General features: G+C 38.6%; 9 protein-coding genes across 14 annotated transcripts in view; 6 read left to right on the top strand and 3 right to left on the bottom strand.

Moving 5' to 3' along the window:
* The window catches only part of arih1l (ariadne homolog, ubiquitin-conjugating enzyme E2 binding protein, 1 like), an 18,742-nt gene extending 10,793 nt beyond the window's left edge, over positions 1 to 7,949 (top strand). The window contains exons 4-14 of the mRNA XM_046857325.1: positions 539 to 631; positions 1,577 to 1,632; positions 1,715 to 1,781; positions 2,327 to 2,433; positions 2,540 to 2,582; positions 2,706 to 2,777; positions 3,039 to 3,169; positions 6,105 to 6,162; positions 6,979 to 7,239; positions 7,429 to 7,541; positions 7,668 to 7,949. Of these exons, the coding sequence (XP_046713281.1) occupies positions 539 to 631; positions 1,577 to 1,632; positions 1,715 to 1,781; positions 2,327 to 2,433; positions 2,540 to 2,582; positions 2,706 to 2,777; positions 3,039 to 3,169; positions 6,105 to 6,162; positions 6,979 to 7,239; positions 7,429 to 7,541; positions 7,668 to 7,752 (1,086 nt within the window). The 3' untranslated portion in view covers positions 7,753 to 7,949. The remainder of the gene's footprint in view (positions 1 to 538; positions 632 to 1,576; positions 1,633 to 1,714; positions 1,782 to 2,326; positions 2,434 to 2,539; positions 2,583 to 2,705; positions 2,778 to 3,038; positions 3,170 to 6,104; positions 6,163 to 6,978; positions 7,240 to 7,428; positions 7,542 to 7,667) is intronic.
* A 4,127-nt stretch (positions 7,950 to 12,076) lies between these two features.
* Positions 12,077 to 19,797, top strand: LOC124391044 (very-long-chain (3R)-3-hydroxyacyl-CoA dehydratase-like). Of its 2 annotated transcripts, XR_006926897.1 has the most exons (10): positions 12,077 to 12,200; positions 12,336 to 12,408; positions 13,878 to 13,926; positions 14,017 to 14,127; positions 14,604 to 14,731; positions 14,956 to 15,068; positions 16,388 to 16,482; positions 17,143 to 17,274; positions 18,629 to 18,781; positions 19,103 to 19,797. XR_006926897.1 is itself a non-coding variant. In XM_046857326.1 (9 exons), the coding sequence occupies exons 2-9, from the start codon at positions 12,394 to 12,396 to the stop codon at positions 18,700 to 18,702; spliced, it is 717 nt and encodes a 238-aa protein (XP_046713282.1). In that variant the 5' UTR covers positions 12,077 to 12,200; positions 12,336 to 12,393; the 3' UTR covers positions 18,703 to 19,797. The 2 variants fall into 2 exon arrangements, 1 of the variants encoding a protein (XP_046713282.1); XM_046857326.1 differs by having other exon boundaries at positions 18,629 to 19,797.
* Positions 19,798 to 20,030: 233 nt separating this feature from the next.
* LOC124391042 (helicase with zinc finger domain 2-like) lies at positions 20,031 to 30,179 on the bottom strand. Its single transcript, XM_046857324.1, is given in 13 exon segments — positions 20,031 to 20,149; positions 21,034 to 21,216; positions 22,411 to 22,576; positions 22,713 to 22,925; positions 23,030 to 23,164; positions 23,420 to 23,612; positions 24,348 to 24,446; positions 25,276 to 25,411; positions 25,971 to 26,159; positions 26,718 to 26,852; positions 26,984 to 27,069; positions 27,235 to 29,644; positions 29,647 to 30,179. Coding segments are annotated over 13 exon segments (4,410 nt in total). The 5' UTR covers positions 30,002 to 30,179; the 3' UTR covers positions 20,031 to 20,039.
* A 2,280-nt stretch (positions 30,180 to 32,459) lies between these two features.
* Positions 32,460 to 40,037, top strand: cmtr2 (cap methyltransferase 2). Of its 4 annotated transcripts, XM_046858272.1 has the most exons (3): positions 35,382 to 35,646; positions 36,456 to 36,574; positions 36,837 to 40,037. In XM_046858272.1, the coding sequence occupies exon 3, from the start codon at positions 36,846 to 36,848 to the stop codon at positions 39,063 to 39,065; it is 2,220 nt and encodes a 739-aa protein (XP_046714228.1). In that variant the 5' UTR covers positions 35,382 to 35,646; positions 36,456 to 36,574; positions 36,837 to 36,845; the 3' UTR covers positions 39,066 to 40,037. The 4 variants fall into 4 exon arrangements, with proteins under 4 accessions (XP_046714229.1, XP_046714230.1, XP_046714228.1 ...); XM_046858273.1 differs by lacking the exons at positions 35,382 to 35,646; positions 36,456 to 36,574 and adding an exon at positions 32,460 to 32,558; XM_046858274.1 differs by lacking the exons at positions 35,382 to 35,646; positions 36,456 to 36,574 and adding an exon at positions 33,734 to 33,752.
* A 2,652-nt stretch (positions 40,038 to 42,689) lies between these two features.
* Positions 42,690 to 59,681, top strand: LOC124390748 (calretinin-like). Of its 2 annotated transcripts, none has more exons than XM_046856721.1 (11): positions 42,690 to 43,968; positions 45,068 to 45,144; positions 47,741 to 47,830; positions 53,354 to 53,434; positions 53,792 to 53,848; positions 53,932 to 54,009; positions 56,742 to 56,797; positions 57,423 to 57,462; positions 58,467 to 58,520; positions 58,727 to 58,798; positions 59,219 to 59,681. In XM_046856721.1, exons 1-11 carry the CDS (start codon positions 43,884 to 43,886, stop codon positions 59,336 to 59,338), a joined length of 810 nt encoding a protein of 269 aa, XP_046712677.1. In that variant the 5' UTR covers positions 42,690 to 43,883; the 3' UTR covers positions 59,339 to 59,681. The 2 variants fall into 2 exon arrangements, with proteins under 2 accessions (XP_046712677.1, XP_046712678.1); XM_046856722.1 differs by having other exon boundaries at positions 42,694 to 43,968; positions 59,222 to 59,681.
* A 6,033-nt stretch (positions 59,682 to 65,714) lies between these two features.
* Positions 65,715 to 79,492, bottom strand: slc38a7 (solute carrier family 38 member 7). The gene is made up of 12 exons (XM_046857723.1): positions 79,368 to 79,492; positions 77,386 to 77,812; positions 77,229 to 77,282; positions 76,451 to 76,595; positions 75,228 to 75,372; positions 75,042 to 75,140; positions 74,859 to 74,916; positions 74,278 to 74,392; positions 73,994 to 74,141; positions 73,360 to 73,559; positions 67,379 to 67,430; positions 65,715 to 67,298 (listed from the first exon to the last, which is right to left on the bottom strand). Exons 2-12 carry the CDS (start codon positions 77,611 to 77,613, stop codon positions 67,193 to 67,195), a joined length of 1,350 nt encoding a protein of 449 aa, XP_046713679.1. The 5' UTR covers positions 77,614 to 77,812; positions 79,368 to 79,492; the 3' UTR covers positions 65,715 to 67,192.
* A 20-nt stretch (positions 79,493 to 79,512) lies between these two features.
* mrpl21 (mitochondrial ribosomal protein L21) lies at positions 79,513 to 91,138 on the top strand. The gene is made up of 8 exons (XM_046857724.1): positions 79,513 to 79,665; positions 85,485 to 85,545; positions 86,830 to 86,915; positions 87,939 to 88,102; positions 88,262 to 88,314; positions 89,083 to 89,186; positions 90,692 to 90,873; positions 91,107 to 91,138. The coding sequence occupies exons 1-7, from the start codon at positions 79,590 to 79,592 to the stop codon at positions 90,754 to 90,756; spliced, it is 609 nt and encodes a 202-aa protein (XP_046713680.1). The 5' UTR covers positions 79,513 to 79,589; the 3' UTR covers positions 90,757 to 90,873; positions 91,107 to 91,138.
* Positions 91,139 to 92,391: 1,253 nt separating this feature from the next.
* LOC124390887 (ras-related and estrogen-regulated growth inhibitor-like) lies at positions 92,392 to 98,785 on the top strand. Its single transcript, XM_046856981.1, has 4 exons — positions 92,392 to 92,634; positions 92,768 to 92,824; positions 93,688 to 93,761; positions 97,118 to 98,785. Exons 1-4 carry the CDS (start codon positions 92,526 to 92,528, stop codon positions 97,592 to 97,594), a joined length of 717 nt encoding a protein of 238 aa, XP_046712937.1. The 5' UTR covers positions 92,392 to 92,525; the 3' UTR covers positions 97,595 to 98,785.
* An 8,695-nt stretch (positions 98,786 to 107,480) lies between these two features.
* LOC124391327 (AP-2 complex subunit alpha-2) lies at positions 107,481 to 128,580 on the bottom strand. Its single transcript, XM_046857832.1, has 22 exons — positions 128,356 to 128,580; positions 125,247 to 125,315; positions 124,867 to 125,009; positions 123,956 to 124,149; positions 122,927 to 123,056; positions 121,229 to 121,330; positions 120,887 to 120,995; positions 118,245 to 118,395; positions 117,314 to 117,482; positions 116,801 to 116,938; positions 116,349 to 116,531; positions 115,457 to 115,554; positions 114,935 to 115,166; positions 114,158 to 114,331; positions 112,686 to 112,861; positions 112,047 to 112,129; positions 111,543 to 111,632; positions 111,241 to 111,364; positions 110,991 to 111,107; positions 110,235 to 110,304; positions 109,899 to 110,033; positions 107,481 to 108,366 (listed from the first exon to the last, which is right to left on the bottom strand). Exons 1-22 carry the CDS (start codon positions 128,420 to 128,422, stop codon positions 108,289 to 108,291), a joined length of 2,832 nt encoding a protein of 943 aa, XP_046713788.1. The 5' UTR covers positions 128,423 to 128,580; the 3' UTR covers positions 107,481 to 108,288.
* Positions 128,581 to 144,179: the final 15,599 nt, after the last annotated feature.

Genomic DNA, 144,179 nt, shown 5'->3' with positions numbered 1-144,179 from the left:
ATTATTTAATAATGGAATCAAACTTGCTCTTTGGGATGTTCAGGGTTTCTGAGGGGGTGAGGGTAAGTCAAACCATGTGGGTTCATTTTTCTTTGTCTTTTTAAGACTTTGTCCAGGATATATTAGAATATTGTGTGTGATATATTAGAATAGCTCCATGTTTTTTTTCTTAACGATGCTGTTTGTTTAGGGCGGCTCTAATGAACTCTGGGTGCCGAGTTAACTTGTCATATTGCTGAATTCTAGAGATCAGGTTAAAGCATTTATTGCCTTTTTTTCTTCTGGCCAGCTGTTGTTTTTGAATGCTGTGTCAAACAGTGCTAATGTGGAGTTGAACATTTGGGATTTTTCTGTATGATTCTTATCTTAACATGTTGCAGATATTTACCTTCTGTTATTTATTTTTATTATTATTAAATTATATATATTTTATTTACCAGACAACAGTTTAGTAAATGAATGACTTAATTGTAAGATTTCTTTATTATTCCAGAGACTGGAACATCATTAATATATCTGATGTCTTTTTTATTTTCAGTATTTCACAGGTCTGGAGTGTGGACACAAGTTCTGCATGCAGTGTTGGGGGGATTACTTGACCACCAAAATTATAGAAGAGGGAATGGGCCAGGCAAGTTCTACTAACGATCCTGTGAATGGTTCAAGCCGGTTCAGTACATATCCATTTAGAGATGGCAAAAGCATTTAGTACACACTAATTGTCGTTTTGTTATATTGTTCTCGTGTGTGTTTTCTGTATGCGTTTAAACGAAACTTAAGATAATGACACACTATTTTTATTGACTGGTTAAACATCCAGCATAAAAACTAACATGTAATCGATTGATGGAGGGAAGTGAATAAAAGTACAGCAAATAAATATAAATAAATATAGGCAATGGCAGTGAAAAATGTGCAGGAGCTGGTAAGCAAGTGCACTAAGAATATATAGACATATTCTGCACTGATGCAACTTTATCATTTGTGTGTAAGGCACAATATGTGTAGAAAATTATGGGATGTAAAAATGTACAATATGAGATGTCTATGGCTGCAACTAACAATTATACTGAGAATCAATTAATCGAACGTTTTTTTTTAATTTGATCTGCAGTGTATATACACACGATATCTAGATACGAAGGTAATGTAGGATATACAATGAATTATATACAGGATAAATGAATTTTTTATGACATTTACTTTATATAAATGAATGCTTGTGTTTTGTAAGTAATGCAACCTGAGACTTTTCAATTTTCAAGCCATTGTACGCTATTGTCATATTACAGGTGCACATCAAATTTTGTTTGTCCCACACACATTCGTGCAGAGAGCGACATGCTAGTAGTGAAACGCTTTTTTTTTTTTTGTCCCACACACATTCGTGCAGAGAGCAACATGCTAGTAGTGAAACGCTTTTTTTTACTGTTCAACATTGTAACTAGAAATCGAGTATTAAAAAAATGTGTCAAATAGAAATCAAACTATAAAGTATAAAAAGTATTACGTATAACGTGTACGTGTTTTGTGTGTGGTATTTATTTATTTATTTATTTTTCTTTCTCTACTCCAGACCATCTCATGTCCTGCTCACAACTGTGATATTTTGGTTGATGACAACACTGTAATGTAAGTTCTGCTGTGGCAATATATTTTACACTTCACTCAGCAGCCATTGTAACTGGTGTGTTTGTGTGTGTGTGTGTTGCAGGCGATTGATCACTGACTCGAAAGTGAAGCTGAAATACCAACATCTAATCACAAATAGTTTTGTAGAGGTAAGAATCTTACACTGACGAGGCGCGGTGTGAATCTAGTACAGTAATATCATACAGTAATGTCATTGAGCCAAACACACCTGGTTGTCGCCCCCTGGTGGATATTGCACCTTTGCTCAAGGTTACTGTCTTTGCATGGTCCTTCTCTGGGTTTCTGAGCTCTTTCTCCTATCACCCAAAATCACCCAAAGTGTTGGCTATGATACCTTTTCCCATGTAGGAGTGTGAAAGTGTGTGTATGCCCTACTTATTGTATTGTACATGTTGTCCTGTGATTAGTGTTTTATCCTTGGTATATTCCGTCCTCACTATAAGAACGAAAAAAGAGTGATTTAAGTGAAGAAATAAACAGGATGGTTAACTACTGTGCACAAATGGTTTTGTTAAGGTCATTAGCAAGAGAACGCTAGAATGTACGTGTATATGCAGGAGTGTGTGTTTTATTCCCATAGAACATCAGGGAAACTGTCAACACGAATATAACACGACTTCTTTTGTTTCACTGAGTGGTGGCGGAAAATGTTTATTCTGCTCTTTTCCTGCAGTGTAATAGACTTTTAAAATGGTGTCCGGCTCCTGACTGCCATCATGTGGTTAAGGTCCAGTACCCCGATGCCAAACCAGTGCGCTGCAAATGTGGGAGACAGTTCTGGTAAGAAAAAAAACCAAACCTGAATACGCTGACTGTTGCCTGACTGTTTTTAGTGTCTTCTGGATGTTGGCTAATAAATCGAACTCTGTTTTTTTTTATTCATTAGCTTCAATTGTGGAGAGAACTGGCATGACCCAGTGAAGTGTAAGGTGTGTTTATGTCCATATCAGTATGAGCACTAACACTTCCAAAAATGTATTTATATAAACTATTTATTTTTTTTTTTTTTTTTCCTTTTTCTTATTTTTGTGCATGTCTTTATTTCCTGCTAGTGGTTAAGGAAGTGGATAAAAAAATGCGATGACGACAGCGAAACATCTAACTGGATTGCAGCAAATACAAAGGTGTAGTGCAAATTAGAATTCAGCTGTAACATCTGTGTTTTTGTTGTACAGAAGACATTGTGTAGTAATGTGTAGTATTGCGTTGTAGACATTGTGTCATAATGGTTTTTATTCTCCTAAAACAAATAAATAATTAGAAACAGTTCTATTATTCAAACCTCTGCTCTCATATTATTATGGTGAATTTGAAATTGTGTGTGTGTGTGTGTGTGTGTGTGTGTGTGTGTGTGTGTGTGTGTGTGTGTGTGAATATATATTCAGGAGTGTCCCAAGTGCCATGTTACCATTGAAAAGGACGGAGGTTGTAACCACATGGTTTGCCGTAACCAGAACTGTAAGGCGGAGTTCTGTTGGGTGTGTTTGGGTCCTTGGGAACCTCATGGATCGGCCTGGTGAGTGAAATTATGCCACATTATTATACTACTAATATATATATATATATATATATATATATATATATATATATATATATATATATATATATATATATAACATTTGTAAACATTAACAGTTTACTATTTTGAAACTGAAAAAACACTGAAAAAAATGCCTTTTTGGGTAATTAATATAGTTTGTAATTAATTTTTTTATATAACAAAATATATGAAAAAAAAATAGAATAATTAAAATTAATGCAATGCACTTTTTTGTTATATCAATTTAATGAAATAGTCGATGAAATTGCCACAAATTAAATGTATAGAAAAAAAATAAATGGGGAAAAATTAAAGTTTACATTTGTTGGACCACATTTGGGTAATGCATTTCTACTAAACTGTTGTTCTTATTTCAGCCTACTTTAACAAATGTCTTCTTCCCTTCCATCCTTTATTTATTCACTTTCTCGAAATGTGAACTTGTCAGCACTTTCTCCTTTTAAGAGAAATTCTCAACGCTGTACGTAAAACACAAACGAATCCATATCGCCGGTGTTCATGACACCCAGAAGGTTGCGCATTTCGCAAAACGAATAAAAAAAACTTTTTACTTGGATGTTTTGCTTATGACTATATAAAACCCTAATTTAGGGTATTTATTCATTTTCAATTAACTTATTTATATAGCGCTTTTACCAAACAAAGCATTTCTCGAAGCATTAATGTACTGTTGAAAAAGTAGACTTAAAATAAGGCAAAAGCCACGTATTGAGTTTGACTCTCTTTTAATTCAAACGCTCAGTCGTGTAAATATATAAGCATCTAGAATATATAATAAATGTAGTTTTGTATAATAACAGGCTTGATTAAAAAAGAAAAAAAAGACAAACATTAATACATTGCGGTACAAATGCAAAAGCATTCGCTGAAAACCACAACAGTGACTAAAAATGTAAGCATTTACTTCTGCTGTTATTTGTTATTATAGATTTAGAGTTTAATTGAATTCAGCACTATGGAACTTCAGGAAAGTCGCACTCGATCGGTTCTGGCATCAGGTTGCACAATAGCACTTCATTAAACTGTTATTTTCACACGATTAGGATTATACAGCTTTTGCTTACCGTGCTGAAGTTTCGCCTTCATCCCTGACACTTTTTCCTGCTGCTGGTTCACCTGTACTCTCCGCCATTTTGCAAGCGGCATGTTATCTAATCATTGACATCTTCATTATCAATTATTATCGATTAGTTGTTGCAGCACCACTATTTTCAGTTCTGTTTATTCAGTCAATTTTTTAGTAGAATTTATGTGTATTATTTATTTATTTACTTATTTTTTTATTTTACGATATGAACCTGTTGTGCATTTTGTTTTTATTTTCATTTAGTAGGTCTTATACAGACCAAACAAAATAATAATTATATATATATATATATATATATATATATATATTAATTATACATACACACACAGTACAGACCAAAAGTTTGGACACACCTTCTCATTCAAAGAGTTTTCTTTATTTTCATGACTATAAAAATTGTAGATTCACAATGAAGGCATCAAAACTATGAATTAACACATGTGGAATTATATACATAACAAAAAAGTGTGAAACAACTGAAAAATATGTCATATTCTAGGTTCTTCAAAGTAGCCACCTTTTGCTTTGATTACTGCTTTGCACACTCTTGGCATTCTCTCGATGAGCTTCAAGAGGTAGTCACCTGAAATGGTTTTCACTTCACAGGTGTGCCCTGTCAGGTTTAATAAGTGTGATTTCTTGCCTTATAAATGGGGTTGGGAACATCAGTTGTGTTGTGCAGAAGTCAGGTGGATATACAGCTGGTACTCTTACTGAATAAACTGTTAGAATTTGTATTATGGCAAGAAAAAAGCAGCTAAGTACAGAAAAACGAGTGGCCATCATTACTTTAAGAAATGAAGGTCAGTCAGTCCGAAAAATTAGGAAAACTTTGAAAGTGTCCCCAAGTGCAGTCACAAAAACCATCAAGCGCTACAAAGAAACTGGCTCACATGCGGACCGCCCCAGGAAAGGAAGACCAAGAGTCACCTCTGCTGCGGAGGATAAGTTCATCCGAGTCACCAGCCTCAGAAATCGCAGGTTAACAGCAGCTCAGATTAGAGACCAGGTCAATGGCACACAGAGTTCTAGCAGCAGACACATCTCTACAACAACTGTTAAGAGGAGACTGTGTGAATCAGGCCTTCATGGTAGAATATCTGCTAGGAAACCACTGCTAAAGAAAGGCAACAAGCAGAAGAGACTTGTTTGGGCTAAAGAACACAAGGAATGGACATTAGACCAGTGGGAATCTGTGCTTTGGTCTGATGAGTCCAAATTTGAGATCTTTGGTTCCAACCACCGTGTCTTTGAGTCTTGAAGCTCATTAAGAGAATGCCAAGAGTGTGCAAAGCAGTAATCAAAGCAAAAGGTGGCTACTTTGAAGAACCTACAATATGACATTTTTCAGTTGTTTCACACTTTTTTGTTATGTATATAATTCCATATATAATTCCACATGTGTTAATTCATAGTTTTGATGCCTTCAGTGTGAATCTACAATTTTCATAGTCATGAAAATAAAGAAAACTCTTTGAATGAGAAGGTGTGTCCAAACTTTTGGTCTGTACTGTGTGTGTGTGTGTGTGTGTGTGTGTGTGTGTGTGTGTGTGTGTGTGTGTATATATATGTGTGTGTGTGTGTGTATATATATATATATATATATATATATGTGTGTGTGTGTGTGCGTGTGTGTGTGTGTGTGTGTTTGTGTGTATATATCTATTTATATTTTGCACTGTTCATAATTCAGATAAGTCTTTTAGTCCTGAATTGTTTCATTCAGACAAAATAAAATGTATTGTTGCACATCTAGTGAATGGTATAGCTGTCTCTCACAACAGCCGTCTTTGTTTACTTCAGGTACAATTGCAACCGCTACAATGAAGATGACGCGAAGGCGGCCCGAGACGCCCAGGAGGTAGTGTACAGTGTTGAAAATACTCAAGCAAACACAAGCATTTGCAATAAAAAAAAAATGGAACATCGAGGAATAATTGTCTATTCGCAGATGGTTTGCGTCACATTTTTGCGATGCGATAACATTTTTATCGATTGGTGAAATCAAAATCACGCTTGTTATGTGGGGTTGAGCAATACGTCAATATCATGTTGTAATGATTTATTACCCATCCTTGGTTACAAGTCCTGTTTAATCAACTGCTCCATTGGATATGTTTCACGCTACTTCTAAAAACGTTTTCCAGCAGTAAAATTGATTTTTACTTACTAATACTCACAGGATCTAATTTAACCTGTAACCTGCAGTTCTAAGTCCTGGTTTATTCTCGTGCAGACGTGTACTTGTGAATGCGTACGGAGAGAGCGAGACGCGCCTGCCTGCATGCTTGCAAGTAACGAGAACGTGTCCACTAGGTGGCAGGAAATGAGAAGTAAAGAAACTTGCCTTTCACTGTAGAGTGAAATAAGTGAATAGTGCGTACTGAGGAATTATAACTCTCTCTCTCACACACACACACATATCCTGTTAGATATTAAAGCCCATAGAGAGGGCAGGGTTGGGGATTTTTTCCCAATAAGATGATTAAAATTTGCGCTTTTTAAAATTACAAATAAAATTATTATATTGTATAAATTCTATATAAATGTTCTCCTAGTCATAAATCAATGAATGTGAAACAGACTATTTTCTGTGAGTTAAGTTAGTTAATGGCAATAAAAGCTTTTAGCACTGCAAGAGTGTGAGCATGTGTGTTTGTGTTGTTGGCACCCCCAGAGGTCCCGTGCAGCACTGCAGCGCTACCTGTTCTACTGCAACCGCTACATGAACCACATGCAGAGTTTGCGCTTCGAGCACAAGCTGTATGCACAGGTAAAGCAGAAGATGGAGGAGATGCAGCAGCACAACATGTCGTGGATCGAGGTGCAGTTCCTGAAGAAGGCGGTGGACGTCCTGTGCCAGTGCCGATCAACGCTCATGTTCACCTACGTCTTTGCCTTCTACCTCAAGAAGAACAACCAGTCCATCATTTTCGAGGTGCCTGCACGCACTCAGTGGAAAAACCATGCCGCCCGTCACACTTCTGTGCGACATTGTATTAGATTTGCGCTTTGATACTATTCTCTGTTTTCTGGAAATTGGGACGCAAACGTCCATATATTCTTAGATTCTTTACCCATTTATTCACACATCTGTACCAATTCAGGTTCTTTTTCCACCCTTCAGAATAATCAGGCTGACCTGGAGAATGCCACAGAGGTGCTTTCAGGCTATCTGGAGCGAGACATTTCCCAGGATTCCTTGCAAGATATCAAACAGAAAGTCCAAGATAAGTACAGGTGAGATGACCTCTGTATTTTTTTTCTTTTTTTTCCCTCATGATGTCGCTCCTATCAGAGCCCCCGCTGCTCAGTGGCCCCGAAGCCGCTTACCTTGTTCTTGTTCTACCCGTGTCTCCGATGCAGATACTGCGAGAGCCGACGGCGGGTTCTGCTGCAGCACGTGCACGAGGGCTATGAGAAGGACTTATGGGAGTATTTAGAGGACTGAGGGAGGTTCCTCGAATCACAAACTCTCTCCGAGGAGGAACGTTCAGAAAGCGCTCTCGGCCACCTCCACACATCTTCTACATACTGCATCCGTTTTTGTTTTTTTTGTTTTTCCTGCCTGTTCTGTTTGTTTTTATGGAGATTCTAAATTAATTTTATTCTAATAAAAAGGTAGCTTTATTAAAGACAAAACCCCAATGTCAGTATTGCAGCTTAGTTTTGCATCGAGGAACCGCGCTCTTCCTTACAGCAGCTGCGTTCACGAAGACTTTTGCAGTAGATGTTTTTTTTTTTTCCTCTATAGCTTTTATTTTTTATCAGTTTGGTTTAAAATGGGTTTTGTCTCAAGCATGGTTTCGCTCATGCCTAGTTTGTCAGGAGCACCAAGCTTAAAGCTTTCTTGAACTTTTTCCCTTAAGAACAAAAGGCCTTTAGGTGTTGACGAATCGGTCATGCATTTCACTCTGTAAATAACTTGCGCGCATGGAACATGACGTTGGGACGCTTCTTTTCTTTTTTTTTTTTTTTCCCACAAGTATTTATTCTTTACAGATATTCGCAAGGTGTGTAGACCCTGTGTGTGTGTGTGTGTGTGTGTGTGTGTGTGTGTGTGTGTGTGTGTGTGTGGGAGGAAGGGGCATCTCTTCAGTTTCGGACATATAAGGTTTCTGTTTTTAAATTTAAGACTTGAATGCTAGAGGATAGAAAACACATTATCATAAAGACAGCAGCAGCGTAAAAGTAGCCTTAAAAGCAAAGGAATGTTTTCTTTTCTTTCTTTGGGTGGGGGTGGGGGAGTCATACCCAGTATGCACTTTCATTCTTGTTGATGTTTGATGTAGTTGATCAGCTCACACTTGTCTCTTTTGTTTCTGTAGTTTTGCATCTCAGCTACATGCATAAAGACCTTGGAACAGCTTCACCAAACGGCAGCCATTTATTCAGTTCCGTCACCCGTGTTCTGTTTTGCCATAAAGACTAATAGGAAACAAAACAACTAGGTTTTGGATTGTTCCTGCCTACCACTAAATGATGTAATGATAAAAATTTTGTAAAGATTTATTTATTTTATTTTACATTTTTTTTTACAAAATGACGAACAGAAGCACAAAACCGCATCTTTTTTTCGACCTACTGAGGGCCCGCTCTCTGCCCTCCTCTACATACCTGAGCTTTTCGGTCACATGTGATTGGCTGGAGGAGAGCCCCCCTTCAGTTAGCCGTGTCATCACCAGGATTTGTGGTGATTTGGGTTTAACGATTCTTTAATAAGTATGTAGAGATTTGGGCTTGCATTTGCACATTTGTCTGGAGATCCATTACGTGTTACATTAATCATGTAGCTTAAATGCAAAACTATTAAAGCATGTTGGACATTTTAACATGCTGTAGCTGAGTAAATACTTTAGGGTTAGATGGAGGAAATGTGCACTTTGGGCTGTTTTTATTTATTTATAAATATATTATTTTTTTTATTTTTTTTTGGGCCAAAACATTCCCCTTATGTTAGCCGATTGGAAACTGAAAATGGTCCAGTGGATGAAGGCTGCAGAGGGACATGTCTGATCTTGTTTATTCACTGACCTGCATGTAGGCATGTGCCAAAAAACATACACATATTGTGAACAGTGTCCTCACTTACATTAATCAGCCAGTTTGGACCGCTTCTGAGATGAAGCCTGCCCCTTGTAGCTCTTTACGATGGCGTATTTTGGGCAGATTGAAAGATAAAGCTGCGATCTCTCCTTTAAAACTGAAAAGTGTAGTGAGAGCATGTACAAATCAGTCTGCTACATATTGGTTCTTTTAATAGATTCCTGGTTGAGCTGTGCTTAATGGATACACTACGTGCTGTTTAATGATAGCAGAGTGGTTCTACACTCCATAGACACCATAGAAGCTTCACTAGAGCTTTAAACTTCAGCGCACACCTTTCTGAGTGTTGAAGTGGATCACATGGTGACGCTGCTAGCCGAGATTCAACACTGCACAGTTTGAAAGTAAACTTGTGCACTAAAACCAAACTGTCTGTTACATAAGAATATTAACAAGGCGAACGTACAAAACTGCTCCGTCCCCTCAGTTTAGTGTGAGGGATCGGTTCTAAAATATTGCACGATGTTCAACATGCACAGTATCGTTTATTGTGTCGGTCACGGCACCGTGACTTTTACAGTGCGTTGCATAAGTATTCGCACCCCATTTGAACGTGTTTGCGTTTAATAGTGTAATGAAATAGACTTGATTTCGGAGATCTAGGTCATGCGATTACACTTAAAAACACTAATACTGATGTAGGGATTGCATAAGTATTCACCCTAAGACCTTTACAGTACTCGTGAAACCATCAGAAACCACGGCATTAGTTGAATAGCTCTGACCTGTGTGTGGTTATCGATCTTAACTCTAACAGACCTGCTCTGGCAAGACCCCACAGTGTTCATGGTACATTTACAATTACTAATTATACATTCATTTTTTTATTTGTAATTCATTTTTGCAAACTGCATTGAATTTCTTGCCCAAGTGAATATTATACACTGTGTTCATTCATATCAAATGCCAATGATTTCAAGGTTTCAACACTACGAAATGTGTACGAAGGGTGCGCTTATACTTATTCAAGGCACTGAGATCAATTGTTATTTGAGAGATTAATATTGGCACATGCCTACTGCAAAATGGCTCGTTTTACTTTGGAAATTTTGCTGGTCGGTTTCACAAGTCCTTTTTAATTCCTGCCGGTTTTGAATGCCTGGTATCGGTCAGCAAGTCATCAGACACTGCGACACTCCCCTCGATCTATGATCTACTCTGTAAGATAGTTGACAGCTCGGACTAACTGTCATGGTCTCACTCACGACTTTCTAAACTGTTGACTGGAGTGTACATAGTACTTTGTGTTTCCTTCATTGCGCCATTGTGAGAAGCCTAATGGACTCCAGTGGTTGGCTGTGCTGGGAGAGATCTTTTCACCAAAGCGTGAACATCAAATTAAAGAGAAAAAAGGAATACTTCCTCTGGTCGGAGGAGTGTTCGTCTTCAGTGGCTTTCATGTGTTATAACCATTCTTACAAATGAAAATTGTCCTATTTAAATAAATCTCATTACAAAATGTGAATCTTGTTATTATTGTTATATATTTAAACTGTTTTAAGCTGTGTATGAATTAATATTTTTGTTAAATCTGTTAATTCAGTATATATATTTATATATTGAGTGTCCCGAGTCGTAGTGATTTTCTAAAACATGTGGTCTGTTGATTGATTGATTGATTATTAACAAGGACAGTGTTTTTATTTTATGAACTAACTTGTATTCCAGAAGAATTTGCAAGGTATTTCTGCTACTTTGCACACACACAAAAAAAGCCCAAGAACTTCAGTGTCCTGCACAGAGCCCTGACCTCAACCCAACTGTACAACTTTTAGATGAATTGAAACAACAGCAACTCCAGGCCTCCTCATCCAACGTCAGTGTCCGAGCTCACCAACGGTGGTATAATAACTGCAAAACTGGAATAAGTCTGGCGTGGGATGTTCAACAAGGACATATGGTTGATGTGATGATCAAGCGTCTACAAACCTGAAATAGTGAGGCATCTAAAGAAGTCAGCTCCTTTAGATAAACTTTGTGAACAGATTGGCACTTCAAATAATGAAGACTGAAGCAGGGCACAGAGCATTCTCTTAGAAACCCCACAGTAATGGAACATGTTTACATTTGTGAAGTCAAGCCTTTTGTCAATAAGTTTTTTTAGGCAATGGAGCAGATCTGGAGGGATCATGGGTCTAGTGTTTTGGTCAACTGGGATTTTTGAATGCTCACTCAGGTTTGTTGCTCCATAAAGTTACTGAGCAACTCAAAAATGATGAGGATGGATTTGGACTAATATCAACAGTCTTCTACTGTGGCTTAGGGCCACAGTTTGCATTAACAGTTCTGCATTTAATGGCCTATCACTGAACAGTACACCTCAACAATGATGGAGCTGTAATGAACAGATACTCTGTGCCACCCAGATGAGTCTGGTTTCTCTCGAGGTTTCTTCCTCATGCCATCTCAGGAAGTTTTTCCTTGCCACAGCTTGCTCATTAGCGATAAACCTATAGGCACTAAACTTATACAAACCCCTTTATATAATTATAATAAGTAGGGTTTTTACTGCAGTGAGGGGAAAAATTAGAACCCTGAGGAATTTTGTGTGGAAAAAAAACATCAAAAAACAATGGACATATAGTAATAACAACATATGATAATAAACTATTGTGAATAATACATGAGGATAAACAAGAGGCTTGACTTCCGGCACTGCAGTAATGTCTCCGCCCACACACACACACACACACACACACACACACACACAAATCGCTCCAAATCGCAGTAAAGGGTCCTCGTATTCTGTGGACTGTGTTCCGGAAGTGGATCAGGGATCAGAGTGTGTAGCAGGTAAGATGATCAAAATAGGAAAAATTGTGTATGTTTAAGATAATGTAGGGTTTCAGGACCGATTAGATCAAACCTGTTTGTGTGTGTGTGTGTGTGTGTGTGTGTGTGTGTGTGTGTGTGTGTGTGTGGTTAAAGGATGTAGCATCTCAGCATCTTGCAGTGGATCCAACTGATCTCCCAAACAAAGTCTGAAATGGATCTTCAGCAGGTAAATTCCTTTTGAGGTTTATTAAGGCAGGCTGGGTTCTAGATACTGCTGAGCCACCTCCATCCATCCATCCATCCATCCATCCCTCATGATCTTGGGTGGCTTTACCTCTTTACAGTCACATGGCTTTTTAAAAATGCCAAAGACAGTCAATGAATTTCACAAATAATAATCTGGTATTTTAGGCAAACATGTTCCTCATTTTCAGTGTATAATCCTAAACCTCATTCACAGAACCCAAAATGTTAAATAATATACAATGATTTACAAAGTGTTTGTGCTTCAAACTTGGAATCAATATAATGATACATCATGAAAACTGTCAGCATGCAGGTTGATTATAAACGACGAGTGGTGAGCGGAAAAACACAAACACTGTGTGTTTCCGATGAAATACAAATACACAGGGTTGTGCATATTTCGCAGTACCAGCACGCCCTAAATAGATTTTTTATTCCTCTTATTCAGTGGTGTAAAGAATTTAAGTAAATGTACCTCAATAATGTACTTAAGTAATATTTTTGGCTGCTTTCTAGTTTTACTAAGTATCAAGGGTAGAAGTGAGTTTTACTTTGATTCAGTAGATGTACATTATATTTAAATTGCCAATGACAGTTACTAGTTACATTTGGAACCTCTATTAAAGACCTCATTAAGGCTCAACACTCCCATAATCACAAGCAGCTCTGAATACATTTTATTTGTCCATTGAATACTAAAGTTTTTTCTACTTTGTGATGATCCTATCCTCTTATTATACTAATGTGACTTTACAGTAAAACATTTTGAATGATGTCCGTGTTTATAGTTTCATATAACGTTGCAGAACATCAATAAGATACTATTACAGTACAGCATCAATATACAGCTTGTTCTCCTCTACCCCCTCCTGAAAGTGACTAATTTTAAAATAGGAAAGTGTGGAGTGTGTATTTCAGCGTATACTGCCAATATTTTGTTTTATTTATTAATGATGTGTATGCTGTACATTTTAATGGCTAATAGTTAATAATTAATGATCTGGAATGTCCAAGAAACAAGATACTTCCTGTTGTTATATACATTGAGCTGAGATAAACATTCCTTCACCAGCCTCTTTCTTTCTTTCTTTCTTTCTTTCTTTCTTTCTTTCTTTCTTTCTTTCTTTGCCTGATATTTTACGGAAAAAAGAAATGAAAAGCCTTTATACAGATGTCAGAATCTGTACACCTGGATAAAGTGTGATCTTGAGGCAGCAGTGCTACTTTCTGCTTTACACACACATTTAAACCAATGGCTGTGGGTAAACCTGAGGTCTACATTATGGGAAATCGGAGCTTCCTTGGTCATCAACTGAACGCTTGACAACGAAAGAGCTCCTACAAAGCGTACAGTAAAAAAAATGTTGTACCTTCTAGTGGGACATAAACTAAATGTGATCTTTTGTGGAGAAAAATTCAAAGGTTTCTTGTGTTCATGGTCTGTTCTAGGAGGCCACAGAGAGCATGGCAGCTGCCAAACGTCAGAAGCAGTGCAGCGGTAAGACAAATCTCAGACATGGAACATTGTAATAGCGATAGACGTTTTATTAAAAAAAGTTGTCTGGATTTGTGTTGGATTTAACTGCAGTGCTGGGCGCTCTGAGAAGACACTACTTGTTCATATACAGCTTGCTTGAGTTCCTGGGCTTCTCCTGGACCTTCAGCCTCCTGACAGCCAATCTGATACTGTATGGCCAAGGTTAGGCTTCACCTGTAATGATCATCTTACATCATCAATTAAGTAAATGAGTTGGACTGAATACTGTAACGGAGTTCAGAAAGATTTATAATATGCTTATTATAATTATTGGGGGAGTGGTAGCTCCAGCGGTTAAGGCGCTGGGTTACTGATCGGAAGGTCGGGGGTTCAAGCCCCAGTATCGCCAAGCTGCCACTCTTGGGCCCTTGAGCAAGGCCCTTAACCCTCTATGCTCCAGGGGTGCCGTATCATGGCTGACCCTGCGCTCTGACCCCAGCTTCTAAGCAAGCTGGGATATGCGAAGAACAAAATTTCACTGTGCTGTGTAATGTATATGTGACAAATAAACGCTATTCTATTCTATTCTATAACCAGTGGCGGACGAAGTACACAAAGCAGGAGCTTGAGTAAAAGAGACACAGTAGTTGTACACTGTATCTGGAACTGTATTTCTGACATATTTATTTGATCTCCAGCTGCTTTGTACAATGCGTTTAGCACCTGTGCTCCTGTGCTCTACGGCTGTCAGATGTTGGCCGTACTGGAGGTGATTAACGCCGCAGTTGGTCTTGTTAGGACTCCCGTCTTCCCCGCCATGATACAGGCAAGTCTCTCCAGCTGTTCCACATCATGCACATATACCATGCCTGATTTTCTTTCTCATGCATGACATTTTAAAGCCTTTTATTCTGTGTCTTTGAATCAATAAACTCTTCTCATTCACTGTTCAGTCTTCAGACTTTTACATTTGTCAAACTCATGTAGAAATCACAATCCACGTTGCCTCATGCGATATTTCTGATTGTTCCTCTGGTGTGGTGCGTGAAGGTGATGGGGAGGAATGTCATCCTGTTTGTGGTTTTTGGCAGTCTGCCAGAGATGCAGGAGCGCAGTGTGGTCTTCTGGGTTTTTTACCTGTGGAGCATCTCCGAAGTCTTCAGGTGAGTCATTAGATCTGTATTAAGGTTTGTAGGTGTTCAGCAGAGGTCGACCGATTCCTAATTTTTTTCCCAATTAATTGGCACTGATTGTTAATTGCTGGGACTATAAGCAAAAATCCATACTGATAGTTTTTCCGGGTTACATTATACCGTAGGAGAGCGGCCTCTAGAGGTGAATCACATTATCTGTGTAAATCTGCTTTGAGACAATGTCCATTGCTAAAAGCGTGTATACAAATTAAAATGTAATCATTTAATCATTGACACCACATGCTGTTTATTTTAAGTGTCTTTTATATTCATTTTGGACGTACAGTGGAACCCGGTTATCTCGCCCTCGGTTACCTCGTTAACCCTATTAAGACGACGTTTTTGAAGTGGAACCGCCAAATTCTCGCTTTTTCTAAGCATTTTTTAGCGGTTATGTCGAGTATGTAGTGTTAGTAGGGGCGCGGCGCGGCTTTGGCGCAGCCGTTGAGAGAGTGCCGGTGGGAAGGCACGTACCGGGAAACGCATGAGCGATAACAACGACCGCCGTGAACCAACATATACCAACAATAACGGACAGTGAGAGTGTGGAAGTTTAAATAGGAGCTGGTGATGATGATAAACGAGCACCAAATGTGCGCGATTGAAGCGGAGCTTCGGAGAAAGTGGCCGAGAAAGCACCTGACACGCTGAAGGGGGCCGAAGGGGGCATGGCAGGTGGATTCCTGACAGATAAACATGTACTGTATGTATTTTTATAGCATGCCTTCATCAAACAAATCGCGGCAATGCAGTTGTGTAAAAAACCCCTTCAAAAACACGTGCATGCACATTCTCATTTATTAACGCACATCATGTACATAAAGAAATTTTAAGCACGTTAATATATTGCCGCCATTTAGATTTTCGTTTATCTCGATCATCGGTTATCTCGATGCTTTTTGGCGACCCCCTAGGACATCGACATAACCGGGTTCCACTGTACCATAATTTCCGGACTACCAAGTGCACCTAAATATAAGCTGCACACACTGAATTAAACTGTTTTTTTATTTTGAACATAAATACGCCACACATGTCTATAAGCTGAGGGTGCCTACATTGAAACAAATGAACTTTACACAGGCTTTAACGAAAGACAGTGTCTGTAACACGGCTTGCCATTTATTCATTAAGCTTTCCGTTATTCATCCTTTCTTGTTGACTTTCACAACAATTTCTCTCGGGAGTTTTTTATTTTATAATATCTATATATTTTGTATGTGTGTGTGTGTGTGTGTGTGTGTGTGTGTGTGTGTGTGTGTGTGTGTGTGTTTGTGGGCGCACAATAGGCTTGCGTTTCCGGTTCTGAAGCTCGATGCCAAGTTCAGGATGCTGATTTGTCTTCGCCATGCACTGCTGTATCCCCTCACCACTCTGACAGAAGGTGAGGAAGACTGTCTAGACTCTGATCTCTGATTGCAGCCATGCCCCCCTAGAACAGTTTTGGGCTGTGATTGGACACTGATTGCATTTTAATATGAAAGGGACATAAAGTGAATTGCGTTTAGACCAAAATCAGTGTTTAGTTCATAAAAAAAAAAAAAAGCAAAGTCAGAGTATTGACAGTTTAGCTTTTTTTGTGTGAAATGTTTAGTGTTCCACTTATCAAATGCAGCAAAACCTGTGCTTTTATATTAACGCAATTTCTCTGAAATGCGATGCAGCAGTATGGAATGCTGTAAATTCTGCATAATAATGTTTTATCTTCAGAAATCAATCCCATTTGTTTTTTACTAAAGTGTTTGTTAAAGAGAAACCCAGGGAAGGTTTTAATACTCATTGGTGCTTTGCAAAAGAAACCAATATGTTTGCACAATTCTTTACTTATTTATTTATTTATTTTATACCATATTATGCTACTATTTGTATATGGTTCTGGAGTTGTCTGGTTTGTCTGTACATTTTTTCAGCCTGCATAAGAGTCTCAGGGGCGAAGCCAAGGGGACAGGGCAGGTTGGGGAACATTTAAAAACAAGGCTTGCGTTCACTGCAGTAGCTATAAACCTGACTTAGTGCTTATTGACTAAGAGCGATTCTGTTCCAGCTGTCGCTGTGCTCCAGTCTCTTCCTCTCTTCGATCAGAGCAGACTCTTTAGTGTTCCACTCCCCGAGGCAGTGGGGTTCTCTATCAGCTTCTCCTTCTCGCTTCGACTCTACCTCCTACTCATGTTTTTTGGTGAGACCAGTAATATTCTTGACTAGTGTAACACAATTTTATTTAATGTTTATTTACAAACCCGATTCCAAAAAAGTTGGGACACTGTACAAATTGTGAATAAAAAAGGAATGCAATAATTTACAAATCTCAAACTTATATTTTATTCACAATAGAATATAGATAAAATATCAAATGTTGAAAGTGTGAAACTTTGAAATGTCATGACAAATATTGGCTCATTTTGGTTTTCATGAGAGCTACACATTCCAAAAAAGTTGGGACAGGTAGCAATAAGAGGCCAGAAAAGTTAAATGTACATATAAGGAACAGCTGGAGGACCAATTTGCAACTTATTAGGTCAACTGGCAACATGATTGGGTATAAAAAAAACCTCTCAGAGTGGCAGTGTCTCTCAGAAGTCAAGATGGGCAGAGAATCACCGATTTAAAAAAATAGTGGAGCAATATCAGAAAGGAGTTTCTCAGAGAAAAATTGCAAAGAGTTGGAAGTTATCATCATCTACAGTGCATAATATCATCCAAAGATTCAGAGACTCTGGAACAATCTCTGTGCGCAAGGTCAAGCCCGGAAAACCATACTGGATCTTCGGGCCCTTAGACGGCACTGCATCACATACAGGAATGCTACTGTAATGGAAATCACAACATGGGCTCAGGAATACTTCCAGAATACATTGTCGGTGAACACAATCCACCGTGCCATTTGCTGTTGCCGGCTAAAACTCTATAGGTCAAAAAAGAAGCCATATCTAAACATGATCCAGAAGCGCAGGTGTTTTCTCTGGGCCAAGGCTCATTTAAAATGGATTGTGGCAAAGGGAAAAACTGTTTTGTGGTCAGATGAATAAAAATGTGAAGTTCTTTTTGGAAAACTGGGACGCCATGTCATCCGGACTAAAGAGGATAAGGACAACCCAAGTTGTTATCAGCGTTCAGTTTAGAAGCCTGCATCTCTGATGGTATGGTTGCATGACTGCATGTGGTATGGGCAGCTTACACATCTGGAAAGGCAACATCAATGCTGAAAGGTATATCCAAGTTCTAGAACAACATATGATCCCATCCAGACGTCGTCTCTTTTAGGGAAGACCTTGCATGAAATTTAAAATCAACTTATTTTTCCCCTTAAAATTATACATTTTCTCAGTTTAAACATTTGATATGTCATCTATGTTGTATTCTGAATAAAATATTGAAATTTGAAACTTCCACATCAATGCATTTTGTTTTTATTCACAATTTGTTCAGTGTTGCAACTTTTTTGGAATCGGGTTTGTGATTAAGTTGACTAGTCAATTCGTTCCTTCTAAATGTTATGGGGTACATTTTTAATAATTTTTGTTTTCTTGTAGGATTTTTTATAAACATCAGACATCTGGTGATCCCAAGCAGAAGATCCTTTCGACTGAAATCACACACAGACTGATGTTTACATGATTACTCTTGACATATATTTAAATGACAAGACTACACTCTCTGGCTTACTGCAAGTATTTCCTGTAAAGGTGATCTGCTTTACATTTTGTAATACAATACATTGCTTTTTACGTTTTGTAAGTTATATTAATAATTGGATAAGTCATGTATTCTATACAGAATTGGTTTTATAACCTTATAGCAGCTAGCAGAGATGAAACGATTAATGCAGTAGCCGTTTTATTATTATTATTGTTTGCTCTGTGCTCTCAGTATCAGTGTTTTTTTTATTTTTACAATTGGTGCTTCCTTAAACAGTGTAATATTTTATACAGGATGGTAGATTTATGTACTTGTATAATTAAAAAGTATTGCAAAAAAGGCACTGATGCTGAAAATTTCACTTGCAGGTTCAGAATGGCTGTAATTGAAGTTCCGTTTTTGACTAATTTACAAAAGTACTGGTTAATAATAAACTGGAAGCTGGATGTGGGAGTCAGAACGAGCTTGTACGGGACGAGTTAGATCATTACGATGTGTCGCACGTTGTCGAATGCTTTTTTTTTTTTTTTTTTTAAACATTTAAAAATCGCTAAGTGAAAACCTTTGTTTTGCAAAAGTTCCCCTGGACGCTATAGCAAAAACGCTTTTTCCTGGGCGCCCAGGCTAGTGATTTGTGACTTATAATAAAATATTATTTAAAGAATAGAGAAAAGGATGTTTCTGAGCTAAAAACAACAATAAGGCTCTCCTTGCAGTTTATCAAGTCATTTTTGCAGCACAAGCTTCGCCATCGCTGTGACTTAATCTCAGGTCAGTTTATTCAGCTCTTTTATGAAACTGTATTCCGTGTGCATGAATCACTTCTTTTTTTCTTTTTTTTTGTTTCAATTGTACAACCAGTTTGTACAACATTCGTATTATATGCACTGGTGTTCATTAATCTCAGACAGTTTTAACACCAAAATAATGATCATACATTTTATTAATAGAATACAATGCCGGTGTGTGTATTTATTACAAGATATAATATAATTTATTTGTAAAACACAAGTTATTGCAGCTTTAATGTGGAAAAATAAAATGAGTTCTGTTTGGACATTAACTTTAACCCTTAACTGTGTTTTTTTTCATGTCCTCAAACTCTCTCTCACATTTCTGGCACCAAAAAAACTATTTACAATATAAGGAGGTAAATTGTTTTGAATTTCACTATATATTTCCACTGATTCATACAAAAATATTTTTCATACTCTATTGACACAAACACTATTTCTTACTTAAAGCTTTTACATTTTTATTTCTGAACGTAACTAAAAAAAAAGGTCTGGCCAACAGTTGAAATGGTCAAAAACCTACTTTAATGTCTTTAGCCGAGTCCAGCACACAGTTTTTTGTCTGGTAGTGAGACAGCAGGCGTCCCCACAGCGCACTGCAATTTAATAGGTGACGGTTACCTGAAAAAAAGAACAAAATATGATCATTACCTGGTGTATAAATTATGAGCAGTGAATTATGATAATATGATTACTAGCCGTAGAGAAGAATCTCTTTCTAATACTCCTCCTCGAACTTCCTCTATTGACTTTTGCCAGATGAGATAAAGCTTGTGATTTTGGGCTTTGTAAATAAACTTGGAAATATTTTGGAAACTAAGATATTCAACCCCAATGAAATTGAATGCACTGTCCTACAAATATAACATGTAGATCATTTGAAGCTGACTAAGCACTTATCTGCTACACACTCAGGGGAACTTGAAGTTCACTTCAAAGGTTCATTCCTAAAATGATGTAGTCAATGTTACCATTACAGATTATCTACCTTATTTATTAGAGTGCAAATGACTAAAACATGGTTAAAATGAATTCATAATAAAACTCAAACCAATAATAAATGCCAGAACCAAGTGATAATAATACAAAAAAAAAAAATTATTATATATATATATATATATATAGATAGGTATATAGATATAGATAGATATTACATTTAGTTTTGTCTCCACTTTAATCAAACAAGACCAATAAGATCATTTTATGACCACCCAGAAATACACTTTCTGCTGCATACGAAAACTTTGCCTGACTGAAGATTGTCATGTAAAACACTCCACTGCATAAATACTGATCCAACTTTTTAGCATGCATCAATACTTCTAAACCTGCAAGTCAATACCAAAAATTGGTTGAATGTAGAAACTTGTGAATAATTGAATAATTGAGTGCTTAATGTCTGATAGACTGGTATCCTGCCCAGATAATTGAAGTTGCGCCTGGCTGTCAGTATTATTGTAAAACAATGGTTATTTCTGGTGGATATTTTCTTTGATGTTTTGTACCTAGAATGCAAAGTCCATCCTGAGCACGTGTAATAGCAACGTTGACCTGGTTCGGGTCTGTGATGAAGCCGAGTTTCTTCCCCAACCAACCTTTGCTGATGTATTTGCTTCGCCGCTCTTTCTCGATCTCAGCAAGTGTACAGGAACGGACTGTAGAGATGATCACGTAACGCCACTCGCTCCCTACACACACACACACACACACCATACACTTTCATGCATATATTTACAATTTGATAACCCTGTAATTTGATATTATGGGTTCAGTATACCGGCTTAGCCCGGTGCAATCAGTCGGAAAACGCATTTTTACGTTTCAAAAAATATAAAAACAATAGATTGATCAGAAATACAGTCTAGACATTGTTCTTGTAATTGAACGTTAAGGCTGGAAACATCTGATATTTCATAAAATTTTTATAAACCGTTACTCTGGTGTTCCATTGGCATTTTTAACACACTGGCAACTGGCACACATTGACACACTGAAATCTTAAGCAATCGTGTTACGAGGTGATTCATCAGTTGCACTTGTACGATACATTGAAGATACACGTGAAGCAGCTACCGATGCTATACAGTTCACCCTTAATACGATGCAGTGTGATCCAATTTCGATTTCATTCCACAAAGATGCAATGGAGAAAATATGATGCTATGCAATTCAATATGGTACAGATAGTTCGTGTTTATTTCTTTGGTCCAGACAAACAGCAAATCATACATTGAAGTACCTTCTGGCTTCCAGCACATGGCCTTTTCTCAAACAGGCCTTTGTAGTACAGACATATCAAATAAAACCAGATGTCTTAAAGAAGTTGCAGCTCGACTGCTGCCATGTTAATCTATAATTTATGTGACTTTCAGGACACGCCTCAGTCTCCATAGTCATATTCACGTAGCAGCGTTGGTGTTGAGAGAACATGCTTGAGAAACAAACAGTTTAGCGAGGAGAAATCAATCTACATATCAAATATTGGTCACAAATTATTGGCCAATTTTTTAATAATAAAAAGTACAGCACATTTACTAATAATTATACATAAATCATTTTTTGCAGATGAAAATATGTTTAAATGTGTCAATTTGTATCCGTCCATCCCGAGTAAGGAAGTGAATAAAACACTCCCGTGGCCACTGGATCCTTAAAATGGCCAAAAAAAGATTTCTTTTGAGATTCTTTAGACTCATTGTTTTGAGAAATGTGAGAAATTACTAAGCCAGGTTGAAAGGATGATATGAAAATTCTCATCAAATCTGTAAGGGGTGTTTCAGAAATTAAGGCAAATGCCACAATACCTACATAAACCTAAAAAATTTGCTGAGAGATTCCAAACTTTTGAACGCTACTCTATTTGGTGTGCAGCAGTGATTTACCTTGGCTCTTCATAATTGTACAAACATTGACATTCTGAACGGCTTGATTTTTCTTGCTTGACAAAATCTCCTTGATTTTTGACATCTGTGCATTGTAGGGGGTGAGAATGGCAACGTCCACTGCTTCCACACCAGACCTGCTAATTAACCGGCTTGCAACCTGAACCTGATTAGTGTCACAGCAAGAGAGATTGGTGATGAGCGAGTATGTTGTAATAAATGCTAGAGCTTTTCTTTTAAAGATATTTGCATTGACTAGAGATTATTTCAACCTTTTGACTAATGTCGAACATCAGTCTTACCGCTTGCATTGCTTCCAGTTCATTGGCTACTGAATATTCATTTCCAGCTGTTGTAGAAATTGATAAACTGAACTCTTCTCCTTCAACATGACCAAATAGGATAGCAGTGGGTCTGTTATTTCTGTTTAGCAAAAGACACTTTCTTTGCTTTGCTCCGGTCTGCAGTTTCCCCTGATAAAATTCGTTCGAGGGGAAATTACAGATATGTTCATGCTGCAAGAGACAAAAGTTGAATGTGAATTTTGGGCAAGATTATGTTTTTTTTTTTTTTAAAGGGGTCAGAAATGGACTGTATTTATAGTTGTCTCTCCATTTACCATTCTGTACTGTGTGTCCAGCATCAATGCCCTGTCCATGTATCGTTCAAAGAGGGACTTTCCCATGCCGAGCTCCTTAACACGGTCACATGTTACAATTGGACGAATCTGTTTGTGGTCACCCAGAAGCACAATCTACAAAATAAATAGTTATATATTACAAACCTTTTAAATTCGCAATTATAAATTCAAACACAAAATTAAGCCTCATGAGGGCAGCTCCAATAAATCCAATCAATTATTTGTTCTCTATTATTCGTGCACAACATAATGCATTATTCCAAATGATGTGAGTAGGGTCAGACATGATCTAAGATCTGTGTGGAAAACATTGGACATATTCCAAAATTACCGTTTTACATCACTATCTTAAACTTCTGGTATCCTCACCTGCTCTGGATTATGTGAGACTAAAGGAATGAATGCTTCTGGTTCTGTGGCCATGGCACATTCATCAATTAGGATCTGTCTGAAGTCCATGGTCTTCTTTAGGATCGGTTTTAGAGCAGTCGAGCAGGTGCACAAGATCACGTCATGCTTCAGAAGTTCTTCTCTCTGAGCCATCTTCAACACTTTCTTGTATCTGTAAATATAATTTTTATTGTTCTTTTACAGCCTTTCTTTAATTTTAGTTGTCACACTTGGATTTAGGGATCTTCTACTATTCTTTTTGCAAAACCTCTTAACCTGTATTAGGTTCCATAGGGAGGAACACCATTGGTTTTTTACTTTATAATACACAGTAAAAGAACACATTGGCACTCATGTTCACCAACTTTAGAGTTATTTTGCTTGACCACACCTGTGCTGACTCTGGGGAAGTGTGAATTTTTTTAACACTTTAAACCTAGGAAGGATGTTTGAGAAAGGATGTGCATGCTATGTAAGCAAATCACTGCTGACTCATCACTGACTAACATTTTACCGTCTTGCTGCAGAAAACGCATAGAAGTAGTCAGTTTGGGAGGAAATGATAAGGAATCAGTGAAAAATGTCATGCTGGATAATATTCAGCTGTAGCTCATTGAAAAAGTTTCATGATTACAAATTCCCTCAATAGTTCATTGTTCTAAGTCATCACTGACTAACACCCTATATAATAAAAAAATAGCCCACATGGATACTATGGATATATACTATTAAGCATATTAAGCATAATGGAAAGTTGAATGGTTGAAAAACATAAGTGAAAATAACTTTTTAACATAATTATTATAAAGACAGTAATCTATTAAGTCCACTTTCTGATTTCTTTGCTTATCTTCTAAATGTTTTGCTATCTCACATAATGTTACCTAATACCCTCAGTTTCCTTTACCTTTCACTGTCAAACTCCACAGTGCCTTTTTCAAAATTGTTGATCTCCACTGAATAGCTATTTTCAGGTTGTCGCACCAAATACATCAGAGAGATGTGTCTGTAAAACAGCAGAAGATAGCGTTCACTTGCAGTTTTAGCCACAACATTTTTTGTAGTGTGGATTTCCTATAGGTTCTACTGGATACACACTTTTTCTACACACTTAATACTTCTCAAAGTTTTCTAACATGGCTTAAATAATAATAATAATAGTTATTGGCATATGTATTGGTTATGTACACTGAAAAGTGGGAGCTAATGCGGATTGTGCTTGTGTTACGGTTTACCCACTGATAAATAGGAGTAACTACCCAAGTGGGCGTAATGAATTTTGTTCATGGTACCTGGATTTAGTAAGCTGCACCATCAAATCTTACGCACCCTACAAAAGAGTGTTATGAGCCAGGGTCACGGTCAAAATACAGACAAAAGTCAAAACTAGAACAACCATATACCAAGTAACCCAAGCACAAACTGCTTCTATTCATCTTCCTTATATAGGAGCACCAGTCATGATGTCATCAATGTGGCGGTGGGATCAAGGCAGGCTAAGGCAGGCTAGAAACTCTGGTTGGGAATGGGACCCTCACACAACGCAACATACAACGAACACAACAGAATACAGACACGGAATACTAAGGGTGGTGTGGAGGCTTTTTAGCCTCTTTTCCTGTCTGATACAGGATGTCCTGATGTAGAGGAGTGTGCATTGTTCTTTTGTATGTACATTCTGTTCTTCTGCTCATATAAGCGCAAACCATTACAGGGAATTTCACCTGAGCAATGATGCATCTGATGCCAAACACCAAAATGCCTGCTATATAACAGTCTATCTCACTGTGTGTAATTTCAAGCAAATCCTTTTTTTTTTTTTTGGATATTTTTACCTGAGTTCTTCCTTTGGTTTCTCATCACGGAGAGATCTGCGACAGAGCTTTAGATCACTTCCAGGATAGGGGTACTCTCGCATTTCCATCTGATCACAGTAGATCCGAAGAGGCTTAATGACTTTGCTTAACTGTTCTGTAATACAGTAACATACCTGTAAATATTATTTATTTTATTACTGAAAATATTTACTACTAGAAAAGCAGAAAAATTTATTTCTGCCATACATTTAGGAAAAGTTGAACAGCGGATCATCCATTTGCATATTACTGTGTCCTCTACATCTGCCTCTTTCAAACCAACTACCCTCACCACATCCATAAACCTCCTCCTTGGCCATCCTCTTTTTCTCCTTTCTGACGACTCCATCCTCAGCATTCTTCTACCGATATACCCCATGTCCCTCTTCTGCACATTTCCAAACCACCTCAATTGTGCCTCTCTCACTGTGTCCCCAAGACGTCCTACATGTGCAGTCCCTCTAATAAACTCATAAACTCATACAGCTGCACATTTAATGACTATTTATTCCAAAACTGTAAAGCAGAAAGACACTTCAGCCAGGTCTGGAAGTCTGGAGAGTTAAAATATTTATTTATTATTCTGCTCAAAATTATTGTTAATTAACAGAAAATGAAAAGGATGTGCTGCGTGAATGTACTGTGTGTAAGAGATCCCTGCTGTCCCAATTCACCTGCCACAATATCCACAGACTTGTTGGAGGGGCCGCAATACAGAATGGCAAGCTTCTTTTTTTTTTTCTCTTTTGCAGATGCACCTTGTCCCTGTGTTGGTGGCTGGTTTGGACATGCTGCTTCAAAAGCCTTGTTCTTCAAGTAGAAGTGATATGTAATATGAACCCCAACCACAGTTTTACCAGTACCTGTTGAATAGATAGATGCATAAAGGCACCAATACTCAGATGTTTTAATACTAACAACAAATAAAATGATATTTTATACAACCCTAATTCCAAAAAAGTCTGGTTGCTGTGTAAAATGTAAATAAAAACAGAATGCAATAATTTGCAAACTCTCACATGTCCATTTGGGAGTGTGTGCGTGTAAATGGAGAACTAATGAAAGTTTTCTGTTGCATTGAGTGAGAAAAAAGGGGTTGGGTGACGTCAGCTCAGTCTTCAGGGTTTCCAGTCAGAGAACAAGACCTGGAGTGAAGTCACGTCAGTAAGGTCGAGATGAATCTCAATGAAAATTATGGATGACAACAAAAAAAGGTCTACAATTTAAAATGACCTTCATTTTTTCCTTAATATGGTGAATTGTTTCAGTTTAAAATATATAATATCTGTTCTATGTTCTATTGTAAAAGAAATCTGGTCTCATGAGATCTGCAATCATTGCATCCTGGTTTTTTGCACAACGTTTTTTGGAATTGCGGTTGTATTATATTTTGTCGAACTGCTCTTTTTAACAAAGTGTACCTGGTGGTCCTTGGATCACAGTAAAAGGATTTTTAAAAGCCTCCTGCACTGCCCTTTTCTGGCTTTCATTCAATGGTGGCAGGTTTGGAGCGTTGTCCATGTACTCGTCGACTGAATGTAGCTCTTCAAGTCCAACTGGTAAAAAAAACCATGAATGTATTGCTTAAAGTGATTTCAAGTGCATGAAGTGGTGGTATATAAAATATATCGATATAGGCCATTCGAAGATAAAAAATTTTATTAAAGTGAGTTAATATCAAGCTTACTAGAAGCATTTAAAACTTTCCCAGTTGCAATCTTCTTCACCAGGTCATTAGCTTCATGTATGTTGTCAATAGCATGCTCATATTGTCTGAAAATGTATCATAAAAATCAATACTTAAGCAACGTGTAACATTCACATTTGTATTTACATGATGAATTCCAGCTCTATACAGTATATACAGCTATAATTCCAGGTACACATTGTGCGCAAAATCATAACATTTGTTAGAATTTGAAATGGTATATAACTTACACGTATGGAATTTTCTTTGGAATGAGTTCAACAGTGAACTGAGTTTCCTTCTTTTTAACTTCAGGTGGTACATGTGTCGTATTTCTGTGGTTTATTTGAAACTGTATTTTGGTGGTTTGTGAGTTTTTATTCGTCTTCTTTTCCTTTCTTTGCTTTTTTGTTTCGGTAGGAATACCATGTGCAACCCATGTAAAGGGGAGTGTGTTCTGCAAATCGGAAAGGCTAGAGCCATTGCACTTAGTTGTTTTTGCTTTTTCAGCACATTGATTCCTCAATCTGATGCACAGGTAACAGTTTGTCAGGTCAAATTCAAGAGACCAGTCTTTCACCTGAGTAGGTGTTATTTCAAAGAAACCTTCGAGAGATTTTTCGGTGGTTTCCCTCCATGTTATTCTTACACCTTCAAGAATCACACTATTATTTTCCTCCACAGCATTGTAGGCAGTGTCCATTGAACAGAGCTTCCCCCAAATGTTCATGTATTCCTTATAATCTCGGTATTCTGTTTGCGATTTACGGCACGCTGTGTCATTTGTGAAACACTTAATTGGATTTCTTGCGTGCTCCAGACAAACATCAAAGAATTCGTTGACAGTAAGGAGATTTACTACAGGCATTCTTTCCCCATTGATTACATCGGTGCCAAGCTGCACTTGTAGCACTTCTTTTAACTCGAGTTCCTTTTTCCACTCTTTGAAATGATTCGGCATATTCGGAGAAGCGTGTGAATTTACCAAAGGTTTTACATTATATTCTCGTTCATCTTGAAGGCACCCTGTGACCTTGACCCAGTCTTCATCTTCAACTGCAGATATAATTGCAGTCCATTTTGTAACAGAGATCGGAATTACAAGGTTCATATCTGAATGCAGCTGTGGAATGAACTTCTCAGAAAATGAATACACTCTTCTTTTCCAGTAGAGAGTGCAGGAATTGGCGTGATGGTTATACTCAGGCTGCTCAACTACCTTTAGGTTTCTGTACTGAATTTTTATTTGTGACATACTGTCAAGAAGAACTGAGATAAGAAACGCATGTTCTTTTGGAGAAAACCGGTCCACCACTGCCAGTTTGGTCACATCTCCAGAACTATTTTTAATGTGACTTACGAATCTTGATGACTCTGAGTCAACATCCTCAGTATAATCGCATTCGTCACAGAACCGTTCGATTTCAGCCATCATGTAATCCATGTCCAATTGGTTTTTTTTTAAGAGCACGCTATGGAGAAGCCTCTGAAGAATCAGGTCTAGATACTGTCTCATAGGAGAGGAAGCACTTGTGTATGCATTGAGTTGCAAAGCGTAATGTCCTAGTTTTGAGTTTAAGCTGGAACATGACCTCAGGGTCACAGATTTCTTTTGAATTTCCTTGAATTCCTTCGCCATGTGAAGTAACGTAGGGTGGATTTCGTCCGATATAATAAGATGAACCAGCCTGTGGTAATCACCTTCTTGCGCCAAAGCTTTCATTTGCTGGAAAACAGGTGTCAAGACATGAATGAAAGTCACATTGTCTTCGGTTTCTTCAAATCCTGCTCTTGCAACTTCACAGATTTGTGAAAGATAAGGAGAGAAAGGCAGCAAGGCAGAGTATCTCGTTTTAAACTGGTCAAGCAGTACAGGATCTGGCTTAGAGTGGCATCTTAGTGGGGTGAGATCTCTTGTTTGTTCATTGGAGATGAGTGTTTCAGCCACTGCATTGTTATAGAAATTCATCAGCTCTTCTACCATGCAATGGGCTCGACTGTATCCTTTTCTTTGTCCAATGCTCCAGCTCCCTTCCAAGCGGAACCTTCTAAGCACCTTGGTAAAGCAATAGGCCACAGCAACACACTCTTCTTCAGTGGAAAATTTAAGGGGTGCTTCTTTTTTATCCAAACAACAATCTTGTATGATTTTGTCTGCCTCTTCATATGAAAACCTTCTGTTAGAACAGACATGGGAAAGAGTAAAAGAGATGGACTCTATCATGCTGGTGACCTTGTTAATCATCATTACCAAGGATATGGCCTTCCGTTTCTTACCCGGGAGTAAGCTTAAGTATTCATAGCTCGCTTCTCTTGAAAACATGAAAGCTGGTTTTGCACGCACTTCAGGAGGAGGATAAAATGTTTGACCTTGGGCCTTTGCAAATATATCCTCCTTACTGTCTTTCTTTATGTAACTTGCTACATCAGTAATATGAATTGCAATCATATATTGTTCTCCCCTGTCACCCAGACTAAAGGCATCATCCAAGTCTTCTGCAGTACTGGGATCGATGGTAAATGTTTTGTCTTCGATGAAGCTCTGTCTTTTTTCATATTCATCTCTGTCACATTTTGGTTGGAACTTCGGAGGAGCGTCTTTGATGCCACATTCTACTTTCAGAAATTCGTTAAAATGCTCCTCTTCTGAGATCACTTTGTTACAACTCCAAGAGGAAACATATAATCCTTTTCCCATTTCATCACTTTGACAACTAACAGTTGATTCTCAAATATACTCTCCTCAGGGAGTTTTTGAAGGATGCGTATCATGGTCATGTTATTCTTGACAGGCGTAACTAGTTGTCTGCGTCCTTTCATCCTACAGATAACGGTGCAACATTCTTCAGATCTATTCAGCAATCCTACTATTTTCCCCGTCAACGGATCGTCGCTTAAGATCTGAACGCACACCTCATCACCAGGAAAGGATCTGGCCACATAATCTATTCCACTGATGCAGATGGCAGAGGTCGGATCGTTGAAAGGTTTTGCGTATGCCAGATCATGTCGCTCCATTTTAATTTACAGTGTTTGAACTCATGAGGTCTGGTAGCCAGCAATTCGTGCAGTTTCTCCTGACTGTGTTCTTGGTAAAACAGATACTCCCAGGGGAACTGTTTGCTCGAGTGGTAAAAAAGGACACTGTGTAACTCGGTGGTACTAGAAGATTTTGATCGTGATTTTGAGCGTTTCATTTTACTCTTGCCCGCAGTTTATCCTGAATATACAAATATATAAAATGATCATTAAAAAAAAAAGTGTATATTCACAAAATCTTATTTAATTGTATTGTACGATGTAAGAGAAAGGGAGTTAAATCTAGCAGTGAAATAGTAGGTGATGGTTTTTGTTAATAAAAAAAAATAAAATTGTTCTCATAATACACAACAACAAACAAACAGGAAAACGGAACACGAAGATAACCAAGGCAAAGCATTTGTGTCAACTGTAAAGTCAATATACATTTATTTGCAAAACATTTCTATAAACCCTCACTGATTGGGAAATAAATAATCACCTCTGCAATAGGAATAATTCAGTAAAGACTCAAATCACAACCACACACAGCGTACAGGGCGTTCCAGTACGAAGTACACAACAGAGCAAAAATGCAAGATACCAAATGCAAATATTGTCAACCACAAAAAGCAAATTTGTCAACCACTCTTAAGGACAGATTGTTAAAAGGTGTTTCCAAAAGACAGAAATACAGAGTGATATGTAGCTGAGCTAATTGCTGTAATGTAATGTCTTCTATTGCTTGCATGTTATCTAATTTTTCATGAAAATTAAAAAAGAAAAAAAAAAGATTCATTCATTACAGCAAATAAAAAATAAACAGGAAAGCTTTACTCACCTTACTGATTGTCAAGAAAGGGCAACTCCTTTGGGCTAAAAGATTTATATCATAATGCTCCTCCTTCATGAGGTTTCCATGACTGGTGACTTCATTTCATAGCTATGACAAAATTTACATAAAGGTAGACTACACAGCTGCTGACCTTGATTTCCTGAATGGCCTGTCTGAATGTAGATCTACATATATCACGATTATGAAGATGTAGATTGTTATTGAGTCGATTATTTTTTTATTGAATTATTCATTTTGACAATTAAAAAAACCTAATCTAAGTCTTCTTTTTCTGATTTCATTTCAATAATGTATGGTTCAGTGAAATAATGACAGGATGTTCGATCAGCTGATTATGCAGATCAATTACGATCTGGAATTTCAGATCTTTTCTTAAATAACTCTCATGTGAAATATTACACAAAGCTTTATGCAATTCCCAACTGTAGAATATTAGATGTTCTGAAAAAAATATATTCTTTTAAAATTGGAATGGAAAATGGTTTATAATGGGAAATATCACAAATATCAAATTTCACACATCACACTGCAGTGTGTTCATGAATTCACTGTAATCACTGAAATTCTTTTCAGGCAAGGAGAGATAACACTGTGGGAAGCATATTTTTATTTGAAATCATGAATCTGAAACTATCAATGCTGAAAGGTATATATAATTTTTTTAGAGCAACATATGCTTCTATCCAGAATTGTATTTTTTATTATGCCTCTGTAGTATGCCTGCCTAAACAGTCTAGACTCTAGAGCTTTCACCAATTGGCGCATCAAGAAACAAAACAAAAGGCAAAGAAGACCCAATAATGATAAGCAGTGGGAATCCTGTATCTGACATGAATGAGAAAACATTCATATCCCTAAACTCTCGCAACTGGTTTCTAATGGGAATGTATGTGTGACACTGCTGTGTGTATATATGTATTCACCGTAATCACTGAAATTCTTGTCATCCTTTTTTTTTGTAGAAAATGAGAGATAACGAGGTGTTTTTACACTGCAGGAAGTGGTAAAGCCAGAAATTCCCGTCACATTGAGTAATGATGCATTGGCAATTAGAGAGAGGAGGCTAGTCATCTTTAAGTTTCATATTTGAACTACATAATAGTTACAGTTGTCATAAGACCTGATCTCTGCATAGGAAAAAGAAAGTTATTGTGTTTAGTGGCCACACCTTAAAAAACCAGTCATGGACAATCGTTCCTATGAATCTGGCCAGCAGGTCTTCTTTTTTCAATGCACTACAATGTATTTTATTTTTGATTTACAATCGAACATAGAAAACATATCAAATGTTTAAACTGGGTTGAATGTGCCATTTTAAGGTCGCAAAATGTCTCAAAACATTTCTGATTTTGGGATCAAAAGGTTGGAAAAGTCAATTATAGGATCATTTTGCAACTAATTAGGTTAATTGGCAACAGATCAGTGACATGATTGGGTATTCAAATAGTATCTTAGACAGGCAGAATCTCTAAGAGGTAAAGATTCACCTGTTTGTGATTTTCAGGCCCTCTGATACCATTGCATTAAAAACAAGCATGACTTTATAATGAGAATAAGTTTTTTCGAAATTTTACATTTTATATAATCGCATGGGTTTAGGAACACCTCCAGAAACGGTTGTCTGTAAACACAAGTTACCGTGTCACCCACGAATGCAGGATAAAGCTCTATCATCAACGCTTAAACCATTATTGCTCAAAGGTACAGTATTTACAAGTTTTAGAGCAGCATATGCTTCCATTCAAATAATGTCTTTTTAAGGCAAGGCCTTGCAAATTTCAGCAAGACAATTCTAATCTTATGCTGCATCTATTACGACAGCATGCTTTCGTTGTAGAAGAGATTGGGTGCTGAAGTGGCCTGCCTTTTACCAATTGAAAACTTTTGGCCCATCATGAAATAAAAAATAAGACAAAGAAGTCGCAGGACTGTTGAGCAGGAAAAATCCTGTTTCTAACACAAATTGGACATCGTTCCTCACCCAAAACTACAGCAACTGGTCTCCTTATTTCCCAGATGTATACAGATCTTTGTTAAAAGAAGAGAGAATGCTACACAGTAACAATCATTGCCCTGTCAATAATTTTTTTAAGATGTGTTGCAGTCGTCAAATTTAAAATGACCTCGTTTCTTCTTTAAATGATACATTTTCTCGGTTAAAAAATAGTATATGTTTTCTATGTACTATTGGAAGTAAAATATGTTTATAAGACTTTTTTTTAGAATTAGGGTTATATTTGCCTTCACTGAATTTGGTTAAATGGGATTGTATGTATCACACCACTGTGTATTCATGTATTTAATGTCATCACAAAAAAATGTAATCATTTTTTTAAGGAAATTAGATTTATTTTTACACTGTAGGAAGTGGAAGAGCCAGAAAAACTAGTCACACGGAGCACTGACGGAAATGAGGGTATTTGTTTTTACATTTACAATCATTTCAATATACACAAATCTGTTTCTTATTTGTACTTTTTAGAACTTGAACTTTTTTATGTCTAAAAATAGCAGTAGTAACATGAGGTTTTGCGTTTTCATTAAATGCTTTTATACAAATGATACAGAATCCAGTCGAAACATAGAGTGGTTAAATGAGCTAACAGTGCTACACACCTTTCTATTTGTGCATTCTATTGTGCTCCACACCTTTCTATTTGTAACTTTAGTCAAATGAATATATGTAATTATAAAGTGTCTGTCATTAGACCGGATCCCTGCCTACCGCTTAATTTTCATGGCCACACCTTAAAAACATGCCCCGGACAATGTGGCATTTTTAGGAAGGACAAAGTAGCACATAGATAGTAACTTCCAGTTTCTCCATATCATCAGCCACCCCCCAGTCTGCTCTCTTCTATTACATCACAGCTACAAAAAGGGAGGTCAGAAGAGGTACGTGCTTCCTCTAAGACACGTGAAGCTGGAGAAATCCATCTTCAGTTTAGTCTATAGGTTTAGGCACTTTAGTAAGCTGATTGAACATTTTTAGCTTTCTCTCTGCCTGAAACTGTAACATTAAAATGTACTTATTACTTAATTGCTCATTTTTAGAATTAGTGCTCAAATTTTTTTTCTAAAAAGTGGTGGGAAAAGTGTTTTACATCCTTCCACACATTATTCTCTTATACGCAGCATTTCCAGTTTAGGCTGCATACAAGCCTCTCGATCTTCTAATCTCAGTAATCTAAAAAAAAACTTTACAAATTTTAATATAAATGTGTTCATGTTGGTTTCAAGCACTTTCACATTTCTGTCTCTAATGCCTCCCTACATTTAGCTATACATCAAGGAACATGTGTGTGTGTGTGTGTGTGTGTGTGTGTGTGTGTGTGTGTAGACACAAACACAGGAATTACCTAAATCTGTATTATTTACCAGTCAAACATCTCATTCTAATGATGTAATTCATACCGTACCCAGATATTTCACTTGTCTCCATTACATTTAGTTTTATTTTACTGCATTTCCCTTTAGCTTTCACTTTCTCTGTTCTCATTGTTCCCCCAGTATACTAATAATTTCAGGAAAAAACTTTACAGTTTCATTTTATACAAAAAATGTTTAATATTCACTCCAGATAGACTTAGCACTCAAGCTTGTATGTATAGATATTGTACATATAATGGCTTTGAAACCCTTAACTTTAATTAATTCTAAAATTATTGTTGGATTATTCAGAGAGGATTCTGCATTCAAAGTCACAATGTCATTTTTTCATACTCAGATGTCATATGCAAGCAAGACACAATCAGGATGGCCAGGTTTTGAACCGGTTGTAGGTTTTACGAAATTAAGGCTGTGCTCATATTCAGTAAAAAAGCACGACTGTGACGTTTTGGACAGAGTAGGATTAAATACTTTACAGCATAAATAATTGCATTGCATGCTATAATATTATATTAAGTTTCGGTGCAATGATCTATTGCTATTGAATAGAACATAGTAAACTATTATTACACCACTGTTATGCTGAATATCAGCTCTTATGGAACACCAGTCAAAAAAGTAAATCTGAGCTAGCATTTGTGTGGTGATAATCACTGATGGGATAATTACCTGGATGTACAGGTGTATCTGTTGGTGACACTGAGTGTATGTTACACTAATGACTGCAGAAGTTCAATTCAGTTTTATTTGTATACCGCCTTTCTTGATACACATTGTCCCAAAGCAGCTTTACAGAAATAAAGAGGTTATAAAGTTGGAATGTATAAGTTTATCTCTTATGACATTTGCAGCATTTGACAGACACCCTTATCTTACTTATACAACTGAGCAGTTAAGGTTTAAGGGCCTTGCTCAGGGGCCCAGTAGTGGCAGTTTGGTTGGGATTTGAACTTACAACCTTCTAATTAGAAGTCCAATGTTTTAACCACTGACCTACCACTTCCTGAGACGTATGCGGACAGAACCTTGAGAAGAACCAGAATCGATAGGGGAACTTTATGGATCTTCAGGCTGTTCATGTGGAATCATCCTCAGCTGCACAGAATGAGTGGTCTTTCGTACTGAAGAGAACTCTATCTAGAAGGGTGTCAGGATGAATTGGGCGGACTAGAAGTAGGAAATATTTAAAACTAATAAAGATTAAGTAAACTAAGATGGAGTAAAGAGCACAAATATCTGCATCTATATTGCAAAATCTCATTCATTCATTCATTCATTCATTCGATAATTAATGTGCATTTTTGGGGGATTGGTTAGAAATATTTGGCAACCTTGCTTTCAGTCCCAACACTATGCCGGCGTAGGTTTTAAAAAGGGTTCATGGTTAACGTTATCGAAGGTAAGCAATGTGTAAATATTTAATATCCTAAACTTTCAGGATAATTGATTATTGTTTGACTTTGCAATAGTTTGTTTTAAATGGTACGTTTAAAAAAAAAAAAAAAAAACGCCTGCTGGAAAGACAGAGCCTGCTACTCGGTAGCTGCTACTCGGTTGCAGGCCCGGAACACGACCCCGGTCTTTCCTGATGCGCTACACCGGACTTAGCGCTTCATACAGCGGGCTCATGGCTAGTTATCTAGCGGACATTTTAGTTTAGTTTATTTTTCACCCTAAAAACAAGTTAAATTCAATTTTGGTAACATTTATAAATTGTTGTAATTTGCCCTGATGGGAAAAAAAGAATATAATTTTGTAGGTTTGTTTTTCATGTCTTTACTGTTGCTGAGTTATTTTATATAAACTCGATGACGCAGTAACTTGTGTTACTTAATATATATAAACTTTAAATATATAGTATATGCTATAAAAGTGCCAATAGTGCATTAAATAAATAGTATAAGAAATAGTTGAGCTTTTGTTTATGTCACCAGACATAAATATGAAGTGTCAGGAAAACTTTGCAGTGAATTATGCAGCATTCGTTCAGCTCAGGGGATTTATTAGGACCAGGAACTCCATCAGAATCAATGACTTTCATTTAAATATACATTTCTTGTACATGAATATGCATTTAATTCTTCCCAATCGTCTATTCTCTTCATGTTTTAGCGTTTATCTCTTTTACACTGCTTCCAGTTGTGTGTGTGTGTGTGTGTGTGTGTGTGTGTTTGTGTTTATGTGTTTATGTGTGTGTTTATGTCACAGTTGCTGTTATGGCCATCACGTGTTTCCAGGTTCAGTGAGATCTGTCTTGAGGCCTTCGGAATCAACAGTGTGTTTTCCTGTGGCTTACAGCACTCAAGAATAAAAGTGTTGCTTTCGAGGTGGCGAAACTGGTGCCGTCTAGCAGGCATACAATAACGTCAGCTTTTTTCCGCCTTTTGATTGGACGATCGGAGAGTGCACTAGTCGGAGCTCGCATTCTTGCTGTGCAGTATACCTGTCTGAGATGCAGCACTCTGTTATACTGTGTTTCTGTAGTCGTGGTGCCATAATGACGGTATTGAGAGGTGGATTGATTCAGATAGGTGTGGTTGCTTTCTGACCAAGTGTTTCCTTTTTTCTTTTTTTTTCTTTTCCCTGTAGGTTTAGAGGATGAGCAGGGGACGTGGCACAAAAAAAAGAGTGTTTACAGAAATGCCAGATGCTCTTGAGTCTTTTGATGGGGTGATTCTGGAGGAGGTAAAGCAGCTTTTTAGTAAAGTGAGGCAGTACAGCGCTCCACCTGGTACTGAATGGTGTTTACCAGACCCCAGCGTGGTGCTCTGCGACCGACCATGGAGTCATCCACCTCTGCAGGCTCTGAAAGACTCCCTGAACGAGGTGAAAAATCAGCTCAGTGACAAAGATTTGCCGGTGTGGCACCAACACACTTGCTCCACCAACCGAGCGGGCATCGTTACATCCCACCTCCGTGAGACTGCCAATGCTGAACTTTGCACCCAGGCCTGGGCCAAATTCTATGAGATCCAAGGAACCTTCAAACTCCTACCGGACACTGCACTGCAGAACTGTGAATTGAACTCGGTTCATTTGTGCGAAGCTCCTGGAGCATTTATTTCCGCACTTAACCATTTCCTCCAGACCAGCAGGCTGCACTGTGACTGGACCTGGGCTGCTAACACGCTGAATCCGTATCACGAAGCTAATGCACGGAGCTGCACGATTGCAGACGACAGACTCATTGCTCATACTCTTCCTTGGTGGTTTTTTGGTTCGGACAACACCGGCGACATCATGCTTCAGAAGCATATGCTGGAGCTGCAAATATTTGTTAGTAACATGCGCAGTGTGGATTTGGTCACAGCAGACGGAAGCTTTGACTGCCAGGGTGATCCTGGAGAGCAGGAGAATTTAGTAGCTCCCCTGCAGTACTGTGAAACTGTGTGCGCTTTACTCTTGCTTGCCCCAGGAGGCTCGTTTGTCCTGAAGATGTTCACACTTTTTGAGCATTCGTCCATTTGCCTGCTTTACCTCCTCGTGTGCTGCTTTCGCTTGGTTCACGTTTTCAAACCTGCAACCAGTAAAGCCGGGAATTCTGAAGTCTACATTGTGTGTTTGAGCTTTAAATCTAAAGACATTGTCCGGCCGCTGCTCTCAAAGCTAATCCGTAACTACGGTCCAGATATGCTTTCCACAGCAGCGCTGTTTCCAAAAAGCTGCATTTCCAACTCTTTCCTCAAGCAGCATGAAGAAATCTGCACGTTTTTCCAGGGGCTACAGATCAGCACCATCCAGGAGAACCTGCACCTCTTTACCAGTATGACTGCTGAGCAACGCAGGCATCTAGATCAGGTCAGAGCATGTGCGGCGCAGTTCTACGTGCAGCGCTTTCAGGTACAGCCTTTATCACGCAGACGCTGGGTGTGCAGAGGGGGATCGATGGCTTGGGGGAAGCCGTGTCAGAGGAAACCAATGGGATCTTTTAACCAGCGCAAGGAGATGCAGTGTAAGGAGTGGAAGCAGCGTCTTGCACATGGACCTTACCAAGCATTAATAAAGGAACATTTTCATGCTGAGGAAGGATATGATTTTGCACTCACTGGTCCTGTGCCTGAGTGTGACTTAAACGCATGGTTTGGTCTTGTAGGAGCGACACTGCAAAAAGTACGCAGCTCTGCATTCTGTGAATCGGAAATATTGGACCTGCTTAATGAAGCTTTAGAAGAGTTCACACTGGTCATGAAGGAAGAACCACTGGCCACACCAGCTTGCAGATCTTGCTTCACCAGGACCTCATCTCCTGCATTCACATTAAATAAACTCTGCTCGTATCCACTTGTCTCTTCTTGCATGGTGATGGTTGGAAATTCATCATGGCAGGATATCAACCTTCCAGAAAATAAGCTGCAGTTCTGTCCAGGCCCTTCCTACCCAGAACTGTGCGTTTCTGCTTTGCATGATGGAGACCCACTTCATCAACGCGAACTGCTCAGCAGTGTGTTTTCAGCTCTGTGTCGACTCGCTGAGGGATCATCCCTGGTGGTTCCATTGAGCACAGCTTTGACCCGTTTCACTGCATCTCTAGTCCTCGCACTCCACCTCTGCTTCCAGTCTATCACTTTCCATTGCCTTGTTGGCGGTCCACCTGTTGTGCTGTTGTGTGTGGGATTCACCTCAGTACCTCAGATCAACACCGTCCTCCAGGAGGTCCTGGACCAAATGAGAACACTAGAGCCAGGCAGGCAGATTCTACAATTTGCTCCGATGGCAGAACTAACCAGAGGTTCACTGCCTCAATTTCTGTCCAGTCTCAATAACACTGTTTTGAGGCAGCAGCTCCATTTACTTCTAGCATTGCAGAAGAAAAAATAACAGGCTTCAGGGTGTCCTGAAAAACCTCTATAGAAACGGGACTACGTTTCCCAGAACCACATAGTACGTTACTCTGTTAGTAGATCATTCACTATTCCTTCAGTCCACTTCCACCCTTTCAGCCTTTTTCTAAAATTCTTAAGCATGGCACAAATTCCATGTATCACGTCCATCGCAATCCTGTGACAGATTTCCGATCAATCACGAGATTAAAGTATGTTACATATTTAAATTAAAGGCCTAAAGAGTTTATTTCCCCTGTTTGTATTGAGACTTTGGTGGCACCCTCTGTCTCCGTCCCACTGAAACTCAATCCCAGTCCTCAAGGATCCATAATCACCATTTTTGTTATATGCCCCTTATTAAAAGGTGACTGACTTGGCATATGACAGCAAATTCCGGCTTTTGACAATTAGGGAATTGATTAAAACTCCAATTATTCTACAAGTATCCTGTCTATCACATCCATCATTCTTAATCCACAGAGCTTTGTTCATTTTCCTGTTTTTTTCCTACACTTACACTTCTGACTGAGATTAAACAGCACTGCGTACCTTGAGCTGGGAGAAATGACTCGGGGGTGTAATTCACACCATCCTTAAAGCTCAACTCTTATTTTATTATTATTATTATTATTATTTTTTTTAATCCAAGTGCAGTAATAGTGTTTGAGGTTCATGTAACGCTCTGACAGATTGTTTTTTGGGACCCATATCTTTATAGTTTGAGAAAATACACAGAACTTCTGATTGTCTTACGCAGTGTGCTTCATTTTATGGTTTCGAATGATTCATTTGCTTTATCTGTAAATAATTTGAAGTTATTGAACAAGTACATTAAGTTGTTACTATTCGGTCAGCGGGTTTATTTATTTATTTTATTAAAAATGCTTTATTTTTGGATATATGGTGGTGTAAAATATGATTCTAGAGTCTTCCACTGAATAAAAATAATACAAATATAAAAGTTGAACACATTAGTTCATTGTTTTGTATTTAGTAAGTTGTTTTGTAATTAGTTTTGTAATTAGTAAGAAATTATATATATATATATATATATATATATATATATATATATATATATATATATATATATATATATATATATATATATTCTCTTTTTATTTTTATTTTTTAAACCAACATTGTTTTTTTTTTTCTCTCCAAAAATTGATTGGGACGTCACAGATGCACACATGCAAATCAGTGTCATTCTCATTACTCAGTGAATATGTCTGTCTAGACCAGACTTATCATTGTGTTGGCTTTCATAAAAAAAAAAAAAAATTTTACAAAACCTATTAAAAACCTTATTAGTTCATTAATAATAATATAAATGCTAATATTTTCTCTCATTGCAGTATCTCTCAATATATCACCAACGAAGAGTAAAAAAAATGAAGTCATGTGTTTCTCCACAGAAGATTGTAAGCCAATGATGAGACTTCAATAGTTCACACCCACTTGAAATAAAACTGTATAAAATTTGATTTGATGCCACATGTAATTAGATTTTTAATTACGTTCCAATTATTATTATTACTGTTATTACAAAACCCTGTAATAACATGACGAGAGAAACATGGATGACACGTTTGTCTGATTTGTTCTACAGCATCAGTTACCAGAGAAAAATCAACTAAATAATTAGTTAGAATAATAATTAAAGGATATTTTATGAAGTCAAAAATTAATCGTCTTATTTTGGGTGTAGATTAACCAGATGATTGATGGCCATTTAGACAACCACACACTGTGCTGTTCATAATAACAGACTTATTTTAACGTCTTGTCTTAAAGTTCAGTTTGCATTTGTACGTAACATTTACATCAATTATTATTCATATGATTGAGCAGATGACAGTTGAAGGCTACAGTGGGGTGGTGGTGCTGGGATTTGAACTCATAACCTTCCAATCCTAAACCTAACATCTAAACCCCTGAGCTACTACTTGAAGAGCAGTATTTTTTTTATGTCTCTCATTTTCATGTTTTACTTCTGTTGGTTTCCCAGTTGAGTGATTGGCTCTTAAAGGCAGAACTGCATGGGAACTGCAGTCCTAAACCAGTTTGTCTCCCTTCTTGCGTTCTGTCAGTAAGTCGTATGTAGTCGGCTTCATCGCTTTCAATTTAAGAGTTGATCACTTTGATCTTGTCTAGTTTGACATATTTATCTGATTGAACGATCCAATTAAATGTTAGACGATATGCCATGTCATTTAGAAAATCATAATTGCTTATGTACATGACTTTGCTTATTGTCAGAATTGATTCCTCACATACTAAGAAATGTACCAGGGCCTTTTTAGAACTGTTACTCATTAGCAAATTATTATGTCTTTGTGTAAATAAAAATGACACATCGTGCACATCAACATATCAGCGTGTTACGCGAACGCAAATCAAACTAAACACATTGGACGTGTTTAGTGAGCTGTTGACTGTGAAGACACTAATTAGACTTCTTGCATCTTTTTGGTACAGACTTCTTAATAAAAAATAAAATGGCTAATGGCACAAAGATTCATCATTACAAAGCAAAACCCAGTGGTGTAAATGTTCACACAAACATTGACACTTTCATTGCCTGTTATTGCTGGACTATTACCTTAAAGTACCAAAAATGCAATGACATTTAAAAAAAAAAAAAAAAAAACCATTTTATAAGTTTATGAAGAATTAGTAGTAACTCTCAAAGTGGCCCTACATGATCATTTCAGTGACTTGTAGGCATTGTAGAATTTGCCACTTCACTAAAACTGCAGAAGCTCCAGAGTGCTATAGAAAAGAATGAATTCACGCTCCATAGCAGTAGAGGGCAGTGGTGTTTATGGAATTGAAAGAGGTAAACTGGAAGACTCTGTGCTGGTTAAGAAGCACCCAACTTAGTACATTGAGCACATTCTCCATGATGATGCTTTATTTAAAAAAAACAGCAAGCCGTCAGGCTCCTTAACACAGAACTGAACTGAAACTCGCGCACACACTCCACTGTGATGCTGATCTCTACTACCTGGACACAAACACACACTCATACTCATTTCACACATCCATATCTTCAGCACCACCCATATTTTATTACTTCATTATTACACAATGTTTACCTGCTGTTTTTGCACATGCTTTTGCTTGCTGCCATTGCTGTTTTGCACAAACTATTTTGTTTACTTACAAGTACACGCCTGTATTTAGTTCTCTTTTACACACTGCACTGTATAATATACAGTAGGTTTTACTGGCGGCGCTATTTGGTGTTTTGTGTATATGTCCTACACTGTCTTGTGTTGTCTTTGCAATGTCTGTCTTGCACTGTTTGCACCAGGTTGCACACGATGCACTTTATGTGGCGAGGACACTCACTAGTCCTCAGCTCTGTGTTTTCTGTTATGTAGCTTTTCGCTGTTTTATGTAGCACCAGGGTTCTGGAGGAACGTCTCATTTCACTGTGTACTGTGTCAGTTATATATGGTTGAAATGGCAATAAAAGCTTTTTGACTTGACTTGAAATAAGGTTAATTGCCTGAGCTAAAAAAAAAATTGGAATTTAATTGCAAAGAAAAAAACATTAAATATAGAAGAAGAAAAAAGTCCTTAATGTTAATCTGATAGCACTATTTCTATCACTGTAGAGGCCACACCTTCAACTGAGTGGAAGATGTTGAGGCCACGCCTCCACCTGAGTGAAAGATGTTGAGGCCACACCTCCACCTGAGTGGAAGATGGAGAGGCCATGCCTCCACCTGAGTGAAAGATGTAGAGGCCACGCCTCCACCTGAGTGAAAGATGTTGAGGTCACACCTCCACCTGAGTGAAAGATGTTGAGGCCATGCCTCCACCTGAGTGGAAGATGGAAAGGCCATGCCTCCATCTAAGTAAAAGATGTAAGGGCCACACCTTCACCTGAGTGAAAGATGATGAGGCCATGCCTCCACCTGAGTGAAAGATGTTGAGGCCACGCTTTCACCTGAGTGAAAGATGTTGAGGCCACGCCTTCACCTGAGTGAAAGATGTTGAGGCCACGCCTTCACCTGAGTGAAAGATGTTGAGGCCACGCCTTCACCTGAGTGAAAGATGTTGAGGCCATGCCTCCACCTGGGTGAAAGATGTTGGGGCCATGCCTCCACCTGAGTGAAAGATGTTGAGGCCATGCCTCCTCATGAGTGAAAGATGGAGAGGCCATGCCTCCACCTGAGTGAAAGATGTTGAGGCCATGCCTCCACCTGAGTGAAAGATGTTGAGGCCACGCCTTCACCTGAGTGAAAGATGTTGAGGCCATGCCTTCACCTGAGTGAAAGATGTTGAGGCCACAGTTCCACCTGAGTGAAAGATGTTGAGGCCATGCCTTCACCTGAGTGAAAGATGTTGAGGCCATACCTCTACATTACATCTTTATTTATGATTAACACTGGTGATTTGCACAGATAGTGAGAGATGAAGAGTAGCACATTGGGGTTTTAAGACAGAGCTAATAATCAAAATCAAAATTGATGTTTAGCATTCGCTGTAGAGCCGCTATCCAGCTCAGAAAAGATCATTCTTCTTAATCTAATTGATCATCTCGTATTTTTACTTAACTGCTTCTACTGATAGAGACAGAGTACTTATACATGTTTTCTTCAAATTAAAATACATTATACATGTTTGAAAAAAGATGGGGGGTGTTCCCACTGCGAGGGCATCAGGAGGAGGAGGAGGAGGTGGGGGTGTTATAAGCTGCTGTCCCAGTCGTGGTGGTACACACACACAGCACAGTCCTTTAGAGTGACTTGAAAGACGGAAGAAACGGTCTCATCCAGAGGGAGAAGAGAAAGTTACATTGATGGCTATTAACCCGCAGCACCTTCACCTGGCCGAAGTCACCGCGGCACACTTCATGACCGTGTGGAAACACTTCGACCGCCATGGTGAGTCAAACGGCCCTCAGGGGTCTCACATAAATCTATACATTAAGCAGCTAAAGCACTAAAAATATGTTAATCTTTCAATTCTTTAATGCTGTACATGTAACAGAAATAGGATTAATGAGTAAACAAAAAAAAAAGAAGAAATTGACTAAATTGTAAAATGATAATATTTACTTTTAAGAACCAACAAAAAATATACAGGAAACAAACAAATACATAAACAACCAGACAAAATAGTTTCCAGCAATTGACCATCATAAAAAAGATGCAATTTTAATTAAATCCATTTACAATGGAATAAAGGTGAATCTCTTACAGTTTGGAAGATTTCTTTTAGCCCATTATCTCACAGGATGCTGATTTTGCACTGCTCTGCAAAAAAATTCTTATCTTCCATGGACATGCCTGAGGGTCTGCAAATGGAAGATTAAATATTCATTCATGTTGAATCTGCTCACGTGCTTGTGATTAAGAGCACGTCACTCCCGACTGGTACCAAAAAAATTGAATTCTCTAAACTTAATTAGTGTTAGAGTATTTTATTCTACAGGTCGTGCTCAGATATAGTGAAATGAATAGCATGAATCATCTTACTGATGGAAACCTGTAAACCACTTCCATATGAATTCCATATTTTTCAGATGTTGATTTATTTTCCTTATGAAATAAAATAATTTTCCTGTTTAGAGTTTCATAAAAATATGCATATTTATACCACTGATGAAATGTTTCCCTCTTGGGTGGACATTCTAAACCCTGAACCCACTGCATGTAAAGGATGAGACCCTCTCAAAAATCAATAAAACTATATGAGAATCAGAATCAGAAAGATCTTTATTGCCAGGTATGTTTGCACTTACAAAGAACTTGTTTCAGTGACAGAAGCTTCCAGCTGCACTTAAAAAAAGAAGTAAAATAGAAAGAATAATAATAATCAATAACAAAGGGAGCACCAATAATCCTTTCAGCCGTTCGAACCGTCCCCTGTAGTCTTCTGATGTTGTTGCTGAGCCGAAAAAGATTATGTATTAGTACTTAGCCTGAGCTTGTACGGTGATCAAGTCTAAATAATATGCTCTGAATTTCTGCTGTTTCCTAGGAAATGGCTATATTGAAGGAAAAGAGCTGGAGAGTTTTTTCACGGAGTTGGAGGCAGTGCTCCGAGGAACCAGCACAGTGAGCATTAACCAAAACACACCACTTACTCGAATCTCTGTTTATCAGACAAGACACAGTCAGAGTCGGAGGGTTCTGAATTATCTGGAGGTGCAAGCCTTGTGTCAGTGTTGAGACGAATCAATACCCTGCTTACATGGTTTTGTTATCATTCAAATGAAAGAAGCAGGACTTTAAACTGTAGTAGCAGTTATCACAGAGTTATGAAATGACTAATGTTTGGGAGGAAAACCACTCTGAATTCATTCCATCTTCTCATTATCTCTATATAGTTTACGTTTCTGCTCTAAAGTTCTTTTGAAGAGTTTAATCCATTTAGAGTTCCACAATCCCTCCTAAAATTAAAAGCATCAGCAAACATTTTTGCCATCTTGATGTTACTCTATGTGAAATTACACTATTGTTCTTATTTGTCTAAATATCCTTTATTTGAACTTTTCCCTGATATTTTATGAAATAGTTATATATGTGAAATATAGTTGGTGTTACTGAACCAAATATTGTTTTTTGAGGTGTGTGTGTGTGATGACATAAGCATGCAGACTGCACAATTTGACCTGAATATGATACAATATTCAGTATGATACAAAATAATACGATAATTGTATTCGTAAGCACATACAATGTCTTAAATGATTTACGTAAAAACATTTGTGAAATCATCCAGTCTTATGATAGACGTAACAGATGTGAACATGATTTTATGTGTTGTCCCACATGACTAAGTGAGTAGAATAAAGAATAATCATGCGGTTGTCTAATGTGTCATGTGGCACATCCAACACAATGCAGCACAGTACATAAAATCATGTAGGTAGCAGTCAAGAGCTCAGTTAATGTTCACATCTCTCATAAGACTGGATGACTTGAGTATTTAAATATACTACAAGCAGTTACTGCTGATCCCCTGCTATAATTTTTTACACATAACAGTCTCTTCAGAAAAGTAGAATAAGCAAAAAAAAAGCATGTGGGCGGAGGGTCTGCAGTCTGAAACACCATGTTGATAAAAAAAAAAGACCAGAAGAGTCTGACCAGACTGAACAATACACCAACAATAGCAGCAGATCACATCAAGTTCCTCTCCTGTCAGCCAGGATCAAGTGTCTAAGAGACACATTCAAGCTGGACAATGCTACGAAAAACGAAATGATTTCTTTTAACTGTCCAATGTGCATGAGTCTCTAACCATAATAATAATAAAATAATAATAATAATAATAATAATAAATAATCCTGTTGATGGCCGTCCTGTCAGCTCCTATGCAGTCTATCCACCTCAGCAGTTGACGTGTTGTACATGCAGAGACTTTTCTGTTCACCACGGTTGTAAAAAGTAATTATTTGGGTTTATATATCCTTTAATATATTTTGGCACATCAAACCATAACAAGGAATTTTTACCCACAGAACCATCACGTTCCCAATGTTTTTTGCTCGTTGTACCATTCTAGAGACTGTAACATTAGCCTGTTCGGTACCCACAACTATGAAACTATTAAAGTCACAGAGATCACATCTATTCTTCCTTCAGATTTTTGATGTGAACATTAATTGCATCTCTTGAGCTCTGTATACCTGAGTGAAATTATAGATGCCCTACTGCAAAATGTACTTCAAGTTAAAAGTTACCAATTCCAATATGACTTGTGTAAATAGTTAAAGCATGTGATTTGAACAGTACTTGAGTATTTGACTCATATTGAATGTAGGCTCAAAGATGCTCTTGTCCTCAACATGCTTCATGTCAGAATGAAACAAAGATCAAACAAGTCAATCTAAAAATAATAATAATAATAGTAATTGTAGTAGTTGTAAAGCAATCTTTCTTAAAGGTATCTACAGTGAACAAATACAAATTACAGTATCATGTCACAAAGTAAAAAAGATCCAATAAAATTCAATGGGCAAATAAAATAAAATTAAATAATTTTAGTTGAGGTTAAACTAAATATTTAGAGCTAATTGTGATTTGATGCACCTCTCATTCTCAGAAAGAGGCCAAAATGTACTTGACCAGCAAATGCTGGTCACTCAAAGACAGCAGATAGGGGATCTTCAGCAGATGAGCAAACTGTAATTGGTAACGGTGACTGTCATTTAAAACATCGTTGTTATGAGTCACATACTGACTCATAAATGTAGTTGAGCAGAGAATAAAAGTTGTTTATATCTTTGATACTCAGTAAAACTAGAAAGTAAACAAAAATATACGCCAGATGATATATGCCACATGAGTGAATGATTGGAAAACTGCATAAATGTGCAGGTGTACAGGTGTTTCTATTGAAGAGGGCAGTAATTGTGCATTGATTGTTTCATCACTTATTGTGTGGGTCCTAAAATGGCCAGTAAATGTACATAAGCCCTTACCATTTTTTTTAAGTTCATAAAAATGGTGTTTATGGGACCTGTTTATTTTATCATGCTTAGTCCACTGCATGTGTACTGCTAAGTTATGGATTTGTATTGTAATGTTTATTGATTTACAGACTGGAGTTATTTCAGCATATAACGTATGTTGCACTGCACAATGCATCTTCTAGCCAGCCATTCATTCCAGGCTAATGCTCCATATCTGTGTTTTGGGATTTAAGGATTCTGCAAATGGCGCTTTAAAAGAGAAGATGCAAGAGTTCATGAAGAAAGTGGAGAAAAATGCAGATGGGAAGATCGAGATGTCAGAGGTACATCATTCTCACTTTTTACATTTCCTGTGTAAGAATCTAAATCTTGTAAAAAAAAAAAAAAAAAAGACAAAAGCAAGCCCACATTTTTAACACTGCATGAATAAAACATTAGTTGGAACATTTGCAATAACACATGACTCGGGTAGGCTAATGAAGCTTCATCAGACACATGTGATAGTATTGATTGGGTTTTTATTTTCAGCATTGATTTTCTTTAGAAAGTATGTGTATTGATTGTGCTACCTCTGGATATAAAACAGAATATGAAGAAGCAAATAAATCACCAGTGAACTTTAGATGAATGTCAAATGGCATTAGTGTCACGATGTAGAGCGATATTCATTTACAGATGAACTGAACATAATGAAAGAGAACAAGCTACATGTACATGATCATTGTTGTGAACTTGATGATCTACACCAGGGGTCACCAACCTTTTTGAAACTGTGAGCTACTTCTTGGGTACCGATTAATGTAAAGGGCTACCAGTTTAATACACACAGTTCTCAGTTTGATCCGAAATAACAAATTTGCTCAATTTACCTTTTATTATATGTTATTATTAATAATTAATGATATTCATCTATGTGAAGACACTGATCAGGTCAATGATTTCTTATAATAATTATCAACAATGATTTAACAGCTATTTTGAAAAAAGGCCGGCGGGCTACTCATGCGGTCCTTGTGGGCACCATGTTGATGACCCCTGATCTACACCAATATGACCACTGATATACAGAGACATTCATACTGTCCAGACCAATCTTTGGCTTACAAAATCAAATTTTAGAGTAGTTTAGTTCTGTACTAAGTTTAATACTTAAAAGTACATAAAAAATATCATTAGTGAACATGAGCTGCTTATCTAGAGTAAATTATTAGAGTAAATGTCACTTTAATGGTTATACTACAGTATACTAGGCTTAAAAATTCGACAAGAATGTATTTACATCTTTCTGAGCATAATAATGGAGAGAAATTGAAGGCTTTAGGTCTCCTGATGCTTAAAACTTTGCTTGTGGACACAGTTAAGGTTAAGGTCTTACAGTTATGAGATTGTGGATGTTGTAGCACAGAAAGCTTTGCCACCAAACATATGCTATTGAAAAGCTGAAGAAAGTTTAAGTTCCTTAAACATGTCCATTATTCATCTTCTTCAGCAAGATTTATGACTTATTAATCTCATGTTAGCAAACTAGATTCTAACTAGCAAGCTAAGCCTGCTAAATTCTTAGTTAGCAATCTGACATGATTAGTTGCTGTTTAGCTGAGATACAATAGTTGGTACAAAGACAGAGCTTCTCCTTCCATTTGTGGTTTGAGAAGTGGTTAATCCGTTGTAATACACTATAGTATCTAACTGTGATAATGCACACAAGCAATAATCAGGCACACAAGCATTAAACTAGCATTTAATTTTGGAGAATGTGAAAATGTAAATGGTTGGGTGGAGAACGGGTGTAGTAGAACACTTTAAAGCTAAATTTAGAAGATAATTCAAAAAATAAATGCTTGTATCGAAACAGGAACTCGCCGAGAATATCACTATTCACCATTGAGGCTAATAAACAGGCTGTTGGCATAAATCGAACTAGAAAACACAGGCTATTCAATGATAAGTCTCTCTAAAGAGTGTTTCCTTGCTTGCCACTGTGCCTGGATTAGCAGCTTTTTATTCTAGTATGGAAATTAGGGTCACTGGTTAAAGCTCACTGAGATGTCACATAGACAGATGAGGTTGCTGATGCTCAAAAACAAAACCCACTAATCCAGAAAGAGATTGCATATCTCGCTCCACTTCTCTGTTTTTCCCTCCATCTCCCAAGTTCCACATGAATGCATTTCCTCGTGAACCTTTTCGACTCTGCCAGCATGGATTGCAAACATTGCATACATTCCATTATTTATTTGTAGTGTGTATTTGTCCAGAGCTCCTTATAAGTGATTTAGAATTTAGGCTTAGCTTGAAACTGCTAAATACTGACAGGGATAAAAGACATGCAAGATTAAATTTACACAATTTCACCAGATGAAGACAGTAAAAAAAAAAGACAGTAAAACTAGTTATAACAAAACAGCAATTAAAAATATAGACCTAAAAGCTAGCATTATGCATGTACAAGGTGGAGGTTTCGAGACTAATGGTGCTAACTGGTGCAATTCTCAATGTGTGCGTTACCACGTCTGCGATTTTATCATCAGCAAGTTAGAACAAAGAACAAACAAAATTCTGCATGAAACTTGGCAAATCTAAAACAGAGACTTTTGACAAGGCATACGTCTGACATGCGGCGATGCTGCAACGAGTCATTTGAGGTGTTTTGAGTGGCACGAGTGCTACAAGAGTGGAGGAACATCAATGGAAGATGACGACAGATCAGGAAGCCTTTCAATGATCTCAACCACTTATAATGTGAAAACCATTCGGCAACTTGTGCATGATGATCGTTGGAGAAATATCCGCACAATGTCAGATTTGCCTCCTGCTGACTTCACCCTCTACCTGAAGATAAGGATCCAGCATGAATCACAGAAGGTGCTTGACACACTTCTAAAGAAGTCTTCTAAAACACATTCCAGAAGTGGCAGGAACGATAGGAGCACTGTATTGCTGTGCAAGGGGACTATTGTGAAGAAGACAGTTTGTAAATGTTGATAAATAAAATATTTTCTTGTAACAGAGCTTAGTTTTGAAACGTTTTGATACCACCTCGTACATTATTATAGTATAATTTTATAATATTCATTACCCGATTCTTGCACATTGCTACATCGCATTGATATCAAATGGGATAACATGGAAGGAATTTATACTGGCTTATACAGAATAGGCTTTCAGATTAATTTGAATTTCAATTAATTCGCTTAGCCAGTACATTTCACAAGATAAGAATCCACGATGAACTGTGACTATTTTACAGCTCTACATAAGTTATTATTCTATGTACAAACAAGTGACAGATGAACGCTAAACAATAAGCCATTTTAATGGCACATTAATCCTAATGGCTTATCGAATCTTGTAGGACATGTAGGACATGACAATTTTAACAAGCTTAAGAGACAGATTAAAGAAAGAGGGATGTGCTGGAGGAAAAGGCAAAACAGGAAAAGGGATAAGACCAGAGAAAAAGTACAATATTATTAAAAAGGAGGTAAAAGAGATAATAAAGATCATGCAGAGAATAGAAAGAGAGAAGGGTAGTAGATGAAACAAAATAGAGCAAGGGTAAACTGAGTAATAGAGAACTGTAGGGCGGAATGAGGGGAGGAAAAATAATAAATGAGAAAGAGGGAAAGATAGGCAGAAGAGAAAAGGCTAAGATAAAAAAGAAAGGATGGCAGAGGGGAAACTGAATTAAAACGGAGATATGAAGATAGGGAGAGATGAACAAAGATGAAGAAGCATGGGTGGAAGAAGGGGGTGAGATCAAGGGCAAAGGAGAAGAAAAAAATAAGGCAATATAGTGGCAAAAGGGGAAAGAATAGAAAAACGTCTTCTTCTTCTTTGTATTATTATGTACGATATCCTGGAAAGACTGTTAGCATACTAACATATTTTACTAAGCACTGTAAAATCTCCTTAAAACATTTAGGGATTAGTCTACTCGGGCGGACATCAGCCCTGATTTCCAGGCCACTGGACCTCCTGGTGTGCGAGTAACATGGCGGAAACAGCGAACAAAAACTAAAGTGATGTGTTTGAAATGCGATGAAGGCTCAAGTGCTGAAGGTTTTCAAGACTTCACTTGTTTAGCTGAAGTGAGTTTAGGCATCTTGGCTTGTGTTAAAATCATATCCCACAGTTATGAAATAAAATGAACACATTGCAAACCTTATTGCTATGGTGTTGAATTATCATGTTTGTTAGGAGGTCAGGCAGAAACGCGATAACATCAAACATGTAAGAACGAATAGTATATTGAGAAGCAGCCTGTGTGACAAATGGGTTTTGCTTCAGATTTTAGCAAAGATTATACTGTACCTTATTTAGGATTAATACTGTGACTGTGCAGAGGATTATAGGGGCTGTAGTTGAAGGTGTGACCTTTTCACGTGATCCTGATATCACTGCTTTATCGGTGCAAGGAAGTTTAATACACGTGTAAACCTGTCTCTGGTAGCGCAAATGTCTGTAAGCCGATGCTTCCACTAAATCTGACATATGCAGTCTGCTTTTCTCTTGCATGGTGCTCTGTCTTCGCTCTAGTTCACTGAAAGCTAATTGTGTATTCCCAGAGCCCTGGAGATGCACAATAGACTGAGCAAACATGTTTGCTTAGAAGCACCAATGGAAAATTTGGATTTAAGGGACAGATATAGAGTGACAACAGCATTGGAGTCACCGGAGAGAACATTAAGTAGTTAGGAAGTTATATAATCATGTGAGCAGCATTATACCAAATGCTCTGTAAGAAAAATATAGCACATGAAGTGCTTTCTGTATTCCGAAAATGTCTTTTCCTAAGCTGAACGAGAACCCTGAGCGTTAATGGCTGTATAAGAAACCATGTCTGCACTGAATACGATGATGTAGTGTACTCATATAAGACAACTGCGTGTGCGTTGATAGCTTCCATTACTTCAAGTTACAAATGTGTAAACACTGAGAGGATTAGATCAACAATTTTGAATACAATATAGACAAGTGATTTAGATTTATGAACAGCCTAATGAAGCCTGGAAATGAATAATATATATACAAACTAAGCAATGTCATTTGACCTCAAATACTATCAGTATCAGTACTTGAGTGATTCTCTTCCTCAACGGAGTGCAGTATTTTTCAATTCTTATCATCAATATGTGATGACCAACAGCAAAACAAGAATCACCATCTTTAGGAAACCACCCTGATGTCCCTCCATCTGATTTCATCATATAAAATGTAAGGTTCCAGTTACATTTACCTGAATTTAAGATTCCTATTAATGGTGGAAAAAAGCTATACATTCATTAAAACATACATACATAGAAAACATAGTTAAATGCAGTAGTTTGGGTATTTCAAAATAAATGCTATAAGAAAATCTGTAGAAAACATTGAAAAGTGAATTGAACTGAACTGAACAGAAAGTTAAGTAGACAGATGGCTAGAGAGCTTTGGTGTCCAGAGTATGAAGAGTTTTTCTCTTAGCATGGTTGGTTTTTCGGTACGAGAGGAAGAGATAACGGAGAGCATGAAATGGGTTTCTGTCATGCACATCAAGAACTCACAGGCCTTACAGATTCACTGTATGGAGTGTGAGCTGTGGAGTCTGTGTGTGAAGGATGGTCAGGGTTGAGAAGTTACATTTGGAGATGCAAAATAATTGAAGGCTTATGTGTTTATGTGTGTGTGTGTGTGTGTGTGTGTGTGTGTGTGTGTGTGTGTGTCTGCAGGTGATTTGTTTTTTAATATAGAAAGTCAGTTTTCCTTAAATTTGCCTTACCCAAAATATCCGATCCTAGACCTAAAAGTAAATCCAAACATCTTGATGGATTTTCAAGTTTTATTCACTCCCTGTGTTCTTTCAGCTGGCTCAGGTTCTGCCTACGGAAGAGAACTTTCTGCTGTGTTTCAGACAGTTTTTGGGATCCAGCATTGAATTCATGACGGTATTAAACACACACACACACACACACACACACACACACACACACACACACACACACAGTATTTCACAGCGTTATTTAATGGGCTGCAGGATACAGAAACTCTGTGTGTGTGTGTGTGTGTGTGTGTGTGTGTGTGTGTGTGTGTGTGTGTGTGTGTGCACGCGCGAGGTGAAAGAAGGTGACATAATGCAGCAAAATGTGTGCACAGCATGAGGGCTATGGGGAAAAAAAAAGAGGACTATATGATTTATGTCTAATATTTTTGTCCAGTATTACATTCATAAATTGTATTAAAATGTAATTACCAAAGTAACGAGGTAATTTATTAATTTCAATAAAATGTTTTTTACATCATAGGCATGGAGGAAATACGACACGGACCGCAGTGGATTTATTGAGGCTAATGAATTAAAGGTAATAATAAAATATAAACAAGTAAAATAAACAAATAAATAAACCAACATTATGCACTAATTACAACTGCTTTGTTTTTTAAGAGTTTCCTGTGTGACCTCTTGAAAAAAGCGAACAGACACTATGATGACAAAAAGCTGAATGAGTACACACAAACTATTGTAAGTAGTGTGACACACACACACACACACACACACACACACACACACACACACACACACACCATGTTAATAGTACAAGCAAAGTTCTGTGTTATTGTATTTATTGGTGCATACTGATAATATTTACTTTAAATATTGTATTTAAAATGATTGGCACGTTTGGTAAAGGTGAACTGACATTTTGATGCAAAACTATTTTTACTTTTCGCTCATATACCAGGGTAAAACTGATACAATGAAAAGGATAAAATTAGTAGTTCCAAAATTATTGACCCCCAAAGAAATACTTGAAATTAATGCAATTGTGCATTGTTGAACCAAACACACTTTTCTATCAACAAAGAAATTATTAAATCAGCACAACAGCAATGTTTTAAAGAGACATTCCCAGTTTCTAACTTAATGGCCTACTTTAAATAGGAAATCAATACAATATGAGAGAATTTAATAAACACTAACGCAAGAATCACATCAGTGTCAAATTCTAAAACTTCAGGTGCATTTCTTCAAAGAAGAAATTTGGACCTGTCTTCTTCTAACATGAAAAGTGAAGACTGATCCTTAGGCTGGAATTTGATCACATGTATATAATCTTGAGATATGAAACAGTTTCTGTGTGAACAAACTCAAAACTTGACAAACATACAAACTATCATGTTTATGAAGCACATTTATAATTGGTATGAAATCAGAGTCTTGAACAATAGTATTGAATCAAGAAAACACACAAAAGCATTCCAGTAGATGATTAGCTTCATGAGACAACTGTCCAATATCCAGTCAATTCATAAAAATTCAAGGTGGTGTTGTCAGCATATATGCAAAACCTTCACAAATGCTTATACATACAATATGCTCATAGGGTAATGCATAAACGATTTGCAAAACAGCTAGGGAAGGGGGATGAAACATTGAATGGTGCAGGAGAACCATTTTTTGCATTTCCATACTCAATACCTCAACCATTAGCACTTAATAGCCAAGATCTGGAAATTGATGCCTAAAGCTTCATCCAACAGCAACCACTTATATACAAAGCTGCATGTAAAGATGCCACACTTTGTGTCAGTAGATTTCTTTTTTCTGCTTCAGCAGCATGTCTTCAAAGTATACCATGTCCAGAGCAGTAGAACAAGCCACATGCATTTAACTGGATCTATTCTTATTGTAGAGCTTTAACTCATACACTACATGGGCAAAGGTTTGCAAACACTTGAATGTAGTAATCATACTGTATATGGTTTTGAATATCATTGCAGATTTATTTCTTCTTCTCTTTTGCAGTTAACTCCACTCATCATGGAAAATCTCTAGATTTTTGCAGTTGGCTGTGAAAATTTTTATTTATTCAGCTACATGAGCATTAGTATGATCTGGTATGATGTTGGTTAAAAGGAGGCCTGGGGTGCAGTCAGTGATCCAGTTTATCCCAAAGGTGTTCAAAGGTCAGGGATCTGTGCAGGACACTCAAGTTCTTCCACTCAGACTTAGCAAATTGTGTGTTCATGGAGCTTGTTTTATTCCTGCTGGAACATGTTTGAGCTATGTTATTCTAGTAAAAGGAAATCTAAATCTTAGGACTACCCATCCAATTGTGTACCGCCAATTTGTTGGCCACAGTTTGAAGATAAACCAGGTGTAGGTCTGACGGTCAGGTGTCCAAAAACTTTAGGCCATAGAGTGTACCATGCCAGACTAACCTGAGAATACCAGCATTTGGCACATTTCTAGGACCAGGTGAACTGGGAACACATTAAAAAAATTCCTGTAATACAAAACAGCTGATTGGAAACGGCTATAAAATCCTTGAGAACAGAAATTTCCATCCAGTTGGTGGTCAAACAAAATAAGGGGCTCCTAATACAAGTTATATTAACCACAGCATAGTGCTAATGCTCACATATTACTGACTCCATGACAAAACAGCTGAACAGCCAGGCAGAGTTCACAAGAGGTTCAATACAAACATGCATATATTCCTGGTCCTGCATAGACACACAAAACATTAAACAGTCTGCCAACCGTCGCAGTGCAAAAAAAAAAAGAAACACTAACTAGCAACCTGCATAGGAACCTGTTGCTGATCCGATCCTACAGAAACTCATTGGTACATTGTAAACAACAACCTTGTCATACATTGATGCCAATCACTGTGAATGGAATAATAAATATTACATTTATTTACCTATAGTTTCCTTTATACCCATGCAAGTTCTATATTTCCGTTTCTGCCAGGAAACAATAGAAACCTGTAGAAATAAGAGACACCTCTGGGATATTTGAGAAACCCAAATACCTCTCTCCAGCAAAGCGAATCCCCAGTGAAATAGACCAACAACGAACATAAAATTATGTTTAATTGTTACTGAGCTCAACTTTAACCGGCTATGCAATGCTGGTGTCTGTTATGGATCCTGCCATCCAATTATAAACGCCTATATTTACTAAAAATCAACCATAAATCCAGATAACAAACACCAGGACAAAACTTTTATTTAAAAGTACTGCAAACAGTATCATGAACAAGCAGGTGACTGCAATTAGAAAAGGAGCTTGACATGGTCATATGATTAGATTGTGCACTGAGGATCATGGGAGCTGTAGTCTGCTTTTTGCTCTTTATGGAATGTAGGATTTTTGTTAGAGCATAATTGACATGCTTTGGATTCTAATTAAGTGTTTGTAAATACTTATAGATTGTAAAGGATTTACTGTTCTGTATCCTATTACAGCTGAAGATGTTTGACCTGAACGGCGATGGAAAACTAGGACTGTCCGAGATGGCCAGGTGAGAATCCGAAATGTATATGTGTGCCCTGTTCAGACCAGGGCCAGTTCTAGCCAATTATATTAGGGTGGTAGTAGCCCTGAAACCTAATCCAGTTCTCCAAATAACTAATATTTACAAAATTGAATACAAAATGATAACATTATATATATATATTATTATTTTTTTTTCTTTTCCAAGTTTTTTTTTTTCATCACTTAACCAAAGACAGTATCAGGACATTATATAACCACTTTACTTAATTGGCATTAAACAAACAAACAAACAAAAAAGTCTAAATCTAACTCTAACTTTGTTTGAGTGGACATGATTAAATGGGCTAAGGGTGGGCTAAGCGTACCCCCTGCCCACTGCTGCTTGCTGCAATTGGCTGTTTGGTAGCTGGTCTACACAAAACAGGGAAGTTAGCATTTTCGTTTCCTGGCCCTGCGTGAGGAAAAAATGCTTCGGCTTCATATATCACTGGAAGGAAACACAACTCTGGACATGAGTTTTTATGAGACACAGTAGACTAAGCTTCAGACTGGGAGACATTGGGAAGATTGTAGAAGCTTTAGCAAAAAGATGTGTTTTTTTCCTGTATCTATGTGAACATTTCCTCAGAAATATGATTGTGTGTCTCCAGGCTGCTTCCAGTGCAAGAAAACTTCCTGCTTAAGTTCCAGGTAAACTTTATTTTTGTGAAGGACTTCAGTGTTATTGTTTACAGTACTAAGTGTCTCTCAGGCAGTCATGTGTGACTCCAGATTTGTTTTTTTGTCCATTTGCATGTCATCAAGTAAGAAAGTTATAAGGCATAACATTTTTTCCTTTTCTTCCATAATTTATTCCTCTCAAAATGTTCTGCTGTTGAACCGACGCTGATTTCTATGTTCAAGCTAAGTAGATACCACCAAGCGCCAATCGCAACAAGTTCCAACCAGAGCGCGCACGACCCTGATTGGTGCTTTGCTGTGTGATTGACCAGTTACGTTTTTATTCACTCATAAATAAAAAGGGACAACTGATTTTGCAAAGTGTAGTCGAGTGATAGGTAATAGATTTGAAAATGTCGTGACATTAAAGTAAAAGTCTCTCCAAAATAAAATACTTCGGTAAAGTACACATACATAAATTAGTTACTTAAGTACAGTAACAAATATAGTTTTTATACATTATGTGGAAATAATTTTGGACAAACAGAACCGTTTTTTTTAACCACAGTTTGGGATAATTTTGCTCCTAAGGCCAAAGTTTGAAGGCAAAGCTGGAGCAGAATCTGCATGCAATTTTAAAGGCTTTATGCAGATTGGCACATCTGAATCTACATCAAAACCTGACCTGAAAAGCTTTTTGCTTTCCATATTTTATACAGCTTTCTACCATTCAATGAAATATTAAACAGTCGAAGAGAGCAGAGACGTTGCGGCGGCTGCTGCTTCTAAATACATCTGTAGCACTTACTAGAACCGTGCACAGATTGAGATAAACCTTAAATTCAGCTGTTCACACAGATAAATGTACTGTTTTTTAGTATCAGCTTTGCTTCTGAATAATTGAGTCTGTACAAAAGATAGTTTATATTTCCAGGGATTACAATGTAATGTCAATATGCAAAAAAGTGCACGTGTAAATACTCATGCATTGTTCAGTTCCTCCTCTTAATACAGAATATCCTCTTCTTTATTAGAGCTTCAAGCTATCCTCTGATGAGTTTGATGACATTTTCACTTTCTATGATAAGGTGAGAAATATTCCGTACTTCTGCTGTTGGGCGTCATTTGGGAAAGTGTCGCTTCAGCAGTCTTCTAGACTGTAATCGCAATACTCCATCATATTAATACAATAGTGAAACTCGGAGACTGAATAATGTGTTTTCTCCCGCTTGTTTAAATCTTCACAAATCCTTTTTCTGAAGGTTTTCACACTCAGCGTGTTTTATTGTTTCAGGATGGAAACGGATACATCGATGAACAGGAGTTGGATGCGCTGCTGAAGGATTTATACCAGAAACAGAAAATGGTATTTTATATATATATATATATATATATATATATATATATATATATATATATATATATATATATATATAAAAGTCTGGTTTTAATTATGAGGTGTTCATTCCAACCGGCTAACAAATACTGGCATGATGTAGACAAGCGAATAGAAAAACCTCTGAAGAAGCTAAACTTAGTAGGTAGATGATGCGTTATAATTTAGAAGCACTCCACATATGAAATATAAATGACATCAGTGTGTTTAACTGAATTCATACAACTTTTGAGTTTGAATTTAAAGCACAAGTTTAAACTTTACAGTTATAAATAAAATCTGACATTTAGACATGTCCAAAGAAGTACTTGTTGATGTGACCTCCCTTTTCACTGCACTGACTGTATCTGTGTGTGTGTGTGTGTCTGTATGTGTTTGTGTGTTTATAAGCAGGAGGCTGATACAGATAGCCTGGCCAGTTCAAAGAAGAGCATCATGGCCCTGTCTGATGGAGGAAAGCTATTCCGTACTGAGCTGGAGATCGTTCTGTGCAAGGAGCCCACTGTCTGAGCTCTGAACTTTGACCCTGTCATCCAATTCCACTCAGTCCAGATGCATGTGCTTGTTCCCTTATTGAGCTCATCCAAACAAATGTATTTCATGTCACACTGAACTCTGTGACTCATCTAATATCTATATATATCTATATATCACTTTACATTTGAACATTCTGAACTACAGTGATATGATTAGCCACTGTTTAATTTCTCTGCTCTCACTCCATTTTGAGATTTCTATTTCTCTTTATCTCCTTCCATCTCCCTCCCTCCCTCCCTCTCTCTCTCTCTGTATCTATCTATATCTATCCATCTTCGCTGAAATAAATATCCGAGGACAAAAACTGCTCCTCTTCCTTTTCTTTTTCTCTATGATCCACCTACGTTAAGCATCACTACTGACAACCTTCTTCTAACACCAGTCTTTTTCAGTTATCTGTCCGTCTCTACAGCACCATGATGCTGCCACCACTAAGCTTTACCATGAGTTTGGTGATACACTGTTAGTATTCTGACACCCACTCTGCTTTGCTACAAGGAAAAAAAATGTCCAGAGAGGCTTTTTATCCACATTTGAAAATTACTATATGGGATTTGGGTATTTATTGGTTTTTATATATATCAGACAAAATCTGTCTGCCAATTGGAAAGCTAGTAGCTTTACTGATACCACAGTAATTCCATTCTACTGGTCTACAGATCTACCATTTCCCTTCATTCTCCAAAATCACCACAGAGAACAGTGAACTATTTCCAACACTGTTTCCAGCAAAAATATAACCGGCATTTAGCATCAGCTTATGTTACCCATAACAGGTGTCTATGATATAATAGTTGCTGACCGTAGCTAGTGATAAAAAATAGTGAATTCTTGTAATAAGCGTGAAATCCTCCATAATCCCCTTGATTTTAAAATGGAGAGTAAGGAGGCACACGTGTGCTGGTTGATGAATGTGTTAATCCATGCGCTCTGAGGACTTGTGAGATAAGAGTTTTGCTGACGGCACACTCACGGAAGGAACTGATCTCTATTAACAACTAATCACTGGCGAAGCATGGTCCATTTTTCACAGAGATAACTCCAAAGACAACTTCTATAGGACAAGGACGAGTTTTGTGTTGAGAAACAGTGAAGTGCGTGCACACACACACACACACACACACAGATGTTATCATCTTTCCAGCTCTGGTACTCATAGAGGGAAAACAATAAACTGGAGCTGAAGCTAGAGGAGCTGTTTTTACAACCTACTTACATTAGGCTTTTGATATTAGACTTTTTAATTGGCCAAAATCACCCTCGGTTCACTGCTGTGACGTTGGAGCAAAGGACAACTTTAGATAAGTTGGCGAAGAAGATGAAAAGGGGCGGGGCTCTGTTTCTGGACCGAGAGCCATTTAATCTTAAGGCTGTCCTTACAAGTGAAGTTGTTTTTCTATTTTTTATTATTTTCCAAAAGAATCCTTCAAGGCATGTAAACCTTTCAATCAGTAAAATAGAGTACAGTTACAGTATGTAGTGTGGTCAATTTGACATTTTCAGTCCAAGTAGAGGGAAATAAACAAGTATGTACATGTACTGATATGTTCTTGCATACATAATGACTCGAGCAGGAAATAAATATTTAACATCAGGCTCTTACTTTTATATACAAAAACAATCACAGTAAACTTACATTTACTTAAAAACAGTACATACTGACTGATAAGAAAGATCAGCATCTATAGTCCAAGGTTAGATAACACCTAGCCTTTGCATGTTCCTTTTGTGTATATGCAATAAACCAGGTCATTTAAAACTTTGAATATTTACTTTAAATATACAAACAAATATATAGGTTTTATTTTCATTTTAAAAATCCTTCCTTAGCATAATTAAAAGCTTTACACACTCTTGGCATCCGGACAGTTCATTTCTCCAAACATTCAGCTAAAATGCTTTACCATGCCTCTTATAAAACTTGCCAAATATGTTATTTATCAGTTGGAGATTTCTTTCTGACCTTGTGATCCAGTTCATCCGAGAACAGTTCAAAAGGATTTAGGGGCAGTGACTGGTCCATGATGGATAACACTATAGCTGACTGTGTGCTCTCTAAATAACATGTACAGAGCTTGGACTTATGCTTCAGGTCATTGTATTGTAGAATTGTTTTCAGTTAGTCACAGTCCATAATTGCATGGTGTTGAATAGTGTTTATGTTAGTTTTAACCCAGAATGAGTTTTTTTTGCTCCAAAACAACCACACACCATTCATCTTCTGTTGAGTCCAAAATGTCAGTTTTGGACTCATCTATCCGAAAAACTTTCTTTCAGTAATCTACTGTCCAATTCTTTTTAGTTCAAAGAATCTGTCATCTACATTTTACATTCTACATTTGTGGCATTTAGCAGACGCCCTTGTCCAGAGCGACGTTCAAAAGTGCTAGAATGAATAAATCACTAGATACACTAGGCTACAACTTAAGATAAATCAGGATACTGCTCTGTTGCTTGATGACAGCCAGGGACTCCACTGTTCAGACATTTTTAGGGGAAGTTCATTCCACCACCTCGGTGCCAGAACAGAGAAGAGCCTTGAAATATACTTCTTTTATCCTAAGAGAAAAGGGGAACCAGTCCAGCAGTGCTGGAGGATCTTAGACAACGTGGTGCAATAAGAGGTGTGATGAGGTCTCTTAGGTAAGAGGGTGCTGGTAAATTTTTGGCCTTGTAGGCAGGCATTAGTGTTTTGAATCTGATACATGCAGCTACTGGAAGCCGGTGAAGGGAGCACAGCAGTGGGGTGGTGTGGGAGAACTTGTGCAGATTGAACACAAGTCACGCAGCTGTGTTTTGGATCATTTGCAGTATACGAATAGAGTTCAGAGGAAGACCTGCCAGCAGAGAACTGCAGTAGTCCAGTCTCGAAAATGACAAGAGACTGAACAAGCACCTAGGCATCCTGTGTGGACAGAAATGGTTGAATCCTTCAGATGTTGTAGAGAAGAAATCAACAAGAACTTGCCACATTAGCAACATAAGGAGAAGGACAGTCCGTGGTCACCCCAAGTTTGTGAGCAGTGGCTGAAGTGGAGAGCAGAGAGTTATTCAGAGATCTTGACCTGGGGATGAATCACCTGGGATGACCAGCAGTTCTGTTTAGCTTGGGTTGAGTTTTAGTTGATGAGCACTCATCCATGAAGTACATAAAAGTACAGTGCATACACACACAAACAAAAAGATACACAACCAGCAAGGTTGTTGAGACATCAGTATTCAACTGCTGTTATTTTTCAAAATCCAGCTTTAAAATCATATTTGATTGAGGTTGTGTTCAGGTCTCTGCATCCCTCTTAGACTGTATAATGTAATTTTTTTTTAGTGCATTGCAGATCTGATCTTTATCTTTAAATTAAACGAATGATTAATGGTTGATCCCAGAGACAGTCAATGCAAATCACATACAGGAAAGAGAAAATATCCGTTCTAGGTATTCATTCCATCTCTCACACACAGATTAAGATGAGCCTGGTTGATTTATAAAAACTGCTCTATAGGTAAATGGCAGCATAACTAAAAGGGAGAACCAGAAGGTAACACAGATGTGAGGGATCTCTGGGATAAAATAAAATCCACCACACCACCATTAACAAACCTGAGTGAACGTGTGAGAGTGAGGGGACGACGGCAAACAAATATCCCAGTTCACCAAACACTCTGTATCCATGATCCCTCCAGATCTGCTCCTTTACCTAAGACAAATCTACTGATAAAAGACTTGACTAAATAAAAACATTTTCAACCTTGACTTGAACACTGAGACTGTGTCTGAGAGACACATAAGAGAAAGATCTTTATAAGAGAAAGATCTGCCCCCTGCTGTAGTCTTCATTATTTGAGGTACCAACAAATATTGGTACATAAGTTCACTCAGATACTGCGGTGCGAGACCGTTAAGTTCTTTATGCGTCAGTAGTAGTATTTTATAATCAATGCGATATTTCATTGTGAGCCAGTGTAGACTGATTAAAACAGGGGTGATGTGGGTATATTTTTTAGATCTAGTAAGGACTCTTGCTGCTGCATTCTGAACTAACTGAAGCTTATTTATGCACTTACTCAAACACCCAGACAGTAAAGCGTTACAGAAGTATCATAAACTAGTTTTTCTGCATCCTGTAATTACATAATATTTCTAATTTTAGCAATATTTCTAAGGTGAAAGAAGGCGATCCTGGTAATATTATTCACGTGAGCCTCAAAGGAAAGACTAGGGTCAATAATTTCCCAATGTTTTTGACTGCTGTACACACTGAGATGGAAACACCATCCAGAGGTCCTATGTGATCGGAAAGTTTACCTCTAGCTGCATGTGGTCCTAGTTGTGCAGAAGAAAGTTATCAAGCATCCACTGTCTAATGTCTTTTACACACTCCTCAACATTGTTAAGCTGATCTCTCTCATCTGGCTTTGTTGAAATATACAGCTGTGTATCATCAGCATAGCAATGGAAGCGAATACCATGTTTATGTATAATTTCACCCAGAGGCAGCATATATAAAAAGAAAAGCAGTGGGCCTAAGACAGATCCTTGTGGAACACCAAACTTTACCTCGGAGAGTGTGGAGAAGCCACCGTTTAACTCAACACACTGATAGCGATCAGTCAAATAAGACCTAAGCCAAGAGAGAGCTGTTCCCTTTATTCCAACCACGTTCTGAAGTCTAGCAAGCAGTATAGTGTGATCAATGGTGTCAAAAGCTGCACTAAGGTCGAGCAAAAAAAGTAGAGACACAAAACCTTGATCAGAGGCCAATAACAGACCATTTACCACCTTAACTAGTGCCGTCTCTGTGCTATGATGAGGCCTAAATCCTGACTGATACATTTCAAAAATGTTATTCCTCAGTAGATGTGAGCATAACTGCTGTGCTACAACCGTTTCTAAAATTTGGATATAAAGGGGAGGTTTGATATTGGCCTGCAGTTGGACAGCTGACATGGGTCAAGATCAGGTTTCATAATTAGAGGGTTGATAACTGCCAGTTTTAAGGATTTAGGTACATAACCAGTGCTAATGGAGGAGTTTATAAATTTTAAAACAGGTTCAATTACCTCTGGAATTATCTGTTTTAAATGTGGGTTATTGTTAGGGTTATTTTCCAGAATGACTGCCCCCAGGAGTACCACAAAGCAAACACATACAGAAATTTTTTTTTCTATAAAACAGTAAACTTTGTTTTCCACCACAATCTGTACCCCCCGTACCCACCCGTACCCACCCGTTTTTTCCGGGTTCCAGTCGCTGTCATCACAAGAGTTGCCTTTAGAGGTGAATCACTGACACCACATGTTTGTTTTTACAGGTGAGACTGAATGCTGCTATATTATATTTATTATTTATCTTCTTCTTCTTCTTCTTCTTTCAGCTGCTCCCATTAGGGGTCGCCACGGCGGATCATCCATCTCTATACCCCCCCGTCCTCTACATTTGCCTCTTTTAAAAAAACTACCTGCATGTCTTCCCTCACCACATCCATAAACCTCTTTCTTGGCCTTGTTCTTTTCCTCCTTTCTGTCAGCTCCAGCCTCAGCATACCCCATGTCCCTCCTCTGCACATGTCCAAACCATCTCAATTTCACCTCCCTCACCTTGTCACCAAAACGACCTACATGTGCTGTCCCTCTAATAAACTAATTTCTAATCCTGTCCATCGTCGTCACTCCCAACACAAACTTCAACATCTTCAGCTCTGCTACCTCCAGCTCAACCTCCTGTCTTTTACTCAATGCCACTGTCTCTAAACTATACAATCGCAGGTCTCACCACAGTCCTATAAACTTTCCCTTTCACTCTTGCAGATACTCTTCTATCACAAATCACTCCTGCCACTTTTCTCCACCCACTCCACCCTGCCTGCACTCTTCTTTACTTCTCTAACACACTCTACATTACTTTGCACTGTGTACCCCAGTTACCTGAACTCCTCCACCTCCACTATTTATTATTTATAACTAATTATATTAGATTTATTAATAAATATATTTATTTAATTTAAAACTTTTTCATGATTCAGAATTATAATTTTTCTGTTCGTAATAAAGTTCAGTGCTATTTTACATGGATTTTTTTTTTAATTATCCAGTATTCATACTATTGGTTGATTAATCGATTTTCGGCAAGTACGATTCAACAAAGCTATCGATATCGGTCAAATCGACTGTAAGTCGACCTCTATTGTCTTTCCTGAACAGCTGGATGTGGTGTGTATTTACAGGAAAGTCTGTGTGTTTTTTCCATTACTCGTTAGCTAAAAACATTGCTGTTGCTAATCGGCTATGACTGGGATATGTTTATTTAGTACATCTACATCCTTTGTGAGGTAAATAATTCATAATCAATACATTAAATCAAACACTTGATTCCTTTTATTGAGTTTAAAAAAATACAATTTGTTCATGAGGCATGTGAAAAATGAAAGAAAGACAAAAAAGATGCTACATCAAAATTGTGCAACACGGAAAAAAAACAAAGAAAGACAACACATTTACAAACCACTGAGGAAACATTGAGGAAAAATTACCCTGAATGATTATTTGTCTGCTGCACTGGTAGTGTTTATTTCACAGCCTCATGCATAGAATAGACAAATCTGTAAACTGCGGTCATGCTAAAACAGAACTTTTATTCCCAAAACTGTCTCAAAACAAACATTAAAACAAAACCGAGAGAGTTTAAAGAAGCTGTGCATTACTTCTGTCATATTATCATATCATCACTTATAAAAAAATTACTTAAATACTAGTAACTGATAACCAACGACACTGATGATCATGTGTTTGTATGTTGCTAGCCAGCTAGCTGTATTTAATACCAAATTTCATAGCGGTATCTTGGAGGTATTACATGGAGCCTAGCTAGCTACTACCTACTAACCCCCTGTGAACACCACCCTTAAAACAATTCTTATAATAACCCTAATTTTTGGAATAAACCCATCTGTAAACATTTGTAAGCAACACAGAACGTGCACAGCTTCTCTAAACTTCAATCCTTTTTTATTTTATATTTTAAAACATTAATTTTATTACATTCTCCCAGAACTGACCGATGCAGGTATTGGTCAAAGAAAAAAATAATTTAAAAAAAATCACATAGATCAAAGGAACATTGTTAGGAGTTTTAAAGCGCTTTTGAAATTGGTTATTCTACTTAGAATTTTTTTAAAATAATAATAATGTCTTAATCTCTAGTATTAATGGTTCAAATGATAAAAGAATATATATGAGTGATGATTAAAAAAAGAAAAAAAGCAGGCATTTGCCAAAATCACAATATCTGCCTGGTAGTTCTGCTGAAACATGTTTAGTGTTTAAAGCTCGAATTTTTTCTTTCACTATTACAGAGCATTGAACTTGGTGATGTGATCCGGTCCAATACTATAGAGAACAGTGCTTCGAGGCGGGTGTGCAAAGACCTGTGTGCAGTTCGGGTGTGCAGTGGTGGTCATAAGTTTTCAATACTTTGTAGCTACATGAGCCTTGAAGCCAGCTTCAGATGCTACGCATGTTTTACAGTTTGGATAAATTTAGATTTTTTTAACAACTAGTGACAAACAACAGTAGTCTGTTGAAGTTAATGTTAATAAAGAAAGAATGAATTGCTGATGATTGGATAACTGTTAAACCACAATTATATGTGTAGTGTGTAACTGGAGCATATAGTCGGAGGCTTCATGCCGCATGCTGAACAGAGCCTAATAAGTTAATAAAAGATCTAACCGTTTGTTCCTTTTATACGAGTTTTTTCCAGATTTAAAGCTGAGGTTGCTGTAGGTGTAGGTATCTAAGCAGCTCCATCACAGTCCCCGTGTCCCTGCTGTCTTAGTGGTTGATGACGACTCTGTAGATGGCGTTGGTGGTCGTCTGGCCAAAGATGAAAGTGCCGACTGTGACCATGAGGATTCCGTAAAGCACCAGTGCATGCCAGCTACAGAGAGATTCCACAACTTGACCCGGTTAAATCGTGCACACAAATCAATTAATATTAAATACAGTAGAGTGATTTACCTGACTGATCTGGCATCGTGCTCTGAGATTTTGGCCTCAATCAAACACAAACCTGCAGATAAGATCACACACACAAACACCCTTGATCACCACAAAGGACTCGAAACTCAGTAATCAGATGTTCACGTAATAAAATTAATTTTGTACATTTTTATATTAGATCAGATCACATTCTGTGCTAACAAACTATTGCGTACTGCAGGTTGTAATATAAAAGGTCTGGTTATTTGTGGTGCGTCTCCTTGCCCTTGCTTAGCACAGGGCGACAGTTTGGTCACGCTAAAGCTGGCAGAGAATTCCAGATTTGTTTTGTATTTCCCTTGTCGACCTTTCAGCATTTCCGCTTGAACAATAACAGCTGTGTTAGCCCGCCCTATTCCTCCTTTTCTTCGTCCTCATCTGCTAGTACATACGTAAGTCCCTAGTTTCTCCACAACGGTCATGGTTCACTCCATATGCATATCTGTACGATATGTTCGCTGTCTGTCCTTTGGCTATTCTGCATGCTTGAATGAGGTCATTTCTGCCTGTCGAGGTCTGGATGCCATCAATTCATGCCCCGTTGTAATGACGATCAGCCTGTTGGTCATTTTCCACTGATCATTTCTGGAGTGCAGAGCGGTATTTGTTGGCTGTCTTTGCTGTTCTTGTATCTGCACCATTTCAGTGCAGTCGTGTTCTTCGTCAGTTTTTTAAAAGCCCCGGCAGCAATGTGGCCGAGTTGGCTCACCATTTCAATAATCATGTTGACCAGTTCCATTACAACTGTACAGCGAGTCCAGTAGGGACACTGTCTGTTGTGTGCAGAGTTTTGCGTCCACACATGGCCTGATGATGCCTCCTGAGCCAGGCAGGTGGCTTAATTTGGACTGATAAACGACCCCCATGATAATGTAAGACTTCATTAATTAGCCCTGTTGAGGAACCACGCCGCAGGGTCACATCTAAACGAGTTCAGGGTGAAGGGTCTGGTCGTGTCCAATGTCCATAAAACTGGTATTTGACACTGCTTTTGAAAGTGTCCTTCAGATGAACGTTTCCATTACAGTCCCTTTCACCTATCAAATATACCTGTGTGATTTTGGGGTATGAATACATCCAGACCAGGTTGAAAATAGAAAGGCATAAAAAATTTAAAAAATAAACAATTCCTGAACTACACTTGGAGGTTTTACTTCATGGACATCTTTTCTGTAGTTTCCCTTGAGTTCTGGGCGTAATAAAACAGATGAGATCTGTTGTTCTTCCATCTAGGAGGCTATCAGAACATCGTCTAGTTAGCTTATAATGACTGATGACTTTTCTCCTGTCGTTCTGAAGATGTGTCAGAGTGCCATGTGGTAGACTGTGCAGCTGATAATTTCATCCAGGCTTATTATCTCCATCCACAGTGAATATGAGAAACTTCTTTAGCTAGTGGGGCAGACCAGAAACTGGCCAGGATGACACAGGAAACCCGTTCTGACTTGAGAATGTTGGAAATGATTGAAGCATCCAGGACTAATATTGTTTGTTCGTCCACATGTAAGTGACCCAATACCTGACTGTTAAAACTGGTCAAAAAATTTGTTGGACTACGCATCTTGACTGAAAAACCAGAGAGGTTTGCTTTCGGGAGACATGCTTTATGGAGAACGTGATTAAATCCATGTTTCGATTCCTACAATTATCTTTGTTTTGAGACCAGAATGAATGTTACATTCACACTTGAGCTTCACAGCTTCCAGGTGTCTTTCCTGTCTTTGAATTCCAAATTGACGCTTCAAAAAAAGTTGTTGGTTTCTAACTGGGGTTCTGCCTCATTACCCACCCATGTTCTTTTTTTTAAGCTATTACCGAGGTCAGCCCAAATGCCAGTGTCATGAAATGCTCTATTTCTCCAAGGTGAAATTTGGGCTCATCCTCTTCTTCCAATTGTGCCATTGAGATTGACACTAAAAATTGCTCAGGCATGACATCCATTTTCTTGTATACATCATCAGCTCCTTCCTTATTATTCTGCCTGTTGCTTTTATTCTTCAGTCGCTCTCTTTTTGGCAATCCCCTCTTCTCAATGGCCAAATTTTCAACCAGAAATTGCTGCTCTTCTTAAAATCCCATTTCATTCTCTTCTTCATTTAATTTCTATGATTACTCCTTCCTAGAGAAAAAGCGTAGCTGGGTTGGGGGGGATATTTGTATGTGTCATTTGCGGAACATGTAAGTCATTGTGGTCAATGATGCTGGAAATGGAAACAATTCATCGTTTCCATTGTGATTTGCCTTCCAGATACCAGACTTCGGTTCTCCAGGTTCTCTTCGTCCACATTCATTGCTTTTTCCTAACTGTTCGATCTACAACTCTTTTCAGGTTGAGCGAACTCAACTTCATCATCTAAATGTTGGCTAAAAGTATACCAAATATTGAATCTCTGTATTTGACAATGCTTTGGAGATTTTATCCTCTTCTCTGGCCTGTGTCCTGATTTTAACAAGCTTAGGTTTCACTACAAGTGTGATATTTATGTTACATCCCATAGCAGAGTTCGCTTTTTAACATATCCTTTAATTAAAGTGAATGAATGGTTTGTACTGAGGGCTGAATTTGAGCATTTGTGGTATTTCTCCGAATTCTCCATCAGGTGGCAGTGTGCTCTTTCTGTGTCTCAGCTTATTTCACCAGTTTTCTACTTTTTTCTGTCCTGCTCTTTCTTTTTCTTTCTATCTCTCCCTCACACATACTTGCTCTCCTCTTCCCCTTTCTGTCCTGTCTCTCTCTCTTTCACCGCAAATTGCCTTTAATGTCTTCATGCATTCAATCCATTCCTGCTTTCTTTTCGTTCGTCTGTTACTACATGCATGTAGTCAAAGCCACTGTATTTCTGTACAGACATTATTCCCCTAATCGAATTTTCACCATCCCCATCTTTACACTCGAGCTTGCTAACTGTTTCTGTACATCAGTTTGCATAAAAGATAACCATGGCAACGTTGTCATTAACCTTCTCTCTGTACTGTTCCATGCCAGAGCATTGGATAGTGTGGTTCCTGTTTCAATGGGCCTCTATTAGCACTTGTTGCAGTTCTTATTTCAGACTTATGGAAGTAGGAACACTAAAAGAATCCCATTTCCGATTGCTCACTAGCTAAATTGTAACTCGTAAAAGAGAGACATAACATATACACTGCCTGACAAATTTTGGAAACAAAGTGCACATCTTTGGCTCAAACAGAAGTACTTATGTAAGACGGGGAACAGGAGAGAAGATATAAGCAGACTGCCTCATAGCTACAGTCAAACATGCAGGTGGAAGCTTAATGGTTGTTTTGGAGCAGGGAAGGTTAAAGGATTTATTCTAGGCAAAAGCAATACTGAAGCGACATGGCTACTGTTCTATATTTTAACACTGTGCAATTCTGTCTGGACTGCAGCTAACTGAATCCAAATTTACTGCACAAGACAGTAAAACAAAGCATATGCAAAGCTCTGTAATTTAAAAGAGCAAACAGTCACTGGAGTGTTATCTATAATGGAATGGTCTACCCAGTCAATGCACCTAAATCCTACTGAACTGCTCTGGGATGAACTGGATCGCAAGGTCAGAACTAGAGTGACTTCTAAGAGTGAAAAGCTGTTATTCATGCAAAGGGAGAATTTTTCAGTAAAAACAAAGTGCAACATCTGTACATTTATATATTTGTTTGGTCAAAGTAAATATTCATCCTGTTAAATAACCTAGTTTGTTGCATACAGTATAAAGCAAAAGAACATGCATGAAAAGTGCATTTCAAAAATAAAAAAATGACTCGGCGTTTTCAATGTTTCCAAGACACTGTAACTGTAACACAATAATCAGACTATAATACAAACCAGACGATATCAGACAATAGCGGTAATATCAGACTCATTTTATAAAAATCCATCACACACAGAATGATATATTTTAAGTGTTTATTTCTGTTTGTTTTGATGATTATGGCTTACAGCTAATGAAAACCCCATATTCAGTATCGCAGAACATTTTTATATTGTAAAAAAGTTCAATTTTGGACACTCAAGGTGTCACACTGATCAGCTAATTACCTACAAACCCCAGAAGGTTTCCTGAGCCTTTAAATAGTCTCTCAGTCTGATTCAGGTTACACAAACATGGTGAACATGGTGACGATCAGTCATTTTATAACCACAACTGACTGTAAAAGACTGTAGAAATAACATTATTTATAATCTTACATTACAGTGCTCATGATGTCAACCAAATGAGGACGGGTTCCCCTTTTCGGTCTGGTTCCTCTCAAGGTTTCTTCCTTATAACATCTAAGGGAGTTTTTTCTTGCCACAGTCACCATGGCTGCTCATCAGGGATAAATGCACACTGTTCACTTTGTTAAATTCTGTAAAGCTGCTTTAAGACAATGTTGTGAAAATCGCTATAGAAATAAACTTGATTGATTCATTTGGATAGCGCTTTTAACAATGGACATTGTCTCAAAGCAGCTTAACAAAGACTATGCCTTAATAAAGAATGAATTAGATTGTTTGTAAGTGCAAGTTTGTCCCTAATGAGAGAGCCGGTCCCTGAGATAGCATAAGGAAGAAACCTTGAGAGGAACCAGACTCAAGAGGGAACCCATCCTCATCTGAGTGGCACAGAATGTCTAAGCAAGGTGGAGGTGTGCAGTGATGGTGATCAAATGCAAACTGTAGTCCTGAGTAAGTGTAGCAGAGTGTTGACATTAAGTACAATCCAAATTCCCCCTTAAAGCTCCTTTAATACTCCACAATTTCATGGATTTCCAGGAAACACTGACCCCCTCATTAACGTAGCTGCTGTTCAGTATCCACACACATTATTAGAAAGTTAAATGGAAGGAAAAAATGTGGTAGAAAAAGGTGCACAAGCGACAGGGATAACCGTAGCCTTGGGAGGATTGCGAAATGAAGCCCATTCAAGAATTTGGGGAGATTCACAAGGAGTGGACTGCAGCTGGAGTCAGTGCTTCAAGAGCCACCACGCACAGACTTTTCCAGGACATGGGCTACACCTGTCTCACTCCTTGTGTCAAGCCACTCTTGAAGCAGAGACAAAGTCAGAGATGTCTTACCTGGTCTAAGGACAAAAAGGACTGGACTGTTGTTCAGTGGGCCAAAGTCGTCTTTACAGATGAAAGTGAATTTTGTGTTTCATTTGGAAATTAAGGTTCCGGAGTCTGGAAGAAAAGAGGAGAGGCACAGATTCCAAGTTGCTGAAGGTCCAGTGTAAAGTTAGTCATGTCACAGTCAATGGTGGTTTGGGGAGTCATGTCATCTGCTGGTGTTGGTCCACTGTGTTTTATTAGGTCCAAAGTCAGCACAGCAGTCTACCAGGACGTTTTAGAGCACCTCATGCTTCCCTCTGCTGACCAGCATTATGGAGATGCTGATTTCATTTTTCAGCAGGACTTGGCACCTGCCCACACTGGCAAAATTACTATCATGGTATCCATGTGCTCAACTGGCCAGCAAACTCGCCCGGCCTAAACCCCATGGTGAATCTATGGGGTATTGTAAAAGAGGAACAGGCGAGACACCAAACCCAAAAACGCATAATAGTTGAAGGCGGCTATCAGAGCAACCTGCGCTTCCATAACACCTCAGCAGTGCCCTAGACCTCCATGCCACGCCGCATTGCAGCACTAATCATGCAAAAGGAGCCCCGACCAAGTATTGAATGTTGTACATGTACATACTGTCTTAAGGAACTTTCACATTTTCTGATACTGAATTTTGGGTTTTCATTAGCTGTAAGCCGTAATCACCAAAGTTAAAAGTACTAAACACTTGAAATATATCAGTCTGTTTGTAATGAATCTATATAGGAGTTTTTATATTGAATTACTAAAATAAATTAACTTTTCAATGATGTTCTATTTTATTGAGATGCATGTATTTTATATATATATTAATAAATACATCTCAATTAATTACAATATCATCGAAAAGTTGATATTCTAAAACATACCTGGGAAGATAAAAATGAAGCAGGCTGCGAGGCCGCCGATGAGCGCGATGACACGCCCGATGTCGGGGATGGTGAGAGCAAGGACTAGTGTGAGACAGAACCAGACGAGTGTGCACAGAACACGACGCCTTCGCTCTCTCACCACATCCGTGTCCACGTCTGTCCCTTTGAAACGCAGCCACAGTCCCTCAAGCACGGCTCTGAAACACATAGAGCCGTTAGATACATACAGAAGTACATACAGTACCATGAAGATCCGTCCATCCATCACTCCGTTCTTTATTCCATACATCTTGCTATTTTTTCCATCTGTAGAAAGTGTCCATCATTCTCTTCCTCTATCTGTTCATTGTTCTGACAATGAGGAAATCTCTCAACATATTTGCCACATCTCGCTTTATTAGTCCATCCACCATTCCTTTGTTCTGTCTATCATTGTATCCATCTCTAACTCTCTGTTTGTGAATCATTCTCACCCTTTACTTCTCCATCTGTCATTTTCTCTCTATTAAACAATCCATTTACTCTCCTGCCTCTGCCTCCATTTATCCATGTATTTATATAGATTTCTATCGTTCACTTTTCATCTTTCTTATCTGTTTGCTCTATTTATCGATTGATCCGTGTCCATTACCTGCCACAGAAGTGCAGTATGGGATACGAAGTGACCACACTGATGATGATGAAGGCTCTGGCAATCGCCACAGCGATATCTTTAGATGGGTATGACATCAGCACATCCTGACTCACCGTGGAGCCAAACGACAGGAAACCACACACACCTGCGTGTGAGAGAGAGAGAGAGAGAGAGAGAGAGAGAGAGAGAGAGAGAGAGAGAGAGAGAGAGAAAGAGCTACATGATCTTGACCTCATTATGTAATATCATCATGTACTCAGGTTTATAAATCTTACACACACCCGTTCCTGTGTAGACGAACAGGCAGATGATCATGCCGATTGTTACTACGCCCCCCCATGGCCGAAGTGTTGCATTCCTCATACTGTTAAACACTGGTACACTGCTCACATGACACTGAAAGATAGAAAAAGAAAAAAAAAAAAAAAAAAGACATAAGTTATTTTCCAAACCCTCAGATTCACACTGTGGGCTGTACATTATGCAGTATGCGTTAGACTCAAACGGAACGATTTTCACTTCAGTTTAATTGTATTTATGTGCCCCTTTCAGCAATAGACATTGTCCCATAGCAGTTTTTGAGAGATAGAGGTTTTAAAATATGGATTTATATTTTTAAATGATAAAACTCTGTAAGATTTACACTTCAACGATATTATACATTAAAAGATGCATATAAGAGAAAACACGCTAGAGAAAAAGTATAGCAGTCTGCTAATAATTATATATAAAAAAATTATTTTTAAAAACAATGCATGGCGATACAAATGTTAACTTGCACACTTTCTAGAAACTTTTATGCCGATTCACTTCGGCGAATCTTACCATCCCTAAGATCTATAAAAAACACACACATACATACCTGGAATCCAAAGCAGATAGTCGGCATGGCGTTGAACACATCGGTCCAGGATGCAGGACTTGAGAGGGATAAAACACACACAGGCACACCAGCACATACATGTAATTACTGTCATTACTCGATTAAGACGTCTTTGCTATTTTCATTATTCACCGGAGAACCTGAGGAGCGGGAAGTACAAACCTGGAAGGAATGATTCCAGGTGAAACTTCTTGGTCAGGCCAGATGTATTTAATGATGATTATAACGGTCACATACCAGGTACCGATCACACTAAATGTGCTAAAGGTCACAAGGTCAAAATGATATTAGGACACAACAAAGCAGACAGGCACGCACACAAGAGAAATACACATAAGACAGACAGACCTGGCATATTTCTGGAAGCCGATCTCTTTAGGGATGGACAGAGGGAGGATGATGAGCACAGAGGTGACGGTGATGGTGAATTTGCGGTCTGTATACCAGTGAGATCCGATAGAACCGTCCGACTCATGGGCCATCGCGTTGATCACTAAACACACAGCCAAGAGGAAAAACTCATCACACCATACCAATAAAAGCTGTTTAACTTTAGTGACTAATAGAATTATTAGGGGTGTAAGAAAATACACGATACGCAAGGACCCTTCACATCCCAGTCACAAACTGTTTAACCTCCATCTATCAAGATCGAGATACAGAAACATACGCACCAGAACCAGCAGGATCAGGGACAGCTTTATTTCCATCCACCATCACCACACTGAACTCTACACTACACCCTTAGATCACTGTATAAGCACTGTATATGTAAATGTTACATATTGTTTTTTGTATACTCCGCATTCTCTACACATATTGTGCCTCACTTCCATCTGCACTACTATTATATTTATGTGTATCTGTATATACCTTACTGTACATCCTGCCTAATATTTTACATTCATGTATGTATATATATTTAGTGGACTTGTTTATTCAGCCTGCACATTTTCGTCAATGCCAAAACCTTGTGGTACCTTTACAACAGCGTCTGCAATTTTTTCACTGCCATAGACATAAAACCATTGACTTGTACTTTTCAACAATGTCTACAAAACTCTTCAATGCTATAGCCTTTATATTTATTCATTGTGCATATGTTTATATATATGCTGTGCATATACTTTTATATTTATCTACACAATTGCTACTTTTCGCACTTCTGGTACATGCTAAAATGCATTTTTGTTGCTGTGTACCTGTACTATGCAATGATAGATAGATAGATAGATAGATAGATAGATAGATCGATAGATCGATAGATCGATAGATCGATAGATCTGTGTGTCTGTCTGTGTCTGTCTGTGTGTCTTCATATTAGGTTGCTTCAACCACTATAAGCATATGTTTAAAACAATGATGTAATAAATTGTCGTGTTAGGTACAATGATCCTTACAAATTGTACTGCTGTATCGCAAAACACTCGATTCCATGAGACATACCGTATCGCAACTCCTGTATCGTGATGTGTATCGTATCGCCTGATTTGTGCCGATACACGGCCCTAAGATTATTTCGTTCAATAAAACACTGAGAAAAGGAATTAGCCCTGATGCACGTGACTCACGCTTGTCCAGCTGGTCTCCGATAATGATGAGGAAGGCTATGCATGTGCCGAAGGTGTAGACGGCGATGCCGACCTCGCATATGATCCCCAGAACTTTTCCGCACACGGCTCGGACCACTTCCTGATACGTGCTCTCGTTGCTCACCTACAGAACGAGAAGGCTTTCAGTACAGACGGTTTCCAGCACAGGCGATAGATACATAACGGCTGAAACAAATGTCCTTCTGTATTTCTGCTGATTGTTGTCACAAGTTTCCCCGAAAATATAAACCAAAGGTATTGCTTCATTTGTCTTTCTACAGATCCAAGTTGTCATTTTGCTCTCATTCTTTCATTTTTATTTGTATTGTGCTTTAGCAATGGGCATTGTCTTAAAGCAGCTTCACAGAGATAAAGAGGTTATGAAGTTGTATAAAACAATATATAAAGTTTGGTGTCTATAAGTTTGTTCCTTATAACTAAGTTTATCTCTAATGAGCGAGCCAGTGGCCACTATGGCAAAGAAAAACTCCCTGAGATGGTATGAGGAAGGAACCTTGAGAGGAACCAGACTCAAAAGGGAACTGAATGTCCATTCAGTACAACATCATTAATGTTGAGGTGCGGTCCTGAGCCATTGTAGTAGACTGTTGCTATTAATTACAGTCCACTCCTATTTTATCATTATAAAGTAACCTTTCGTTTTTCCAGCCCTTTACAGACAAGGAACTTTAAACACCCTGGGTAATGGGTTTTCAATGCAGTGTGTATTTTGTATGCATGTTGTGCAGCTGCTCACCTGAGAACAATAAGCGAGAATCACCAAGCCAGTGATGATGAAGATCAATAAACACTGCAATAGAAAAAAAATTTATTCTTAGAAATCTTAATCATTACAACTGTGTCGATGTCATTAAGAAGGAAGGAGGCATAGCCTTCTTCATCTACACACTCACCATCTGCAGCACTACTCCAGCCACCACTCCTCCGGCCATGTAGAAAGCAGCGGGGAAATTCAGAAGCCCCGCCCCCAGTGCGGCATTAACCACGATAAACACTGCTCCGTACGGCGAGGTCTTGCCCCGGCTCTCTTTCGACTGGTCATAAGGTGCCACCAGGAGAGGTGCTTTCTCTTCGTCTGTTTCATTGTATCCCCAATCACTTGGCTCAGAGTTCACGGCCATGTCTCACACAGTTTTTACACAACAACGGTATAGTCACACACGCCCAACACACACAAGATCAGAGCTCCAGACGTGGTGTTATTAAAGCTGTATTGATACGTGGCTAAAATACTGCCATGCAGGTCTTCACTTAGATTGACACCATATGCCCTGGTTAATGAACGAGTCACAAACTCTGTTGAGGGATTGGAATCAAGTCCTGTGAAAAACAGAAAAAAAATTAATTTCGAGAGGTTGATTCATCAGTTTTGCAGATTAGCTTTCAGAAAAAAAGCTATACCAATAGTTTTTCCGGGTTGCGTTACACAGTGCAAGAGTGGCATCTGGAGGAGAATCACTTTTTTTTCATTGATTTTGAATGAAACTTGTTATTCATTTGGAGTGTTAGTTTTGTTCCTGTTTGAATGCATTTCTTTTATTTTCCTCAACATTTAATAAAGATTATGTGTTGTTTTTTTGTAATAAAGCTCAGTACTATTTTACATGGAGTGGTAAGTTTTATTATTTAGTATAAATTTGAAAAACTATCGCCTTGTTTAATCGGTAATCGTATGATCCAAACCATTAATCGGTTATCTGTAAATTCCACTACCGGTCGACCTCTATTCCACAAAAAATACGATGAATTGAAGAATTTAAATTTACATTTCAGTTGAGTAACATTACTGGATTGCAATCACAGGTTGGATCATATGACCAGCAACTTTGCTTTTCACTTCTTCTGCTCCACATGGACATGGAAAATAAAAAGATCTGCCGGTCTCATCATAAAGATAAAGGAAGTGAAATGTGCAGTGACGCTCTGCGCTGTTCTGCTTGCGTCTAACTTGCTGAAAGAGGAAAAAAAAAAGAGGTTCTCTGACCAACAGCCTTAAAAACAGCTGCTCCAGCTGTTTTAGCTCTGCAGTGCACATTTCTACAGATCAATGCCTCAGAGTTTGTTCCTTTTTACACCACAACGAGATAAGAAAACAAGTTGCATAGCTGTAATCCTGTTCAAACAGATGAATCACCACTGCATGGGAGTTCTGCTCAAATAAGAGTCCTGGACGATTCCTATAACCTGTCCCAGCTGAACGGATGTCGCTTAGCGTCAGGAGGCATGTAGGCAGGTCAGTGCGAGATTCACGCTCACTTTTGAAAATAGTCTGACTTTTACACGACATGGCCAAGGGAATGTGCACCCATCAAATATCAAATAAAAGACCAAGAACTGAAGTGGTGCAGCTTAATATAAATCGTTGAGGTTTCATCTGGCCAGTAGAGTTGAACTGGATGATCTCCATGTGACTGACTCCATCACTGAGGCTAATCAATAACAGACATCCTGAAGCATGTGGTCGTCACCAGCAAACAGAGAACAATCAAATCCAAGACAAACAAACAAACAAGCAAGCAAGCAAGCAAGCAAACAAACAAACAAACAAACAAACAAACAAACCAACAAACCAACAAACAAACAAACCAACAAACAAACAAACCAACAAACAACCACAGGGTGTCCCGTGAACATATTTTGGCACAGTGTTGAGGTTAAATTGCGAGCTAGGTCTCAAGCTGTACTGCTGAAAACGGTTTATTACAGATCTGATGTGTTTATTTTCATCTTCTCACTCAATCCAGGTAGCTAAAAAGTTAGCTCTAATGAGAAATAGACACCCAACCACAAAACACTGCTTATACAAACGCTCCACTGTCCCACTCTCCCCCTTCTGTCCCACCTGCCTCAGCTGTCCCACGTGTCTCACTCTCACCTGGATGCCGGAGTGTGTAGATCGCTCTCTTTCTCTCTCCCACCTTTCGCTTCAGTCCATAAGCTTGCGCCTGAGCCCAGCACCAGTGTCATGTGCGAGGTCACGTGTGGCGTCACGTCCATCTACAGTAACGCACGCCGGATCTCGTAGTTCTTCGCTGAGCTGCTGTAGTCCACTCCAGGTTTGTACTTCCGGTTCACGCACCGCGGGGTTACGGAAAAGATGGCGACCGGGTTGAAGAGCGGTCAGGGATTACTGCGAGCATGCCGGAGACTCGCCTGTCATACAAAACAAACACGTGAGTTGAAACATAATAAACACTTCAACTCTTGCGAGAGGTTTATTTTATTATTGTTTTTTATAATTTTCTGCTAGAATAAGGAGAATGAATTGCACAGATGAGTGGCTCACTGGGGGTCCCGTTTATTTCACCTGCTTCCAGGTGCTGCTGATGTTTATTTGTTGTTGTTTACTGTTTATTTTTTGCTATTATCCAAGTTTTTAATCATCGCTGACTTGAGTTACTAAGGGACAGAGACACGAAATTATTGGCACCTCCATAGAGACGTGACAACAACTTGAGTATCGCTTTAATGTTTAGTACTTGTACTGTGTGTGTGTGTGTGTGTGTGTGTGTGTGTGTGTGTGAGAGTGTGAGAGAGAGAGAGAGAGAGAGAGAGGCTTGATAATGGTTTATAGTTGTTATAAGTTGATCAGAAAGTGCTTTCCTAACACTAAGGAATAAAACACTCTGGAATGCACAGTCTATTACATTTATTTATTCATACTTTCATTTATTTATTCATATTTTCATTTATTCATACATTCATTTACATTTACATTTGCGGCATTTAGCAGACGCCCTTATCCAGAGCGACGTACAAACGTGCTTTAAATCTCTAGTAGTGAATAAATCTACACTGGTACGCAAGAATACAAACTCAATATAAATATAACTCGAATTCTACAAACTTGGAAAGTGCTAATTTAGGTATTTCAGGAAGAGGTAGGTCTTCAGTCGTCGCTTAAAGAAAATCAGGGACTCTGCTGTATGGACATCTAGGGGAAGTTCATTCCACCACCTCGGTGCCAGAACAGAGAAGAGCCTTGAAGTGTACTTACCTCTCATTCTGAGAGAAGGTGGTACCAGTCGAGCAGTGCTGGAGGATCTCAGACAGCGTGGTGCAGTGCGAGATGTGATGAGGTCACTGAGGTAAGATGGTGCTGGTCCATTTTTGGCCTTGTAGGCAAGCATCAGTGTTTTGAATCTGATACGTGCAGCTACTGGAAGCCAGTGAAGGGAGCGCAGCAGTGGGGTGGTGTGGGAAAACTTGGGCTGATTGAACACAAGTCGTGCAGCTGCGTTTTGGATCATTTGCAGTGGACGAATAGCGTTCAGGGGAAGACCTGCCAGCAGAGAGTTGCAGTAGTCCAGTCTTGAAATGACAAGAGACTGAACAAGCAACTGGGCAGCCTGTATGGACAGAAATGGTCGAATCCTTCGGATGTTATAGAGAAGAAATCGACAAGAACGAGCAACATTAGCGACATGTGGGAAAAAAGACAGTTCATTGTCCATAGTTACCCCAAGGTTACGAGCAGTGGCTGAAGGGAGAGCAGAGAGTCATGAAGTGTTATTTGTAGATCTTGACCTGGAGATGAATCACCTGGGATGACCAGCAGTTCTGTTTTGCTGGGGTTGAGTTTAAGTTGGTGAGCCCTCATCCATAAAGATATGTCTGACAAGCATGCTGAGATCCGAGCGGAAGCTGTGGTATCTGATGGAGGAAAGAAAAGATGAGTTGAGTGTCATCTGCATAGCAGTGATAAGAAAACCCATGTGAGGATATGACTTCACCAATGGAGTGGGTATAGAGGAGAAAAGGAGGGACCAAGTACCGAGCCTTGTGGGACACCAGTGGTGAGTCTGCATGGGGCAGATGTGGATCCCTCCATGTTACCTGGTATGAGCGACCTTCCAGGTAGGAAGCAAACCATTCCCATGCTGTTCCGCAGATACCAAGGCTCTTGAGGGTTGACAAAAGTGTCTTGTGGTTGTCTGTGTCAAATGCTGCTGAAAGGTCCAGAATTCATGCATACATGCAACCCAGCCATTGGGGTTGCACAAGCCAGTGCACTCTTAGTGCCAGTCCCAAGCCTGGATAAATTGCTATTTATGTATGTATACATACATGCATACATACATACATGCATACATACATGCATACATACATGCATACATACATACATACGTATTTAGAAACATCTATTCATAACCAACCGATTTGTTTCTTCGTCAGCATTTTTAGAGTCAGCAATTTTATTTGTTATTTTAATAATGTGAATAAATACATTTACTGAACAAAATATATATATATATATATATATATATATATATATATATATATATATATATATACACACACACAGTACAGACCAAAAGTTTGGACACACCTTCTCATTCAAAGAGTTTTCTTTATTTTCATGACTATGAAAATTGTAGATTCACACTGAAGGCATCAAAACTATGAATTAACATGTGGAATTATATACATAACAAAAAGTGTGAAACAACTGAAAAATGTCATATTCTAGGTTCTTCAAAGTAGCCACCTTTTGCTTTGATTACTGCTTTGCACACTCTTGGCATTCTCTTGATGAGCTTCAAGAGGTAGTCACCTGAAATGGTCTTCCAACAGTCTTGAAGGAGTTCCCAGAGATGCTTAGCACTTATTGGCACCTCCATAGAGACGTGACAACAACTTGAGTATCGCTTTAATGTTTAGTACTTGTACTGTGTGTGTGTGTGTGTGTGTGTGTGTGTGTGTGTGTGAGAGAGAGAGAGAGAGAGAGAGAGAGAGAGAGAGAGAGGCTTGATAATGGTTTATAGTTGTTATAAGTTGATCAGAAAGTGCTTTCCTAACACTAAGGAATAAAACACTCTGGAATGCACAGTCTATTACATTTATTTATTCATACGTTCATTTATTTATTCATATTTTCATTTATTCATACATTCATTTACATTTACATTTGCGGCATTTAGCAGACGCCCTTATCCAGAGCGACGTACAAACGTGCTTTAAATCTCTAGTAGTGAATAAATCTACACTGGTACGCAAGAATACAAACTCAATATAAATATAACTCGAATTCTACAAACTTGGAAAGTGCTAATTTAGGTATTTCAGGAAGAGGTAGGTCTTCAGTCGTCGCTTAAAGAAAATCAGGGACTCTGCTGTACGGACATCTAGGGGAAGTTCATTCCACCACCTCGGTGCCAGAACAGAGAAGAGCCTTGAAGTGTACTTACCTCTCATTCTGAGAGAAGGTGGTACCAGTCGAGCAGTGCTGGAGGATCTCAGACAGCGTGGTGCAGTGCGAGATGTGATGAGGTCACTGAGGTAAGATGGTGCTGGTCCATTTTTGGCCTTGTAGGCAAGCATCAGTGTTTTGAATCTGATACGTGCAGCTACTGGAAGCCAGTGAAGGAGCGCAGCAGTGGGGTGGTGTGGGAAAACTTGGGCTGATTGAACACAAGTCGTGCAGCTGCGTTTTGGATCATTTGCAGTGGACGAATAGCGTTCAGGGGAAGACCTGCCAGCAGAGAGTTGCAGTAGTCCAGTCTTGAAATGACAAGAGACTGAACAAGCAACTGGGCAGCCTGTATGGACAGAAATGGTCGAATCCTTCGGATGTTATAGAGAAGAAATCGACAAGAACGAGCAACATTAGCGACATGTGGGAAAAAAGACAGTTCATTGTCCATAGTTACCCCAAGGTTACGAGCAGTGGCTGAAGGGAGAGCAGAGAGTCATGAAGTGTTATTTGTAGATCTTGACCTGGAGATGAATCACCTGGGATGACCAGCAGTTCTGTTTTGCTGGGGTTGAGTTTAAGTTGGTGAGCCCTCATCCATAAAGATATGTCTGACAAGCATGCTGAGATCCGAGCGGAAGCTGTGGTATCTGATGGAGGGAAAGAAAAGATGAGTTGAGTGTCATCTGCATAGCAGTGATAAGAAAACCCATGTGAGGATATGACTTCACCAATGGAGTGGGTATAGAGGAGAAAAGGAGGGACCAAGTACCGAGCCTTGTGGGACACCAGTGGTGAGTCTGCATGGGGCAGATGTGGATCCCCTCCATGTTACCTGGTATGAGCGACCTTCCAGGTAGGAAGCAAACCATTCCCATGCTGTTCCGCAGATACCAAGGCTCTTGAGGGTTGACAAAAGTGTCTTGTGGTTGTCTGTGTCAAATGCTGCTGAAAGGTCCAGAATTCATGCATACATGCAACCCAGCCATTGGGGTTGCACAAGCCAGTGCACTCTTAGTGCCAGTCCCAAGCCTGGATAAATTGCTATTTATGTATGTATACATACATGCATACATACATACATGCATACATACATGCATACATACATGCATACATACATACATACGTATTTAGAAACATCTATTCATAACCAACCGATTTGTTTCTTCGTCAGCATTTTTAGAGTCAGCAATTTTATTTGTTATTTTAATAATGTGAATAAATACATTTACTGAACAAAATATATATATATATATATATATATATATATATATATATATATATATATATATATATACACACACACAGTACAGACCAAAAGTTTGGACACACCTTCTCATTCAAAGAGTTTTCTTTATTTTCATGACTATGAAAATTGTAGATTCACACTGAAGGCATCAAAACTATGAATTAACATGTGGAATTATATACATAACAAAAAAGTGTGAAACAACTGAAAAATGTCATATTCTAGGTTCTTCAAAGTAGCCACCTTTTGCTTTGATTACTGCTTTGCACACTCTTGGCATTCTCTTGATGAGCTTCAAGAGGTAGTCACCTGAAATGGTCTTCCAACAGTCTTGAAGGAGTTCCCAGAGATGCTTAGCACTTGTTGGCCCTTTTGCCTTCACTCTGCGGTCCAGCTCACCCCTAAACCATCTCGATTGGGTTCAGGTCCGGTGACTGTGGAGGCCAGGTCATCTGGCGCAGCACCCCATCACTCTCCTTCTTGGTCAAATAGCCCTTACACAGCCTGGAGGTGTGTTTGGGGTCATTGTCCTGTTGAAAAATAAATGATGGTCCAACTAAACGCAAACCGGATGGAATAGCATGCCGCTGCAAGATGCTGTGGTAGCCATGCTGGTTCAGTATGCCTTCAATTTTGAATAAATCCCCAACAGTGTCACCAGCAAAGCACCCCCACACCATCACACCTCCTCCTCCATGCTTCACGGTGGGAACCAGGCATGTAGAGTCCATCCGTTCACCTTTTCTGCGCCGCACAAAGACACGGTGGTTGGAACCAAAGATCTCAAATTTGGACTCATCAGACCAAAGCACAGATTTCCACTGGTCTAATGTCCATTCCTTGTGTTCTTTAGCCCAAACAAGTCTCTTCTGCTTGTTGCCTTTCTTTAGCAGTGGTTTCCTAGCAGATATTCTACCATGAAGGCCTGATTCACACAGTCTCCTCTTAACAGTTGTTGTAGAGATGTGTCTGCTGCTAGAACTCTGTGTGCCATTGACCTGGTCTCTAATCTGAGCTGCTGTTAACCTGCGATTTCTGAGGCTGGTGACTCGGATGAACTTATCCTCCGCAGCAGAGGTGACTCTTGGTCTTCCTTTCCTGGGGCGGTCCGCATGTGAGCCAGTTTCTTTGTAGCGCTTGATGGTTTTGTGACTGCACTTGGGGACACTTTCAAAATTTTCGGACTGACTGACCTTCATTTCTTAAAGTAATGATGGCCACTCGTTTTTTTGGGCATTTTCCTCCAAATGTTTTATGTCTCCTTGTCATGAGCAGCAGGTCGGGGGAAAAGTCTTCATCATAGACAAACTGCAGTAGTGGGATGGCGACGTATTGCTTATTGTTTTTTCCCCAGCACTTATTTATTGTGCGTGTGTGTGTGTGTGTGTGTGTGTGTGTGTGTGTGATATAGAGCATGAGTGAGAGATCATCAGGCTTTCTTACAGCAGACAGACAGACAGGCTTTTTTGTGCTATGGAGCCAGATCCATTCGTATTTCCGTAATGACTGTAGGTAACTTGATGAGTGTGAGTGATCTGTTTCTCTTATAGGATGTACAGTTCCTCACATCACACACTGTCAAAAGGAGAAGAGCACTGCAGTTCCCAAGAGGTAAAAAAACAACAAAAATCTTTCTTGACCTCACCCATGATTATTGTTTGAATATATTCTTCATCCTTCCTTTGGTTAGATGTGATCATATCATAGCTGTAAATTACAAATGTTAGTATGGACTTTTTCTGTCTGTGATTAGGATTGGAACAGTTAACAACATGCCACTACACAAGAATGTCCCCGACACTTTCAGTCTTTTTTAAAATGAGACTTGATCAAGTAGTGGTCACTAGATGTCCTATAGGCGATTTCAGAATCCTCAGTCTTCAGTTTTATTAGATTGTCCTGCTTTTATGGAGTAAGGACTTGTACTGATCAAGATGTCACCAGAAAAGGACGTCAAATACTTTATTCTCTTTTGTTTGATTTCCCTTCTGGTTGTTTTGTTGTGACTCTTCTACTTTTGTAAAACCTTTGCCTCTATTCTGACATGGCATCAAATCTCTACTACTGTTATTTCTACTATTACTACTAAGAATGTCTCAGATACAAGAATGAATACTTGTGTGTAGGTTTAAGATAAGCAGTGTAAAATAGATAAACAGGTACGAAAGTAAATGTATTGTATTTAAGTAGCTTTTTTGAGTATCTGTACTTTACTAAAGCATTTCCAGGAGACTTTAACCAAAGTCAAACTCTTACTTTTTTTTCAACTCCATTATGCAAAATCGGTCGTTTGTTTTTTATATACAAGCGAATAAAAACTTAACCGCTCAGTCAGGCAGCAAGCCACCCATCGGTGTAGAGCGCACAAAACACTGGTTTGAACTTGTTTCGATTGGCACTTGGTGGTTTCTACTTATCACCAACATACAGTTCAGCGTCAACAGCAAGCGGAACATTCAGAGAGGAATAAATGATGGAAGAAACTCCTGAGTCTATTTTACCACAACAATCTGTTTTGCAAGATTTTTTTTTGAAGTAGTTTTGGACTCATGATAATTTTAATAGATATCAATTAGTGTTTGACTCATTAATATCATTCTATAAATAGATCGGTGTGTTAAGAGTCTCATTGGAGTCTTTTCACATAACAGAGTTGATTAAGCAGGACATTATATAAATATAAAACCTTAATAAATCACAGTCATTTGGAAATCACATTTGAAGGCAAATAGTTTTGTACTTTGACTCAAGTGATTTTTACAGTAGTTCTTTTACTGGAGTAATATTTTATCCACTGTATTACTACTTTATCTCAAGTACATGGTTTGTGTACTTGTGGACATCTTTATGATTTAATGTCTAATCAAATGTCTTTTTTTTTCTTCCCCTCCACAGTCACGTTCCCGAGACGTCGCTATCCAGACCGCCGTGGCCTGAATTAGCACCATATAACAAAGAGGACGAAGAACAGAAACATCAAGGCACGCTAAGATCTTTTTACAATCTTTTATACATTTGTTTCCCCTTTACATGCCTGCTAAATACTGAAAACTGATCATTTACCATTTTGCCTTTTTGAACTGATTTTATAATATGTGCAAAACAGATTTAATATAAACCACAGAACGCTAACAAAATGCAGACAGTCTCAGTGACGTGGCCTCTGTGCTTCAGTGCTCGTACATGACCAACTGGTCCTCAAGATCTTTGCTTTGTTTCCTTGCGAGTAAAAACCCAAAACGCCACTGGAAGGTGAAATATCCACAGCTGGACATGCCCTTTTGTTTCACGTCCGTCTTTTTTTTTTTTTTTTGCACGTCCGCTTGAACGACCAACACACACGGACTGAATCCTTTCAGTAGATGAAGTCAAACATGATGAGAGGCTGCGAGTTTGGATGCTGCCGCTTCGGTGACCTGTGGCTCCTGGTGCGTGTCTTCTCACAAGAGTGAATAAAAACCAGCATCAGGAAATGACAAGCATTAGCCATAAGAGAGAGATCTGTCGGAAACTCGTGCATGAGAGCTGCTGGTGCTCAGACGTCTGTTTGATTCGAATCTGATGCCAATTTGAAGAAATAAAAGGCAGATCTGGGTTTCATTGGAACAGGACTCTGCTTGCCTTTAATTGTACTAATAAGCAAGATTGTGTGTGTGTGTGTGTGTGTGTGTGTGTGTGTGTGTGTCACTGTGATGTTTTGTTTCATTTCCTCACAGTCTTCACACGCTTTCTGCTAATGATCTTGAACTTGCTCCCCTGTACTGCCAAACAATATTTGAAATATTGTGAAAAGAATATATATATATATATATATATATATATATATATATATATATATATATATATATATATATATATATATATATATATATATGTGTATATGTATATTTTGCGTGAGGTCTCACACAGGTGGTGTAGGTGCAGTTTGTGTACACCGGATGGTTGACAGGTAGAAAAAGGCAGTCACTCTGTAACAGTAGCAATGCTCTGATTGTTTCCTGCAGCGGTCGTAGAGAAGGTGAACAGTCTGCTGGAGAAGCGAGAGTACGGACGCCTGTTCGCCGTCGTTCACTTCGCCAGCCGTCAGTGGAAAGTGACGAACGAAGATCTGATCCAGATTGAGAACCACATCGAGGCAGAGTGTGGAGACCGCATACTGCTGGAGAAGGTCAGATGTTTCAGCCTCTTTTTCTTTTCAAACCCTCTCTGTCTTTTGCTCTTCTATCTCTCTCTGGATATAATGTTCTCTCACTCCGTCTCTGTGTGTGTGTGTGTGTGTGTGTGTGTGTGTGTGTGTGTGTGTGTGTGTGTGTGTGTGTGTGTACAGGTGCTGCTGGTGGGAGGAGAAGATTTCACACTCATCGGAAAGCCTCTTCTCAGGTAACGTTGTTTCCTGTTCGAGTCCTGTGTGAGTGAAAGGCCTCAAACCGAGTGTGTTAAAGCGTCAAGCAGGCGTGTTCCCCATCGCGGGCGAGAGAGGGTTCGAGGAAATGGCAGCATCTTACCATCTAAAGACTATTAAAGGGTGCAGCTTGGAGCAGGAAACGAGCGATCAGGGGAAAGACTGATCAACAGAAAGGGGAAGATATTTAGACGCGCCTTTATGCCTGACAAATATTTATTAATATGCAACAATAATAAACCAGCACTAATATTTCTATCACCCGAGACATTCGATTCTGCTTCACATGCTCTGTGCACACGGACCGAACCGTCCTTTATTTATACACCACTGGTTCTTTCAAATATTCGCACGATACGTTGGGAGGTTGCCAGGATGTGCACATATCTGTTGGAGTAGCTGTGTAATGTGCCAATTGTTCTCGCAGTGTAGGATAATCAGGAGTGTGTGTGTGTGTGTGTGTGTGTGTGTGTGTGTGTGTGTGTGATTAGAACGACTAATAAACTCTAGCGCAGTAAAAGCAAATCGTTCGTTTTGCCTGAACAGATGAAGGGTCTCTGTTTGAAATATCGTGCAGTGCGTAACTGCATGAATATTTTAGCGTGAGCTTCAGTGTGCAGCAAAAAAAAGCCTCTGTTCCCTCCATTTTCACACCGTGTGTGTGTGTGTGTGTGTGTGTGTGTGTGTGTGTGTGTGTGTGTGTGTGTGTGTGTGTGTGTGTGTGTGTTTACTGTTCTCACACCCAGGCGTGATCTAGTCCGAGTTGAGGCCACCGTCGTGGAGAAGACCGAGTCCTGGCCAATGGTGCACATGGTGTTCTGGAAGAGACATCGGTTCCAGAAGAAGAGAAGTGAGTCAGGTTTAAGATCTCCGTATTGATTAATTGTGTCGTTCGTCCTACAGGTTTGAACGGGGCCTTAATGGATGGAGCTCATAACGACTCGCTCGCAGCCGCATGCATATTTTATAACCGCGCTCGTAATGGGGTGATGCGAGAGCTGGAGCCGAACGTGCAGGTTTCAGGCGTTTTAGCTGATGACCCTGTGCGAGTTCACCCACAAAACAAACCCCTCTTGTGCACTGTACTGTTTCTCACAAAGCCTAATTGAAATACAAAGGTTTTCTTTCCTCAAATTCTTTCTTATAAAGGTAAAGGTTTGGTAGTAACACGAAAAACGTTGATTTAATCCGTGCCATGGGCACTGGTTCTGATTCCACACTAATGCAGATACATTTGAAATCTAAAAACTCTCCAAACTTAAATTTTTTCAGTCGTTTCCCAAAAGTTGCTCATTCACACTGAAACGACAGAAAAACACTTGCGTCCCTGTACTGCGCTTGAGCAGAACCTAAGATGTTTCGACCTGCCGTTTATTTGCTTTCTGTCTAAATATGCGTCATTTTAATTTTAGTAATTAAAGTATTTGCTTTTATTGCAAGCCTCCAGTCAATTGGTTGTTTGTACTGAGGGCGGGACTTTAAACAGAGCCCTGCGATGGTTCATCTCGCCCATGAAGATGCCTAATCACAGGGAACTCTTGTTCTATATGCAATCAAATCTCCGCAGCGATCGACCCAACATTGTGTATAACCCGTTACGGGCACGTGCCTGGGTGTTCCATTATTCCGCAGGAGGCTTTGTAGACTCGGAGCGACTCCACGGCTTCGTTTTCTAGACTCGGCTCTTATCGTGGCTCCTGGTCCTGTCTTGAGGAATAGCGCGAATTCCTCAGCGCTCCAGCGATGCGTCTAAATTTAGTTTGCTGATTAGTTGAAAGTAAACAGGAAAACGATCTGGGATCCGGCAGGAAAAAACGATTTGCACTTCTGCACTTCCCGAGCACCGTCACCGTCAGCAGGGAAAAGGCCGAGGTTTCAGGAGCAGCGTGTGAGATTCCTGACTGTCTGCGTTTCAGACTTCGGTATTTCTGTGGGTATCTGACACCTCGCTCAGAGCGCATCCATATTAGGTATGTGCTGATAACGAGGTATACGTCATGCAGCGGTAATCGGTATGCAGTACGGAGGGTTCATGTTAATGACCAACGATCCATCATGTGTGTACATTTTTTATTTATTTAATTTTATCAAAATAGGTTTGTCGCTATTTAAAAAATGTACACTGCTACTATGGTTGGGAAAAGAAGGTAGAGTTTCACCAGCATCATCTGATACCTGTCTATTCGATTGATCGCAGTGCTGGAATTATCAATACACTGTTTGCTGAGGAAGAAGTCATTATGAGGTCCTGTACTAATTGTTGTACAGCAAATGCAATGACACACACACACACACACACACACACACCTCTGTGACCTGTTGCGAGTGAGTTTTGTTTGTGTGTTGTGTGTACAGCTATCGTCCAGCCGCAGACGGTCCTCCGGATCAACACCATCGCGGTGTCTCCCACACTCATCTGACCCCGCCTCGCTCTTCTGATTATAACCCTGACGGGTCCAGCCGTGGATTCGAGTGTAACGGAGCTCGAATGAATGTGTGTCCTTTGTTTGTAACGACTGCCATTTAATTTAATAAACATTCCCCTGCGGGGAAAATATGCTGATGATTTGTTTGTGTGTTGTGTGTACAGCTATCGTCCAGCCGCAGACGGTCCTCCGGATCAACACCATCGCGGTGTCTCCACACTCATCTGACCCCGCCTCGCTCTTCTGATTATAACCCTGACGGTCCAGCCGTGGATTCGAGTGTAACGGAGCTCGAATGAATGTGTGTCCTTTGTTTGTAACGACTGCCATTTAATTTAATAAACATTCCCCTGCGGGGGGGAAAATATGCTGATGATTTGTTTGTGTGCGTGTGTGAGGATTCATGTTTTTATATCTTCATGTGGACCAAATGGCAATTTGTTTTTATTTATTCATTTTTTTGGTCAGGGTGTGGAGCTGCTGGTCCCTGCGAGGAATCATTTTCTCTTCCTTGGAGGAGAGCTGAATGTTTAGATTTTTCGGAGGTTGTTCCGAGTTTCTAGCAGGTTGATCGTTAATTATTGATAATAATTGTTAATGCATAGCAAACCCTCTGTGTGTGTGTGTGTGTGTGTGTGTGTGTGTGTGTGGAGGGGGAGGGTAATTAATTGTTTGTGTGGACTAGATTTTCTTTACACTGACAGGTCTAGGGGTGTTTTTAGCTGTAGCAACAGCTGCATCGTCAATGACAATAATAATAATAATAATAATAATAATAATAATAATAATAGGAATAACTGTAGTAGTTGTAGTTGAATTACTTGGAAGGACCTTACAAGGATGGTAAAATCAATTTGTGTTGGTGGGTGAGAGAGAAAGAAAGAGGTGTGTGTGTGAGCGAGAAGAAGGAAAGAAGGAGAAAGTGTATGAGAGAAGAAAGTGTGTGTGAGAGAGAGAGAGAAGAAGAAGAAAGTGTGTGTGTGAGAGAGAGAGAAGAAGAAGAAAGTGTGAGAGAGAAGAAAGTGTGTGTGTGTGTGTGTGTGTGTGAGAGAGAGAGAGAAGAAGGAGAAAGTGTGTGAGAAGAAAGTGTGTGTGTGAGAGAGAGGAGAAGAAGAAGAAGAAAGTGTGTGAGAGAAGAAAGTGTGTGTGTGAGAGAGAGAAGAAGGAGAAAGTGTGTGAGAGAAGAAAGTGTGTGTGAGAGAGAGAGAAGAAGGAGAAAGTGTGTGAGAGAAGAAAGTGTGTGTGAGAGAGAGAGAGAAGGAGAAAGTGTGTGTGAGAGAGGAGAAAGGAGAAAGTGTGTGAGAGGAAAGTGTGTGTGAGAGAGAGAGAGAGAAGGAGAAAGTGTGTGTGAGAGAGGAGAAAGGAGAAAGTGTGTGAGAGGAAAGTGTGTGTGTGAGAGAGAGAAGAAGGAGAAAGTGTGTGAGAGAGGAGAAAGGAGAAAGTGTGTGTGAGAGAGGGAGGAAGGAAGGAGAAAGTGTGTGAGAGAGGGAGGAAGGAAGGAGAAAGTGTGTGTGTGAGAGAGAGAGAGAGAGAGAGAAAGGAAGGAAGGAAGAGAAAGTGTGCGCGTGCGTGAGAGAGAGAGAGAGAGAGAGAGAGAGAGTGTGTGTGTGTGTGTGTGTGTGTGTGTGTGTGTGTGTGTGTGTGTGTGTGTGTGTGTGTGTGTGTCACAGACTAGACGGAGCAGTGAGATAAGGTTCCACTCTGCACGCGCACAGATTTCGGTGTAGATCTCCGGTTCAGTGTTTTATTTGTCGGTAAACAGCATGAGCTCTAATTTCGCTTTATCCAGAAGTTTGCGCAGAACCGGGAGCTTCCCATCTGCCAGAACAGTCCGGATTGTGATCCTGGGACAGGGTGCAGTCGGAAAAACAGGTAAAGGTGTTCAGATCTACACTGTATTTATAATAATAATCACACAGGAGTAGAAACAGAATAAAAGGAAAGTCGAATAAGGATTGAAGTATTTGGTGTTTAATGTCCACTGGATGTTGATGTTTTCTTCCAGCTCTGGCTGTGCGCTTCATCACCAGGAGATTCATCGGTGAATATGATCCAACTCTCGGTGGGTGTTTTTTTACACCAACTGTTGGATATTGCACAGTTTTTACTGGCGCTTTTCTCAATCTGCCGCTTTTACAGAGAATAAAGTCGTTTTATATTCATTATAAAGCTTTCCTTATTAAATAACGCTGCTGTGACGGCGCTTGGCCACGGAATGTCGCTGTTTCCTAACTTAATTACTCCTGTGGTGCCTTTTGCGATGTCAATAATTATATTTACATTAGATTTGTCTTACATTGATCTCATTCATACAACTCTGCAGTTGAGGGTCAAGGGCCTTGCTCAAGGGCCCAGCAGTGGTGGTGGGATTTAAACCAAGATCTGAACAAATTCAATGTTTTTCACAATGAAGCAGGACTTTCCAATGAAGTACAATAGAAGCTTTATTTCCATAAAAAGCATACATTTTTTCATATTTAATATGAAAATTCTCCATTAAGCAGCAAATATAGAACAAACTGCATATGATTTTGTAATGGAAAATGCTCTATGTTTCGGTCCGTAATATATCTATTCAATTCAATTCATGTTTTATATTTGTATAGCGCTTTTAACAATTGTCTTAAAGCAGCTTTACACAGATAAAGTGGTAATAAAAGATTGTTCCTTGTAATTGCAAGTTTGTCCTTAATGAGTGAGCCAGCTGTGGTTGTGGCAAGAAAAATATCTAATATGGTATGAGGGGAAAAAAAAACATGAGTGGAACCAGAAAGGGACCCCATCCTCATCTGGGTGACTGAAGGTTCATTCATTACACTGCTATTATTGGGAAGGTGTGCGAGTATTGTGATTTTGTTTAACCTACAGCTCAGAAATACCCAAATTATTATATTGCTAAAATTTTTTATCATTGTTTTCTAACAGAGACCATCTACAGACACGAGTTGGCTATTGGGGGTGAAGCTGTAAACTTTGAGGTCCTCGATACTGCAGGACAGGTGAGGCACATGATGCAAACGTGGGTTTCCGTTAAATATGTTAATCTCGGGTAATAATGACATCGTGAAAATGTAGCTCAAATGTATTGTACAAAAAAATGTAGAAATCTCTTGTTTGGATAAAGACACAAACTCTTTATACAGTGATCGGCTGAAGCTCATTTGGTAGCAGTTGCCAATTCGAGTCTTCCTAGTGGATCCTTTCAGTTTACATCAGTTAGGAGTGACATGTCTGTCCACAGACGGTCAGGGTGAATATAGAGATGTTTTTTCTAAGTGCTAACCTCAGCGTGTAGGTTGAATTTGGACAGATTCCAATAATGACAATTTAACTCTCAACCTTAAATGACCAAATGATGTTGATGTTTGGTGAGGCAATCAGGTTTATACAGTGCATTGGGTGATGCTGACCAAGCTTTGCAGCAGTCTTCATTAGGTCTTGGCCAACAACTGCAAGAAATTATGTTCTCATACTGTTTCCCCAGGCAGGTTTATCACCAGTGGGGATACAGGTAGCGGTAACGTTCGTCATTCCACTCACTGTTGATGAATAGTTTAATCTTCCGAGCCTTTAATGATATCTTGAAGTGTGCAGAGGTCTTTTTCCTGGTTCAGTAAGCTGAGAGAAAGAGAGAAAGAAAAAAGAGAGAGAGAGAGAGAATCAGGGCTATGTAATTGGTGATATGAGCTTCCTGCAACTGCTGTCTGAGAGCACTGAATGAGGATCAGTTGCATTGAGGATGCTGCCTGAGATCTTATCAGAACGTTTTGTGCCTTTATAGTTTGTATATTTGGGTTGGGTTTATAAAGTGTAAAATTTATACTGATGTACAAAAATGAAGGTCAAAGCTGTGACTCTCAGCTTTTCCTAAATGTTCAAAATGAAGACATGCAGTCCCACGTAATATAATGTGGCGTTTGAACAAGATCCTGCGCTATGGGTCTGCGTGTCCCATAGAACTGGTTACATCACTGATGAATGTAGTCATTTAGACGCCTGTATTTGTAATGAAGGGGTGCAGCCATATTGTTTTGTAATTACCGTAATTTCTGGACTATAAAGCGCACCCATATATAAGCCTCACCCACTGATTTTGACAAAGATTTTTATTTTGAACATAAATAAGCCGCACCTGTGTAGGTGTCTACACTGAAACTAATGAACTTTACACAGGCTTTAACGAAAGACAGTGTCTGTTACACGGTGTAACGGGTGAAATATGTTGTGGCTCCTTTAAGAGCAGAGCGGTATTTTCCCGCTATTACTGCATGTGTGCAAGGCCGAGGAATATGTCCTTATTATTTTCTGATGCTCTTTTCTAAGTTTCTTTGACTAACCCGTAACGCTGTTGCCAAGAAAAATAAAAAAGCATGAGTTTTGGAAATCTGTCTGTGCTTATATGATTTCTGTTGCAACTGGAGTTAGTGAGCTCTCCCTTCACCCAGACTCAACGCGTTACAACGGCTTGTATCTAAACAGTAGCCTACCAAGAAACTCATTGTTCACTGTCTTCCTCCTTCCTTTCACAACTATTTCTCTCGGGAGTTTATCTTTTGGCATCGTCGTGCGTTTAAAAAAAGTTTTTCTCCCCGATGCCGTGCAGCTCAGAACACAGGTGAGGTGCGTTTTTTGTTTCCGTTTGGAAATGTCATTGGTCTAATGTTATGTCGCTCAGTTTTTTGGCTTAAAGTTTGTGAAACCGGGAAAAACCCAGGAAAAATTCATAAATTAGCCGCTTCGTTGTTTAAGCCGCGGGGTTCAAAACGTGGGAAAAAAGTAGCGGCTTATAGTCCGAAAAATACGGTAATCTTTAACTGAGCAATGTGTTTGTGAGTGTCAGGTCCTTCTTTATGGCCAATACGATGACCACTAGCCTGCGGAATGTAGTGAAGTTATTCAACTGACTGAAAGAACCTTTGCAGATTTCTGTGTGGCAAAGCGTTTTTTGGGTGCGCGATATGGAAGGGCATTGGTCTTTCTTATTCACAATGGTTTTTCAGAAGCGTGTTCCTGAATGCTAGTCTTATTCTAAAACTAAATGTGGCAGCCTTTCTGAAAGAAGGTGGCAACCTGTTGCTTTTTTATTTGGAAGCATTCCTTTTTTGATGTAGAAGTGTTTTTTTTTTTATTTTTTTATGAGAGTCTAGGAATGATAGCACATTCCATTCTGCCGTTAGATTTTTTGTCTTCTTATTTTGACTGTAGGGTCATGGGTTGGGTCATGGTAACCATTCCAAGGTTAGGTTTGAGTGAACAATTAGAAGGTCACACGTCCCCCAATGGGGTTGAGCAGAGTGGTTTCTAAATAGGGCCACACAAAAGTTCTGCCAATAGCTGCTTGTGATCGTATACCGTGGGCCACTAACCTGCAAGGGTCTGATTAGGGGCTTTGAGTTGATTCAAACTAGTGATGGGAAGAACGGATCATTTTAGTGACTCCTTTGAGTCTCGTTCATCAAAATGAACGAATCGTTTTTCTTTTCTTCCAATTGTTTATTTCGTTCATTTGATCAGAAATATGTTACATTTTCAATAAGCCGATCCCCCCAACACGACTACAAACACTAACTTTGACTATAGTTCCAATAATGAAAATATGACTGCAACTAAGGACAAATTATGATAAGCAGAATGAGTAGGTTCACCTCTCATATCTTCTGGACGTGTCATAAGTTCTTTTGCCACATGACTCCCATAATTAGCGTAACAATAATGTCAAGATTTAGAGTGAAGACTCGGACCAGAGGACTCATGAGATGAACTACTCAATTCTGTTCCCTGTACATAACCTACAGAGATTTTGCGATGCTTTGTTCATGCGAATCCAGTAGAAAATTAACAAATCACTATTGAAGGCACTTTGTGACTTTGTGATATGAACAACTAATTCAAACCCTAGTGCCATATGGGGACATATGGGAGCCACTGTTATTTGGGTGTCCATGAACCTTTGGCCTTATGGTGTAACTGCTGGTTCATCGGTCATTTGAGATTTGAGGACCACCTGTGGACCTTTTGCGTCATTCGACTAACCCAAAATCAGTGGGAAGGTATTTGACTGATGCCAGGCCGTGCCTACATCCGTGTAGCTTTGAGATCCTCTGCCTTTTTACCTTCAAGCCTCCAACAACTATGTGTACCCACAAGGAGGCTTGACAAGAGGTTGAGATTGAGAGGTTTTGCTTTAGCAAGAAAAGACTTGTACACTAGATTGCATCCTGCTTCACCACAAGCACACCAGATAATCATCAGTGCAAAAGATGCATCGTTCCAGTTTGGTAAAGGCACATGCACAGATTTTTCCAAAAGCAGTACATAATATGGTGCTTATTGTTCCTGTTATGTTCCCACCCAGGAGGAAGACGCACTTCTGATGGAAGAGAAAATTAAATGGGCCGACGGCTTCCTCGTAGTTTACTCCGTCACCGATCGCTGTAGCTTTGATGAAGTTATGCGCCTTTGCTTCCTGGTTAATCACGTCCACAGCAGAAGAAGCTGCCCTGATCCTCCACCAATCATCATCGTGGCTAATAAAAAGGACCTGGAGTTTGACAGAATGGTGTCGGTGGAGGAGGGCGAGAGCTTGTCACACGGCCTCAAACTCCCGCTGCGGGAGATTTCTGTTCGTGACGGCTGGGAAGAAACGGCCAGCGTGTTTCATGCACTCTATGCAGATATACTGCAGCAAATGGACAAATCGCCTCCTTCCTTCCGAAGACGTGGTGTCTCCAGACTGATGGAGAAAATTCCCAGAATTCACTCTAACGGAGCTCTGGGGTCCACAGGCCGTAGTTTCAGCTTCAGTTCATTTAGAGACCTGCTGCCTGACTGAGAAGCCTGAAGCCTGGTCAAAAAAAAAAAAAGACGTCTTTCAATTAATGGCTTTTAGTCAGAAGTGTTGTAGGCTTAAAACAAAAAAAAAAGAAACTCTACAAGCTGTGCTTTTTTTTTTTTTTTGGACTGATACGCTGGGGAAGAACATTTCAATGAGATAAATGTTTTTGTTCGAGAAGATTTTCATTAATGATGGAACTAGCAGGAAGGTCAGTCTGATAGCAGGAAGGTCATAAGATGGGGGTGCTAAAGTAGAAGAAATGACAAGGCTAATACGAGTCTTATTAAAATGATAACCTTCACAAATTCAGTGGACAGTATTCAGAAACTGCGCTTTTGTTATTGAATAATTCTATCGTTTTTGTGCCTTGAAAATAAACTCAGCTTTTCAGCTTCCGAACCCCACCACCATTTGCTTGTTATAGATTTGCTTGGTTTTAGGTTTATTATAAGCCACAATGGAGACACTGGTACCTTAAAGCCTTCTTTTTGGAAACACTTGTGTTTAAAGGAACATCATTATCTTCTGCATGTGATGGCACCTGAATATACGTGCTTTATAGTTGAAAGAAAACAAAAAAAAAAGCCTTTTGTGGAAAAACAGCATGTATCCATTATTTTATGTCATGGGTTTTCAATTGAGTTTAAGATTTCGTGACAAAAAAAAAAAAAAGGGAATGTCTTTTGCTTTTGTTTGGGAGACTTTCCAAAGGCATCACAACGAGTGTATTCTCTATTTATTTAAAGATTATAACTGCGTGTCGTTGCGAAATAAGAAAAAACATTATTCATTGGATAATTACAGGTTTTAAGCTGAAAATACCATTGTAGGATTCTGCATAGAATGCTTACGGTTCTCCAAAATGGTGTATCCAAAGAATTCTTGAATGTTTTGTACATGCCATTTAATTGACAAAATGTTCTGGGTTTTTATTCAGGTCATTAATTTGGACTCCTGCTGTACTTCAGAACATTGAGGAACATTTCTGCATGCTTTTAGCTCTTTTGTTTCTTATGTAGGAAAATACACAAGTATAATTAGACTTTGGACTTTGGAAATAAAAGGACTTTGAAATTGTACATGTGGAAAAAAAAGTCACATGATGCATTTGATTTAAAACACACTTGCCATGTGATGTGTTTATGAATGTGTCAAAAGTGAATGGATGAAATAAAACCATAATATTTAACATTTTTTTTTAGAGTCCGTCATGTTCCTCAAAGCATTCCTGGACAATTATTGCTGTGAGGCAGGAACCATTATCCTGCCATTAGGGAATACCGTTGCCATTAAGGGGTGTCCTTGGTGAGCAAACAAATGTTTAGGTAGATGGTAGGTATCAAAATATTTAAACAGAACCTTGTCCAGAGACTTGCACTTTGCTGGCTTACCTTCTTCCCCATACTGCACCCTGGTTCTATCTCTTTCTTGCGATGCACAAGACCAGTGCCTGGTCTTCCACATGATGTAAAAGAAAACACTGTTCCTCAGACCTGGACTTTTGGTAGTGAACAGGGGTGGGCATGGGCAGTGTGACTGTTCTGTAGCTGCTTAATTGACACTTTTCTATCAAAGCAATTTGTGCTACAGTAGCTATTTTTTGTAGGATTGGACTAGACAGATGAGTCGTCTTCTCACAAGACCTGCAGTTTTAGATCATCAATCATAATCATAATCATCAATATTTGTCCTTTGTCGAATTTGTTCAGATTTGTGCTTCCAACACATCAACTTTAAGAACTGACTGTTCACTTGCTGTCATATTGCCCATGGTAAAACAATAATCACTTCACTTCGCCCGTCAATGGGTTTACTTGCATATCCAACCTAACATTAGGGACGTGCGTCTCCATAACTGAGGGCGATGCCATTCTCATCTCGATGCATAGCCACCGATACGATGCAATACTGTCTGTCCAGACAGACAGTGGATCATAAATTTCCTTAAGTGCCTTTTGACTTCTAACCCCCTGTAGCAGCAGGCTTACTCGTATCCAGTGCTTAAAAAGTCCACTCCAGTGGGCTTGGTGTCTTACTTCAGTAAGAAACTGTGTGCCATCTTTGTCAGCTACACTAAAACTCCTGTTCTCTTAAATAGACTTTTTTTTTTTTTTTAGCAGATGCAAATATGTAAAAATGATGCATCGTGAAACAAATGCCAGTTTGTATCAGATGCATCACATTGTTTACATTTATGTTGAGGGGTAAATACCATGCTCAAGGGCCCAACAGTAGCAGCTTGGTGGTTCCAGGAGTTAAACTCACAACCTTTCAACCAGATGTTAGCCCATATCATTCTGGATCCCACACGCTACCCAATAGCTGGCAGCATCTTTTGTGGTTTGTAGGTATTTTTTGTTTTCAAAGAAACATAAATGTGGCCAAATGTCTTACTTTTCTGTGTTGAAACACGCTAATCATCAGATCCTTTTTATAGCTGAAATTTGTTGCTAACATGTTTAGAACTCACCCACACAGCTTTGTGATTTTGGTCCTTTGGTCAAGGCCCATTTCATGAGGTGTTTTACTTGGTTTGTTCTCCCCTTGTAAAGGTCTGCATAGGTATACAATTACAGACCACATGCCATCTGCTGTCTCTCCTCTTGACCCTGTCCTTTACTTTTTGGTGGTGGACCATTTTAGCTCAGCACTCACAATGTGCTCATGAAGAACATTCTTTTGAACCAGTTGTCCTTTCCATGGTCCTCACCGCTATAATGTTCTAGAATATGCTTCATTTTGAGTCAGGTTTCTCCTTTTTTCGTCCGAGTTCTATCTCAGGGAGTTCTTCCTTGTCTTGTTCATTAGAGATCTAAATGGTAACCTAATTCTGGATACCTTTAAAACTTGCTTTTGTGTGGTTGACTGTTGTTAAAATCAGAAATAAAATTGTTGTTTTCAGTGTTTAGTTTTTGACCAAGACACAACTGTCAAAGTTTCTCAACCCAGAAATGACAATAGGTAGCAATTGTGCAGAACAGATGCCTTATAGATAATTAGGGTGGTCTGGGATATACACTGAATTATATACAGGATAATTGGATAGAATATTTAAAAAGAATAATGCTATTATACACAGAATAATTGTCCAAAATGATGTATAATGTGCAGAGTGCAGCAGAACTGCATGATTACTGCAGTAAAGAAGTAAATCAGTACTGAGTATGTGATACACACATAATCAGTAGCTACAGATTCGAAAGGTTAAAGCTAATTATGTCAGCTGAATGAATAAATAAATGAAAATAAAACATTGGTGCTTAGACCCCAAATTGCCTATTATCCTGTATACCGGAAACATTTTGAGGCAACTGTTGCTTTAGTTAATTTAAAGTGTGAAAATAATAACTGAAGGATTATTCAGCCTGCAGTTTTTTAACCGAATCTGTGCTGGCTTTATGTTTATGGAGTTTACTGGCAAAACCGCCACATGATCAGTAAAGCATAAGCCTGAAGAGTGTTGATATTGCTTCTCAGTAAATTCCAGAGTGACTCACTGCTCATAGAAAAGCCTTTGTGTTTAGTCACTGAAGAGCAGTGCGCTGTATATACACCATAATGACCCAAAAGAGAAAGCTCAGTCTGGATGAATATGGACTCTCACCTCATGTAATTAACATCATGTTGTTTTTCCATTGCAAAGTGCAATCCATTGTAATAGAATAAGCACTTATTTGATCCAGGTCTAAGTATCTAACAAAACATGTACTTTTTCCAACCAGGCATCTCTATTCAGTAATGTGAGCACTATGTATGTACACTGATATACAGTACAGAAGCAAGAAAAACATTTTTTTGAAGCCTTTTTGAATTGGTTTTATGCATTAATTTGTCATTCTTTTCTTTTCTCATCTTCATTAAAGTCACATGCAGTCACAAAGCAGCACAATGTGATTATGATAACAACGCACATATAAGTACAACCTTTCATGATCATTCAAAGTGTTAAGGACAAAAGTAAATGAAAATGTATTTACTAGCTGCTTGATCATCCTTTGGCAGCAGTTACCTCATCATTCAGAAGGACTTTGCATATATGCTTCAAATGGACATTTGGTGCAACCCAGATGAGGATGGGTTCCCTCTTGAGTCTGGTTCCTCTCAAGGTTTCTTCCTTTGCCATCTCGGGGAGTTTTTCCTTGCCACAGTTGCTCATCGGGGACAAACATACTTACAAAGAACATATTTACATTTAATCACCACATTATCTGTGTAAAGCTGCTTTGAGACAATGTTCATTGTTAAAAGCGCTATACAAATAAAAATGAATTGAATTGAATTGAATTGACTTTTGGACCAGTCAGTAGTGAAGAATTGTCTCAAGTCAGCAATATTCCTAGGATGTCTGGTGTGAACAACTCTATTAAGATCATCAAGCATCTCTGTGGCACATTTTTGAAGCTATTCTTTTGTTCAATTTAATTCAAGTGCCAGAGACAGATTTTGAAAATGCAATTTTAAATATGATTTACTCATATCATATTTCTATTTGATAATAAAGGTTAGCTTTAAAAAATAAATTTCCCTTAGTTATTAGTAGGGATGCACCGAAATGAAAATTCTGGTCCGAAACCGAAAACTGAAAAAGAGGAAAGCAAGGCCGAAAACCGAAACACCGAAAGAAATTATGCCAATTATTATTACCATTGCATTTATGGCTATGACTGTGTACTAACCTTACTAAAATCAATTGCATAAATTAATATTAAAGTTTCAAAGAATAAATCAATTACAAATTATGAAAATATTTATTTATAGCACAATGCAATAATGCACAGGATAAAATAAATTAAAATTCAAACTTAAATCTTTAACTTAAATGCACTCGTGTACATTAAATAATAATGTACAGGCCCTCTGGCCTGCTGAAAGGTTGTAAAATTAAATATGTTCTTTCATAAAACCAAAGTGCATTCAGAACAAGTGCAACTGCTTAAAGATACAACAATACAACACTATCACTGGGAAACTTCCTGCCTTTTCAAAAACGTCCGCCACAGACGGAGTGCGCATGCTCGGAGGGGTTTTGCTTTTCTGTGCCGCGTTTCTCTCATATTCAGCATAGTGATCGGAATGTTTGGATTTCAGGTGATAAATTAAACCCGGCGTGGAGAAAGTCTTTGCAGACGAAATTTCAGCATTTCATGTTTTGCAAATCGCAATCCGTGGGTCTTTCTCAGATATACTGAAATACGTCCACACCGCAGACGTTGCTTCAGACATGCACGTGCAGGCTGCGGTTTCTGTTTGCGTCATCACAACAAACTGTTTCGGCCGTGTTTCGGCAAATTTTCGGTGGCTGAATATTCGGTGCATCCCTAGTTATTAGTAAAGGTTGAGAGCACCGATAGAACTATCTGCAAAAATCCATTCCAATAGTTTTTCCGGCTGCCGGTCCGCTGTCATTACGAGTGCGGCCTCTAGAGGCCACATGCTGTTTGTTTTTACACTTGAGACTGCTCGCTGCACAGAGAGCACTATATAATATTTATTATTCATTAATTATATAATAATATTTATTAATGACTACATTTGTGTTAATTTTCATGATTCAGTACTGTTTTTTTATTTTAGTAATTTTACTATTTGACGTAGTGTTATGCTTTTTTTATCCACAATTCATTTTAAAAATATTAATATATGATTAAGAAGTGGTAATCGGCAAGTACGATACAACCAAGCGTAAAGCTGAAATCCACTATTGGTTCGACCTCTAATTATTAACATAGCCAAATAATTTTTTTTTTTATTCAAACAACCTTATGCATATGTATAAGTAAGTAAATGTTTTGATTTTAATAGCAATGAATATGCAAAAACAGTTCCAATGCAGTCTATACCTGTCACTGTAGGGTTTTTTTTTTTTTTTAAAACCTCATTAAAATTTCCACTATGTGCCCTTTGAGTCATCTTGGCTGGACGGCTGGATCCAGAGTGCTAAATCATGTCCATTTATAGGCAGTTTGTCTGACAGTGGACAGATGAATATTTAAACCTTGAGAAATAAATTTCTTACCCTTTCCAACTTCATGCAACACTTCTTAATGATGGTTATTCAGAGATCTGGGATGACCTGGGAGAGAGCAGTCTTAAATGGCCATTACGTGGTTCATCGTGGAAATCCGGTCTTATTTACGTTTCAGGAATCTTTGTGACAACGGACATTAATAGTCAGATTCTTATTGCAGGCTATTAAGCTATGATTACATTTATGAGGCTCACATTCATATTGGTTTATTAATGCAGAACTGCTCTCACACAGGAGATTCAACTTCTGATTAGACACTGTGTACAGTCAGACTGACTGGCATTCAGCTTCATAAATAGGGGAGTGGTAGCTCAGTGGTTAAGGTGCTGTTCAGAAGTTCGGGGGTCCAAGCTGCCACTATTGGGCCCTTGAGCAAGGCCCTTGATCCTCTGTGCTCCAGGGGTGCCGTGTCATGGCCGACCCTGCGCTCTGACTCCAGCTTCTAAGCAAGCTGGGATATGCGAAGAACAAATTTCACTGTGCTGTAATGTATATGTGACAAATAAAGGCTATTCTATTCTATAAGTCTTTAAGTAGTACCACAGTGGCGCAAAGATCGACGCTCCAGGGGATCCGCTTCAATCATGAGCTCAAGGTTCTTCCTGGTAAGACAAGCCTAGTAGTGTTTGAGAGTGTGTTTTTGGTGGTCTGTGATGAACTGGCATCACGTCCAGGACTCCAGGATCCAATGAGCAGCATTTACTGAATAAGAATGAAGGATACAACTATCAAAATGACTTTGTAAAGCCACTTGTCATGTCGTCAGTCTGTGGAATAAAGGGCATTAATTTAATACTCTCGGTGGGGTTCTTATGGTGCGAGCGAGGGCACAATGTTTTACGTGTGAAGAGCTTAGAGGAGTGTGTTAAGTGGGCTACTTATGTAATCAGGAGCGAAGGAGGCTCATTAATCAAGATTAGCGCTCACTCTGTCTTATTTTCCGCACGAAATAAGAGTGGAGAGCGTCTGCTTGAGGGTTGGCTGGGTGCCGTGTTTACGCTTCGCCATGATCGCACAGTGGCGTATTATTTCATTTAGCAGAAATAACGAACAGGTAAAGATCAAAGGAGTCGATACATGCTGGCCTCGGGGCCAATCAAAAGACGGATTGCCTGTGGAGGCTTATGCCATGCAAGAGTAATTTCGTTACATTCTGAGTGTTAAAGTCGGGCCAGGATTTTCAAGGGGAAGTCTATGGGCCAGGTGTTGGGCCTCCTTTATCAAGCTGAAGAACTCGTATCACTGTTTACAGAAGGGATTTGGCGTTCATGCAAATCACATAAATATGGAAAATATTCATATGCTCCAGCTCCTGAGTGAATCAATGCCGAGTGAAGACTACTGAAATGCACCTGAAATCCAAAAGTGTTTATTTTATATCCGTATGCTTTAAACAAACGATTTCACGCTGGTTTATTATATTATATATTAGGGTGAATGGTAAGATTTAGCGATTCGCATCAAGATGTATCGATTTAAAAATGTTTCAGATACACGTTGCCAATTGTATCGTGATGCATAGTAAAAACTGATTATTTATGTATAATTCTTAGTAGACATTACACATTTGTTTAGAAAGTGACCAATATTTTATATGTAGATTGATTTCTCCTCACTAAACTGTTTCTTGAGCGCGTTCTCTCAGAACCACTGCTGCTACGTGAATACGGCGTATCACAACACTGTGGAGACCGAGGCGTGTCCTGAGAGTCACATAGAATACAGATTAACATGGCAGAGGTAGAGCTGCATCTTTCTGGAGACAGAACAGGAAAAGAACATCTAGTCAGGCCTGATTGTAAAAGGGCCATGCCTTAGAAGTCAGAAGGCACTTTTTACTTTTAGGTACATTTATGATTTGCTGTTTGTCTGAACCAAAGAAATAAATGTGATTTATCTGTGTAATATTGAATAGCATATATATTTATATAGCATCATAGTTTTTCCAGCATTAAAACACATAGTGTTGAACCGAATGGAATGGAATCACACTGCATCGTAATGGGGTGAGTCGTATCGCATCGGTAGCTGCTTTATATGTATCTTATCGTTAGCTATGCATCGAGATGCCTCAGTTATTGAGATGCACATCCCTAGCATATATATAAACACAGGTACCTCTCAATAAATTAGAATATCATTCAAATATTATTTTAATAATTAAAATATAATTTTGCCCCATTTTGGTCCCAGAGTCGGGAAAAAAAGAGGAGAGGCACAGAATTCAAGTTTCTGAAGGTCCAGTGTAAAGTTAGTCGTGTCACAGTCAGTGGTGGTTTGGGGAGTCATGTTATCTGCTGGTGTTGGTCCACTGTGTTTAATCAGGTCCAAGGTCAGCACAGCAGTCTACCAGGACGTTTTAGAGCACCTCATGCTTCCCTCTGCTGACCAGCGTTATGGAGATGCTGATTTCATTTTTCAGCAGAACTTGGCACCTGCCCACACTGGCAAAATTACTAATACCTTGTTTAAGGATCATGGTATCCATGTGCTCGATTGTCCAGCAAACTTACCTGACCTAAACCCCATTGAGAATTATGAAGAGGAAGATATGAGACACCAGACCCAACAGAAGTAGAAGAGCTGAAGGCCGCTATCAGAGCAACCTGGGAGCAACCGCCATAACGTCAGCAGTGTCACAGGCCGATCGCCTCACATGCCACTCCAGTAATTCATGCAAAAGGAGTATTAAGGTCTGTACACCTTAATACATTATATAAATATAATGGACCACTATATAAATATGTATGTAGGGGAGGTGTTAAATGTTATTGTTAAATATGTAGGGGAGGTGGTAGCTCAGTGGTTAAGGCATTTTGACTTTGGATCGGAAGGTCACAGGTTCAAATCCCACTATCACCAAGCTGCCACTGCTGGGCCCTTGAGCAAAAGCCCTAAAAACACCCCCTGCTCAGTTGTAAGTTGCTCTGGATAAGGGCGTCTGCCAAATGCCGTAAATGTACATGTTCATACTTTTCCAACATTTTATTTTATTTTTTTAAATGGTCTGAGATACTGAATTTTGGGTTTTCATTAGCTGTAAGCCATAATCATCAAAATGAAAAGAAATAAACACTTGGGATCAGTCTGTGTGTGATGAATCTATATAATATACAAGTTTCACTTTTTGTATTGCATTAATAAAATAAATGACCTTTTGAATTATATTCTAATTCATTTAGAGGCACCTGCAGATATAAAATCTCGATGTAAAACTACTGCTTTTGTCTTTCAGACTTCACCCTAATTGTTTATTTAACTTTTTCTGCAGTTTGTGCACTGATATGGAGTTTTGTGTGTCACTAAATGCAAACGTGTCAGAAGCACGCTTTACAATTTACTGTTCATCAACATACGCTCATGAGAAGAAAAATGATCCAAAAAAAAAGGCTGTTCTAAGACTTTTGTAAATGTCACTTTTTTCTTTCTTTTTTTTTATGGCAAACATGTAACTTTGTAAAAAAGAGTAGTAAGTGATGCTTGATGTTTGATTTATGAAATAATGACTGCCAATATTTATTCTCGTTATATATTTCATTTCAAATTAAATGTTGGTGTCATGCTTTCACTCACGACATATAAACTACTACATGCCTAACAGCTCAATTCGGGTAAATGCAATGATTAAGAACGTTTATAAAATTATAAATTGATATCTGTAAGTTTTTTATACTAAGCCTTACTGCTTCAGTGCAGTACAAAAGAAGCAGAATCAAACACCTTTGTCTGATCTGGTTTACTATAAATGTGGTGTATGGGGACATTGTGCACATTTAACTTTAACTAAGCAAATTGAAAGAGAAAACCGCTGGTTCTAAACTTGAGATAAAAAAAAAAACACTCCACAGCACATTGTACGAGTGTCACATTGTAGTTTAATTTGGGAGTAGAGCATGCGCTCAGATGCAGACAACAGACGCACGGTCAGACAGCAACGGACGGAAAGGACACACAAGTTGAAGGCACATGGAGAACTGGCAGTGGCCAAACCGTGTTTCTTGGGGGGGTTTTTTCGAAGCACTTTTAATACATCATTTTCAAAGCACTTGTTACTGATTTATGCTTATGGATCTGCCGTTGAGGCTTCAGAAGAAGAATAAAACTGTCGTCCCCTGAGAATTCCACACATGAGATCAACAAAATACTGAAATATCTCTCCTCTCCAGAACTCTCCACAGGACTCTGGAGTTCCATCTGTTCTAGTCCAAGGCACTTGTTTCAGCGACTGGATTCAATTCAGTGATTCACATAAGGCAGGATGGAGTTCTGTCCAGCTGTGTTATTCCCTTTTAATACACATTTGTTTCTGTCTGCATTTGGTATGTAACAAAATGGTAGAAATAAAACAAAACAAAACTAATGTTTTTAAAAAGCCTCAAATATATCTGAAGGCCTGATTTAGGCAGACATGGTTTAGTCGAGCTAAATGTTGGGGAGAAAAGGTCACTTATATATGGGAGTAAAAAATAAAAGTTTCATTGGGACATTTACACTGTACACAGGATTAATGTTGATGTGTAGAGAGAAAGAGAGATGAGAAATCAGCTACATCAGACCACCAGGAGGAGTGTGTCAGGGAAGAGCAGGAGTGTGCACACGCTCGCAAAGAGGAAACGAAGGACTGTCCTCATCGCCTAGCAAGGCCTGATGGGATACAGCTGCATTAGAACTGTTCTGAAAGCAGCTCGCACAGCCTCTGAGACACGGTGTCCCGGCTAGTCCTCAGCGTCAGCCGGTACATCTGGACAGGAAAGAAGACAGAAAGAGGGTCAAGGTCAATTACCGCACTGATTATTTACCTGCACTTGTGTTATAGTTTGCACGTGTGTGTGTGTGTGTGTGTGTGTGTGTGTGTGTGTGTGTGTGTGTGTGTGTGTGAGAACTCTTTTACATGTTCAATTCATTTTTATTTGTATAGCGCTTTTAACAATGAACATTGTCTCAAAGCAGCTTTACACAGATAATGTGATGATAAAAATGAATAAGATGTTCTTTATAAGTGTAGGTTTAGAAGTGTAAGTATGTTCTAGTTAGCTTTTAATGGCAAATGGTTGAAATGACAATAAATGGCACTTGAATTATAATAAAAAAACTTTTTGCGCTTTTAACAATGGACATTGTCTCAAAGGATCTATACATGGATAAAGAGGTTATAAAGTTCATTGCCTTTAGGTTTGTTCCTAATGAGTGGATGCCACAATGGGGGAGCCACCAAGTAGAGTCGAGTGGAAGGGTGGCGGAACGGTGACTAAAAACTCGGACCGGCGCTAGGAAGTGAAAGCATGCCGATCCGTGAGTAAGACGGGCGGACGCCTGAGAAAGGCGGTGGGTGAGTACTGGACAGAAAAGAGCTGGGGTAAACAATAAGAGTAAATAAAGAAAGCTCTGCTTGGTGAATGTTTGCCGGTCTCCCTTATTTCCAGCACGGAACCGGTGAGATTTGTTACACTAATCTAAAAGGGAATCCATACTCATCTGTATTTATTCATTTATAGTCTGTTCATTTAACTGTGCCTCTGCATGATGTAGACTAATGATTCCAACGTGATGATGCCATCAAATTTTAAATTGCCTTATTTATTCTATAAAATGGATCCAATTTCTCAGTTGAAACATCTGATATGTTGTTATGTTCTAGTGTAAATACAATATGGATTAATGATATATGCAAATCATTGCATTCAGTTTTTGTTGTGGACATTTGTTGTTCAGACAGAATTCTGAATGGTAGCAGGATTCTGCAAACAGAAAATGAAAACTGAGCTTCCTCGGACTGTAGTCTGGCCATTCCTATCCAGAACATAGCCACTAAGTTGACCTTCTAATCAAACTTGTTGAGACACAAAGGAATCTAATGGAGTCATCCAGCCCAGAGTCTTGACCCATGATGGTTTTGGGGCTAGTTATGGTCTTCTTCCTCCAATAGACCACCACCTCTTTCATCTTGGCCACACTGGTGAGCACATGGTTTTTCCTGCATTACTCCACATGGGTGTTGATTAGTTCCCTTCACAACATCTCCTGTGGATCTCATGTGCCTTCTACAGCTCTGGTACTTTGTCTTGTTAAAGGCTCAAATTAAAAAGGTGCTGGAGGATCCCACAAACCTTAAGAACACTGAGACTGATTCAGTCAGACACCCAAGCTTCAGCTTCTCTTACCTGTGCTTGTATGCGTTTGAGTATTTAACTGTGCTTGTATGTGTGTTAATGATTGTGTACCTTTGCTTATGTGTGTATGTGAGTTTGTGTGTGCTACAGTGTGATTATTCACCTCTGCTTGCGTGTTGGGTTCTAATCTCAGCAGACAGCCGACTTGTATCGTCTTTGTGTGTATGACACCGGCTCCAACATAATTAGAAGGATTCGGGTCTACTCCTTCAAGCAGCGCTGTTCCGAAGCCGATGATCTATCAATCACACACACACATGCTAGTCAGAATGAAAAATGAACACAGCTGTAATGACGCTTGAAGCATGCAGATTAATCAACAGCGCACACAAAGCAGCAATGAGAAGTGATGACTTGTTTTTGTTTGGTCCAATAAACACCCAAGAAAACATTCAAGTGAACAGAATTCTAGTCATGCTTTTCCTGGTTGCGCAGTCACCTTAGCCTTAGTGATCTCCGTGTCCATGGAATGCTTTGCCTTGAAGATCTTTTGCACCTCCTGCTGAGGACTGCAGGAAAACAAGTGATACAAGAAACAAAAATTAATTTTATTTAGTAAATAATTGCCACCTAAATGGACAGCCATGGTGAACAAATCACACGGAAACAATGTGGTGGAAAAAATTGTTCCAGCCAACAGAAATGTTTTAAATTAGGAAATGTGCAGAAACGAAAATTTCATGCAAATTAGTGTGACAGTCAAAAAACGATATAAAAATCAATCTTTGCTAAAGTTTAATAGTCAGGGGTAGTACTTTTCTGGTGTTTTTTGGGGTCCTAATATGCCCCCTATCGGATACAGCTTTTCATTTTTATCATGGCTTATCCTAAAGTGTCATAGCTCAACCATGTCCAGTCAGCTGTTTGTTCCAGGATCCAATATTCAGTATGTTTTCTCTGAAGCACGATCCATTATATCTTTTTACTGGTTTACTAATAGTGGGCATCAGATCAATGCCATTTCAATTATTATTCTTATTAGACCGAAAAAAGCCAAAGAACATAAACATTCACATGGCCCGAGTAGAAGTGAGGAATGCTGTAGAAGAGAGTCTAGAAAAATGCTGAGCTGATCCTCATTACAGTCTTGGATGAAATAAGAAACTAAGAAATAAAAGAAGAAATAAGCTTTATTCACTAGATCCCAAAACTACTACATACTGCTGTATTATGTGGAACGTTCACGATTACATACATGCTGAGCTGCTTCCAGCGCTGAAAGAACTCTTGAGACGGCATTTCCGTGGGTTGGAAGAACTTGTTGAGAGTGATGGGAAGACGAACTGAGATGTTCTGCATGCTGCCTCCATACCTGTAAGAGCAACAGAGCTTTACAACTATACACAGTTTTAGTTCGAATATCCTTTCACTACTGTCTCCAGCTATAGCGTACATACGCTGATGATTAGTAAAATGATCGGGCGTATGTTGAGGAACACACCCACCTGAAATTTATATTGAGCACTGGAGCTTCTACAAAGTCGGATAAGCACTCGATGTTAAGGATCTGCTGGAGCTGAGCTCCTCCATCTATTACAGGATCGGAGGCTTTTGTGTGAACATTCAGCTGTAAATTGGGGATTAAGGACACAACTACAGACGTACATCGCCACCTAGTGTACAGATGTCCCAAGACGGTTACAAGATTGTGGATTTCAACAAGAGTATATAACTGATATCCATGCAATTTTACTGCAATCCAGTAATAAATTATTTATTCACTTAATAAATAATTAAAAAAGGATATTATTACTGAGGGCACCATGGCACACCACAGAGGAGGAGAAATTCACAAACTGCGTTGAAGTTTTGTTTCCATAAAACACGTACATGCGGCCTAAAATTTCACCGGAACATAACGTTATCTCAGACATGTCATCAACACCTAGCCACACGCACACACGCACACGCACGCACACACACGCACGCACACGCACGCACACACACGCACACAGAGATAGAGAGAGAGAAAATGCTGTCTGCAGACTAACTAGGAAATCTGGGAGATCTGTATCTCGCACCTTGCATCAAACATTCATAACTATGACAGGCAAGCACATGCTAGCCCAAAGCTTACAAAACTCACATTCTGCAATGAATATATAAAAAATAGAAAAGATTAGAGTACTGTTTTGGTGCGTTTGATTATAAAAGCATGAAACTGTATGAATAAAGATGAACTTAATAGGATACGAGGATAATCAAATAATGTGCATGTGTTTAAGAAGTCAAGGTATGTCAAGGCACATACCCAGGTTCTGTCTGAATTCAGACTTCAGGCCAATCTGCAGCAGCTGATTCTCGTACAGGACCCCGTTATTCTTACACACAAACCTGAAAGCACACAAACATACTTTTCAGCAACTGGGTCACTCACTCACTCACTCAACACACACATACTGAACTAACAATGGAAAACTATATACACAGTGTATATAATTACACAAAGTAAATCATTATATAAAGTCTGTTAAAGATTTAAACAGGACCTTCACAGAGGATCATTTGCCAGCTGAAGTGAAATGCAGTTCATTATGGTTAGTTTGTACTGTAATCACTATAATCACTATTTCAATTCAGTTTTATTTGTATAGCATTTTTTACGGTACACATTGTCCCAAAACAGCTTTACAGAAATAAATTGATTGCATTTTAAATTCATATATTAGTCCTTATGGGCTTATCCCTAATGAGCAAACCAGAGGTGAGGATGAAAGGAGGAAGAAACCTTGAGGGGAACCAGACAACTTATTCATTATTGTTAAGCTTATTAACTGATTGACACAAGTAAAAAAAAATGTTCATGGCAATTGTTGTCCTTACCTAAATAATTGGATGGAAATGAGATCATCTGTATTAAAGAACCACTGAATCTGGGATTGGAGCTCACCGTGACAGGTTTTCTTCGATGATCGTTGTAGGGGAACTAAAACTAGCAGCAGGCTGGATTTCGGAGAACACATCCACCAGCAGGCTGCCCGTGCTGGAGGCCACCGGAGGACTGGCAGAGTTCAGAGTGGTGCTGTTTCCCAAATTTAGAAGGTCAGAAGGAGGAGAGGAGTTCACCTGAAAGAAGTTACATGAACATTTTGTTTGTTCCCACGTTCATCTGCACATTTCTGACATACAGGTGACGTTGCTAAAGACAAGCAGTTTACAAAGGGTTTAATGGTCACTGCATTTGACCTTAAAAACCTTGTCAAAAAAACAATAATATATCCCTAGAAAAGCCATGCGTTATACAGAAACACAACTGTTCTAACAAAAATCACAGAAGATACACGCATCCCTAATATTTAAAACACAGTGTCTGTTAGGAATCACACACTGAAACCCCACACCATGCAGGGACCTGATAGAAAGCAGCAACTGCAGAAGTCTGAAGTGCACACGCCTGAAGTGATAAAGGGGTAAGAGGCATGTTCAGAGTGGAGGAGATGGGAACTGGGCGTGGCCTGTTGATTGGGGGTGTGGCTTTAGCCAAAGCTTCATAAGCAAAAGATGGAGGAGAAGGCTGAGGAGTACCGAGAAAAAAGAACAACATGAAGGAGAATGATACTGAAATGTTGATGCAGAAGACGCATCATCAACAGAGACATAAAAAAATCAACACAATCCGCATTATAGACCAGATGGTGGTAGTCTCGAGTATAAAAATACAGCTGAAGAAAAGAAAATATAAATCAAGGGATAAACTATAAGGGATGATCATATAAAGACTGACAAATTCTTATTTTATTACCCATTTATTTCTGCAAAGCTGCTTTTGGGGCAATGTCTGTTGTTAAAAGCGCTACATGCAATACAATTCATAATGTTCCTGAGATTTTTTCAATTAAATAAACATGAACACCATTTATTTAAGATAATCTAAAGCTTTACGAATGCTGATATCCTAACTCTCTTGTTTTTAAAAACAAAATAGAAATCCCTTATTAATAAAACCACTGGATTCTCTTTCTAGACTGAATTTTTCAGCTCTAGTAGTAAAGCAGTACGTTTTCCAATTTATTGCTAGAGTTGTGCCGTGCTGCTTTCCCTATCTCTCTTTCTTTATAACTTAAATGCAAACAATACACACATTAATTCTTAATATACATATTAGTGATCTTATATTACTTTAGACCAAATGTGTGGAATATGTCAGTTACACTACATTACTTTATAGTTACACTACATGAATACTTTTTGGATATTTTTTAGAATTTAGATAAAGGATCTATTTGGCCTTGACCATACACATGAACCTAGTGCTGTAGAATAGACACTGAAATATGTACACATGGGAAAAGACCACAGTTTAACAGGACCAAATATGTTCAACCTGGAGCCAAAGTAGACTCTGAACATGAAGACGCCCACCTTTGCATTTGTGCTGGCCGTGGTGTGATCGCTGTTCCCGTTCACGTTAGCATTGCGCTCCTTTCGACTGTCATCTGTCTCAGAAACAGTTCCTGATCCCTTCTTCTTCTTCAGCTTGGCCAAGATGGAGGATTCTCTTTCGGGGAAAGGCGGCATCTCTTCCAACACTGTGGCCTTTTACAAATTTAATAGAAAAACATGAAGGAAATTTAGATAAAAATTAAATATAAAAAAAAATTAATAATTTTTTATATGTATTAAAAATAAATTTTGCTGCACAAAAATCAAACACATATTGTGAAGAAATGTCAGTATTAGTATTTACTCCCAGAAAGTCCCAGAAAATAGCAAAAAAAGTGCTGTAAATGAATGAAAAATATAAATATATGATTAAATGCTGAACTCAAAGACCAGCTGAACTGCCTAATGGTTGTGGTCTAACAGCCCAGTCAGCACACTTAATTGACTTCCATCTGTCTGAGACTAATACACCATTTGATTTGTCTAACAATCTTCGTAAAAAATGGCCCAACTATAGATTTTACAGTAGTTAATAGTGTGTGTGTGTGTGTGTGTGTGTGTGTGTGTGTGTGTGTGTGTGCGCTGAAACCTACTCAAGCTTTAGCAGTGATTAATAACTTAAATTTTGGTTCATGAAATTCATAAAGATAAGAAAATGTCAATTTATTCAGAAAGACCACTAGTCCAGCTTTATCCTCATGAGCAGTTATTACTGTGTTTCCTTAGATGTTTATTAAAGAGTTATGAGGGTCGTACCAGTATATCAGTGCTAGCGATGCAGCTCAGGCGCAGGTATTCGACAGCACGCTGCTGCAGCTCCACATCGGCATTACGCAGCTGACTGTCTGACCGCAGCACCTCTTGTATGGTGCCCTTCACCTCAGGGAAAAGGTTAATGAACTTGACATAAGCTGAAAGGAGCAGAGCCCGGGTGGGAACCGAACACAAGTGGAACTTCGAGTGGAGAAGGTTAAACTGAATCAGTGGACTGAAAAGAAAGAGGGACAAAAACAACAGATTATAGAGAGATTGATACAGTATTTCTTAATTTAGTGCACTCTAGTGAGAGAACCTTCCAGCATCGTTGCGGTCAAATGCGTTTTGGTTTCTTCCCCACACCACACACAGCCAACAACTTCCTACAAACACCCTGAGGCATTTGGAAGTTCAGTAAAGGCTGTAAATCCTGATGTGACCTAAATCCAGCTCCATGTCTAGTTTCAAAAATGCTGAATAAAGATGCAAATTGACACATTGCAGAAATATGGTTAAAACTACCTGGAGCGCGGGTCTCCGGCAATAAGATTTCCAAACTCGCCCAGAATATATCCGCCGACTTTCACCAGGTTTTCATGGCAGGCTGGAGCTTGCAGGGCCTGTGGAGGACACAAACAGATAAAAAGAACTGCTGTAGGTTATTATTAGAAATTGTAAGAGGTGCAAGATACAGGATGGAGGTTATGATTGTCTATAGAGGGATGACACATGGAAAAGGTTTAGAGCACCCACACAATCAAGCTTTTGGAGAGTTGAGTGTGTCTTGTCTACAATTAAGTCATTTGTGTGTAAATGAAAAGCCTCAGCATGGGCGAGGGGTGTCACAGTGGACATAATAAAAGATTTGCTCTGAGCTTTTTGTACGTTTTGAAAAATCAATGGACACCTTTCAATTAATCAGTATTAACAACAGAATCGTTTAGCTGAACACAATCATTAAACACCAAAAGTCTGCAAAGTAGATGAGGGAAGTTGTAGCTCAGTGGTTAAGATGTTTGACATAAATTCAATCGTGGCTCCACTACTCTGGGCCCTTGAGCAAGGCCCTTATTCCTCAACTGATCCGTTGTATAAATGAGATAAATGTAAGTCACCCTGTATAAGGTAACAGCTACAGATGGAAGCTTTATTAAAGCGGGAAGAGTTGCAGAAGACTAATTGGCATTAAAGCTGAAGAGTTTCACACATGGTGAAACAGAAGCTCCAAAACACAGAGGAGAATATAAATGATTAATTATTTCTCTGAGCAAAGACAGTGTTGTTTGACATTGCTCCTGATGAGACTGTGGTGGCTATAAAACAGATGGTCAGGGTCATTGTTATTGTAACAGAGGAGAATTCAAAGAAGTGTCACATGCATGGAAACCAGTGGGAGAGCTTGTGCAAGCGATACCTCAAACACGGTTTTTGCGGCATATCCCTGCACGTCGTCTCGGTTAATGACGATTTGAATGACTCGGTACCACACTTCCTCACTCACGTAATCCCCGGCAATGCGGATCAGGTTCAGGATGGTGTCTACGTACCACGTGTAATCCACTGCATACTTTTCAGCCAGGATGGCCACTTTCAACACCTGAGGCAGGAGAACATGTCAAGATAAAAAAAAATAGAAACACTAGTAACACTAGAAACACTAGTTTGAAAAAGCACATTTAATTTGGATAAGAAGCACAAGTTGTTTTTCACTTCACAAACAAACTACACTTTATTGGCAAAAGTTTGCAGACACCTGGTAATAAGTATGGCATGTGCTTTTTCAGCATCGCATTCCACATCTAGTGCCAGTTTGCTCCTATAATCCCTTAGTGAAAAATAGGAGGAGGAGATTCTGCACAAACTTACAATCTCTTCTCTGATCGAGTAATCGGCGGTCTCCAGGTAGCTGAGCATCTCCGCGACAATTTGTTTGGCGTTGCTGCGGTCGCACATGGCATAGAGGAGATCCACCGCACGCTGCCTTACACTCACATCACGCTCAGTCTGCACATACACACACAACAGCACTGTAGCACCACCATCACTGCTGAATGAGTGTGATGCTTGTAACAGGTGTGGTAGATGTACTTTAAGACATTAAGTCAGTCTCTAATGACATTCTGAAAACATATATTTATATTTCATGGTGCTGTGATGCAAGTCCTTCCTGTAATTTACTGTTCAGCAATGTTCTTCTGCACTGTACCTTGTTTCTGTTTTTAATAGGACTAAGCACCATGTGCATTTTCAAAATTGTATGCTGACAATATCAACTTGTAAAGATTAATCGACTTGCAGTTAGTTTCTAGTGAAGGCTCATTTTTAGCACAGCAGTGTGCAGTTCTATGGGAAATACTTTTATCACCTCTGAAAGTTTACCTTTAGTGCATTGATTACAGTGTCAATGTGGGTTTTGACAGCCTCGTGGGAAAACTCTGAACTCGCCAGAGTGCACATGCTCTCCAGTGCCAGATAGCGCAGGTTTGTCTCTCTGTGCTGAAGGAACTGGCCCAACTGATTACAGGCGCGCACCAGCAGGGTCGGCTCACTAGAGGTAGAGAGATAGAGAGAGTGAGAGAGATGTAGAAAGAGATAGGGGTGGGGGTGGGGGTGGGTAGTCATAGCAGTTCATAACTATTACTCATAACTACATTAAGTAGAACAGCAAATGTCCAACCTTGTGGACGAAGGACAACAATAGCAGACCCTATATTTTCTTGCAGTTCAAGTAAAAGTACTAATTCGGTTGCTAAAATGATCATTGCCAAAAGTAGAGCTAGGAGCAGAGCTAGGAATTCAAGAATGGTCTAGAACAATTTGACAGATACAGATAGCTAAAATTATTGGTTGATTTGGTTGTATCAGCAATGATAAGCAGCACAATCTACTGTTTTCTAATAAACATAAACATGTTTGGTATAATCAAATATAAACAAAAATTTTATAATAGCAATGAACCAAGTAATTAGCACCCTTTACCCCCCAATATAATGTGAACGATCCACAACCCTTTAACTCTCTTAAACTGTAAGACTAAATTATGACTTTAAATTAAACTAGATTCAACTTTATCTGTGGGATTTTTATAGAGACCACCAGTAGCTTTATGAAATATTAATCAAGCCTGATTTACAAAAAAAAAAAAAAAACAACAAAAGAAAGAAAAGTGAAAGAAAGTGAGGAATATACTGTAGATGAAATGTGAGACAAAATAGAAAGCAAGAGTGTGAGAAGAAGGATGAGCAGTTTAAATGAAAATTAAACCTGCGTCGATAAAAATGTAAGCGAGTGTGAAGGAAAAAGCATTAACCTGTCGTGATGGATGATGAGACTGATGGCCTCGAACAGCACTGCATTCTTGGCGTTGGAGTGCTGCACTTTCTTGGATTTGGGAGGTTCCTGGGCTTTGTTCAGAACGGTCTCCAGGCACTCGGTTAGGCGTCCGCGAATCGCTGCATCCTCTGAAACCATTTCGATTCAACTTTCATTCAATGTATGATGAAAAGGCCATTCAAACATCAATGCATATTTATGTATATACAAACAATACAGAGCAATTCTAAGTGCCACTACTACTGAATTCTGCTTCCCTCAAACTAATGCCTCAGTTAAAGCAAATACTAAATAATGATAAACATCATCAACGGTGACTTTAATTAACAGCCAAACACAGGCAACAAATTACATTTCTAATCTCAGTGCTTTAGGTTGCACAATTAAAGATGATTTTTTTTTATTATTAATTGTATTTAATTAATTAATAAATTATTACAAAATTTGTGTAACAGTCCACTGTTTAAAGGCACTACATTCTCAGACTGGGACTGAGAATCTAGTCTGAAATATTTCCTGAACAATAATATAGCCTGCTTTCTTTACTGTCTAACTCACTACTGTTTTTTTCCACCACCTGACTAGTGGACTCAGTGGTGATTAGTGAACATAATCAGTAGACTAATTGATTAATCACACTAAAATCAAGGGCATTTGATAAAGTAAAAGGCTCTCTTACGAGAACACTGAGATTTAAAGTAGAGGCACAAAAGAAAAATTCCTCAGTCTCAAGTTCCTCAATCTAATTCCCAAGTCTGTTCTGTTCCTTTTAGGTTATTATTGGTCACTGTTGTGTGAATGTTCTGTGTCTCTGCTTATTTCTGTTTAATTTTTGTAAAACGTTGCACAACTGAGCCCCAGTGTGTAACACTATATACAACAATGTGGAGTAGACAGAGATCCAGCATGATGAAGATGTGGTGCTGTAATGGTGTAGACAGTGCCACGTTTCCAGTCATATGACCTCACCATAATGAATCGAGTGAACGTCTTGCACTAGCAACTCTCTAAAAAAACGAGGTTAATGGATGAGCTGTCTGATTTTATCCCCTAATGTTAGCAGGCAGCAACGACGGCAGAAGAAGAGCACAATCAGGAGCCAGTCCAAGTGACGCGCTGCTTTAGCCTTCTGAACCCATTAGCAAGAGGGAACATGCCGTTTTCCTCATTTGTGATTAATTAAGCAAATGACAACACAGATATCGGAATGTCCTGGCGGTGTGAAATACAGCACGAAAGCACTTACGTAAGGATCAGCAGCACAGGAAGAAATTCGAAACAAGAATGTACGACAAATTTTATGTGAACTTATTAATGCTAGATTATGTGGTGCGTTCTCTGTTGCTATAGCAGCAACAACATATTAGAACGAGCATGTTGATATAATCCTCTCATTCGTGTTAAAGCTACTGCCCGAGCCGTGCTATTATATAGAAATACTGCGCACCTCCTGGCCAATCAGATTTAAAGAATTCACCCACTCTGCTGTATCGTAGGCTTTAAATAGCTTATTTATTCTGCACAAGTGAAGAACATAGTTGACGACTTCATAGGATTTCCAGCGTGAGGTTAATGCAGCACAAGAGTCCAGTAACTGGGTGTAGAATCTGAGCTGATTGATCAGACGTCAAAGTAAAATGAATAAATAATAAAATGCGTTTTTGGTCTAACTGGTTTTTAATGCCACACGGTTATGGAACAAGTTTTAAATATGGAAAAAACAAGATTGGGTGATGATTCTATAAATATAGTGAGTACGTACATGTGTGTCTGATATTTTATGTTTTTGTGAAAATCTCATCTGAAATCGGTATATGCAAATATTTCGGTTTTCCAGAATTTAGATTGATATTTATTTATATTTATGTATTGGCCTGACCAAAGTCTTTCCCAATAACATACTTGATCTCAATTTTGCATTAATAATCCTTCACATTCTACTGTAGTAGAAAAAATATGGATATAAAAAGCAAAAGACCTGCAGTAATGTAGAAATGTTCTAGTCAGTGAGTCACTGTCACAGCACTGATTGTGTAATGTTCATAAAAGGGATGTACAAATGCGTATAACATCACACAGAAGCCACGTTGTTTTAGTGTTAGACTGCTAGTGCACTCTTAGTGCTAGATCTGCTTTTTGGTTTTTACCACAATCACAGAAGTCAACATTTGATTGGCACACAGCATTGAGGATTCAATTGTATAGCTGAGATTTTTGAGGAAGTATAGTCTTCTTCTTTCAGCGTCTCCCATTAGGGTTCGCCACAGCGGACCTTCTGTATCCATACCCCCCTGTCCTCTACATCTGCCTCTTTCAAACCAACTACCTGCATGTCTTCCCTCACCACATCCATAAACCTTCTCCATGGTCTTCCTCTTTTCCTCCTTCCTGGCGGCTCCGAGAAAGTATAGTCAAAGAAGTTTAAAATCAACCCTACTACATTTTTACCCCATCCCACATTTTAAACACGGAGATGGAGACATCAGGAAAAATGTACCCATGTCCAGAAATTCTAATGCGTTTCATTACAAGCATAACATTTATTATTAACATGCATGTAATAGGTCTGTAATTAATACTAAAATACCCAATAACATGCGTGCACGCACACACACCTACCTGGTGGTGGATAACACTGCAGTAGGCGGAGCAGTTTGACTGACAGCCACGGCGCTGCTACAAAATAATACGTGTAGTCCTGCAGGTCTGTGGAGGCTGAGGTGACGATCTGAGGATGAAAGTAAAATTTTTTTTTTAGTCTTTTGGGTACTATGTAAACTGACAAAACCACAGCACCCCTCATCCACATGTAAAATGTCACATTTAACACTTTTTTTTTTTAACAAGCATGACGTGACATTGAATTATTGGATATAAATAAAGTTTTCTGTTGTAAATTAACTTGATGTATTTTTAAAGATGTCATTTGGCATAGTGGATGTGATGGACTGATGTGCTTACCCTGCTGAGTCTCGCCACAGCCAGAGACACGGCCGTCTTAAAGTCGTCTGGGTTCTTCTGAGCCAGAGTTATTATGAGACTTGTCGCTGCCGTCACAACTCCCTGAGAAAAGGACATTAACCTCATTATCAATGTCTAATCTCATCCTGTTATTAGACAGACAGAAGAGGGACTGTTGAACAAAATCAAGTAAAACTGTCAAAATAAATAAATGAAACAGAAGAATGCAGCTTGAGATAATGCTCTCAGACACTCCCATTGTTCATGGATTGTGTGTGTTATTATACATAAAATGAGAGGCTCATGGTATTAGATGAGGGTCAGTGGTGTTAGGCCAGTGGTGTTATATAAGGGCTGGAAGTGTTAGACAAGAGCCAGTGGTCCGGTGATATTAGATATATCAGTGATCAGTGTCAGTGATCTGGTGATGTAAGTGATCTGGTGGTGTTAGATGAGGGCTGGTGGGCTGGTGGTGTTAGATGAGGGCTGGTGGGCTGGTGGTGTTAGATCAGGGCTGGTGGTGTTAGATCAGGGCCGGTGGGCTGGTGGTGTTAGATGAGGCTGGTGGGCTGGTGGTGTTAGATGAGGGCTGGTGGGCTGGTGGTGTTAGATGAGGGCTGGTGGTGTTAGATCAGGGCTGGTGGTGTTAGATCAGGGCCGGTGGGCTGGTGGTGTTAGATGAGGGCTGGTGGTGTTAGATGAGGGCTGGTGGTGTTAGATCAGGGCGGTGGGCTGGTGGTGTTAGATGAGGGCTGGTGGGCTGGTGGTGTTAGATGAGGGCTGGTGGTGTTAGATGAGGGCCGGAGGGCTGGTGGTGTTAGATGAGGGCTGGTGGGCTGGTGGTGTTAGATGAGGGCTGGTGGTGTTAGATGAGGGCTGGTGGGCTGGTGGTGTTAGATGAGGGCTGGTGGTGTTAGATGAGGGCCGGTGATGTTAGATGAGGGCCGGTGATGTTAGATGAGGGCCGGGGGGCTTGTGGTGGAAGACGAGTGCTGGAGGTATTAGATGAGACCAGTGGGGTAAAAGTTAAATTTGGGCAAAAAAACATCTGGGCAAAGTAATCTATTTATCTATTTCATTGAATATGTATTTTTCATATATATATATATATATATATATATATATATATATATATATATATATATATATATATATAAAAGCTAAGATATTTTTGTTTTCATTATACTATTTTATCTAAATGAAAAGTGTGAAGCAAAAAAAAAATTTTCCCACACAACAAATTTCTATATAACAGATACAAATTAAACATTAGCTCTAGTCATGCATTAAATCCCTGTATTGTTATTTGTTTCCTTTTCCATTAAAACAGTTTATAAACCGCATCATGTTGTTTTTAGCTCACAATTCCAGCAGATAGTGGCAGAACGTCTAAAGGATAAATGCCATGAACACCGCAGGAACAAAAAGCTTTACAGAAGCCATAAAATTTACTTCTCCCAAATCTGTAAATGTGTGGAAAATTATTTAAAAGATGTTTACACAAAAACATTTAAAACAATAAGATGTACCAGAAAATTGCAATTACCTGAAAAACATACAGCTAAAGCTTATAGAATTTTTGTTAAAATTCTGCGTCATATTTTCATAACTGTCGCTGCATTAAAATCGTATCGATTGATGAAGGCATAGGAAATGACTGATATGTAAATGTGTGTGAAATGTGTAAAATTGAGATACCAGGTGCTGATCATTGAGAAGATGCACCACACGGGACGTCCACTCGCCCATGGGGATCAGATCGGGAGACGTCCGGTTGAGTCGTAACAAACACAGAGCTGCACTCTGCTTCACACTGTCCATTGTGTCTCTAGAAAATAAATATACAAATGAATAACTAATTCAATAAATAAATTGGTCAGATGTGGTCCTTTTCTCTCGATTTGCTTAAAGTGTCATTCAACACATGATAAAATACTGACTCAGAGTACTATGAGAATTTTCTTCCGGTATTCTTGTAATAAAGTGACTAATTACACTGAATTGTGAGGAATTAAATAGATTCTTAATTCATAATTTGGTAAAACGTCGACGTTATAGATTTATATACAGTGGAACCTCGGGTTACGAACGCCCCGGCATACGTATAATTCAGGTTACGAATCGCAGTTCATAAAAAATGTTGCCTCTAGTTACGAGAAATTTTTTAGGATACGAGCGTTGCGCACGGAAAAATCGCAGGCAGGTTAGTTTTTTACGTATCGCACGTGCTCTCGCTGCGCTCTCGTGCAGCACATACACATCCGCTCGTCGCTCTAACAGTGTGGAATTACTGAACTTTAAATACTGTACGTATTCCTATCACCATGCCGCCAACAAAGTAGCCTGATGGAAATTCTCCTTCCAAACAATAACTCTCCCTCCTCCCGCTTCTACGGACGTCGTCTCCATCATGCACGCAGCGAGACTTCTTAAAGGTAAGGTACCATTTAAAGATTTATTTTTTATATGTTTATATGTTTTTATATGATACGATTTCAATATAACATGTTAAAAGTAAATAATATTAGTGAATATTGGCGTTATTTTTTTTTTAAGAAACACTTTTGGGTGTCCAGAGCAGATTACCGAAGTTTCTATTCATTCTTATGGGAAAATTTGTATCGGGATACGAGCTTTTCAGGTTAAGAGTAAAGTGATGGAACCAATTAAACTCGTAACCCGAGGTTCCACTGTATAAGAAAAATTGCGCAGCCGGAGATCTCTCACCCTGCCACCAGGATGCGCGGCACCTCGGAAGCGAACGCCTCAGCCATCTCTCTGCTGCCCACGTTGGCGATGCAATGCAGTGCCAGGTTCATGAAGGTGGGGTTCCTGCTGCTCAGGTCATTCTTGATGGCGTTGTTGATGAGGCGGATGAGATCACTGTTGCTGTTTACCAGCACTGAGATAAACAGGTAGCCCTGAAACACCACAGGACAGAAACCACACAGGAAGAGAAACTTAATTAAACAGGACTTCAATCTGCTGTCATCATCATGTCAAATAACAGTTCTTACACAAAATAACAGTACATTTTAGACTCTTTAGACTCAATAACACAATCTATTAAATCCTTTATGAAGCCTTCAATATTGAACTTTTTTTTTTTTTTTTTTTTTAATGTTTAATGTTCTTTTCTGCAAAACCAAAGATGCAGAAGGAGGACCTACATCTGATCTGATTCTTCTATAACCTCTAACCCTCACTCTGTGACAATTTAACACATACTCATTTAACCTGTAAAACACTGAGGCATCTCCTTCCACTGACTTTCCTTCTGCCTTTCAACAGGAGCATCTGGATCAGGTTCAACTCCACCCCAAAAGCTTTTATTCTCTGCAGTAGGGCTGATGGACGTGATAAAAAATGTCATAGATTACAGTTCACTTAAAAAGCCTCGCTACCTTCAAACTACGATTAATATCCAAACTGAAATATGTTCATTGTACACATTTCAATAAGAAGCCTAATATTTGTTTGGATTATTTCATGTTTGGTGATACAACTGCAAGTGCGACCAGAATTCCAGATTACTGTGTCAGTTCAAATATTGTGCAAGGGATGTTACAACTTTTTTGGTGGTTTAAATACCACGAAGGAAGAAATCTGCGACCAGCAGGTCCTCTTGTAGCACTTACAATCTGTTTCTCCGTGTATTTGTTGGAGCTGAGAAGGTTCACCGCCTCCATGTGGCCGAAGTCGATGTCATGGCCCAATAGGAAAATAAACAGCAGCTTACACACGTATTTCTTCTTACTGTAGCCATCCAGAGCTTTATCTCCTAAACACACGCAACACCGGAACGTTAACACGTGTGATAAAACGGATGCCATGTTCACTTATAATCCAGGAATTTGAACACAATCATCAATCTTCTCTTTCTCACTCACACACACTCAGACACAAACACACACATTTATATATTTATTTATATATATATATATATATATATATATATATATATATATATATATATATATATATATATATATATATATATATATATATAGGAACATACCTTTAAATTTGGAGCGGATGTTAGCCAACTCTTTGTTTATTCTTTTAATCTCTGCCTCCTTACTTTTACCTGTAAATACAGAAAGATGGAGATGAAGGCATCCCATAATACTACTCCTAGTTTTGGAGTGCTTTGCAAATGTTATTCCACACTTAATCATGAAGTCAGTTTATAATACTGTGTTGGATTTGCAAATAAACTTATAAACTATATTTACAGTAAAAGTGCAGAAACAGTGAAAGCCCATCCATCTAGTTTACTGATGAGAAGGTCAGAGGTTCAAGCCCAAACCCCACCAAGAGGATTAACCCTGTCTGCTCTAGAGAAATAGAGATTTCACTCTATTTTTTGAATTTCACACCAATCTCACATATTTAACAAATAGGGAAGTGGTAGCACAGTGGTTAAGGCTCCGAGGTACTGATCGGAAGGACTGGGGTTCAAGCCCTGGTATCGCCAAGCTGCCACTCTTGGGGCCCTTGAGTAAGGCCCTTAACCATCTGTGCTTCAGGGATGCTGTAACATTGCTGACCCTGAGCTTTGACCCAGCTTTCTTTTTTAATGAAGAGTCTGACACAGGTGAAATACAACACTTCCAACAACTGTGCCCTGCTAACCATCACTCCCACATGTGGTTCTTCCCCAAACATGGCTGGAATCACACAAATGAATAGCTTTAACAATCACTGTTCAGCTTTTCCTCTGCAGAACAGCCATGATGAGGTGGGACTCTATTAAGTGTGGACATACATATTTTGGTCCCCTTATAGTTTCAAACAACTAACTTTCAGTCTATGGCAATCCTCACTTCCTGTTTCACTGTATTTTGCAATCATGTCTTTTTAGTTCCTTGATTTAGTCGCCGTTATTGTAAAACTGATGTTCTGTTGTTGATAGAAAATTATACACGGAGATGAAAGAAGGTGTGGCAAAATACACGATTACAGGGCACGCCAAAAGTTTGGAAAAACATGTTTTTCATGTTCCTTTTGTTTATATAGAAAACACAAGAGATGAACAGTGAATGAATGGAAAGACAGTTCTGTGGACAGAGGAGTCAAAATGTGGCATTTTGATCTCTAACAGAAGAACTTTTGTAAGACAGAGAGGTTTGGGGTTGTTGTGGAGCAGGGAATGTTAGACACAATCTAGGCGAAAGAAATACTAAACCAACATAGCTACAGTTCCTTACTTCCAACACCGTGCAAATCCATCTGGACTCTGGCTAATTGGAAACAACTTCACAAGACAATGACCTGAAGCATACGTCCAATTTAGAGAGAAAACAGTTAACTGGAGTGTTATCTATCATGGAATGGCCTGCCCAATCACTGCACCTACATCCTATTCAACTGCTCTGGGATGAACTGGATTTCAAAAGAAATCTCTAGTGAAGAACATGGCAAAGTATTTCAGCTGATCTGTACATGTCAGATGCAGTCACATTTGACTCTAGAATTCTTTAAACAGAGGTGGTCATGGTCGACTCAATAACTGCAAGTTGTTCAGGACCTGTGGCTGTGGCCAAATCCACCTCTGTGCTTGATAGTTGGTATGAGGTGTTTGTGCTAACATGCTTTGTTTGGGTTTTGCCAAATGCGGCACTGCGCGTTATGGCCAAACATCCCCACTTTGGTCTCATCTGTCCAAAGGACATTGCTCCAGAATTCTTGTTGTTTGTTCAGATGCAACTTTGCAAACCTAAGCTGTGCTGTCTTGTTCTTTTCAGAGAGATGAGGCTTTCTAAACAAATCATTTTTGTTCAGTCTTTTTCTAAATGTACTGTCATGAACTTTCACAATTATCATGCTAACTGAGGCTTGTACAATCACAATTAGTTTGAGCACTGCATGGGAGGACCTTGCTGTGAATTTGCTGGGACGTCCACTCCTGGGAAGAGTAGCAACTGTCTGTAGGATGACGGACATTAAATTCTTTGATAATGGTCTCATAACCCTTCCCAGACTGACGAGCAGCAACAACTGCTTCTCTAACATCATTGCTGATGCCTTCCGTCTTTGTGTTAACACACACCTGTATGCTCCAGACCAGCACTAAACTCCTAAAACTTTCATAGAGGTGGTTAAAATTAGTTTTTTTCTCCCTGAACATGGCTTTTCTATTGATTGATTTTTGTAAAATAAATTATGACGTGTAATATGCTATATGTTATATGTCATGTGGTTTTGTTTATTTGAGGGTCTACACCTCATTCTACAACACAAGCATGAGAATGAAGTGAATGAAGGGTCCAGAGAGCCCTACGTATAAGATCTAACACACAACACAACTCAGGGTTATTTTTATAAGGTTAATACTGATGCCTCTGCTAGAGATGATGTATGTGAGTGGTGCAGCTGTGGCTGCAGTGAAAGAAGATTTATTTATTTATTTATTTTTTATCGTGTTCAGTGGGTTTCTTCCTTTAGTAATGACATTCATTCTCGCTGTATGAGACACCCGTCTGTGACGCAGTGATCCATTATACAGTGTTTCTGTATAATATAGGTTGTTTCTATAGCTGTAGAATAAAATTGATAGTTTTTCGGGGTGGATTGATTCAGATGGGACATCAGTGAAGGCCTAGCTTTATGAACTGCATGGCTTACCACTGACACATATATATACCCACACACAATTTATTCAAGAAAGAGTGACAGTACAGAAGGGCAAGGGACAATGTCTAAAAGTAAACAAACAAACAAAATGACAGTTTTCTTTCTTTATCCTACAGCGCAACAATAAGCAAGAAGTGAATGAATTGTCCAAAAAACCACACCTATCTCTCTCTCTCTCTCACTCTCACACACACACTGTTTAGAATTGACACGAATAAACAAACACATGATTTGTATGAATGATTATGAATATTATATGAAACATTGGGAGCGTGTAGGACTGAAACGGTTTTACGAGAAAGTCACAGTTAAATTCTTAAAAGACAGTTGGAGTCCTCTGTGTGTGTGTGTGTGTGTGTGTGTGTGTGTGTGTGTGTGTGTGTGTTATGATTATTTTAATTAAACTGAAGCAGTTAGCGCTCGCGCTAGTTCACTTTGTCCAGCTGGGGCTGTTGCAGCTGAAATCAGGGCGTTAGCACGTTAGCACTTACAGTTCCGGATGTCCGAGATGAAAACGGCGAGGCCGCGCATCCCGTCTCCTTTAGAAACCGCCGGCATCTTTCTTCCCTTCTTATTTTATTTGCCTCCGAGGCCGTTATTTCCCCCTGAACAAGGACTGGACAGTTAGGCTAGGGTAGATTAGCTTGTGTGCTGCGGACGTTCTTCTTCTACTACATTTCCGGTGTCACGCCGCAAGATCTTTTTTTTTTTTTCCTCTCACCGCTGTTTGACCTTCAGGGGTCGCTGTTGTACCGCAATACAGCAGCAAGTTGTGAAGTGAATTAATATACTGTATAACTAAGAAAAAGATGAAATACATAATAACTAATAAAGTTAGGGAAATTTCATTTGAAACTTTTGCATAGATTTTATCCATCTTAAGCATACTTCAAGAGATTTAAGGTCTGGATTTTTAGGGTCTGGATTTTTTTTTGGCAGCAAAAGGTGGACCAACACAGTATTAGGCAGGTGTTCATAATATTATGCCTGACCGGTGACCATGAAGTTATGCCTGGTCAGTGTAGATTGTCCTCATACACATTTATTTTGGATTGAATTTTCTATTTTTATAAACTGTAGCTTGCTTTTGGATTTCTCTCTATTGTTTAAGGATGAATTGTTTTGATTCTATAATATGGGAAAAGTCAAATATGATGAGCACTTTTAATTATTAATCTCTTATTGCTGCTTGCAGAATTTCATATTCATCGTATTTCATAATTTCATTCGTCAAAATCCACTTTTCACTGTTTTTGAAAAGGAAGTTTGCCAATATATTTAAGCTATTTCATCCTCAAAGAGCTTAAAAGCTGTTGACAATAAACCTGTGCTCCGTTTTCATTTATTTTGCTAGTTTTTAGGTGTACATTCTGTATTTTAATTCCAATTGGTGATTTTCATTTTAGCATGTATTTTTTTTAAAAACTCAAATCTGTCCTGTATCTATATTTCCTATGTACACTTGCTTAGTATTTATATAATTTGATACCTTGACATTAAAAAAAAAAACACCAAAAAAGGCTACACAAGCAGTTTCCAGAATTATAATCTAGTACTTCTGTAACAATAAAACCTTTAATCAAAAATAATATCCGAATAAATCTTCTGAATAGGTTACACAGATAAGTGTGTGAACACTAATGTGATCTGTGAGTGTGTCTCCCTCACCAGGCTGGTGTTGATTAGTGTCCTATGAAAACACTTCTCTTTACACTTCTTCTGGTTAGTAGATGGTTCATAATTGTATATATATACATAACTGTATGTAAAAGGCTACACCAGTGGCGGCTACTGGTCTGTCAGAGAGGGGAAGCTCATTTTCGGCCTACATCATAAAATTGTCTATTTATTTAAAAGTAAATTCTGCCCTACGTTCCTTTTCAAGAAAATGGTCTGTGACCCTGTCGTACCAACTAGGAGTCTTTTCAAGTGACTTGACCAGTGTCCTCTCAATGGCCAGCAGAGCTAGGCTGCTTAAACGGCCTTGGCCCATTGTGTTTCGGGTGTAGGACTTGAGTCGCTTTAAACAGGAGAAGCTCCTTTCTACACCTGCAGATGTAGCTCCAATTGTTGCCACTAATGAGAACAGTTTGTAAAGCTGAGGCATTGCACTGTCCAACTCCATGTCTTTAAGGAACACCAAGTAATCACACAGCTTTCCCCTGTTACCCTGCAAGTCCTGATCTGAATACAGGACTTGAAGTTCTGACCTCAGTCTTCCTGAATCAAAGTGATGGCCATGAATGAAGGAATGAATGAATGAATGAACGATCTAAAAAAATATTAAACTCTGTAAAACTGAAACAAGGAATGTGGTGTATAATTGTGTGAAATGTATGATGAAAATCAAGCAATTTCGCCAAGCAAATATCAAAGAAATAGGTTGCAGCAGTTTTATTTCGACTGAACTTGAGAAATCCGCGATGGGACTGAGCGCGAATAGCTTCAGTGATTCCTTATAGTACAGAATCGCTGTCAGTCAAAAGGAGATGCAGTCTTTCGACAGACCCTCAATCATCACGCAGAAGCTCGGAGTCCGGGCCAGCCACTCCCATTCACCCCAGAGACGCTGAGCGTCCGTGGGCGGGACATAATCGCAGCGTTTATCCAATGACCGTCTAGTTTCGAAGCGCTGAAAAAAACCGTTCAAAGCAGCCCCATTGAAGTCAATGGACGCTGGGCTTCAATAGGGAAATGCACTGTGACGCTGCGGGAATGTATGAGAAGGAAATCGAGTCAGCCGACCTGCTATATGTAACTGATTCTGAACGAACTCGTCTTTGAGATGAACGTTTTCTAACGCATTTTTAGTCAATAAAATGTTAATACAATAGTACATATTTGACCATTAATTTTGTGACATTATAAGGGAAGCCGAGCTTCCCTTGCAGTCTTAAAGAAATCGCCTCTGGGCTACACACACAGTTTTTTGGGCAGAACTCCAAAGCAAATGGATTCTAAAGGAAAGTCTCGTGCTGCGATTGAAAACTAATCCCTGCGAGTATGGTGTAATGTGAGATGGCCAACATTTGGCAGAAGAGGGTTTTTTTACATGATGAATGGCTTTGCATGTGCACGCAGAACCAGTGAACACCCCTAAATCTATTGAATAGGATACACAGTCTTTTTCACTCTCCAGATACATAGATAAGTTTGTCTGCCACTGCTAAACAAATCAGCACTGGGGCTCAAATCACATACTTCTAGACCGTTCTTGAGCACGATCACTAACCCGGTTTCCCAATTACAGATCATATTTACATATTAAAAACCTCTCATGTCATCCAAGCCTTCTAGAGTTTTTTAGATTTGAAAAATATATTTTCGGTGTAAGGCCAGACTTTTCACTATGAGACACGATTCATGACAGCAATCACAACAACAGCAGACACTTTTCTGTGTTTTGAACATCGCTTTGAATTGCGTTGAATTGAATCCAGTTGGACAAGGATGTTTTAGATTTGGTGTGTCATCTAGTAAAACGCTATCACTAAAAAGGCTAATATTGCTGCTTCTGCATGCACATGCAAAGACATGGTTTGTAGACAGTTCATGATGTGACTTACAATGTTTTCGGGCAGAACTCCGTGCTTTACCGGATTTATGAACTAATACTACTGTAACATTGAAACATTTTATTGTATAAATAACATATGTTTATTATTAGAAATGTAAAAGACCAATTCTCTCCTCTGCCAAAAAGTTGGGCGTCTCCCATCACATCACGCCACGCTGACGTTGATTCATTTTCCATGACAGTACAACAAATACCTGAATGAACCCTGATATACAAGAAAAGCAGACATAACTTATCTTGGGAGATTCTTATCTAAAAGAGCGAGGGAGCCATTGCTTTGCTAGTTTTACTTCTACACAGAAAAATAAATGCTCAAATAAGAGTCCATTGAAGTTCTTACCACAATGACTCAAACCTTTTTAGCACTCTGTTTATACAAAAACTCCCTGATTGCTTCCTTAATAAATGACTAATCTCCGAATCACCCATAAGACAGAGCATGAGACATCAAATCACATTACCAAGCCTAATACAGACCGATAATGTTTGGGATTTGATGACTGTAAAAAGGCATAGCATGTGAATTACATACATTTAATACTAATCAATTTTATTCAGTGTGAAATAATGCACTGTGAATGGGGACACTGTAACTTTGGAAGAGACCCCTTTCATTAATATGGAAATGTTTCCTCATAGGATTGATATGTTGAGACAGGAGAACTTCTCTCTGAGGAGACACATAAACACAGACCAAACCAGCAAAATGTCTACACAGAATAGAGATTAATTCATCTGAGTACTAAATATCAAGTACAGTAACATGAAAAAATATTATTTGATAAATTAATATTATTCTGTTATTATTGTTGTTAATGATTGTTTAGAAGCTGATGAAGTATCTCACTACATGCAATTTCATTCTTTCTTGAATTACTGTTACAATGAACTAAACTAGACAGCAGCACAAGTGGAAACAAACACTCTGACATGGAGTTTGGTGGGTTTGAAAGCATCCAGCTCTTTTGGCTGAGTTTTAATCGGAATCAATGCCACTCCTTGTGCTCAGTGCCACTCCTTCTTGCCAAACACCTCAATCAGCACATGGTTCAACGGATACAGTTATCAGATTTTTAAAAGCTAGAAAACGTGTTGGTCCAGTTTGTCACCAGAACGTCACCAGAACGTTTCAATAACTTTTTAAATAGTATAAATATTGTTGAAAAAGAAACACTTTTGATAAGCATAATATACAGTATTATATTATAATATTGTCTAAATAATTAAGTCATAAATTAATGGCAAACTGGTTAAATGGTCTGGTGTGTTTCATTATCTCACTCATTAAGCATACTCCACCCAGAACACTACACAACTCAATCAGAGGCTCAATTTCTTTTATTTCAAACATAACACATCATATCTCCATGGAGCTCAGTTTGAGCACAGGGGGTATGGTCGTGCTGGAACAAGTTTGATCATCTTAGTTCCAGTAATGGGAAATTGTAATTCTACAGCAAACAAAAGCCTTCTAAGCAATTGTGTGCTTTGTGGCGAAAGATTGTGGAAGAACCATATTTGGTAGCAGGAGACACTTTTGACACAAACCCTTAGTGTAAAATTACAGGTAACGTTTAATAGTAATGTACTGTCTGGCCATAAAACAGTAAGAGGCTGTATGTTTTACAGAGTGGCTGTAAACATGCAGCAGTTATTCTATTTTCAGTTTGTTTAATCACTAACACAGTACAATACTGTAAAATAACTATTTGCATTCTAGGATTGGTTTGACTTGTGTGTGCCAAATTGCAGTTACAGTTCACTTCAGCCAAAAGTGACATCTGGGACATTAATGAACAAAGTTCAGAATGAATTATTAGTGATAATATGATAATCCAGGGGTGTATGAATTTTTATGTAGCTTTCTAAAGCTTTTGAGAGCTTCGGTTAACTTTTTTGTTAGCATTAGCTTCCCACTGAGGAGGATACATAGACGGCACTACATTAGATCAAGAAATATATTTTTGACTAAATAATCTAACATCTGTACATGGATAAATGGACTTTGAAATGTGACAAGACAGAAAAAAAAATCATCTGGATATTTATACAGTAAATCAAATCTTTTTTCATTTAAGTTTCTACTTGAGCAATACACGGTTAACACTGTTGTCCCGAGTGCACTAAGTAACTTTCATATTTTAGATTATTCAGCAATATACCGCATGACATTTGTACAACCCGCTCTGAAAAATGTTACCGCTTATCAATTTTAGTGGCTAATAAATGAAACAATGTTTTTTAAATTCATTCCTTTTTTTCTCCAGTTGTATCTGAATCTTTAAAGATCATCAATTACTTTATTCATTTATAGTTATTTTGTACAAAAATGTGCAATTTTATAATGTATAATATGTCATGTTTGATGTTTGCTTATAATGAATGTATGCATTTATAGACAGCTGATGGCACCCATTAGTAGAATATGATAAAACAGTAGTGGAAAGCACTGACTTAATTGTTAAATACAAATACATTACCATGCTGTTACATCCTTCAAGTCATTTTTGACATTTCAGGAAGAAACTAGAGATTTTGTGTACATTTTTAAATGTTAATTGTTTAACTGTTGTTTAAAAATAAGTAAAAAAATAAATTCTAGCTGATGGTCACTTAAGCTCATAGCATGCTGTTTTCTATATATACTGTTCTAAATATTAAAATTATATTATTAGTAATTATTTAACAAAATAAAAAAAATGCACCAATAACACTATACCCCAGTGAAAATTCATTTATTCATTAAATAACACAGATTAATGTTGCACAATTACATAAAATTACAATAACATTCAGTTTTTGGTAATACAGTGCTATACCGTAAATGGTAATTAGTAGAGACTGTAAAAGCACAGTAAAGTAGCTGGCAAAATCAGTCACTGAGGCTATTTCTTAAGGTGCATTTAAAGCACAGCGAATTCAATATTGTAAAGCTAAAAATCTGATTATTGAGTAACTATCGTGTTTTGTTATTATCACATCATTCAGGTTTATCTGCTCTAACTTCATTCCGTGTCTCTGCTTTGCTGACAATCCTCAGAATAAGTCCACATTTCTTTTGACTGATGAATTGTACAATAAACCTGCTATATAAAGAACTAAATAATAATAATAATGATAATAGTAAAAGTTTATAGCAAATTATAATATAAAATGCAATGCCCTGCAATTGAGGTATTTATACAAAAGAATATTTAATCATTTCATTAGATATTTAAATGTAATATTTCTATAAATCTAATATTTTAAATTTAATTAGAGGTAATGCAGTGGTTAGGATGTTGGAATTCTGATGAGAAGGTTGTAAGTTCACGTCCTAGCTCCATTAAAATAACTGCTGAGCCCTTGAGCAAAGCCCTTAAACCATCACATACTCAGTTGTGAAAATTATATAATTGTAAGTAACACTGGATCAGAGGTGGGAAATAATGAAGTACAAATACATCGTTACTGTACTTAAGTAGATTTTTTGGTATCATTACTTTACAATGTTTTTCCCTGAACTTTTTACTTTTACTCATTACATTTTTACACAAATATCTGTACTTTCTACTTCATACATTTGCAAACCAGGCTTGGTGCTTTAGTTTGAATCAATTGATCAATCATGATCAATATATTTTCTTCTAACTGCGTACCTTTTCAGCTCATTAACCTATTTCCTGTCATTATGTGGCTTTTTCAATGTTCCACTTGTGTATAATTTCCTGTCTCTCACACACCACAGATGTAGACTAGTTTACGAAGCCAACAATGAGCGAGGCAGAAGGCAACAAAAAGTATGGGGTAGCGTAGATGAAGAGGGAGTCAACGATGTAAACTTGACTGAAAACAGTGACATTCCTGATCACCTGATCATCATCATTATTTTTCTCTGCTTGTGTTCTATATGGTGAATTCATGTTTATTAATGGCATCATTTCTTTACTCGGATATAAACAAATAAATAAACTTCACCAAAAAAAAAAAATTTAATCAGTAAACATTTGTTTTACTGATGCAGCAAGTCTCAAATCAGCACCGAAATCCTTAATGATGCAGACAATTAACCCTCCGGGCGTTTTGTGGCAATTTTCCCTTTTCGAAACGAGCTTAAATTACTCTGTATTTTTGGATCGTACAGATAACAGCAAGAAAAGATAAAGGGTGCATGCTCTGCACAGAAAACACACAGAAATAAAACAACCCGGATTTCAGTTAATATTCGCCTCATAAACATAATAATAATACTTTTAAATAAACCAATTCGCATCGAAAACAAATATTCTCTGATTGTGTAATCCGTATGTAAGTTAAAAGAGGTACGTTTTTCCCGGTATCACCTCATTAACCATCCGTGTGGAAACAGCAAAGGTTCCATTTGGTGTCTTGATGATTTACGTAATTTAAAGCACCATAATTAATTACAAATATTTAAAAGAATATTTTTTCTTCATGCTCTTTGTTAAGTTTGGTTTCACATACATTTGCATAAAGCATCCATATTTCTCCATGCCCATGTTGTTTTAAGCATTAAAAAATTACTGTACATTTAGAACAGATGTAAAATGTATTTAAATTTCAATAAGTTGCGATTAATGGTGAGTTAACTGATGACAATCAGTCGCTTAATCGCGATTAAATATTTTTAATCAATTGACAGCCCTATTAATATGATGTGAGGTCCAGTTACCAGCATGACACTAAAACAGGTAGTAATAATGGCTACTCTTTACTTAAGTACATTTCAGAGCCCAAACTTTATTTATATTATTTATCTTTATTTAAACTTGAGTAAGAAAAGTGTAGGCAATACTTCAACTTTTACCGGAGTGTTTTAAAACATGAATATCTGTACTTCTACTTAAGCGAAGGATGTGTTAACTTTTGCTACCTCTGCTTTGGATAAAGGCATCTGCAAAATGCTGTAAATGTAAATCTTACATTTTACTTCCCAGAGTATTTCTTATCAAGTTTGCACTGTATAGTTTCTATTATCCCCACTGTCGCAATGCTGTAGATTCCTTAAATAAATTCTCTAAAGCATTCCAAGATAAAAGCATAAATGGCATCTTTAACATCATGCTATTATAAGGATCAGCTGTGCACTTGGAAAATTTCTATTTGGTCTCCTCCTATTGAATTTGGAGGCACTGACCTGTGTTCACTGCAAATATTTGGACGAATTAAATATTTATTCTTCAACGCCCTGTTTTGGCACACTGAATTTTTTAGTGCAGCAAGTAAGAAAAAAAGACTATACATGGACACAATCAGCCATTTCCGCTTACCATTTAATTCAACACGCCCTTATACTGTAATGTGATCAGAACGTCAAAGTCAGAATGAGGTTTCAGCTGACGCACAATCGTCTGATATCGGTATCTTATCAAAAGTGTAAAACCTTAATCAGGGCATCCCTGCATGCTGACTAACACCTAATATCGTGCCCTTGTGGTCAGAATACTTTTTTGTTGTTTTATCTAGTTTTATCATAGCATTGCTTTTCAAGGCATTTACGCCCAAACAAAACACTGCTGCTTTGAAACTGAACAATTAGCAAAGTTGAAGATGGCAAGCCCTGGAAAGAGTGTGTACTCAATATTGGGTGAGCATGTGTACTCAGGCGTGTTTGCTGAAAACCTCAATACAATGTTTACCTAGAGCAACAATAATATTCCAATCAAAAATATGAGTTATGTGTGCAACAAAGCTGATAGTCTACTCATTTAACTGGAAAATTCTCCAGTGCTTTACTTAAAACCAACCATTTTCATACACAAATAATAAAAAAGTAATAACAAACCCTATATATATCAAATGCATTCAGTCATCAATCAGCATTTTAGTTTCTTTGCATGGCAGAATTTCTACTATTTGTGCTGTATACATGTTAAACAATTAAGTAAATATTGACATTTAAATAAAACAAAGAACAGAGTACACAAGGGATAGTCCACCACAAACTGTATGCAAATACAGTGCACAGTATGTTAGTGAATATGTAAGTGTAATTGTTACCTATTAATGACTGAGCAGTCTAAAATAGAACAGGGATAATTGTATATACAGAAAAGTAATGTTAGTAAAAGTAAGTACATATACATAAGTAAACTGTTTCTTCATGTGAGCAAATTTTAGTTCGCTTATTTTAAACACTGGAGATTCAAGTTCAAATTGGAAAGTCTGAAGGTGTGACATTTGTTTGAATTTATTTCATTAACCATTGTAAAGTAATGGAAATAATCCACTGGCCCAATGTATACATAAAGTAATGTGGATCCAGGAAGTGCCAAGTACAGGTCACTTGATAAGTCACTGGACTCAAATAGGGTTGTTAGGCAGATATATGAAAAAGGCAATCTTTTAGATATATAATAGCAGTGGTGGACAGTAACGAAGTAAATGTACAAACCCGATTCCAAAAAAGTTGGGACACTGTACAAATTGTGAATAAAAACAGAATGCAATGATGTGGAAGTTTCAAATTTCAATATTTTATTCAGAATACAACATAGATGACATATCAAATGTTAAAACTAAGAAAATGTATCATTTCAAGGGAAAAATAAGTTGATTTTAAATTTCATGGCATCAACACATCTCAAAAAAGTTGGGACAAGGCCATGTTTACCACTGTGTGGCATCCCCGCATCTTTCTCTTTATGATGCGGCAAATGTTTTCTATGGGTGAAAGATCTGGACTGCATGCTGGCCATTTCAGTACCTGGACCCTTCTTCTACGCAGCCATGATGTTGTAATTGATGCAGTATGTGGTTTGGCATTGTCATGTTGGAAAATGCAAGGTTTCCCTGAAAGAGATGACGTCTGGATGGGATCATATGTTGTTCTAGAACTTGGATATACCTTTCAGCATTGATGGTGCCTTTCCAGATGTGTAAGCTGCCCATGCCGCACGCACTCATGCAACCCCATACCATTAGAGATGCAGGTTTCTGAACTGAACGCTGATAACAACTTGGGTTGTCCTGTTCCTCTTTAGTCCGGATGACATGGCGTCCCAGTTTTCCAAAAAGAACTTTACATTTTGATTCATCTGACCACAGAACAGTTTTCCTATAGATTTTTAGTTGGCAACGACGAATGGCACGGTGGATTGTGTTCACCGACAATGTTTTCTGGAAGTATTCCTGAGCCCATGTTGTGATTTCCATTACAGTAGCATTCCTGTATGTGACGCAGTGCCATTTCACGTTGTTATTATGGAGTATTGTTTGTAGGGGGCCCGAAGATCACGGGCATCCAGTATGGTTTTCTGGCCTTAACCCTTATGCACAGAGATTGTTCCAGATTCTCTAAATCTTTGGATGATATTATGCACTGTAGATGATGATAACTTCAAACTCTTTGCAATTTTTTTCTGAGAAAGTCAGAAAGTTGCAAATTGGTCCTTCAGCTGTTCCTCATATGTACATTTAACTTTTCCGGCCTCTTATTGCTACCTATCCTAACTTTTATGGAATGTGTAGCTCTCATGAAATCCAAAATGAGCCATTATTTGGCATGACATTTCAAAATGTCTCACTTATTGTCTCACTTGTTATTTATATTCTATTGTGAATAGAAATATAAGTTTATAGGATTTGTAAATGATTGCATTTCTTTTTTATTAACAATTTGTACAGTGTCCCAACTTTTTTGGAATCGAGTTTGTAATTCGTTACTGTACTCAAGTAGGTTTTTCACGTATCTGTACTTTACTCAAGTATTTTCCGTTTGGGGAACTTTTACTTTAACTCCACTACATTTCAAAGTCATATATTGTACTTTTTACTCAACTATATTTTGCAAGATGAGTTGTTCCTTTTTATTTATGAGTGGATAAAAACTTAACTGGCCAAGCACACATAAAGCCACCAACCAGGGTAGAGCACACGCTCTGTTTTGATTGTTTTGTTTGCTGCTTGGCAGTGGCGGAGTTAGACATAGGCGACATGGGAAGCCGCCCATAGTGGCAACTTGACAAGGGGCGGCACGGGGCGTCCACACAACAAAAAAAACTTTTTTTTTTACCCTGTTCATTTGCACGCCAGTGTCAATTATCACATCATATGGTTAATGAACTTGGTCGAGACTCGGAGCGTGCGCCCACAGCCGGATGTTTCTTCACTAATACATTCAGATAGGAGAGGTTATGCATTTAATGAAATAGGCTAATAACTGTATATCACTTAAGTTATGCTGTGTTGCCTGCTATGGTTTTACACATAAAGCAACAACATTTCTTTTAGTTTGCATACCGTTATAATTTATAGTATGTAAATAGATTATTGATCAACTTATTGATTTGAATACCTTTAAATGAGGTGATGTCATAAAGGTTTTCTGTGATTAAATGATTAAACTGAATAAGACCTGAACTGAACTCAGTAAGGAGAATCTACAGTGCAGCTTAAAATGCTAATTTAAAAGATATATTATAAGGATATAGATGTTGTCTGTATCTTATGGCTACAATTAGCCAAGGAGTTCTTGGTTCTAAGAGTTTAATAAATTTGCACAATGATGTGTATTTAATTGTGCAATAAATGCATTCAGGGTGATATTTAAACATGGAATTGAGCTCTCAGAAATGTATCCAAATTTGTGAACTGCTCTGAGAATATGTTCTACTCATCCAGTGATGGTAGACGAAGCAGAGAGGAGCTTCTCAAAGATGAAATTAATCAATAGGGGAGACGCTGGGAAGTTACGCATCATTTAAGCTAGAACCACCATTGGGGGTTGGTGGTATCTACTTAGCACGAACATACAGTTCAGCGTCAGTTCAACAGCAAGCAGAACATTTTGAGAGAAATAATAGAATAATAGAAGAAACTCCTGACTCATACTTTCCACAACACCCGTTGCTTTTTTGCGGGATTTTTTTGAAGGAATTGAAAAGAGAGTTTTGGGCTCATGATAAATCGTTCTCCCTCTGAAGATTTGGCGGTTAATAAATCCAACACTCGTGGCCAAGGGATCTAAGTATCTTTCTATCTATTCTTAATAAAACAACAAAAATTCTGTCTGTTACAAATACATACACAAGTCTTGTGTCAGGTAAATTCTAAGTATCTTTAAATATTACTAATGTTTGTCAACATCTTTTTTTTCATGCACAGGGGTTTCTACTAGCTACTCCCATTTCTAACAGGTTTACATCAGTCAAGTCACCCACAAAGAGCTGCTTATAGGAGACTAAAGGAGATCTTAAGACACATGATGTTAGCTAGTCCTTTAGGGGCTACAGCAGCACACAACTAGGCAAGCATAGATTTTCAAAGGTAAAACCTAAGAAAATACAGAGATTACCAAGAATAACATTGTAAAAGTGTGTAAATAAGCAAAGTCAGTGTACAGTGCAGTATTATGCTCTGGTCTTATCCCCAGGTGATGGAGCCTATAGCAGGTTATGGTCACTTCAGTGGTGGGCAGTCAGGGCCAACAAAGCCTTCTCTGCTGGCCTAAACAATATCAGAAGCACTGAACTACATTTACAACCTAAATTCTAATATTTGTTCCATGAAATTGCATCAATTTATTCCCAACAGTTTATTCTCTTCATTTTGTAGCATATCTCTTGGCTGCACTGCTTCCAGTACGTGTATGTGGATGTTATGCCATGTCAATTTAATTTTCCCAGGCCCTTCAAACTCTGTTCTGCTGGCCTTTTTAAAATTGGAGCAAATTAGCAATGGGTCTGTTTTTTTTAACCAATCAGATTTTAAGATAGCGGGCCCAGAAAAGCGTCAGCATTTTTTCATCCTCTGATTGGTTGGTCAGAACGAAACTGTTACAGCCAAGTTCGACTGGCAAAACACGTCTGTAGCGCTCTGCACACATTAATACAATTAATACAATTAATACAAGAAACAACAAGCAGTATTACACGGAACAGACACACCAGTCACTCACAGTTTGAATATGGATACAATCAGAAGTAATGCTTCAAGCAATAAAACGGTCCAGTATAAGAGACAGGAACGAGAGTGTCACTGTGAATGGAACTCCTGTCCATTTTGAACTCGACACAGGAGCAGCTGTGTCTGCAATTCCAGAGGGCATCTTCAAAGCAAATCATTTTGGTGAGCTGAAAACAGCACCAAAATTACTGTATGGCCCAGGGCACAACGTTCTGGATGTTAAAGGATGTTTCCAGTGCATGCTGAGTGCTAAAGGTCAAAGCAGCATTTAGGAATGTATGTTGTAAACAAACTCACAAAATCTCTTCTCGGTCTTCCCGCTATTGAGGCCTTAAATCTCATTCACAGAATGGAAACAGTCACACAACATGCTGCGACTACATTAGAGCATTTCCATCAGTGTTCAGTGGCCTAGGATTGCTGAAAGCCCCTTATCATATGGAGCTGCAGACAGGGGCGATACCATACGCATTATTAACACCCCGTACAGTTCTTATACCACTCAGAATGAAAGTGAAAGAAGAACTTGACAGAATGGAGACAATGGGTGTAATCTTAAAGTTGAGCAGCCGCACAGAATAGTGCGCAGGAATAATTGTCATCGTTCCTAAAGCAAATGGAAAAATACGTATATGTGTGGACTTGACAAATCTAAACAAATGGGTCAAGAGAGAGCGCCACATTCTCAAGCGGTTGATCAGTCTTTAGCCATGTTGTCAGATGCTACAGTATTTACAAAACTGGATGCAAGATCAGGCTTTTGGCAGATTCCCCTTACAGAAGAATCAAGACCTCTCAACACATTTATTACTCCATTTGGGAGATATTTTTTCAATAAACTTCCATTTGGCATTGCATCGGAACCGGAACACTTTCAAAGGTGAATGTCACAGCTGCTGGAGGATTTCATTGTCATCATATGTCATGCAGATGACATCCTAGACTTTGGGTGAGAGAAATTTGAACATGACCAGCATCTGAACAAAGTATTGACAAAACTACAAGCAGTGGGACACTAAATGAAAAATGTGAGTTTGCGAAGACTGAAATGCTTTTCGTTGGACACAAAATCACAACAAAAGGGTTGGAGGTGGATCCAAACAAGGTCAGTGCTATTCTGCAGACTTGTCATTCCAGAGACACTGCAGAGCGACATCCTGAAACGAATACATGACAGACACCAGGGGATAACAAAGTGCCATGCTAGAGCACAACACTCTGTCTGATGGCCAGCTATTTCATCACACATTCTTCCAGTGCCACACGTGCAATTACCACGAAATAGTTCACTGCAAACCACTCTCACGTTCTTCACTTCCGGCAGAGAATCGGAATGGATCTGTTCGAATGGAAGAAGAAAACATACCTGTTCATTGTGGACTATTTTTCCAGATACGTAGAAGTTGCTTAAGGAACTGCTTAAACAGAGAAATGAATGGCTCTGGGATGAGCCACAGAGACATGCATATCACAGATAAAGACAGGAATTGAGTTCACCAAAAGTGCTGGCCGCTTATTCCCCAGACAGGGAGACAAAGGCTGCTGGAGATGCATCATTTTATGGCATAGGCGGCGTGTTGTCACACAAACAAAAAGACAGAACATGAAAGCCAGTATACACTGGCACATACACTGGCGATCAAAATTAGAGAACAATTTATAAACAATTGAACAATTCTGAAATAATGTCATCTTCACTGCTCAACAGTTGAAGGAGTTTTTGCCTGTCTATACCATGCACCCAGAAAACCTTTTCCACAAAATAACTAAGGCAAAAAAACAACAACATTATTTTGCAGAAAACACACTGATCAAAATTAGAGGACAACAATGACTGTAGCATGGAAAAAGATTACAACAAAATTTTCTAAAGGTTACAACAGTCAGCAATTAGTAGGAAGTGTACAGGCCTCTGCTCTGAATGACTTCAGCACATCTGCGGCAACAGGACAGCGCTAGTCTCTTACACTGCTCTGGTGTGATTTTGGTCCACTCTTCTTCCAGTCTCCTCCACAGTTCGGTGACTGTAGTGGGTTTCTTGGCTATAACTTTGTCACCAAGGATTTTCCAGAGGTTCTCTATTGGGTTGAGATCAGGACTCTAGGCAGGCCATGTCATTATTTCAATGTTTTCAGTTTCAAGGAACTGCTTTACCCGTTTTGCTGTGTGACATGGAGCATTGTCCTGCATGAACACTGCGGGCTGATTGGGTGATGAACGCAGGGAAGGAACCATATGTTGTTGAAGAAGGTTCTAATAAACATTTGCATTCACTCTGCCATGTAGCTGTATAAGAGGCCCAACTCATGCTGCAGAAAACATGTCCCAAACCACGACACTTCCTCCTCCACTTTTCACTGACTTCTTTACACACTTTGGGTTCAGTCTTTCTCCAGTTTGTCGCTGAACAATATGTTTCCCTTCGGATCCAAATAAATTAAACTTGCTTTCATCACTAAAGTGAACTTTGGACCAGTTCTCCTCTGTCCACACAACATGCTCCTCAGCAAAGCTTAGTCTAGCCTTTTGATTCTTTCTGCTAATGAGAGGTTTGGTCACTGCAGAGTGGGCTTTCTGTCTAAATGCTCTTAAACGTCGAGACAATGTATGACGAGACAGATTCTTACCCTGTTCAACGCTGAACTGGTGAGCAATTCCAGCTGCAGTGTGGAAACGATTGCCCTTTGAGATCCTCCGCAGTATCCTGTCCTCTCTTGTATTTGTCTTCCGTGGACGACCAGCCTTCTTGGCGGACTTGAATGAGTTTGTGATGTTGTAAAGAGTCAATATTCTTGAAATCACAGATTTGGAACGACCAATTTGTCTTGCTAT

The sequence above is a fragment of the Silurus meridionalis genome, chromosome 9 (assembly GCF_014805685.1).
Source record: "Silurus meridionalis isolate SWU-2019-XX chromosome 9, ASM1480568v1, whole genome shotgun sequence".
NCBI lineage: Eukaryota > Metazoa > Chordata > Actinopteri > Siluriformes > Siluridae > Silurus > Silurus meridionalis.
The sequence above is the reverse complement of the archived record's forward strand: the minus strand, read 5'-3'. Positions and strand labels throughout refer to the sequence as shown.

Bases quoted from the DNA above. Each gene is read 5' to 3' on its own strand.
- LOC124391044 (XM_046857326.1), top strand. The intron at 15,069-16,387 runs GTGAGTCATTAG...GGCGCACAATAG, and splicing joins AGCATCTCCGAAGTCTTCAG to GCTTGCGTTTCCGGTTCTGA. The intron at 17,275-18,628 runs GTGAGACCAGTA...GTTTTCTTGTAG, and splicing joins CCTCCTACTCATGTTTTTTG to GATTTTTTATAAACATCAGA.
- cmtr2 (XM_046858273.1), top strand. From the start codon at position 36,846: ATGAGCAGGGGACGTGGCACAAAAAAAAGAGTGTTTACAGAAATGCCA.
- LOC124390748 (XM_046856721.1), top strand. From the start codon at position 43,884: ATGGCTATTAACCCGCAGCACCTTCACCTGGCCGAAGTCACCGCGGCA. The intron at 54,010-56,741 runs GTAAGTAGTGTG...ATCCTATTACAG, and splicing joins ATGAGTACACACAAACTATT to CTGAAGATGTTTGACCTGAA. The intron at 57,463-58,466 runs GTAAACTTTATT...CTTCTTTATTAG, and splicing joins ACTTCCTGCTTAAGTTCCAG to AGCTTCAAGCTATCCTCTGA.
- slc38a7 (XM_046857723.1), bottom strand. From the start codon at position 77,613: ATGGCCGTGAACTCTGAGCCAAGTGATTGGGGATACAATGAAACAGAC. The intron at 77,283-77,385 runs GTGAGTGTGTAG...TTTCTATTGCAG, and splicing joins CTGGAGTAGTGCTGCAGATG to TGTTTATTGATCTTCATCAT. The intron at 67,299-67,378 runs GTAAATCACTCT...ATCTCTCTGTAG, and splicing joins CACGATGCCAGATCAGTCAG to CTGGCATGCACTGGTGCTTT.
- mrpl21 (XM_046857724.1), top strand. From the start codon at position 79,590: ATGGCGACCGGGTTGAAGAGCGGTCAGGGATTACTGCGAGCATGCCGG. The intron at 79,666-85,484 runs GTGAGTTGAAAC...TTTCTCTTATAG, and splicing joins CTGTCATACAAAACAAACAC to GATGTACAGTTCCTCACATC. The intron at 89,187-90,691 runs GTGAGTCAGGTT...TTGTGTGTACAG, and splicing joins TCGGTTCCAGAAGAAGAGAA to CTATCGTCCAGCCGCAGACG.
- LOC124390887 (XM_046856981.1), top strand. From the start codon at position 92,526: ATGAGCTCTAATTTCGCTTTATCCAGAAGTTTGCGCAGAACCGGGAGC. The intron at 92,635-92,767 runs GTAAAGGTGTTC...GTTTTCTTCCAG, and splicing joins GGGTGCAGTCGGAAAAACAG to CTCTGGCTGTGCGCTTCATC. The intron at 93,762-97,117 runs GTGAGGCACATG...GTTCCCACCCAG, and splicing joins TCCTCGATACTGCAGGACAG to GAGGAAGACGCACTTCTGAT.
- LOC124391327 (XM_046857832.1), bottom strand. From the start codon at position 128,422: ATGCCGGCGGTTTCTAAAGGAGACGGGATGCGCGGCCTCGCCGTTTTC. The intron at 123,057-123,955 runs GTGAGAGATCTC...TTTATTTTCTAG, and splicing joins CCGCGCATCCTGGTGGCAGG to AGACACAATGGACAGTGTGA. The intron at 115,167-115,456 runs GTAGTTTTAACC...CTTTCTTTTCAG, and splicing joins GCCGGAGACCCGCGCTCCAG to TCCACTGATTCAGTTTAACC.